We start from the raw sequence: 131,278 nt of genomic DNA, 5'->3' as shown, positions 1-131,278 counted from the left end.
GGGAATTCCTAATCGGGTCTTGTTCTGTGCACTGAGCAGTATCTGACGTACACAAGGATTAATTGTTTTTTCTTCGATCGGCATTCCTTTTGCACTCCTTCCATCAATGCCCGGGAGATTTGAGCAGATTGGACCTGTACCTACTGGCATTTGGAGCAATGATAGGACATCACAGCACAGAAACCAGCCCCTTCGGCCCTTCTAGTCTATGTCGAACTATTTTTCCGCCTGGTCCCACTGACCTGCACCAAGTCCATACCCCTCCCATCCATGTACCTGTCCAAATTCTTCTCAAAAGTTAAAATTGAGCCCACATTCACCACTTCAGCTGGCAGCTCGTTCCACACTCGCACTGCTCTCTGAGGAAAAAGTTCCCCTAAATTTTTCCCCTTTCACCTTAACTCCAGTCCTCTGGTTTGTATTTCACCTACCCTTGATGGGAAAAAAACATAGTTGCATCCACTCTGTGTATACCCCTCGTAATTTTGTAAACTTCTATCAAATCTCCCCTCATTCTTCTATGCTCCGGGGAATAACTGTTTAATCTTTCCTGGTAACTCAGTTCCTGAAATGCAGGCAACATCCTAGCAAATCTCCTCTACGCTCTTTCAATCTTATTGAAATCTTTCCTGACCAAAACTACTCCCAATACTCCAAATTTTGTACAACTTTACCATAAGATCCCACCAACCCCTCTACTCAATATTTTGATTCTTGAAGGCTTAACAATGTCAAGATTGAGAGGATGTTTCCCTTTGTGGGCTTTATTTCAGAATACAGGTTGGTACATTCAAAAACTAGAGGAACTTCCATTCTGGGGCCACGGTTTCTCCTGCCAGGGTGAAGACATCCAAGGGTGAGTGGGCAGATTGTGGACCATAGGGACCAGAATCTAGCAGGGCAGTGGATTTGAGGCCAAGATGGGATTGGGACGGCAGAGCAGGTTCAAGAGGCTGTGTGGTGGACTCTGAGTCGATTACCGGCAGAGGTGACTCCCAGCCAATCCACAGATACCACGGACAGGCCCAACAACCCATGGAAATGTTGCTCGGGACAATCTGCATGGAGTCAGATGTGGTGCTGGTATCAAGGGAACCGACCCATACCCAATGCTGACACCCCTCCCCAATGTCAGAGCAACAAAAGGGAGGGGACCAAAGGCCCCACCCCACACAGCTCCTCTGTGCAAAGTAGGCTGCTCCGTTCCCACTGAACTCGTAGGAAATAGAGTCTTCATTGTTGGATCAGAACTCAAGGTAGGCTCCTAATTCCCAGTTAGACCTCGTGAATGTCAAGACTTCGAGTGCAGAAGCAATGGCCTGCATTCATATAGCACCTTCAACAAAGGAAACCTTGCCAAGTCCAATGACGGAAGTGCTCTCCTTACAATCGTGAACCACACGGCCTTCGACTCTCCCCCGTTCATCCAGTTTGAGTCCGGAGTTGGAAGGTTAATTGGTCACATGGGTGAATTTGGGCAACACGGGCTTGTGGGCCAGAGGGACCTGTTATGGTGCTGTATCTCTACATTAAAAAACATATAGCAATGAAGTAATGGCAGCTTTCGATTTAGCTCTGAACTCCGTGATGCCATGAACCTAACATGTCTGCCCATGTCATGTGTCAGAAGCTCAGTTCACACATTCTCTTTCCCTTTCAACACACACGCGCACTCCAAACGTTAATGTACTCTCCCGAGACCATTACACCACGACTCGGACCACGATGCTGGAGAAACTCAGCAGGTCAGTGAACTTTGTGTAGCAAAGTTAAAGACGCATAACCAGCATCTCGGGGTTGAGCCCCTTCATCCAAATGTCGGCAGGCGCCCGAACAAAATGGTGGGGGGGGGGGGAGGGACAAAGGGACCAGACGGGGGTTCGAAACCCGCGCTGTCTGTAAGGAGTTTGTACATTCTTCCTGTGTCTGCTTGGGTTTTTTCCGGTTTCCTCCTGCCCTTCAAAAGCACACCGGGGTGTAGGTTAATAGGGTGTAAAATGGGCGCTGCGGACTTTGAATTGGCCTGTTCCAGTGGTGTATGTTTAAAATAATTTTTCGACGAACCTTTCTGTCCCTGCATTGGTTGCCTTTCTCCACCAGGGGGAGCATGTTTCAAGATTGCCAACCATTCCACAAATACTTCCCAATGTGAACTAATATTTACTCTGGACAACAAAGTTTTTGCTTCTTGAACGATTTGGAAGCACTTTATGGATTTTGGGCTGGTGATGACAAAATTAATCTTTAAAATTTTCCTGTCAAGTACTTTTATTTAAATATAACCTATTTTGTGATTTCCTGTCATATTCTTAGTCCATCCAAGACTTTATTGAAGTGCAGCAACATAGAGACCCCGATTTGAACACAGGAAAGTTCATCTCGGCAATGTATTTCTTACTCCCAGCGGAAGAATGGAATGATCTTCTGAATTAGATAGACGTGTCAGGGAACCTTCTGTCATTTAAGAGAAGGTTGGATTCCTAAGATCGTGTTATATGGTGAGCTCTCCACTGGCCACCGAGACAGAGGTGCACCAAAGAAGAGGTACAAGGACTGCCTAAAGAAATCTCTTGGTGCCTGCCATATTGACCACCGCCAGTGGGCTGATATCACCTCAAACCGTGCATCTTGGCGCCTCACAGTTCGGCAGGCAGCAACCTCCTTTGAAGAAGACCGCAGAGCCCACCTCACTGACAAAAGACAAAGGAGGAAAAACCCAACACCCAACCCCAACCCACCAATTTTCCCCTGCAACCGTGTCTGCCTGTCCCGCATCGGACTTGTCAGCCACAAATGAGCCTGCAGCTGACGTGGACATTTACCCCCTCCATAAATCTTCGTCCGCGAAGCCAAGCCAAAGAAGAAGAAGAAAGAAGGATGTGTACATGGAGGTGAGGGGGTTAGAGGGTTATTGGTGGAGAGCGGAAGGTTTGAGCTAGTGGAGTTGTGCTAGTGAACCGGTGCGGACTCGAAAGGCCGACATGGCCTGTATATGTGGTTACTTCAAGTGTACAAAACCACAAAGTGCGGCATGTCATTGAAAACTAATTTTCTGCTTCCCAAGGATACAATACCTATTTCAATCATTACCAATTCCCTTCACTGAGAAACTCTACAATGAGCTAAAGAGAATAATAAGGAAATTCTTATGGAAAGGGGGGAAACCGAGGATAGCACTAGATAAATTAACAGAATGGTACAAACAAGGTAGTTTGCAGCTACCAAACTTTAAAAATTATTATAGAGCCGCACAATTAAGATATCTATCAGATTTTTATCAAACAAGGGAAAAACCAGATTGGACCAGATTAGAGCTAGATAAAATAGGGGAGAAGCTACCTGGACAATCTGGGTAGATTTTGAAGGGTGGGAGGAAACTCATGTAGGTAACCACAGGCATATCAAAAATCAAGATACATCTTAGTAAAATTTTTGAGATACAGGACAACCAGTGCACCGGTGGCATCATGAAGAGAGCCTCTGCTTCCTCAGGCGTTTGCGGAGGAGCTAGTGGAGTTGTTCAAGTGAACCGGTACGGACTTGAAGGGCCGACATGGCCTGTTTCCGTGCTGTAAACGGTTATATGGTAACATATACTTTATAAGTGGGATGAAAAACTGGTGCAATATAGAAGTTCACCAGTACTGCACCATTTACTCAACATATGGTTCACGTAGAAAGGAAAAAAAAATTATCAACTACCAAAATTATTATTGACACAAAATCAACTAATCCCTTTCACAATAGATAATCTTTCCTTTAGAGAATGGGAGAGAAAAGGGATTAAAAGAATAGAAAATTGCTTTTTGGGAAATAATTTATTATCATTTGAACAAATGAAGGACAAATATGGTATAACTCATGGTTTGCATACCACCAACTGAAAACCTACTTGAAGGACAAATTGGGAAGCAGGCTGAGGTTACCAGAAGGAAGAAATTTTGAATATGTGATTACAGACACAATGATAATTAAAAGATTTATAACAAACATGTATATTAAACTACAAGAAAAGGAGAACGAGGAAACAAATGGTAAAACTAAACAAAAGTGGGAACAAGATCTAAACATAAAGATAAAGAATGAAATATGGAAAAAGCTATGCTCCGGAACTATGAGAAATACAATAAACACGAGGTTACGCATGATACAATATAATTGGTTACACAGGTTATATATCACACCCCAAAAGTTAAATAAATGGGACCCAACAGTATCAGACAGATGTTTTCACTGTAAGAAGGAAACGGGAACAACAGAACATGCAATTTGGGCATGTGAGAAAGTGAAAAAGTTTTGGGAAGATCTAAATCAGGTATTAAATAAAATCACATAAAGCAACCTACCAAAAAATCCAGAGATCTTTCTTCTAAGTAATATAAGAAGTAAAGAACTTGGACTCAAACTGGATGAAGCGCAAAAAAGATTTATCGTGATAGCCATAGCTGTAGCAAAAAATGTATAATGTCAACCTGGAAGTCGGAAGAGAGCCTGAGAATACAGCCATGGTACATGGAAATGAATAAATGTATTCCACTGGAAAAAATAACATATAATTTAAAAAATAAACACATTATTTGAACAAATTTAGGAACCGTACATGGAACACAACAGAGAGGGGCTCCCGCAGACCTCCACCGCCTAAAATGAGAGATTGAGAAGAAAACGAAATGAACTGACCCAGTGTGTAAAAGTAGAGGACACAAATTTCTTGTTTATTTTCATTGTGTGATGACATTGTTTAATGAGTTTATTTTATTGTATATGTTGAACGTTTAGTGGGTGGGGAGGGAGGTGAGAAGGAGGGAGGGGAGAAAATGACACTGTGTATATTCAAGAGGGAAATGTTTGTGTGTATTTTGGTTAATATGGTTCATAGTGTGAAAAATAAAAATTAAAAAAAAAAGAAAATTCATTTTCTGCATTCGCACTTGGACGTCTTCCCGGCAGATCCTGGGACGGTCAGTGGCGAACACGGTAAAAGGTTTCACCAAGACATTGCGACCACGGAAAAGCAGTATCAGGGCAACTGGAATCCATCAACGCCAGCTGACCATTGTTGGACGCTGACGCGAGAGGCATCAGTTGCCGAATGCAAATGAAAATCGGGCAAAACATTTTTGTGTCAGTTGAACGAACGCAATGTGTCAGGATCATTATGCGATTAAACGTGCTAAATTCAACAGTAGTTAATTTAATGTTTCTCCAACTTCCTACGTGATACAGCTGATCTGAAATGATCTTTGAGTTCATCTTGAAGTTGTCTATTATAATCCCAATTTTTTTTCAGGAAGCAAATCTTATGGAAAAAAATTGTCCAGTGAGTTAATATATCAGACTGACTTCTAAGCTGGGTAAAGAGTGGAGTGTTGTTCCTTCAACCTTGTACAAAGAAATTGGATTATTGGGAAGGAAGATTTGAGCTGAGCCCTGTAGTCGAACCAGTGCCTCGTGAAATAACCATCCACATTTATATCACCCATCTCACCACAGCAAAAGATCCCAAGGAATTTCACAGGAGCTCTATGGAACAACTTTTGAGTTGGGCAACAGGACACAAGGAGATGTCAGAGTGAGTGACTAACTCTCAGCCAGAGCAGGAGGGGTTTAAGGAGGGATGGGAGGCAGAGAGGTTTCAGGAAGGAGTGGCAAACCTCGGGGGGGAGGGGGGACCGCAGGAGGTGGTGGGTGCGTCTGCTGGGGGAGCAGTGGATCTGCAGTCTTGTTGGTTTGACCTGTAGCAAGTCAGGTGTTGGAAGGTGGCAAAAGATTTAGCGATTGCGAGCAGTTGGAGCCAGGAAATAATGCCGGTAGCCCATTCCCAGATCCAACGTTTTCTCTCGTATCTCAGAATGTGTGATTGAACTGGATGAGATTTCTCCAAATCATTCCCTTTTTTAAAAAAAAAAGAGTTTTGTCTGATTTATTTCACTATTTTTAAGTCATTTTTCTAAGTCGCTGTCTTCATGTATCTAATGCAGTTCTGTCTCCATGTGCTCTATTGGCATCACATCTCTGCGTCCGTGTCTGTCCCCATCTCTGTCCTCGAACCTTCATCACCCCACCCCAGTTGATTTTTTGCTCCACAGGCCCCATTTCCTGCCTTCTGGTGAATCAGGAGTGGAGCGGGGGCCCCCTAATGAGATGCGATGTTGGCGAGCTGGCCAGGCACACCATCCGATCCGTTAAATAGCAGTGTGCCCAGCTTAATGAACTTGATCTGCAGCAAGAGGCTGGAGATGATTTGACCTGGTGGGTGGGGAAGATCCAAATCGGACGCAGCCCCCACCTTCCAGTCACCGCTGTTCTTGCCCCCTTCCAACCGGAGTTATAGCAACCTGGTTGGTCGCCGCGTCGCTCAGCACGGACCGTCTCTGCTGACCAGCCACCCTCTGTGGTCTCTCCCCCTCTCCCACCTGTCATAAGATGAGGAATCACACATCATCTTGCTTGGTTTTTCCCTCTGCCAGGACAGACTCTTCACTGCGTTTCTGGGGTTTGTATGGATGATTGTAAGTTGGGGAGAGGCTGTATATCTATTTTGCCACACAAAGAACCTGCTGAGTTCACAAGACCACAAGACAAAGGAACACAAGCAGGCCATTAGGCCCATTGAGGCTGTTCTGTAAATCTACACTAAGCTACTCTACACTAGTTCCAATTTCCAGCCTTTCCCCATATCCCTTGATGCCCTCACTAATGAGATACTTGTCTATTTCTTATTTAAATATTCTCAGTGATCTGGCCTCCACTGCTGTATGCGGCAGCGAGTTCCACAGATCCACAACCCTCTGGCTAAAGAAGTTCTTCCTAATCTGTTTTATATGGATAACTAATTTTCAGACTATGATCCCTTGTCCTCGATTCACCCATCAAGGGAAACATCTTACCCGCATCCACCCTTTCAAAATACGAAATGCCTGTATAAGATCTCCTCTCATTCTCCTATACTCCAACGAATACAACCCGAGAGCTGCCAAACGCTCCTCATACATTAGCCCTTGCATTCCGGGAATCATCCTAGTAAATCTCTGCACCCTCTCCAACAACATCACATCCTTTCTAAGATAGGAGGCCCAAAACTGCACACAGTTACTCCAAATGGGGTCTCACCAGTGCCCCAAAGAGCCTCATCAACACTTCTTTACTCTTATACACTATTCCTCCAGCATTTTTGTGTAAACTCATTAAAAGAGTTCACAAACCCCCCCCCGGCACTAGTTTGAAAACCTGCACCTCCAGATTCGAGGACGGTTTCTTTCCCGCAGTTATCACACTCCTGATGAGCCTCTCATCAGTTTAAAAGCGACGCTGGCCTTACACCGTTTTATCTAAACTTGTTCTCTGTAACACTACTCTCTTGTTTTATTTTGTGCCACCAGTTGCACTCCAGGATAAGTTGACTTGCCTGGCTAGCACAAAATGTTTCACTCGGGGCTGCCCGCAATAGCTGATTCAACAACCAGTAATAGAGTGCCCTACCAAGCCGTTGGTGAGGAAGATCGCTCTTTGGGCTGCAGGTGTGTTTCCATCTGTTTCAATGTTATTTTTCTGCAGTTTATCAGCCAGTTACTGACTCCAGTGATTACTGCACGGCCCTGCCTCACTGACGCACATTCTCCCTCTCCGAACCCTTTTCTGAATGATCTCTCGCTCCCAGCATATATTTCTCACGTTGATTAAACAAAGATTCGAACCATTAAATAATTGTCGATTCTACCATCAGATGGGTCTTTGGTAATTAGCCCAGCTTCCTGTTGAGATACTGGACTCCTGACCGCTCCCATTCTCCATGTCTGCCTAACGGCAACTGCCTCATGTCCTGCCTGAGTGTACGGCAGTGAAATGCCAGCCTCCTGGCACCCAGTATTTCTGGAAATCTGAGCAGGTTCGTTGGACTGAGCTGGGGGTCTGGAGTGCTTGTGGTATGCGGGGATTGGGGGTCCTGGGGAGGGGTCAGGATTCGGAATCCAGTTTGTGGGAGGGGGTTGGGGACCAGGTCAGGGATTAGGTTATGGCTCAGGGTCCAGGCTGTGGTTTAGGGTCCATTCTGTGAGTCAGTGGCCAGGCTGTGGGTCAGGGTCCAGTTTGCGGTTCTGAAGTCAGGGCGAAGGGTGTGAGTTGGAGACCATTCTGTGGGTCAGGAGTCAGGGGTCAGCTGTGGGTTCAGGGACCAATCTGGTCTGGGGTAAGGGACCAGGCTGCAGACCATGGACCTAGTGTGGCTGGAGCCCAGTGAGGTGGGAGCAAAGGGAATGGGTGAGGCTGCCTGGCTCACTGTGAATGCGCCACTTTCACTGGGGACATCTGACATCAGGAGTAACATCCAATAGTCCAGAATATCTTAAATGCTCTGCACCACAGAAGGTTCTGGGTTGTCGGAGTCCTACCTATCACATTGAAGTGTCAAATGGTGGCAGTGGAATGTTGACAGCCAGGTCTCCCCAGCCTCTGTGGGGTCGAGGGATGCTCTCTGCCGGAACCTCCATGCGACATGGGAAGTCCTTCAATGGAGATGATTCAACTAAAGTCTGACGCTTCATCAAAAGGGCCAGGAGCCAGTGATCTCTGGGAACTGATCAAACTCGAGGACAGGCCTGAGAGTGTTCTCTTGGTACAACAAAAAATGAAGGGTGATAGTGGGGTCTGCATTTGGGACAATTCGAAGCGTTTGCAAATGTGGTACTTCGGATGCCTGGATAAAATCCTTCTGTGAAAATAGCTAGTGAAGGTGGGCAATGTGAAAGCTTTCAATCCCATGTTGTGATGGTGGAGAATTACAGGTAGTCCCTGACTTGCGACCTACATGACTTGTGTCCATCCGTGCACATGACCGAAAATTTTAAAACTTAGATAGGAAAAAATATAAAATTTACACGGTTTATGTTGTATTTGGCAAACTATAACAGAGATGCAGGATATGTAAGAGTCAAAATGTGCGTTCCGGGGGGTCCGTAGGCTGGGTGCGGCCATCTCAATACCTGTACGCTTGTAGAATCAAGATGGCTGTGCCCATCCTAAAGAGCCCGGGACCCCAGCTCACCAACTAACAAGGAATGTGGAAAGATTTGCCAAGGTTGGTTGAAAAATTCAACATCAAATCTATGATGAAAAAAAAATTTGATTAAAAGTTTGCTTTAAGACTTTGATGCTCCACGCGCGGGGGAAAAATTCTGACTTGCATCCATTTCAAGATATGACCAATCCTTCAGACCCAATTATGGTTGTAAGTTGGGGAGTACCTGTATATACATCTCCTCTGATATATTAAATCTGTGGCAGTTCTCGGTCCACCCCACTCCCCATGACTCGGGCTGCTGTGTCGCTGAAAGTCGAGGCTTGTAAAGGATCCAGGAAGAGATGAACCAAACGCAGAATATTCGCCCAGGTAACTTGGTGTCTGTTGGAATTCCTGAGGATTGCTGGGAGTGGGCCAGGCGTAGGGGAGTGGATGGGGCGTTTTGGCTTCGACTTGCCCATCAAGAGGTGGTGAAGTCACGACTGAAGCACATTGGGGTACAGCTGGAGTGACATTCTGTCACCGCACCAAGCCAAGCGGTAACCTGAGAGGTTGGAAGACAAATTGATGAAGGTGGGTTTGTCTTTCTAAAATGCGGAGGGGAGATTTAATGAGGATAAAATTTTTGAGGTGCCCAGACTGGGTGAAGAGGAAGAGCCCACTGGCCTGATTCAGGGACAGTTGGGGGTGGGGGGGGGGTGGTAGGAGGGGGAAAGGTTTTCACCCTGGGAATGGTGAGAGCTTGAAAACCCTCATGTTAAAAAGTCTACCTGTAAGAGTGGTGATCTACAAACCGGGCATCTGGATTAATCTGTTGTTAATAGGTGGGTTGGCACAGGTACAATGGGCCAAATGGCTGCCTTCTGTGCTGTAAATGAGTGTGAATTTCTGTGGTCACACACGCATGCACCCAACATGCATGCACACTCAACATGCACATGCACACCCAACACGCACCCCCAGCACGCACACACACACGCCCAACACACACTGGTGCCCATGCCCATGTGCAGACACACGCTAGATTTAAATCTTAAAAAAAATGACCAATTCCCACCAGAGATGATATTTTTAAAAATATTATAATTCATTTTCCAGGATGGGTGTTACAAGATCAGCTTGAGTTGTCAATCCTTTATCTGCTCTGAATGAAGGGACATGAGAGGGTCAAGCACAGTGGTGGGTCTGCACGTAGTCCATAAAGGATCACCTCCTCGATACCAGCCATTCCCAACCTTTATAGCCTTTGGCCCTAATAGGATCCTGGTCAAAGTTTATTGGCCCCCTTCCCTGTGAAGCCCTTGTTTAGTTGGTTTCTTCCGTTCTTCTCCCCTACCAACTACATCAAAAATATTTTATGATTCCAGTCTGTGGTCCCTCTTACATATTGTGTCCACACCCCCCCCCCTCCGGGAAAGGAGGGTGGGGAATTACGACCCTGTTGAGAATGGGTGCTCTAAAGGATATTTATGAACCAGATTGGTTTTTACAACCACAATCTCCGTTACTAGGATAGCTTTTCAATTAGATTTATTTAATTTCAAAGCCCCACTGCTCTAGTGGGATTTGAACTCTGGTATCCAATCCAGGGCTCTGGATAATTAATCACTGAACTATGATCACTGATTTCTCTCACCAGTGCCAGCTATGAATAAATGTTTTACTCAAAATATAAATACCAGGTTTTTCATAATCCTGTATGGTTCCAGAGGATTCAAACGTGGGTCCCACAGAGTTTGGAGAAGCTTTTGATCTGCGGGTGACTGAGACAGACCGCAGGGGAACAAGTGTCGGTGGCTGCAGATGGTCAGTCTTGATGGGGGGGGGGGTCCAGACCTGAATCGCCGGCTGACCACTTCTACCCATCCACCGCCTGGCCTACTGAGCCCCTCCACCCATTCCTCGACTGCTCAAGACCCCAGCGTCTGCAGATTTTGTGTTTCTGCACAGGCGTGAGGCAGGTTCGCGTGTGACAGTAGAACCATTTGGCCTGGATTCGAACTTTGGACAGAGCTGGGAGTTATCACCAATGCCCCCCAATCTGGAGAGCGGACATCTTGTCACTTCAATCAGGTTTTGTTGAGGAATTTTCTTCTAGGGTATGCAGACTTCTGCGCTAACTCCTCAATAAATGTTTTGGAAATGTACGTTAATGATTTGATCTCTAATATTTACACCAGGCTGCGAACCAAACTGGGTGGTGGGGGGTGGGAGGTGGGTGTACATCCAGTCTCTTGTTGTCATGAAGCAACGCTGGGGTGGCTGGAGGGCTTGCCCGCTCCTTCCATTGAGTCACACACATTCGAATTGGCCATCTTCCCTCGGGCAAGCGCCTTCTGTTTCCTCGACTTTGCCCGTCGATTTTTGAACCAGACCTACGTGGAAACAAGGAGCGTTAGGAGGAAGAGCTCAGCAATGGGAAGAAGCGAGGAGGTACGCTCTGGGACTGGAACTCCAGGATCTCTCGCTGGATAGAGGGAGTGCCGCAGTGTCCGAGTCACCAACCCTCAGGAGGGCCGACCTGCCCACCACCTTCTCCGTCACTTCAGTGTGTTCAAACACCCTTTTAGGCGATTAGGTCACTGTTGTAGTCCACCCACAGCCAGCAGGCTGCTGGGCAACTCGAGGCGAGGAACCCGCGCAGGCCGCTGGGAACTGGAGTCAGGGGACTCGCACCAACCTGCGAACCTGCAGGAGACTGGCGCGGAACTGGCTGAAGGGGAACCAGGCTGCGAGGGCTTCACGATTGTGTCGGAGGTTTGGACCTGGAACTTGGGTTTGGGCTGGACTCTTGAGGCTGAGGGAGGGCTGGAGGGGAATCCGTGGACACTCAGTGACTCGGTGGGTGGGGGGGAGGGTAGAATCTTTCTTTTGCTTCTCGTCTCTAAGGGGTGCCAGGCAATTTCTGCTGATGGTGAATCTTTGTCTGCCTTCCAGCAGACTAAAGGAAATCTCCACTCTTATTACATTCTCTGTTTTACAATAGAAGATTCTGGAATCATGAACACATGAACAGGGATCTCCCAAAGAGCAAAGCGATATCCTGAGACTTTGAGGTTTGAGCAGCAGTAGTTGAGAGATTGGCCAGGACAGTGGGCGCAGCTTCTCGGGTGAAGCCTCTGAGAGATGGGCCAGGACACTGGGCGCAGCTTCTCGGGTGAAGCCTCTGAGAGATGGGCCAGGACTCCGGGCGCAGCTTCTCGGGTGAAGACTCTGAGAGATGGGCCAGGACTCCGGCCGCAGCTTCTCGGGTGAAGCCTCTGAGAGATGGGCCAGGACACTGGGCGCAGCTTCTCGGGTGAAGCCTCTGAGAGATGGGCCAGGACAGTGGGCGCAGCTTCTCGGGTGAAGCCTCTGAGAGATGGGCCAGGACACCGGGCGCAGCTTCTCGGGTGAAGCCTCTGAGAGATGGACCAGGACAGTGGGCGCAGCTTCTCGGGTGAAGCCTCTGAGAGATGGGCCAGGACACCGGGCGCAGCTTCTCGGGTGAAGCCTCTGAGAGATTGGCCAGGACACTGGGCGCAGCTTCTCGGGTGAAGCCTCTGAGAGATGGGCCAGGACACTGGGCGCAGCTTCTTGAGTGAAGCCTCTGAGAGATGGGCCAGGACAGTGGGTGCAGCTTCTCGGGTGAAGCCTCTGGGAGATGGGCCAAGACACTGGGCGCAGCTTCTCGGGTGAAGCCTCTGAGAGATGGGCCAGGACACCGGGCGCAGCTTCTCGGGTGAAGTCTCTGAGAGATGGGCCAGGACAGTGGGCGAAGCTTCTCGGGTGAAGCCTCTGAGAGATGGGCCAGGACAGTGGGCGCAGCTTCTCGGGAGAAGCCTCTGAGAGATGGGCCAGGACAGTGGGCGCAGCTTCTCGGGTGAAGCCTCTGAGAGATGGGCTAGGACAGTGGGCGCAGCTTCTCGGGTGAAGCCTCTGAGAGATGGGCCAGGTCACTGGGCGCAGCTTCTCAGGTGAAGCCTCTGAGAAATGGACCAGGACAGTGGGCACAACTTCTCGGGTGAAGCCTCTGAGAGATGGGCCAGGACAGTGGGCGCAGCTTCTCGGGAGAAGCCTCTGAGAGATGGGCCAGGACAGTGGGCGCAGCTTCTCGGGTGAAGCCTCTGAGAGATGGGCCAGGACAGTGGGCACAGCTTCTCGGGTGAAGCCTCTGAGAGATGGGCCAGGTCACTGGGCGCAGCTTCTCAGGTGAAGCCTCTGAGAAATGGACCAGGACAGTGGGCACAACTTCTCGGGTGAAGCCTCTGAGAGATGAGCCAGGACAGTGGGCGCAGCTTCTCGGGTGAAGCCTCTGAGAGATGGGCTAGGACAGTGGGTGCAGCTTCTCGGGTGAAGCCTCTGAAAGATGGGCCAGGACAGTGGGCGCAGCTTCTCGGGTGAAGCCTCTGAGAGATGGGCTAGGACAGTGGGTGCAGCTTCTCGGGTGAAGCCTCTGAAAGATGGGCCAGGACAGTGGGCGCAGCTTCTCGGGTGAAGCCTCTGAGAGATGGGCCAGGTCACTGGGCGCAGCTTCTCAGGTGAAGCCTCTGAGAGATGGGCCAGGACAGTGGGCGCAGCTTCTCGGGTGAAGCTTCTGAGAAATGGACCAGGACAGTGGGCACAACTTCTCGGGTGAAGCCTCTGAGAGATGGGCTAGGACAGTGGGTGCAGCTTCTCGGGTGAAGCCTCTGAGAGATGGGCCAGGACAGTGGGCGCAGCTTCTCGGGTGAAGCCTCTGAGAGATGGGCCAGGTCACTGGGCGCAGCTTCTCAGGTGAAGCCTCTGAGAGATGGGCCAGGACAGTGGGCGCAGCTTCTCGGGTGAAGCCTCTGAGAAATGGGCTAGCACAGTGGGCGCAGCTTCTCGGGTGAAGCCTCTGAGAGATGGGCCAGGACAGTGGGTGCAGCTTCTCGGGTGAAGCCTCTGAGAGATTGGCCAGGACAGTGGGCGCAGCTTCTCGGGTGAAGCCTCTGAGAGATGGGCCAGGACACTGGGCGCAGCTTCTTGAGTGAAGCCTCTGAGAGATGGGCCAGGACACTAGGTGCAGCTTCTTGGGTGAAACCTCTGAGAGATGGGCCAGGACAGTGGGCGCAGCTTCTCGGGTGAAGCCTCTGAGAGATGGGCTAGGACAGTGGGCGCAGCTTCTCGGGTGAAGCCTCTGAGAGATTGGCTAGGACACCGGGCGCAGCTTCTCGGGTGAAGCCTCTGATCTTGCTATGTACGAGTGGAGTGCCACATTTCCCTCAACAGAAGCTACACTTGGGGGTCAACTGCTTTGGGGTGCACCGAAAGGGGATGTGACAGGTGCGAGGGTAATGCTTGTCTTTCATCTCCAGTGTCCCCCATAATGTTTCGGAGAAGGACTGTCCCAACAACTGGCACGTAATTGAAGGGCACATTCCAGATTTTATTCAAGGTGGGTGGGAATTACAGCTCGTTGTCCGCTCATTTCAGGGCCCCACCACGTTTGGGCTTGTTTGTGAGTTCTCAGGTATGGTTAATTCACTGAAGGGGAAGGTTGTCATTTCTATCTGTACAAATAACCTTGAATAAAATCTGGGATGTGCAATTTAATCATGTGAATTGTTTGATTGTAAAGTTAAAAGTGTGGAGCCCGGGGGTGGGGGGCAAATCAAGGGGAGGAAGAACATGATGGAGGGGACTGTCTCTTTGCAACGGACCCACCACCTGAGTGGAAATGCTTTGACTGGGAACCACGTACCTTGATGGTCTCCTCGGAGAGGAGGGTCTTCCTGGCCAACTCCTCTCTAGCGCTGCCGTCCGGGTACCTTGACACGCTGAAGAGGTCTTCCAGATCTTCCAGCTGCTGCTCGGTGAAGACTGTCCTGTGTCTCCGCCTCCTCTTCCGAGCCTGAGACAGGAGGTGAAGCCCCATCTGGCGCAGGGTGGCCACGTCCAGGGCTGCGGCTGGAGGAGGGGGTGAGAAACGGGTTCACGTTGGCCAGGGCAAATGATCCAGCGCACTGGGTTGGGCAGGAAGAGCAGCCCAGCAGAACTCCCCGGCGGGCGAGAGTCTGGGTCCCGGAGAGACCCAGCAGGTCCGCCAACGAATGGGGGGAAAGCAGGCTCGACGGGCCGAAGGGCCGCCTACTGCTCTTGCATCTCAGATTTATTGTGTGGGGCGGGACATTTGGTAATGAGTTCTTCCCGTGGGTTTCCTCCGGGGGTGGTGGTGGTGGGGGGGGGGGGGAGGTTCCTCCCACAGTTCAAAACGGACCAGGGATTGTAGGTTAATTGGGTGCAATGGGGCAGCACAGGCTCGTGGGCCGGAAGGGCCTGTCACCGAGCTGTAAATGTAAATGACCTCGCATACAGCCTTGAGATTCTTTGTCTCCGCGGGCGAGTAGAACGATCACTTACTTCGTAGTGAAAATATATACACGTTAGCAAATAAAGAAACTTAAGAGAGAGAAACATCAATAAAGTGATTGAGTTTATTGTCGAGGAGTCTGATTTGATGATGGACTGGGTGGGGTATGATGTTTTCAGCTCAGTCTAGAAGGGCTGAATGGCCTGTTTTCTGAGCTGTCGGGTTCCAACTGCAACCCCCCCCCCCCCCTCCCCTCCAGACCTCTCCCATCCAGCTTATGCTGATGGTGTGGGTCACGCAGCATTCCTGGCTCCCAATGCTTCAGGCCTGTGAGCAAAAACAGGCAGATGGTGGTGGGGGTGGGGAGGAAGGGACAGGGGAAGGAGCTAATTTCACAGAGCAGCTTTAAGGAAGAGGGACCAGAGATTCAGGGAGGGTTTTCCAGAAGTCGGAGTGGGAGATCAACCAGAGCACAGAGGGATTGGAGAACTTCTCTTTCGAGATACAGTGCAGGCCATTCTAGCCCACGAGCCTGTGCTGCCCAGATACACCAATTACTCTTTGGCACATGGGAGGAGACCTACGTGGATATGGGGAGAACGTACAAACTCCTTACAGACAGTGACAGAGTCGAGCCCACGTCGCTGGGACTGTAACACTAACCAGGTTGGGAACCGTGTCAGAATCATTCCCTTTCAGGCAAGAGGTTACATTCCGGCTTCCTAACAGGTTCTGTCAATCAGAAGGATCCCCATTCAAATCCACTCCCAGATGAGAAGCAGACCCAAGCTCCCGGTCCTTACCTGACGGCCCTGGGCAGCAGAGGGCCTGGGGCTTGGGGCTGCAAGCGGAGCAGCACAGTCTCTCCCCGTAGCCAAGGTGGAGGTCCTCGGTCAGCGATCCGGGAGCCGCAGAGAGCCCGGCGCCACCGAAGCCACAGGGGCTGGCCGCAAAACCATTTGCGGGGCGCAGCAGGAGAGGTTGACAGGGCCAGAGGAAACAGCTGCAAGCAGGTCTGTCTCCCCTGGATAGGATGGAGTCGATACTGAAATCAGACATGGGTGGGTGTGGTGGGGTGGGGATCTGAGGGGCAGGCAGCTGCAGACCCTCAGGAACTGACAGGAGAGTTTAGGAGAGGGGAAATGCTTTCTCTGGGTTTATATCCCTCAAACTATGACCCTGGTCAGTTATCTTGGAGATGTTCTGTGTATTCACAACTATCAGACACTTCAAGCTGTGAAGGCCATGGTTGGGGCCATCTACAGTGTGTGTATTTTAAGGGGTGGGCAACACCTCATCCAGAAGCAATTAGGGAATCTGATAATTCTCCTCCTTTGTGGACAAAGACCAGGTTCCATATCAACAGGCTGCTTTATCCCGAAGTTAGCAAGTGATCTATTATTCAGGGCAATGTATATTGCTTCACAGGTCAGACAGGATGTCAGAATAAACCACTGGGGTTTGAAAAGGAATTGCTCCTCTCATTTGTAATTGCAGCACCAGGTTTCATTGTCATGACCACATATCACCACATTCATTGCTGGAGACTGGACAAGGGCAGAAAATTGGCTGGAAATCACATTTCTCTCAATAAGCCAATTTTTAAAAAAGTAAATAACAGTGGCAGAGAAGAGGGGGGTCTTTTACTTTGGATTGAAGTCCTTCTCCTGTGGGTCTCTGTCACAGACCCTCACAGTCACTGGGGGGGGGGGGGTCTGAGGGAGGGGAGCAGCCTCTTCAGCCCATCCTATCGGTGCTGGACCCGATGCTCCAATTCAACAAAGGAGCCAGGTTCCTTTGTTGTCAGGCAAGAAAACATTTATCAGAAAGGTGACGTTCACGATCTGTTTCTCCACCGCGAGGGCAAACAGCCCGAGAAGGAGAAGCAAAAGAGACGCTCCGCGCATTTGCCTCCCGCAGCCACAGAGAAAATCTCCGCCTGCTCGAGATTCCCAGTCCCTGTGTCCATCTGGAAGCCTCTTAAGGACTCCTATTGTATCTCCTTTCTCACTACTCCTGGCAGCCCTTCCCCACCTCTCCCTCCCTCCCTCCCTCTCACACACTCACACACTCTCTCTCTCACACACACTCTCTAACTCTCTCTTACACACTTTCTCTCTCACTCTCCCTCTCACACACTCTCTCTCACTCTCTCTCACACACTCTCTCTCTCACACACTCTCACACACTTTCTCTCCCTCTCTCACACATTTTCTCTCACTCTCTCACACACTCATACACTCTCTCACTCTCTCTCTCTCACACACACACACTCTCTCTAACTCTCTCTTACACACTTTCTCTCTCTCACACTCTCTCACTCTCCCTCTCACACACTTTCTCTCACTCTCTCACACACTTTCTCTCTCTCACTCTCACACACTCTCTCTCTCACACACACACACTCTCTAACTCTCTCTTACACACTTTCTCTCTCTCACACTCTCTCACTCTCACACACACACTCTCTCACACTTTCTCCCTCTCTCTCACACATTTTCTCTCACTTTCTCACACACACTCTCTCTCACACACACACTTTCTCTCTCACACACTCTCACTCTCTATCACACACACTCACACACACTTTCTATCTCACTCTCTCTCACACACACTTTCACTCGCTCTCTCACTCTCTCTCTCTCTCACACACTTTCTCTCTATTTCTTTTTCACACATATACAGTGTGGGGATGTTCATGGCTAATGTGATTTATGGTGTGAAAAATAAAAAATTTAAAAAAAAAAGATGTTCCCCTAACTTTAAATATGTGACAATTTTATCCTGGATATAAAAAAATTCCTATTGTCCACCACCCACACACTTTCCCTTCACCACCCCCCCCCCCACCCCAACCCCCAGAGCAAATAACCCAGGTTTGTCCAGTTTCTCTGAAAAGCACATACCCTGTAATCCAGGCAGTATTCCGGTAAATCACATTCCTTCCCACGATGAGGTGACCAGAAATGTGCTCAATGCTCCAGGTGCAGCCGAACCAAAGGTTTATTTTGCTGCAATGTGACCCTCTTTGCTCTCGTTGAGTAGGAGAGACTCGGTATTGCTACTACATCTCCTGGTGTATGGTCCCCCACTAGTGGAAGCAAGAATGCCATACGTTGTCTTCACCTACTTGCGCTGCTGCTGTTAAGTAGCTGTGGCCCTTTGTTAGAATCCTAAAATTGAACAGCATAGAAACAGGCCATGGAGCTGCCCCCTTATCCATCTATTGGTAAATCTCTTTTTGTCGGGGTTTTGGTTACAGCTGCACGTCAGATATGATTATACGTGTTTTTCCCCATGGGGATGCAGTTGTGCATCTCGGTTGTCCACGTACTGACGAGAAGAGGGGAGTCAGACTTCCAGATCTTCATTGAATTTGGTTAATTTCCCCAGCAGATACAACGTTGGATCCAGCGGGAAGGTCACCTTCGTTATCCTGGTTAGTATGTCGCCCGAATTCTGCCAAAATGGGGCAACCTTTGTGCAGGACCAGGTTGCATGAACAAATGCTCCTGGCGCCACTCCACGCCTGAAAAATGTCTCTGGCCTTGTGAATCTTTTGCGGAGTGAGGTAGACCTGGTGCAGAAAGTTGTATTGAACCAATCTGTATCGGGAACTAATAACTGTCTCTACACCAGTCCAATCAGTATCTCTCGTCAATTGTGACGCCCAGGTCTGACTCCCATCTCTCTCTTGATCTGTGTAGCCCCTTGCTTGGGGCTCTCACCTTGGGAATACTGGGTACATTCTTGAAAAAAATTTGGGTGCGTTTCCCAGTCGAAGCATCCCTTCAACCTCGCTAGGTGTAGGTGGGGTCATTGTAGGGCCCCACCTGTTACTTAGAAATGATCTTAACCGGAGGAAACAGTGAAAGGTCCCATAAGACAAATCCTATTTACCCTTTAGTTGCTCAAAGGACATAAGCTGTCTCCCCTCGTAGCAATCCTCAATATGTCGGATCCCCTGCCGAGGCCAAATCTCCAGGATTTTATTACCTATGTTCCTGGGCATCAATTCCCTTTACCTTTTTACTAAATTAACAAGTAATCCGATAATGAGACATGGGTTGAGAAAATGGGCACAATTTAGGAAATATTCTGGAATCAATAGCTTTTCTCCAGGTAGTTCTATTATTAATTAATCTTTTTTTAAACCTTCTTTATCAGATGCACGTCTCAGACGGTGGTGTAGACTGGGAATTAAAAATAGTAAAGATCTTTTTATTCAAAATAATTTTGAAAAATTGAGGGTAAAATTTAAATTACCCAGTAGTTTTTTTTTCCAGATATCTGCAAGTCAGACATTTTATTCAGTCCAAACTCCCCCAAATATTCTTGATTTACTCTTTGACTTTCATTTTTTCCTCTTCGAGACTCAGTATCAATTGTGTAATTTGATGGATTGGAGAACAGTTTCGCTAGTTGATCTAGTTGAGATCAAGAGTAAAATGCCTTGGATTTGTCACTTCCAGATGAAGTCGGGGACATTGTTCACAATTTGATTAATGAATCTTCATTCTGTGCATGGCATTGTTGCAATTTAAAGTTGTACACAGAGTGCATATACCTAAAGTTAAACCATCTCGCTTCTATTCTGTTATTGCTTCATTTCGTGTTGAATGTAAAATTTTTGAGGCCTCATTGGAATTTTTTCTGGACTTGCCCTAGTTTAGAACATTTTTGGGAAAATTACTTTCAAACTTTATTGATCATTTTTAATGTCAAATTAGAACCTTGCCCCTTAATTTCCCCAAGAATAGGAAATATTGTTGACTTCATCTCTGAAGCGAATTTTAGCTTTTACCTCTTTGATAGCTGGATGGGCAACCCTGATGAAATGGAAAGACAGCGCTCCACTTATGCTCAATGGTTGCAGGAGGTCATGTCCTGCCTCAGTTTAGAGAAGAAAAATCAGACATAATGCAAAAGGTGTGAGGCCCTTTCATGGAATGTTACCATAATTTAACGAGTTAGGGTGTCTGGATGGTCCTAAACAGCGCTGCCTGGTTTCCCAATGTTGTCTTTCGTTCCCTATGTATTATTAGATATGCAAGTTTGCCTTCTTTAGAGGGAGGGATTTGATTATTAGAGTTTTTCCCCTCCTATTTTTCTTTGTTTTAGATATAATGGATTTGATCTGAATGGTGTCCACAATTTATATTATGTTTAGTCAAGGTTGTTATTTGAAATGTTCACATTTTTTGTCTTTTCTCGTACTCTGTCAAATATTATTAGATCTATATGTGCCTTTTTTTTAAATTAAACTTAATAAAGATATTTAAAAAGAAAAATTACATTTAAATAAATTTTTTTAAAAGAGCTCAGGCCCGGAACATTGGTAACATATCTTTACCTCCTATGGACGCTGCGCTGAGTTCCTCCAGCATTTGTGTGAAAAGTGTGGCCCTTGGGTCCCCTCTCACCCTAAATCTGTGCCCTCTAGTTTTCCCTGGCAAATGGGAAACTGGATGCTCTCCGAGGTGGATGATAAAGGATCTCACGACCGTCATTCTTCCTGGTGACCTCCAGCTCATGCTTTTCTCTCGATCAACATCAGGAGTGCAGCTGGGAGAGTTACTGCCTCAAAGCCTCTGGGTTTGATACAGGGCTTCAGGGTGAAAGGGGAAAGGTTTAGAAGGAACATCAGGGGGAGGGCGGTAGGAGTGTGGAACGAGCTTGCTGTCTGGCGTGGTAAATGGGGGCTCACTCTCAAGAATAAATTGGATAGATACATGGATGGGAGAGGTCTGGAGGGTGCAGGTCAGGGGGGCTAGCAGAATGATACTTTGGCACAGACAGGAAGGGCTGAGGTTTTCTGTGCTGGAGCGTTCTAAAGGTTCAATCCTGTTCAGTGGAGCTTGCATGTCGATCAGTGACTGCGTGGGTTTCCCCGGGTGTTCCTCTCACATCTCAAAGAAGTGCTGGTTAATTGGGCCACTTTAATTTCAAAGTCAGAATCTGAATTTAATGTCATGAACAAGTGTCACGAATGTTGGTGTTTTGGGGCAGTAGTATATTGTGTGTTACAGGGGCAAAAATGATATAAATTGCATGTCTGTAAATTTTGTGCAAAAAAAGAGAAAGCGAGGTAGTGTCTGTTGGCTTCTTCAGGTGTATTCTCCGCTAAGAATACACCTGCAGAAGCTGAAGCGGACTTGTGAATTGCACTTTAGCGCTGGCCACCTGAAAGGGACAGCTGCACGGGAGGCGCCTCAGAGCGCACTCTGCCTCCTGTCCCTTCGGGCTGTCAGGGTTGGGGCGGCCGGCCGTCAGAGCCGGGGCAGCCAACGCGGGACGTCCCCATACTGATCCCACTGCCCCGCTCTCTTTCCCCACAGCCCTATTATCAGTCCCCACAGTGTGGGGGGGGGGGGGGGCGTTTGTATCTGCGAGTTGCATCTGTGCTTTGTGCAATGAACTCTCATCCATGGCCTCTCTAGGAGGCTGGAGATGGGATGAGTTTGATTCAGTGGTTTTGGGCTTGATGTGAAACAAGGGCAGTCCTGCTGTATTTGGAGTTTGGAGAAAAGATTTCCAGTAATGAAACTCTGGTATTGGTTGGACTAAGGCAAGCATAATTATTATGGGGTGCCCCAATGCACAAGTACCTTGCCTTCTGTGTATATTTAATGATGACTTCCAACCAGTGTTAAAGATCTCTGTCTGGCACAAAATTCCAGGATGTGGATCTTGTGAAAGGTGTTCATTGGAGAGTCTGGCAAACTTGAGATGAGTAGTCAAGGCAAACAAAAGGTGTCAGGTGGTGCCATTAACATAGCCAGCCCTTGGAGGCCCTCTGCTCTGGAAGTTGCCCTCAGCTGGGGACAGATGGAGCAGGGACACAGGTGGGGGAAGGGGCTGGAGAAGACATCAGTTTGACATTGTGTAAACAGCAGTGTTGATCAGGCCTCCTTTTCCAAGATCCGTGGTTTGCAAATGCAATGGGACCGGGACAAATTAGTGAGCGAGTTGATAGCAGAACTTTCGTCGCCTCGGGGCGTCCCAGCGTGCTTCGCAAGGAATGAATAGTAGCCATGAAGCCCTCAACAGAGCTCCCACAAAAAAATCAGTGTCGTGATAATGAGCAGATTAGCATCTGCAACTACCTCCCTGCTGATCTCCCAAAAATTCCCAGTTAAAACCCAATTTCTCACCCACCCTTATTTCCAAATCCCTTCCTAACTCTCCAATCTGCATCTTGCGCGCTCTGCAGTTGGTGCTGGGAAATGCAGAAGTGTACCATTCACTCCTGCAGAGAGCTGCCACCACAGACCAGTTGCACCAAGTACATTTTAATGAGGCTGGGTTGGTGCCAAGGGGGCATTCCCCACCCCACCCCCCCAGCGAGGTGCGGTGCCCGCCCCATACGGTCGTGGCCGTCACTGGCTGTCAGACCGCCCACCCCACCCCCTCCCACGTCACTAACTTGATTCTCCACCTGCTCCCCGCTAGAACCCCCCTGCTGAACGACCCCCCCCCACACGCTAATGCCCCCCTCTAACTATCACTCATGTGCCAACGTGACATAAAAGGAGCCTTTGAGGTGAAGCATGAAAGCCAGCAGATGCTGGGATTGTAGTCAAAATACCAAAATGCTGGAGGAACTCGGCAGATCCCTCAGCATCGTAGGAGGTAAAGAGGTAGTGTGAAGAGGACGCCCAAAACTGTTGAGGTCCCCTTCCACCCCACACACAGCATCTTCCGGCGGCTCCCGTCGGGGAAGAGATGCGGGAGGATCAGAGCCAGCGCCAACAGGCTGAGGAACAGCTTCTTCCCACGGGCAGCGGGAACGCTGAATGACCAAAGGAACGGCTCACACTCACCCTCCGAGGCTCTCTTGAAACAATATTTATTTATTTATTTGTAGAGATAAAGTTCTTGCCCAGTATATGCATGGTTTGTTTGTGTGTTCAATCTGGTTGTGTGTCTGCGTGTTTTGCACCGAGGACCGGAGAACGCTGTTTCGTCAGGTTGTACTTGTCAGATGACAATAGACTTGACTTGAGGTATTTAACCATTTCAGCCCTGAGCCCACCTTCGAGGCATGAGACCCAAAATGTTGGTGATATATCTTTAAATCCTATGGGTGCTGCGAGACCAGCCGAGTTCCTCCAGCGTTTCTGTGTTTTGACACGACAGTCGTCGGCCTCATCAATGAACTAGCGACCTTATCGTGGACACTCAACGTCTCCTCACTTGTCAGGAAGGTGGAAGAGCGACTGCACTCCCTGAGAAGACTGAGGCGGCTCCCCCCATCACGTCAACCTTCTACAGGAGCTCTGTCAAGAGCGTCCTGGCCGGCTGCATCACCGTGGGGTACGGTTGCTTCTGAGGTCGACCCATAAACCATAAGAGTGGCAGAGAGGATCATTGGAATCTTCCTCCCCCCCCCCCCGCCGCCCCCCCCATCGACATGATCTACCGGGATCATTATCTGAAGAGGGCACACAAAGTCCCTTCCACCCTGCACACAGCATCTTTCAGCTGCTCCCGTCGGGGAAGAGATGCGGGAGGATCAGAGCCAGCGCCACCAGGCTAAGGAACAGCTTCTTCCCACGGGCAGCGAGAACGGTGAACGACCAAAGGAACCGCTCGCACCCACCACCTGAGACCTATTTATTTATTTATTAGTATATGCGAATGCTTGTCCTGCGTCTCTGTCTGTCTGTGCGTGATGTGTCTGTGTGCTTTGCACCGAGGACCGGAGAACGCTGTTCCATTGTACAATCAGATAACAATAGTGTGAACGTACAGATCTATCACCAATGTATATAGTGTATATAGTTACAGTATCTAGACTGTGCTTACAGCGATTAGCTGAGAGCTTAGCCACGCCTACTGTCTGGGTCTTAAAGGGTTGTGTCCCTAGCCAGGTCGGATCATTCCGGACTGGTCGGCCACCTGTGAAGAGCTCCTGTCTTTTCCTAATAAAAGCCTTGGTTTGGATCAACAAGTCTTTGGTTCTTTCCACGAGCTCTACAAATAGACTTGACTATTACTTGACAATAAGACACCTCTGCGGTGAAACCCGCAAGTCCGCAGAAAGGTTGGAGGAACTCAGAAGGTTTTTTAAAAAAAATCAACGTTTCAGGCCTGAGCCCTTCTTCAAGGGATGAGAAATGTCTCAAGCCTAAATCGTCGGTTATCTATCGAGACCTGCCGAGTTCCTCCTGTGTCTAAAGTCACCGCGTCTGCAGACTTCCGTGTTTCACGACCTGTCGAGCTCCTCCAACATTTCGGTGTTTCCTACTACGAGTCTTCGAACAGGGATTCTACAGCCAGCTGTGGCTGGTGGGTGCCTTAACAACCAAAGGTCTGATTTGAGCCAACAGCTCCTGACAATTTTGATTTTTTTTTGTCTCTCTTCTTTGCACTCATCCGATCCTTTGAATTGTGAAACGATTACAGGGAAAAGGCAGGTAAGTAGGGGCGAGTCCACGGCCAGATCAGCCACAATTTTATTGATGGAGGAGCAGACCCAATGGGCCAGAAGGCCGACTCCTGCTCCAATTTCACGGGCTCTCAGCATCAATTCCAGCATGAGGACGTGAACGCGGACAGCTGGGGGAAAATTTGGGTTACCAGCAAAAAAACAGAACAATCCAGTGGAGTCAATAGGATGGGTGTCACCCAGTGTGGTAACTCATGGAGTCACTCCCCCCCCACCCCCCCACCAGCGTTGAAACTGTCGGATATTGTGAAGGGGAGCTAGTCAAGGTGAAAAATGTGTATTTCAGGGCTCAGAATTGGCTTTAAAATCCCATCTGGTGGAAACTATTGAAGTCTGAGTGAGTGAGATTTACATATCATTTAAAAGCACAAATGCTAAGAACACACAGGCAACAGGAATGTGGTTAATAGCATGAATATTGGCAAATCCGCAGGAAACAAGCCCCCCCCCCCCCACCCCACCAACTCCCTGCAACCTGTGGACTGACAAGATTAACAAGGATTTAGCTCAGCATCTTCTGAATCTGCCCATGCAAATATTCAAGCATCTATTTCTTTGACTGAAGCCCACGTAATCTGTCATCCAGAATGCCCCTGAAGAGGATCATGTGGGCTCTAGACTAATCACCCAATATAATCCTGTCAAAAGTGTTCAGGGAATTCAATGAGTCACTGGGGTCACTAGGGGGGTGCGGACCACAATGGGTGACACCATCGGAGGGGGTGACCCCAAAATGACTGTCTATAAAATTTTTGTGCAGGGTTTCAGCAGAAGTTTATTTTTTTTTGGAATTGATGCAGAGAGCCCGTGAAATAGGAGCAGGAGTCGGCCTTCTGGCCCTTTGGGTCTGCTCCTCCATCAATAAAATTGTGGCTGATCTGGCCGTGGACTCGCCCCGACTTACCTGCCTTTTCCCTGCAATCCTTAATCCCCCAACTGTTTAAAAATCGATCTACCTATGTTTCAGATTCATTCCGCAAGGCAGCCTTCATTAGGCACTCTCAAGCAGGGAAAACAGTCGTCTGGAAAGGCGGGAGGTTCTTCCCCATTACGCCTAAAGACGTACCTCTCTGTATACACCACAACCAACTCAGAGGGGCCGATTCCAACCCTTCTCGGGGAAGAATAATTGGCGGAGCACTGGGCTCCGCCGCCTGTCCTGAATGTACAGCCGCAGCAAGCGGCAGGTGGGGGACGGGCCAATGACGCCGTCAGTCCGCAACCCCACTCACCCCTCTCCCCCACTCACCCCTCTCCCCCACTCACCCCTCTCCCCCACTCACCCCCACTCACCCCTCTCCCCCACTCACCCCTCTCCCCCACTCATCCCTCTCCCCACTCATCCCTCTCCCCCACTCACCCCACTCACCCCTCTCCCCCACTCACCCCCACTCACCCCACTCCCCCACTCACCCCTCTCTCCCACTCACCCCTCTCCCCCACTCACCCCTCTCCCCCACTCACCCCCACTCACCCCTCTCCCCCACTCACCCCTCTCCCCCACTCATCCCCACTCACCCCTCTCCCCCACTCACCCCTCTCCCCCACTCACCCCTCTCCCCCACACCCCTCTCCCCCACTCCCCCGCTCACCCCTCTCCCCCACTCACCCCACTCCCCCACACCCCTCCCCCCACTCCCCCACTCACCCCTCTCCCCCACTCACCCCTCTCCCCCACTCACTCCTCTCCCCCACTCACCACTCTCCCCTACTCACCCCTCTCCCCCACTCCCCCGCTCACCCCTCTCCCCCACTCACCCCACTCCCCCACACCCCTCCCCCCACTCCCCCACTCACCCCTCTCCCCCACTCACCCCTCTCCCCCACTCACCCCTCTCCCCCACTCACCCCTCTCCCCCACTCACCCCTCCCCACTCATCCCTCTCCCCCACTCACCCCATCAAGGCAGGGGCGGCGGGCGGGAGCCATCAGGGCTCCAGAGGATGTCAGGATTTTTATTCTGCACCGCCAGCTTCACTGAGTGTGGAGTTCGCTGCACCTTGACTGAACGGTCAACGGCCTTTGGTGCTCCCCAGGTCTGAGTCCGAGAGTCAACTGCAGTCTTACCGAACCAAGAATTCCAGGAGGAACTGAAGGTGTCCTATCACCTCTGGGCCCCTCTCTCTCTACTTTCTGTTGTCATGGTTTAATGAGTTCATCTATTTTGCATTTTGAATTATTGCATTGGTTAAACATTGCTGCCAGTTTTTTTATATCAAGTCTTGCTCAATGAGCCATCCGTTGAATTGCCTTTAAGGAGCCAGTGTGCCCTTGACAGCAACCTTTTGCTCAAGCTCGCTTAACTGGTTTGGAATTGTATGGAATTTGACTGCATGCAATCTGCCCATTTAATCAGTCCACCCAATCTTGTTTTTCTCGCTTTTGCTTACACCCATCTCTGCTATTTCCAATAAGCAAATTCCATATTCTCATGATTGTGTAGAGAAGAATTTTCTCCAGAATTTCTCGTTGTATATTCAAGTCTCAGTGTCAATTCTTGTTGGACAATCTTCAGTGAACAGCCACAGGTTGTCTTGGAATACTAAAAATGTTCTGTCTTATTTTTGGCCCAGGGTTCTGAACTGCCTCACGGCAAACATCTATTCCATCAAAATATTTCATTTTCACTTAAACCTTTAGCATAGTTCAACTACCTCTTGGCAATGTGAAAAATCACACAGTTAACCATTAAACCTATAAATGGGTATTTTTGCAATAATTTACAGGGATATGTTAAATACGTAATATCACCTCATTCCCTTTAGTCTTCATAAAGGATCTGGACCCGAAACATTGACGGACCATTTCTACCCAAGCTGACTGACCTGCTGAGTTGATCCAGGAATTCTTTGCTCAAGGTTCTGGTGTCTGTAATCCATTTTTTGTTTTTCTAGCAGTCTTCCCTCCTCCTGTCGGACACCATGGATTTAAGTCTTTCAGGAACAACTTTGCTTGTTATTATGCTCAGTATCCTGTTCATTGTGTGGTTCTTTAAAAGAGACCAGCCGCACAAGGGGAGGCTTCCCCCAGGTCCTCTTGCTTGGCCCATTGTCGGCAACTTGTTCCAAATGGACTTGCGCGCTCCACACAAAACCCTCATCAAGGTAAGAGCAACTCGTGCATTTTTAAAGTTGCCGAACAATTCAGAAAAGTCTTCATCAACCTGCGATATCAATCTTTCACACCAGCCTCCTTTGTGGAGCTCACACAAGAGGCCATTTCTGACAGGATGACCCAAGGTGCAATGGAACCAATGAAGTGCTTTTTAAAGAAAGGTTTTCTTTTTCTTAAGGAAGGATGTAAGAAGCTGTTCCAAGGTTTACTGGACTGGGAAGGGGAGGTTGTATTACATTGGACAGGCTTGACTTGTATCTGTTGGAAACTGGACGAGTGAGGAGCGATTCGACGGCAACATGAGATGCCAATAAGCCTTGACAAAGTGAATTCAGAGAGAAGGCTTTCCTCTTTGAGGGAAATCCAGAATTTGGTGCCACTTTTTAAAATAAGAAAGTTTTCTCTTAGAAGGTGATGAGGTTTTGTAACTCTCTTTCTTGAAGGGTGGCAGAAGGAGAGTGAACATATTTTTAGGCAGAAGTAGACAAGTGAATGGGTGAAATGTTACTTGAGTTAGGCAGGAATGTGGAGTTCAAGCTACATTTAGATCACACGATCTTATTGACAGCTGACACTGGCTCCAAATGAACTGTATGTTTTTAGGTATGTTCATATGTCTCTGTTATAATAAGGAAAGTAAGGCAGACAATTTGTAGACAAGAGCTTACACGCAGCAACTTAAAAATGACCAGATGATTTGTTTACAGCAGAGTTAAATGAGGAGTAACTATTTGGGCCCTTATTCCTGGAAAGAACGTCCCTACTCTTCTTCTCAAGCGACTGGGCACATTCACTTGAAAACAGACAGGCCTTCGGTTTCTATTTCTCCCTTGGTGCTACATTGGAGTTGTCAGCCCCCGGGGACCCAAACACCCTTACGAAATACAGCAAGTGATCTGATGAAGGTCCTGGACATAAAACACGAACACTTTCACTTTCTGCCAGACATGCTCAACTCCAATAGTTTCTGTTTTCTATTTAGTTCACATTCCCAGCACCGTACACTGACTTGATTTTCATTTACTTTGCGCCTACTTCGTTGTACTTGTGCTTAATATGTGTGGAACAGAAGAATCAATCCTCCGCGCAAGTATAGGGATGCAGAAGATGGCGAAGTAGATGTCCTCTCACTGGCGTGACTGAGCTTAGCTATTCTGCCCAAGGCTCTGGTTGGTCCTGAGATATTTCTGGGGCTGCCAGGCTTGGTTGCACAAATTATGGTGATTCACTGAGACCCCAGATAACAGTTTCTTCTAAACATTGTGAGCTGTGCTGTAACAATGACAGGGTGATCGCTTTTCACAGAATTTCTTTGACTGAATCTAAATATCTATACCAGCATTTCTCAACCTTTTTACCCTTGTGGAACCCTTGAAATAGTTTTCATGTCTCAGGGAACCCCTGCATAAAAATTATTAAATACCATTAATAATATTTATCTCTTTTATGTTTTTGTTAACTGGCCCGACTGGTTCATCATATCCTCCACAGTAAGATCTGACCACCTGAAGATGCTGGGGATCTGGTTTGGAGGGGCTGAGACATGCAACAAAAATTGGTCGTTGTGGACAGCAAAAGTACGAGATGCTCTCGGTACTGCTGCATGTGGCCCAGTGTGGAGGAAACGTGGCCCCCCTGCCTGTCAGGAGCATATATACTACAGGTGGTCACGTTTCCTCCCCGAATGAAACATATTCAGAAGTCACATCACCTGCCAATCAAGATTGGACACCTTGCCGTTGGCTAATTCAAATCACTCAGGGTCACTATTAGCTAGAACACAGATTAGCACTGTTTATAACACAAGTGCATAGCACATTCTTTCTCTCTGCCTCGTGGTCTAAACCCCAGACATCCCTACATGCCAGGTCGTTACTGTGGACATCACTGGAGGTGTCACAGGAAAGCTGAGCCGTTAGTACTGCAATAGGTCAGCACTCGCAGAGAGCCGCAACCCTGCTGGTCAAGGAACCGGGTGTGCATGTAAAAGTCCCTGTTTGTAATGCGTGAGTGGGTCGAGTATAGGTTTAACTGAAGTCAGAGGTGAATGTCTATATCGTTGCTTAAGTGGAATAGTGATCAAGTTCTGTTTCACCTTCTCCCATTTGTTTCCGGGTGTGTTAATAAAAGTTACGGGTGATTGTAACACTTTTGCCCAGACTCATCTCTCTGTGAACCCACCGAACCTGATACTCTTCTCATCAACGACACCCATAGTGTGACCCATCCTCCTGTAGATCACCAGAGCAGTGTTCCGGATCTTATGGGGATACAAGAAGAGTCCAAAGAGTTGCCAACTGGAGTAAGGTTGTACCCAAAGTGGCCCTGTAGACCACCTTCGTGCGTAGCTGCACCTGGCTGTGCATGGAACTAAAGTACGAGGGTACTGAGTGGTGCTATGTGCTTAATTTCTACCTGTCCCAGGTGTTGTGAAGGATCGGCCCTGGTCACCTTGCCGCGCAATGTCCCAGTCAACTGGACTCTGCCACTCCACCTATTGTTTTTTGGAATAGTTTTTCCAGATAAACAACTTTGATCACAAGGATATCAGGCAGTGGTCAGCATGGAACGTCCTTCAGTGAGACAATGACTTGATGGATCATGTGGGGTGGTTGCCTGAGCAGACCATCCAGATCATCTGGCAGAATCCCTCATTGCCAGTGGTCACTAGCAAGCACCAGGAGGTGAGAGCGAGTGCTTCTTCTTTGGTACATGCCAGCATCCTCGCTCTCGATGCCCAGCTAAGGACTCCGTCTGCTCCAGCTGCGGTAAGAGGGGACACTGGGCGAGGGTCTGCCACGTGAAGGGTGTGGTGGTATGTCATACATGATGCCATTACACCACTAGGTCACCAGGTGGCTCAACTGGTGACCTTGTATATAAGCCCGGGAGGATCCCTTCCCCCCTCATTCTGGCCTAGGCTTGTACAGAGGCAAAACCAAGGCCTCAAAGCCTAGCTGTATACCAGTCTATTAAAACTACCCTGGACTCTGCCTCGTGTGGTTTGATGCTAGTACCCTACAATTTAATAGACTGCTATACATCTCCAGAATGGATGCTCCACTAGACCTCGACTCAGCTGAGATTCGACTCAGGGAGCCAGGAATGCAAACGTGCCCTGCACACGTGCAGCCGAAAGCAGACCAACCAGAAAGCTGTGAGATTGGGATCGAGAGCGAGGGGGGGAGCCCACCCCACAGTTGTGGTGGATTTCGGAGGGGGTCAGAAACACCCCAGGACAGGTAATGAGTGGCAGAGTACCTTACCTGTTCACGAACTCACTGGGACCAGGATCAGCTGGGGCAGCACGCAGGAAAAGTCATGCCAGACACGGGTGAAGGGCATACGGCAAGTTGCCTTGCTGACCACGGTTTACCGGCAGGATCAGAGGGGGACGGGCTGTTACCCCAGAGCCACCACCAATCGTCTCCGATTTCCCTGGAGGGGGCCCACGTCTCCGCAGGGGTGAGCAACCACATGCGAGAGGGATCAGGCCCAGCAAGCGCCTACCCCCCAGCTATCGAACCACAAGCTGAGGCTCAGCCAGGTACTGTGGCCAAAGAAGCTTGAGCTGGATCCAAGAACCCCTGGTGCGAGCACGCATTTCGGCTGGTGGTATAGGTTTTTTTAAACTACGCGGGGGTAGAGGGAGCATCAGTGGAGGAAATCCTGATGCTACTGCTGGCTCAGCTGGGAGATCATTTGTACTCGTTAATTCAGGACGCCAAGTCATACCGGGGAGCAATGGACACTCTGCAAAGACATTATAATAGGGGGCACAGTGAGCTGCACTCCAGGCACAGACTCATGACCAGGTCGCAGCAAGCAGGGGAATCTGTTAGAGACTTTATACTCGTGCTAAAGGATTTGGCGAGGATTTTAAGATGGTATCTGTCCAAGAGTACGCAGATGACCTGGTGAGGGACAGAATCGTAGCTAGGGTCAGGTCAACGCAGATAAGACAGAGGCTGTTGGAAAAGGGGACAATGAGGCTAGATGAGGCTGAAACCATTGTGGAGGCTCTGGAGGACTTTAGGAGGGAGCTAGAGAAGTACACTGAGCCGGGCTCGTGGGCCACTTACAGGGAGAAGTGCATGGGTGAACAAGGGCAACATTCCACAGCAAATGCCTCATTAGACCATTCCAAGTGGGTTTTTTGTGGGCAGCTAAAGCACAGCAGAACCCACTGTCCAGCAAAGGAGAAGGACTGCTCAAGGTGTCGAAAGAAGGGGCATTATGCAAAAGTATGCAGAAGCCTCAAGGGTCCTGCCAAAGCCCTCTCTCAAGCAAATGAAAGGTGGGAAAGATCTTTTCCTTTCCCCACAGGCAAGACGAAGCAGAGTGCCATGTGCTGTCGACCATCTTGGGACGCCGGGCAGAGGACACAGCGTCCAGTTGACAGCTTTGGTACCGAGTACTATGATTGAGGTTGGGATGAAAGCTCCTACCAGAATAGAGGAAGCGCCAGGCTGGCCTCATTACGTCTGAATCAGGCAAATCCGCATGACCTATTGGATGCGACCATTAGTATTAAGGTTAACGGGGCTACTGTAAATTGTTCAGTGGATAGTGGGAGTACAGAGAGCTTTATAGACCAAGGGTTGGTAGAACACCTCGTGTTAAAAGCGTATCCCAATGACCATCAGATCCTAATGGCATCTAACGACCATGTGACTAAGGGGAACCACTTCCGCAGGGTCACTCTGGAGATCCAGGATACGGCATATGAGGAGTTTAAATTGCTGGTGCTCCCACGCCTCTGTGCTCCAGTGCTGCTGGGGTTGGATTCTCAGTGCCAACTGAAAAGCATCACAATGGTTCACGATGGGCCGCTTCCCGCATTAATCCTTAGAAGGAAGCGTTACTGCAACCTCATGGCCCTGAACATAGAGCCCCCACTTTTCATGCACCTCACGCCTGACTGCACCCCGGTGGCCACCAAGAACAGGAGGTACAGCCCAAAAGACAGAGAGTTTATCGGTGCAGAAGTCCATAGACTCCTGCAGGAGAATATTATAGAAAAGAGTTCCAGCCCCCGGAGAGCACAAGTAGTGGTAGTGAAGTCCGGGGAGGAGAGACGGGTGGTCTAGACTATAGTCAGACCATCAACAAATTCACGCAGCTGGATGCATACCCGCTTCCGCTTATCGCGGACATGGTAAACAGCATTGCCCAGTACAAAATGTTCTCCACTATCGACCTCAAGGCAGCGTACCACCAGTTGCCTATTAGAAAGAGTGATAGATATACACAGCATTCGAAGTGAAAGGCAGGTTGTACCAGTTCCTCCGCTTCCCCTTTGGTATCACCAATGGAGTATCCCTGTTCCAGCGGGAGATGGACCGCATAGTGGACGAGTACCACTTAAAGGTGGTGTTCCCACCCGGACAATGTTACGATCTGTGGCCACTCACAAGCTGACCATGATGCTAACTTTCAACGTTTCTTTCAGGCAGCAAAGGGCCGCAATCTAACGTACAATAAGGATAAATGTGTCTTTAGCACCAGGAGGTTAGTGGTCCTGGGCTATGTGGTGCAGAACGGGGAAATCAGCCCGGGCCCGGCCCGCATGCGCCTGCTGCTAGACCTCCCCATCCCTCATTCTCAAAAGACATTAGAGGTGTCTGGGGCTGTTTGGATACTATACGCCGTGGGTCCCCAATTATGCCGACAGGGCCCAGCCACTCATAAAGGCCTCAACCTTTCCCCTCAGCCCTGCTGCTATCAAAGCCTTCAAAGAGATCAGGGATCTGATAGCGAAGGCAACTCTGCGATCCATTGACAAGACGGTCCCTTTTCAGGTAGAGACTGATGCCTCAGACGTGGTGTTGCCGGCCACCCTGAATCAAGAGGGGCGGCCGATGGCCTTTTTCTCGCGGACCCTCCAGGGGTCTGAGGTAAGACACTCGACAGTGGAGAAGGAGGCCCAGTGCGGCATTGGAGACATTTTCTGGCCTGTAAACGCTTCACCCTTGTCACAGACCAACGATCCATGGCATTCAAATTCGATAACCAGAACAGGAGGAAGATAAAGAATGATAAAATCTTATGCTGGAGGATAGAATTGTCGATGTACAGCTACGAAATCTGATACCGTCCAGGGAGGCTCAATGCTCAATGCTCAATGCTCAATGAGCATTGTCCAGGGCACTTGTGCAGCCCTTAATCGCATATCCCAGCTGCAGAGCTTGCACAATGAGCTGGGCCACCCGGGAGTCATGAGGCTCTTCCAGTTTGTCAGGGCCCAAAACCTCCCATTCTCAGTGGAGGAGGTACGGACGGTAAGCAGGGTTTGCCCCATCTGTGCGGAGTGTAAACCACAGTTCCACCGGCCAGACAGTGTCCCCTTAATAAAAGCTACCAGGCCTTTCGAGCGGCTTAGCTTTGACTTCAAAGGCCCACTCCTGTCCTATGACAGGAACATTTATTTCCTAAACGCTATCAACGAGCACTCAAGGTTCCCCTTTGCTATCCCATGTCCTGTTGTCACCGCAGCCACACTAATAAAGTGCCTGCAATCTATATTCAGTTTGTGTGGGTACCCTAGCTATATACACACGGATGTGGGTGCTGCCTTCATGAGCACCAAGGTCCAACAGTACATCAGGGATAGAGGCATTGCGACCAGTCGCACTACGAGTTACAACCCTAGGGGGAACGGGCAGGTAGAAAGGGAGACTGCCACCACCTGGAAGACGATTCTGCTAACTCTCAAAGCAAAGGACTTACCAGTAGCAAGGTGGCAAGACGTGTTACCGGAGGCTCTTCACTCCATACGCTCTTTATTGTGTACCGTCACTAACGTGCCATCACATGACCGTATCTCTTCTTTCCCGAGGAAAGCCACGACAGGCACTGTGCTGCCCAGATGGCTGATGTTGCCGGGACCTGCGCTCCTCTGCAAGCATTGCAGACACCACGGGATGGACCCGCTGGTGGAGCCCATGGAAGTGAGGCACACGAACCCTCACTACACCTACGTCGTGTTCGAGGATGGACGGAAAGACTCGGTGCCCACTAGGGACCTCTCACCGGCAGGAGATATGGGTGGCGCAGAAGAACTACAGACAGCTACAGATCGGCAGGACGGGACAGCAGACAATGCAGGAGCACCACAGGCTCCGGAGGATCAGCAGCAAGGAACCACGGTCGACGCGGGAGGATCGCGGACCTCCATGGAGCAGCATGAAGAGCGGCAGACGAACACACCTCCATGGGCAGAAAGCCCTGCACCCACACACCATACCTTTGCCCAGGGCCAAGGCCCCTAGGCCCTGGCACTCCCCACCTCCCCCACCCTGGCTCCCCGAAGGTCCAGAAGGAAGAGGAAACTGCATCAAATACTGTACTTATGAATGGGTGCAAAGAGACAGAGGGGGTGAGGAGGGGGGTCAGTCACAATTTTTTAAGGGGTGGTGAATGTGGTGGTATGTCATGCACGATGTCATTACACCACTAGGTCACCAGATGGCTCACCTGGTGACCTTGTATATAAGCCCGGGGGATCCCTTCCCCCTCATTCTGGCCTAGGCTTGTACAGAGCCAAAACCAAGGCCTCAAAGCCTAGCTGTATACCAGTCTATTAAAACTAGTGTTTCACCTGCACTCTTCCTACAAAGGAAACCCTTGGGAAATCCACAGCCTGCCTAGCTCCCGGCTCCGACTCCAGCCCCAAGCCATCTCCCTCAGCCCCGAACTCGCCAGAGCCTACCTGTTGCGCTCCTCGCCGGAGGGTGGCAGTTGGAAAAGGCTCGGCGGCCATATTGCTGCAATTAGAATTTGATGCCATTGTTGTCAGAGGAGGAGGAAAGGCAGCCATCTTGCCGCACCACGAGGTCGATGCCATCTTGCTGGCCAGCTCATCAGGAAGGAGGGGAAGACTTAAGCAAGGAGGACTACGGAGTCTCCGGGGTCCTAGTATGGATGGTTCTGGACCAAGACAGACCACATCAACTCTGTGGTGACCGTCAAGGTAAACGGGACACTCACCTAGACGTTTATTTGACATTGGCTCTATAGAAAGTTTCATAGACTCTCAGACTGTTCAGGAATACAAACTTAAACTGCATCCTTCCAATTACTGTATATTTTTAGTGTCTCATTCACACTCAACTCGTATTCAAGAAAATTGTACTGTACATTTGTCTTTTGAAGGGGGGGAATTTTGTAAACTTCGGTTGTATGTGCTTAATGATTTATGCGCTCCAGTACTATTGGGTCTTCTTGCGCCACCTTAAAAGTGTGACCTTGAAGTATTCTGGTCCCCTCCTTCCCTCCCATAACGGTTTGAAATGGAGGGCCATTAAAATCTGAGCCCACATGCAGCCTCTCCACACTTAATATCAACCCCCCCACCTCTCTTCCCAAATCTGTCTCTGGATTGCAAGCCGATTGCTACGAAGAGCAGGTGGTACAGTGCTGCAGATCTGGAATTCGTAAATCAGAGACTCCACGCCTGCTCAAGGAGAAAATCAATGAACCTCGCATTAGCCCGTGGAGAGCGCAAGTGGTGGTAGTAAAAGGGGAAAATAAGTCCAGGCTAGTAATTGACTATAGTAAACAATTAATCGTTTCACACTCCTGGACGCATACTCCCTTCCTCGAATTTCGGACGGTGAATGATATTGCGCAGTATCGGGTCCAATCAAGCCATTGACAAAGGTTTTCTATCACCAGCCGCCAATTCATTCCGAGGACCATCCCTATACTGCATTTGAGGCAAACGGCCATCTCTATCAATTCTGGAGAGTCCCTTTCGGTATTACCAATGGGGTTTCTAACTTCCAGAGGCAGATGGACAGAATGGTGGATGAGTACAGGTCGAAGGCTACCTTCCCTTATCTCAATAACATAATCTGTGGCCATACCTTGAAGGATCATAATGCCAACCTTCAGAGCTTTCTCCACGCAGCGAAAGCCCTGAACCTTACTTACAACTCCAGCCAGTGTGTATTCAGGACTAAACGACTGGCTATCCTTGGCTCGTGGTGGAGAATGGTATTATTGGCCCCTGTTAGACCTCCCTATTCCACAGACCATAAAAGCTTTGAGGAGATACTTGGGGTTTTTCTCATATTACACCCAGTGGGTCCCTCAATATGCTGATAATGTTCACCCCCCTCTTAAAATCTACTACTTTTCCCCTCTTGGCTGAAGCTTATGTCGGAAGCCACACTGCTAAAGCCACCATGCACGCGGTGGACAAGAGTGTACCTTTCCAAGTGGAAAGTGATGCATTAGACGTGGCTTTGGCCACTACCCTTAACCAGGTGGGCAAGCCGGATGCATTTTTCTCCCGGACCCTGCAAGGCCACAAACTCCGGAATCCCTCTGTGGAGAAAGAGGCTCGAGCCATTGTGGAGGCCATCAGACACTGGAGGCACTATCTGGCTGGTAGGAAACTTACTCTCCTCACTGACCAGCACTTGGTTGCTTTTATGTTCAATAATGTCAAGAGGGGTAAAATTAAAAATGACAAAATTGCTAGGTGGAGAATCGAACTCTCCACCTACAGTTATGACATTGCCCATTGGCCAGGTGCCCTTATAATGAGCCTCCAGAGGAAGCTGTACCACTGCACACACCAGCCAACTGTGGTCTCTGCATAATGAGCTCTGCCCGCATGGCTCATTTAGTCAAGGCGCGCAATCTGCCCTACTTGATGGAAGATATCAGGGAAATGACCAGGTCCTGCCAGGTCTGCGTGGAGTGCAAGCTGTACTTCTGCTGCCCACTAAGGTGCACCCTTTTAAAGTCATCCCAGCCCTTTGAATGGCTCAGTGTCGATTTTAAGGGACCTCTCCCCTCCACAAACGGGAATACATTTTAAAATCTCCATCATTGATGAGTTAGTTCCACTTCCTGTTCACTATCCCATGTCCAGACGTCTCCACCTCATCGGTAATCAAGGCCCGAGATTCTATTTTCACCCTGTCTGGATATCCCGGCTATATCCATAGCGACTGGGGCCCATCCTTTATGAATGAGGAGCTACATCAGTACCTGCTGACAAGGGGCATTGCATCCAGCGGGACTACTAGCTACACCTCCCGGGGGAACGGGCAAATTGAAAAAGAAAACGCCACGGTCTGGAAAGCAGCCAAATTGGCCCTCAAGTCAGGCCTCCCAGACTCACACTGGCAGGATGCCCTGTCCATTGTGCTCCACTCCATTCGGTCGCTACTCTGTACAGTGACCAATGTGACTCCTCATGAGCTTTTATTCAATTCTGAAAGAAGATTGAAATCAGGAACTACACTCCCAACCTGGCTCACCTCAGCAGGTCCGGCCCTTCTAAGAAAGCACGAGAGAAGAAGCAAAACTGATGCCCTGGTGGAGAGGGTGAGACTACTGCATGCTAACTCCATGTACATCTACATGGAGTACCCGGATGGCAGGGAAGACACCATCTCTATCAGGAACTTGGCACCTGCCGGAACTGAGAGTCCATTGACTCAGGTGACTCACAAGTTCCAGAACTCTTTCTCACCACCTCCAATCAGGGCCTCAGGAGGTTCGGTTCAGGAGGAAGAATCGTTCCCCTCCGTCACTGAACCGGAGACTCTACCACCCACTCTACCTCCCCTACGAGGGGACCAGGAGACCCAAGGAGCCTAAGACTCACCAGTGCTGAGGCACTCCTCCAGGATTTCCAGACCCCCTGATTGTTTAAATCTGTAAATAATTGTATATATTTTGACTTTTTTCTTGCTGAATCTGTGTTCTCCGTCTTTATCCACAGACCTTAATTCTGCAGGAAGTGGTGAATGCAGTGAACTGAGATTTGCTGGTGATGGGTTGTGTTGATGGCTGGCTCCTCCCCCAGGCTCCACCCCCATCCACCCATATATAACCCAGGTTTCCTGTCTTAACCCTGAAGCCTACTGAAGACCATTCCCTTTGTTATAAGCTAATAAAAGCACGTTCAGTTGTGAGAGCTTTTATTCACGCCACAGCCCTCTCCAGAGCTTCCACATCCTTCTTATAATTAGGGGACCAGAATTGAACACAAATACTTAGTCTCACCAGAGATTTGTAGAGTTACAGCATGACCTCTTGACTCTTGAACTCAAACACCCCATTAATGAAGCCCAACATCCCATATCTATCCCATCAACCTGCATGGCGACCTTGCGGGATGTGTGGATTGGACCCCAAGATCCCTCTGTGCATTCACGCTCTTAAGTAACTGTCTTGGGTAAACTTATACCTCTCATTTTGTTCATTTTAGATTGGTCACAGTGTTTGAGCTACCGAAAGAAAATAGACACACACACCGAGAGCAGTTCAGTTTATACAAATGTTTATTACTAATTCAAAAGCTGATTTCACACTACAATATGCAAGCCCTTCCCAACTCTACTTATCAACGCTTGGACTGGTCCCAACTGCCGAAGCGAGGCAACGACTGCACACTTGTAGTAGGTTGTCAGGGCGCTGGTAGCAGCTTCTCCACCTCCCCCGACCGGGACGTTGCTCGGACTCTGGCTGTTCTTCCTTCTTGACAAGGGGTGTTCCCACCCCTCGGAGAGTCTAAACTTCAGCAGCAGGACCACAGGCTTATATACCCCAAAAACAATTAATCATGCGCCTACTCCTTCTAATATTTGTCAGCCAAAATCAAAACTGAACATTACATTCTACAATTTAGAAGATTAATTATTCTGGAACCAGGATGTTATAATTTCCTGGTTTATCTCGTAGATACAAAGACTTATTAAAACTTCTCGAGCAAGACAGGTTGTGACCAATTCGTCAATTTCAGAGTGTTGCATTTGACAACTGCTTTCCCTGGGCCTCACAGTGGAATTCCATTTCAAAGTGTATCTTCAGATAAGTCCCCATGGCTGAGTTTAATTACATCTGCTAGTTCTGAAAGTAAGGTGACCTGCGTGTGGACCCAGTGTCGTCAGTTCCACATAAGCAAAAAGCATCTGGGTACATGGTTTTAATCCTCCATTACATCCCACCCCTTGGTCACAATCTGTCATTTGCGAGGCCTAACCAGTATTTGAGTACAGAGGGAGCGAAAAAAGAGAAATCAAAACAACAATTACAAAGATAAGCAATGACGCGAGCAACCAACGGAGGATAGTGTGGCCCACCCCCCCAAATGTAGCAGTTAGCCATGAGAAAGGATTCCAACCAAGGCTCAAATTATCCTTGTTGGCCACAATACCCAGGTACTGGAGCTCACGAACAGATTTTGAAACATGCTGAACAATAACATATTTATATAAGCTGCACTTGAGGCTGGTGACCGAGGACTTCCTTGGTGTAATGCATCGGACCGTGTTTCCCACGGGTAACTCCCTTGGAACGTCCTCGACATTACAAATCCAATTGCTGGCATCAAAGCAGCTGTTAAGCCAGATCACCAGGAGTGTAAAATGGAGAACCTGGAACAAAGAAGCCTGACACATGTCACTCATGATACCATAAGCGTTCAGTGTTTAAACAGACTAAATCATCCTGTCCCTCAATAGCTACCCACCGAGTGTTACCCTGGGCAGGTGTCATTATTTCCCCTTTTACAGGAGGGCCACTACCTGGTGGTGCCACCCATACCTTTTGTCCAACATTCTCTAGTTCGGGGATGGGGGGCAATGACTGTTTTTCCTCTGGAATAGGCTGTAGTTCAGAAGCGTGAAGAAGTCGGTGGAAAGGTGTACCTCCTTTTAAAGGGCGATGATTCAAATTGTCGACTGCCTGCTGCAGCACATGGCACCATCCCTTCTGGGTCCCCAGTGATGTTTCCAAACGAATTTGTTCCTTCAGTAAGCCGTTCATTTGTTCAACTAACCCGGCAGCCTGCGGGTAATAAGGAATATGGTGGATCCATAAAATACCGTTGTCATTTGCCCAATCACAGATTGCTTTCCTGGAGAAGTGCGAGCCATTATCAGAGTGAATCTCCTCTGGAACATCATAACGATAAATCAAATGGTTTAGTCCTTGGATAGTGCTAGCTTGGTCAGCCGTCTTGGTGGGAAAAGTAAAAACCAGGCCCGAAAAGGTGTCAACCATTACTAGGATATAATATTTACCCATACAGTCTAGCATGGGGCCTATGTAATCAATTTGCCAGACCGCAGCTGAGTGAGCACCCCATTTTATTCGGCCATGTGGACCAGGTGGAATGGTATGGAACTTCACAAGCTGACATTCTGGGCATGTACGTACGACCATGCGGACATCATCCTGATGGACGGATAAAGCATGTGTACGGGACCACATAGCTGATCCCTTCTCCCCCAAATGACCACTCTGTTCATGTGCCCATCGAGCCAGGGGGACGGTATCAGCACAGCTGATAGTGGCAAGCTGATCTGCTACTGCATTATGTTGAGCCATGTTAGTCGCCATATTGGTATGGGCATCAACGTGATAAACGGTTATCTCACGATGGTGGGAAGCATCCCACAACAGCTGCCACAACTCTTTGCCCCATACTGGGCGGTCATGTATCATCCAGTTGTTCTTTTGCAAATCAGGCATCCATACCACAAGTCCATTAGCCAAAGCCCAGGAATCAGTAAACAGGCGAAGAGGGTGATCATGGGGATCTAGTGGTAAAGTGACTGCCTTCAACTCAGCATACTGACTGGAGCCACCATCCCCCTCCTCCGATAAGTGAGTTCCTGACCTGGGATGGTAAGCCACTTGTTCGTGTACGTGGCCCACCCCTTCAGGCCCTCTGGTCGCATGACTCTGAATATACCACTTCCATTTAACAATAGAAGACTGCTGAGCCCGCCCGATCTTTAGATTAGCATCATTAGCCAGGACCCAATTCATTATAGGAAGTGCAGGTCGCAATTGAACATCTGCATCACCTGTCATTCTTTCAGTCTCTAGCAGGGCCCAGTAACAGGCTAGTAACTGTTGTTCAAAAACAGAATAACGAGTGGCAGCCTCGGGCATGGTACGTGACCAGAATCCCAGTGGGACTCGGCGACCCTCTTGTTTCTGCCAGAGGCTCCAGGAGGCCACATCATCAATATAATGGTGAATTGAGAGGGAAGGCGATACTGGAAGGTGGATGAAGGTATACTGGCGCCCCTTCCAGGTAAAGGCGAACTGATCCTGTGAATCCTCAGCTATAAGAATACTGAAGAAGGCGTTAGAGAGATCAATGACAGCATACCATGTTCCTGAGTTCCCAGTAGCAATGTTTTCAATAAGGGTGACAATGTCCGGAACTGCTGAAGCAAGTGGTGGGGCATGTTTGTTCAAAAAACGATAATCAACTGTCATTCTCCAGGAGCCATCTGGCTTCTGGACCGGCCAAACAGGGCTATTAAAGGGCGACGTTGCGGGCCTCACTACCCCTTCTTCTTGCAGAGCATCGATGGTGGCAGTAATCTCTTCCTGCCCCCCAGGGAGACGATATTGTGGAATGCACACTGGTTTCATGGGGGCTGGCACCATCACAGGATCCCACTTAACCTGACCCACTACTAGTTTTTTTGTAATAGTTCGAATTCCAAATTCAAATCCCCCTTGGCTAGTATTAAGGGCCATACCGGCCAACATATTAATACCCAGGATACACTCGTCAGTAGCAGCCACCAGGGCATGTAACCAGACAGGGGAAGGGCTATCACCCACCATGGCACAGACTTTTATTTCCTTTGCCAGGGTGACCGCTCCTCCCAACCCCTCTATTTGAAAGGCCGGTCTAGTCCAGAGGTCGGGATTACCAGGAATCACCGAGTGCTCTGCACCGGTGTCGACCAAAGCCAAGTATTGGCGATCATTACCCCCACCCCAGTGGATTGTTAACGGTATGTAGGGCCGCGGATCCCCGTGTGTGCGCCGTGTCTCGATGGAGTAGACACGGGAATCCTGCCCACACCTTGAGGCTTCAGAAGGGTTCGGGGGCTTCCAGGACCACATGCTATTGTTATCTTTAAGAGCCTGTTTAACCCATTGTTTTACCTCATCATGAGTAACTGGAGCAGGAGAAGCCAGCTCGATAGAAGCAGCAGTGGGAGCAGAAAGCACAGCTGGGCCAGGAGGACTCAGCAGCTGGGGATGATGTTCCCCTGCTTTTTGCCTAAATCGATCTCCAATGGCAGCCAGCTCTTTTACAGAGAAATCACGGATCATTGACTCCTTCTGACCCCTGTTCCCACTTTGACTCACAGGGTCCTCCACCCAGTCTAGGGGAGGAGGTGGAGGCCATCCAACAGAGGGAGTAGGCCATAGAGCATAAGCAGGGGTTTGGGTATTTTCCCCTGGGTCCACATGGGAAACCGGGGTATCTATCCCTTCCATCTCTACCCTTACATCATCCCCCCTTCTGTCTGTTTGGGAAATCTGCTGCCTTATAGGGCGGGCGTGAACAGCAGATGGAGAGGGTAGTATGTTAGACACATGCTGAGGAGTATCTGCATTATTACCATTGTCATTCCAGATATTCCCATCCCAATCCTCAATTACATCAGGATCGTTACCATTCCTTATCATGGCATGAATACGATATGGATCGGGTTCTACTCCATGCCTTTCCTTATCTGCACAGAGCTGCTGCCGGAGTTTAATATTACGGCAAATCATTTGGACATGCTTATCTTCCCATTCTTTGGCTCTGTCCTGACTGGTGCGAACAATCTCGCTCATCATGGAACAGCATTGTCGCAGGACTTCTAGCTCCTCCTCTAATTGCTTTCTTTTGCACTGAGATTCTACTTCTCTTTGAATTAATTCTGCTTCACGCTGAACGGAGTGGTGTAATGCTGTGGCCAGCAACCAAAAACCATTCGTCAGCATTCCCTTTTTATCAGGAAATTTACTTTCTCGAAGGAGAGTGGCAACCCGCTCTCCCAGAGGTGCACTTGATGAGTCTAACTTCTCATCCCAACTAATGGGTGGTCCCAACAAAGACAGGGTATTGGCCAACATGCCAAACCCATCGTCTTTGGAAGTCCATCCAGGAATCAAGAACTGCTCAGGGCTCACCTCTTTCTTTCGGCGAAACATCTTGAGACCAACCCTGCTCGCTGCGCCAATTGTCTTGGGTAAACTTATACCTCTCATTTTGTTCATTTTAGATTGGTCACAGTGTTTGAGCTACCGAAAGAAAATAGACACACACACCGAGAGCAGTTCAGTTTATACAAATGTTTATTACTAATTCAAAAGCTGATTTCACACTACAATATGCAAGCCCTTCCCAACTATACTTATCAACGCTTGGACTGGTCCCAACTGCCGAAGCGAGGCAACGACTGCACACTTGTAGTAGGTTGTCAGGGCGCCGGTAGCAGCTTCTCCACCTCCCCCGACTGGGACGTTGCTCGGACTCTGGCTGTTCTTCCTTCTTGACAAGGGGCGTTCCCACCCCTCGGAGAGTCTAAACTTCAGCAGCAGGACCACAGGCTTATATACCCCAAAAACAATTAATCATGCGCCTACTCCTTCTAATATTTGTCAGTCAAAATCAAAACTGAACATTACATTCTACAATTTAGAAGATTAATTATTATGGAACCAGGATGTTATAATTTCCTGGTTTATCTCGTAGATACAAAGACTTATTAAAACTTCTCGAGCAAGACAGGTTGTGACCAATTCGTCAATTTCAGAGTGTTGCATTTGACAACTGCTTTCCCTGGGCCTCACAGTGGAATTCCATTTCAAAGTGTATCTTCAGATAAGTCCCCATGGCTGAGTTTAATTACATCTGCTAGTTCTGAAAGTAAGGTGACCTGCGTGTGGACCCAGTGTCGTCAGTTCCACATAAGCAAAAAGCATCTGGGTACATGGTTTTAATCCTCCATTACAGTAACCAACTATTAACCCTGTACTCAGCCTTCTGGTTTGACCTTCCAAAATGCATCACCTCGCACTTATCCGGATTGAACTCCATCTGCCACTTTTCAGCCCAACTCTGCATCCTGTCTACATCCTTTTGAAATCTATTATGTATCACCTTATACAGGTATCCTCTGGTGTTTGCTGCTGTCACCCCGGGAGAATGGTGCTGGCTGTCCACCCAATAATGCCTCTCATAATCTTGTTGACCTTTATTAAGTCAATTCCAACTTCACTGACTAACAACGTGACTGGCATCATACAGGATGAGGTAGCTTAATTAACGAGATCCACCCATTGTATTGCTGCAGCTGAATGAGCAGTACGGCCCTGTATACACCTTCTGGTTCAGTGGCTACCCTGCAGTGGTGGTGTGTGGCGCTGAGGCTGTGAAAGAGGCTTTGATTGACCATGGGAATGAATTCAGCGGTCGTTACCTCTTCCCAGTCTTCAAGAGCATGTCAAATGGCTACGGTGAGATAACACTTGAATTCAATTTATTGTTGGTGTTTTAACCTGAATGAAATCTGAACTTTTAAAAGAATATATTTAATTATTTGTATCATGAATAAGTCGTTAATCAAATATTCATATCCAGTGATACAAAAAATACTTGTGTATTTTTTTCTCCCCAAACCCCCTCCCCACGCATCAGTAAGAAAGGGAAAAGGAAACACCTACCATTTAACATACAATAATACTAGCATATATAATTGTTAATTATTATTAAAATTTCTGATTAAGAGGAGTGGATAAGATAGAAGAGGTGGACGGAAAATTATCCATAAAATCCATCTATGGTTTCCAAATGCTATAAAAATTTTCAACTCGATTCCTTAAACTATACGTAATTTTTTCGAAAGGTACACAATTTGGCATCTCATTATTACCCTCTACTTAATATCATTTCTCTGTCATTTTCCCATAATATCTGTTGCCCAAATCTGTTTTTTAACAAAAGCCTTTAACACTACCTTAAAACAAAAGTGGAATATTTTTTTCCTTAGCACATTTTTAACAGTATTGAATTCTTTTCTTTATTTTTCAACAAATCTAAACTTATATCAGGGTAAAAGAAAATCTTATTATCATTATAAATCAATGTTGATTAACTCTCCTTCGCTTGCTTCACAGCCAGTTCCAAGATCTTTGAAATCTGAACTTTGATTTAATTTGTGTATTTGCAGGATGTTAACATTGCCAATTAGGCTGACACTTATTGGTTATTTCTAATTGCTTCTAAAGAAATTGGTGGTCAAGGCAGCAGGCTGTGGACTGAAGATACTCCCATCGGTCTATTGGATGGATGGGTGGGTGGGGGAGGGGGGGTTGGTGGGGTGTGAGGGAATGGTGAGGGTCCAGAGATGATGAAGTTCCACTACCAAATCCAGATATGATCTGGAGGGAAGTCTGTAGTTGCACTATGCCTAGAGCCCAAGGGATTTCCAAGAATATCACAAGATAAAGGAACAGAAGCATGCCACTAGGCCCATTGAGACCTTTCCGTGACTCTACACTATGCTCACACCTAGTTCCAGTTTCCAGCCCTTTCCCCATATCCCCTGATACCCTTACTAATGAGATACTTATCCATTTCCTGTTTAAATACTCCCAGTGATCTTGGCCTTGGGAGGTTTTTGAAGTTGTCTTGGTACAATGCAGCAATCGTGTTTGTAAATGGTTCATTCTGTGACCACCTTCTGACCAGACCCAATGATTGAGGGTGGGCATTTGATGGCAGCTTTGTGGATGAGAATCGTAAAATCCGCCGTATAGGAGTCTTTAGACTGTTAGACATTTTAACATACATACAGCACAGTAACAGGCCATTTTAGCCCACGAGCCCATGTCGTCCAAATACACCCAGTTAACCTACATTTCGAATGGTGGGAGGAAACCCACGCAGACACGGGGAGAATGCACAAACTCTTTACAGATAGTGTTGGATTTGAACTCCAATCTCAATTCTGCCACTTAGCACCATTGTGCTAACTGCTATGCAAACCACACCAACCTGACCGTTGAGCTAATGACAACTGATCTATCTCATCCAATCCCATTTCCCAATATCCTTTCTCATCCACAATTTTAAAATGCACTTTTCTTTCATCTGTTTTATAATCCCGATCAAAGATTCCTTACTTCTCTCTTTTAAAGTGAATTAGGAATGTCATTTAACCTTGAGAAGCTAAGATGCTGGAGCCACTGACATAAAAAGGCACTGGGTCATGTTGTGGAGGGAGAAGAGGAGATCGCATTTCAGGTTGATGACCTTTTGCTGGAGTTCCCAGGACCAGAGAACTTCCATTTGCTGTACCTTTTCTGCTCTTTGGAGGTCCAGTCAGGAAATATTTGGGCTGTGGTTGGGGAACCAGGAAATCCAGCTGATTTAACTGTGGGATTCAGAGACTAACTACAGCATTTCAGGTAAAGGAATGAGCATTGGGGTGGAACTCGAAGTGTCTCAGCAGTTCTAATACAGAGGAAGAAATAGGGGTTGAGTACATTTCATACTTGGACATTTGACAAATCCACTCCAAAGAATTTAAACTGGATTGTGGTCTCCCTTGCAGGAATTGGCTTCAGCAATGGGGAGAGATGGAGACAGCTTCGCAGGTTCACTCTCAGCACCATGAGGAATTTTGGAATGGGTAAAAACAGCGAGGAGCAGATTTTGGAGGAATCCCAGCACCTGATTGCGTATTTCAGAAATAAAAAAGGTTCGTGACTTAGAGGAGCAGCTACATGATTAAAAGTAGCTTCTTGCCTTTTTTTCTGAACTGGTGGTGGTGAATGATATGGATAGGTGGGAAAAGGATTGGAATTATACTTTATCTATTTGAAAATTGATCTGAGAAATAGAAGGTCAAATAAACTTGTGCCTTCATTTTTGTGACATTAAACCCGATTGGGGCCTATTCATTTAGTCCCAGCTAGTCATAGAGGTACAATGTACTGCACAGCACAGGAACTGGCCCTTCTGCCCACATCTGTGTGGACCATGATGCCCAAATCAAACTACATTTTTGCTGCTTGTACGCGATACTATTTCCAGCATATTCACGTGCCTATCTAGAAGCTTCTCAGGTGCCAATATTGTGCCTGCTTTAATACATGCTCTTGGCGGCCTGTCCCAGGCACCCATTTCTCTGCCCCACACTTCAGAAGTTCCTAATTAACTCTTTGTGATCATGGGGTGCACACAGGTGGTTAAAGGCGCTGGATAAATGCAAGTCGCCTACTTCTTATGAAGTTCAAGTTCTAATCTGAAGAGGGAAAAGGAGAGATGGAAGCAGAGAGCATGTTTAGGAGAAGAGTTTGATTCCTTTTAAATATTTGTCTCAGGGATTGGGTATCGCTGGTAAGCCCTGCATTTATGGTCCCAATGGAAGTAGAGTGAATATTTAAGAGAAGGGCTTAACCTTGCAGCCATTTATGGTCACCACACTTCACCCTCCAGCCGCCCCTCCCCTGACCTCCCTCTATCTGCCCATCAACCTCCCTCCTCACCTAGATCCATGTGCCAACTCCTGCCTCGCCCCTCCTCCTTTCCTATGTTCCTGTTCTGATGCAGGGTCTATGCCTGAAACATTGACCGTCCCTTTGCCTCCCCAGATAGGGCCTGACCTGCTGAGTTCCTCCAGAAGATAGTTTTTAACCAGCCTCTCTAATTGTATCAGGTCGCCCATTCCGCGCAGATTTTCCACTGAGGTGCATATCAGCAAATATCATCTGTTCCATCATCTTCGGAGAACGATTCAATTATGACAATAAGAACTTTCACAAGCTAATACAGATGGTTACAGAAATTTTCCTGACTTTAAGCAGCCCCTGGACGCAGGTATGTCTTTTTATTTTAGGGACAAGGGTGTTACTGAAGCCCATCGAATCTGTTTTAAACCAATTACCATTTAATCATAACCCTCCCCTCCACAAATGACTAATATCAAAGTAACATGTCAACCTGACTATTCAACTGATCAAGGTAAGATATTTCTTGATTTTACCCTGACATAAAATATTTTTAATAATTCAAGCTGCTTTGAATCTTACTGACATCATATATCCAGAAGCAGGATCATGTTAATTGAAAATAATGTTTGTTTTGTAGTTATACAATAACTTTCCAAGGATTATGAATTTGCTGCCTGGATCTAACCAAAAGTTCTTCCAAAGTGTTGCAAATTTGAAAAGTTTTTTGAACAAAACTATTCAAAGTCACAAAGAAAGTCTTCAGAAAGATTTCTTCAGGGATTATATTGACAGCTTCCTTCTGAAGATGGATGAGGTAATGTCACCAGGTTTCCTCCACTATTCATATGCTTTCAACTTCAAGCTTACAGAGTTAGTCATTTTGCTGAACTGCATAGCCTTTTAGTTGCAGTTGAACAGCATAAAAACAGGCCCTTAAACCAGCCGTTCGATCCACTAGCTCTATACCAACCATTATGATTATCTAAACCAACGGAGGCTGTAGGGCCCCAGTGGGGTCCACAGCACATTTAAGGGGGGGGGGGGTGGGGGGTGGGTGGGCACAGACAGAAATTATAAAATATTTTTTTTTAATGTTGTCGGTAGGAGAGAAGTAAACTTGGCCGCTTCTCGGGGTAGGGAGCCATAAACTTTGAGCAAAGTCCTAATGGAGCCAAAGCTAATGAAAAGGGTAGAGATTGACTGATCTAAACTATACAGGCATGAGGGCTGGCAAAGACACAGCAGGTCAAAGAACATTAATTCCATATCCCTTCAGAGAACATAGCACATGACAGCACAGTACAGGCCCATCATCCCGTGATGTGTATATATTCCTACCCCAAAAATAAACTGGACCCTCCCTACCGCATAACTCTCCATTTTTCTTTCATACATGTGTTTGTCTAAGAGTCTTTTAAATTCCCTTATTTTTTCCAGCTTCCACCACCACCCCTGGCAAAGCATTCCAGGCTCCCACAACTCTGTGTATAAACGTACCCCCGGTGCATCCCCTAAACTTTCCTCCCTTCACTTTGTGCAGATGTCCTCTGGTGTTTGCTACTCCCGCCCTGGGAAAAAAGTGCTGGTTGTCTCTCTTATCTCTGCCTCTCATAATCTTGTGGACTTCTATTAAGTCACCTCTCCTCCTCCTTCACTCTAAAGGGAAAAACCCCAGCTCTGCTAAACCTTGCCTCATAAGACACATTTTCTAAAACAGGCCACATCCTGGTAAATCTCTGCACCGTCTCCTTGGCTTCCACACCTTTCCCGTAATGAGGTGACCAGAACTCAACACAATATTCTAAGTGGGGTCTCACCAGAAATTTATCATTACCTCACGACTCCTGAACTCAATCTGCTATTGATGAAAGATACCATTCCTCAGGCCTTCTTTACTCTCCGATCAATCTGCATGGTGAACTTGAGAGGTCTATGGATTTGGATCCCCAAGGTCTGTTCTTCCACTCTTAAGTATCCTACCATTAACCTTCACATTGGACGTACCAAAATGCCTCACCTCACACTTATCCGGATTGAACTCCATCTGCCACTTTTCAGCCCAACTCTGCATCCTGTCTATATCCTGTTGTAACTGACAATAGCCTTCATGCCCTGTTCATTTCAATCAATTTTGCTCAGAGATTTGGGTGACATTTTTTTTTAGTTGGAGGGAAATAGCTGGAAATCCACAACAGGTCAGGCACCTTCTGTGGAAAAAGAAATAATGTTGATTCAGATCAAAACTTCTGTGCTGGCTGAACATCTGAACATTTACATTATGCTCTTTGGGAAGTTGCACTGAGAACACCTAGTTATGTTCTTGGACAAGGTGGCAGAATTACAAAGACACAAAAAGTTTATGACAAGTCTACAACTGAACGGAGACGGTTTTAAATGTGGCTCTTATTGCTTTGATCCAGGACAAAAGCGGGATTAACTCAGAGTTTATTCTAGAAAACTTGCTTCTGTCGACATTCAATTTACTTTTAGCTGGAATTGAAACAGTCAGTACAACGCAGCTCTGGTTTCTCCAGATCCTGGCAAAGTATCCAGAAATTCAAGGCAAGATTCATTACTTTTAGATAATGAATGATGTATGTTGATCCCTGAACATTCAGTGTCTCTGAAGGGACTCTTTTGGTTCTCTTAAGGTAATGCTCAGGGGGTCTCTTTGTTTGCCTTATGGCAGGCAGAAGTTGAAATATATCATATGAATTATATTTTTAATGTATTATTAAATGACAATGAAAGGAACCTCTGAACACACCATAAATAGATGTTGTTGCTGGAGAATGCAACCATATAATATATAACTACCATAGAATGGAAACAGGCCATATTAAATGTTGCTCCTCCAATTTATGGATGTCCTTGGGTTAGCGGGGTATGAGGCCATGGACAGACATGTTGGCGTGGGAGTGAGGTGCAGAATTTCAAGGGTGAGCACTGGGTGATCCCTGACATGGGTGCGGACAGAGCGAAGGTGCTCAGCGAAGCGACATCCCAGTCTGCGATCAATCTCTCCGAATTAGAGATTGCCATGCAGGTGGCAGCATTGAAAGTGCAGCGCTGGCCACCTGAAAGGACAGCTGCGCCAGGAAGCGCATCTGAGCGCATTCCGACTCCGGTCCTTTGGGCTGTCAAGTCAGGATGGCTGGCTGTCAGCTGGGACAGCCAGTGTGGGCTATCAGCGTGGGGACGTCCCCATACTGATCCCGCTGTCCCGCTCTCTCCCCACTCACGTGGCTGGAGCAGCCATCAGGGGGAGGGGGCTGGAGCACTGGCAGGGTAGGAGGAGGCTGGAGCGGCCAGTGGGGGAGAAGGAGGCTTTCGAATCGGGTACCTGCATTGTTTTACCCAGCCCCCTTCTCCCCCGCCAGCCACTCCAGCCCCCTTTTCCTCACTCCTGAAATCAGTCCCCACAGTGTGGGAACAGCCCGCGCCGGCCTTCCAACAGTGTGGGGACAGCCTACATCGGCCGCTCCACAATGTGGTGGCTGATTTCATGAGTGTGGAGAGAGCGGGGCAGCGGGATCGGTGTGGGGAGAGCCCCACGCTGACAGCCGGCGCCAGCTGCCCGACAGTGTGGGAACTGGGAGAGGAGCTTTTGGGCGGCTGCCTTCAGATGGCTCGCCTTCCAGACGCCTACTGCACATTCACGTGGCCTTCCCACAGCCGCATTTTGCCAAAATATGTGGCTTTACAAGCGGGGCAATTGGCCACCTGAAAGTGCCTTCCAGAGATCAAGAAAGGGCCGAGAGTTGCCGGAGATGGACTAAGTAATGGTGGAAGAAATATTACGCTGCTAATTTTGTTTCCTAGAGAAAATTCTATGTGAGATTGATATGGTGATTGGATCTAATCGGAGACCTGCAATTGAGGATCGAGCAAAAATGCCGTACACTGATGCTTTTATACACGAGGTTCAGCGATATATCGACATTGTTCCCATGAATATTCCACACATGACAACAAGTGATGTGGAATTCAGAGGATATTTGATACCCAAGGTCAGAATTTTATAATGATCATTGTATTTGTACCCTTTCTCATGACATCAATTCAGAAAATAAACGTCTGACGCCATTTGAAAGAAAAGTGCCACCCTTTCTGTTCCCCAAAAACACACACAGGTCGACGTCTAACTCCTCCTCTAATTTTGATGTTTGGTGATACAGGAGGCATCAGGTGAAAATCCTGGTCCTAAGTGAATAATATCACTGGAATCTTTAGTAGAGTGTCAGAGGAGCAAAGACATTTGATTAGTTCAGCGTTAGCCAGCACATTTGGGATGACAGTCTAGACAGGGGCCCAAACAACTCTAGAACAGCATTTGAATCAACAGGTGACAGGAGCCCAAAAATGCAAGTCGCCTCAAAAAAATCTTTCCAGAAGTGATTAATGAACCACACAATTGGACTGTTTCCAAATATAATAGCTCCCTGAATTTCAGATGGCATGGTCAAGGTCATTTTTAATAGCTCCGTTCTAATTCCTGACCAGTTGTTTGAAGACTTTCGTTGAGTATCTTGTATGAACAGGCATTTGCCAGGCGTGGAACATATTAGTTATGTGGTGATATGACTGTATGCACTGGCTGGCCCGCCCTCCAGGGACTCCCTGCCTTAGCTCCTCCCTTGATCCTGCCCATGTGACCCCAGGCCATAAAGGTCATCTCCTCTCCTTCCTGCTCATTTTCCTAGCGTGGACCCGGGCCAGCAGTCTTGCTCAATAAAGCCTATCGTTCCCCTCAGCCTTCTGTCTGCGTCATTATTGGGGCGACCAATAGTGCCCAACAATTTATTGAGCAAGATTTTGGAACTCTCCAGTTATGGAGAAATTGCTGCGCCCCGAACGGCTGAAAGTAGACCCCCAAGTCCCGGGTGCATTGGTACTCTTCGAGCAGTGGGTGAACTGTTTCAATAATTTTCTCGACGCCGCTGTGGAGGTGGTCAACTCGGACAAGAAGAAGCTCAAGCTCCTTCAGGCACGAGTCGGCCAGGAACCCTACCTGACCATCTAAGGTAGCACAACCTACACCGAGGCGATAGCTGAGCTGCAGGCGCTATATAAGCTGAAAGTGATTGTGGTTTACTCCCATTACCTGCTAGCATCCCGGAGACAACAGCCTGGTGAGTCCACTGAAGAGCTTGTCTGGTCCCTGGTCACACTGGGGAAAAAACTGTTTGGGGGATCTCACGGGCCTGGGCACGATATCGCTGACCCAGTACGTGGAAGAGCTGATCAGAGACACCTGAGTGTCGGGGTTGAGGTTGGACTACATCTGTCAAAGACTCCTCGAGGAGGACCAGCTCCCTCTCAAAAAGGCCATTGACTTGATCAGAACTCTGGATTTGGCCCAGCGCCATGCGGTGTCGATTGCAGGCAGAAGCAGGCCAATTGTGTATGTTCCACCATGAGCGCCATCAGCCTGGGTCTCAGCATCGGGCATCAGCGACTTGACCGCGGCTGCAATCACGCCGACCGCATCATCGAGATGCAATTTCTGCAGGCAGGCCAAGCACACGAGGCGCCTTTGCCCCGCGAAAGGAGCAACGTGCTCGGGCTGTGGAAAGAAGGGCCACTATCAAAAGGTCTACAGGTCCCAATCGCAGCCAGCGAGCAGTGTGGCATGTGTCCCTGAAGAGCTTCCGACACTGACCACGTGCGTGGTGAGGGGAGCGCTATCTTACTGGCCACCGCTCCCAACCTCTGCATCTCAGCCTACCGCTCCAGTGACGTCACTTCTGACCACCACGATTCCACTTCCGGCTTCTTCATCTGATGCTGCGTGGTCAACACAGAGGTCGCCATCTTGGGCAGGCCTCCCCACCTATGATGAAGGAACACCACTCCTCGCTTTAGTGAGACTGAATCAAGCCAGTCCTCACCCGATCTCGAACTCATTGATGCAGATCAAGGTGAATGGGCATAAAATGAACTGTCTTTTCGATAGCGGCAGTACGGAAAGCTTCATACACCCCGTTGTGATCCAGAGACTATCCCTCCTGGTCCGAATCAACAGATGAGCATCCAGGCGTATTGTGTAGTGTTGCTGACGGTGGGGGGGGGGGGGGGGGGGGAAATGATACAATGACTTTGTATTATTAATCATGCCCTGCCTTTGCCTGCCGATCCTCCTAGGCCTTGACTTTCAGACTCAGTTTAGGAGTGTGACGATGGTGTTTGGAGGCCCCCAACCACCGTTGACAGTCCACAGCCCACAGCATTCGGACATCCATCACCGACTGGTTAACCAGCCCCCGGTACCATCCTGTGGCCCCAGCACCCAATCCCAGGCACCGTTCAGCAGTATTGGCACTCAGTCCCCGGCTCCGGCCAGTGGTCCCTGCACTTGGACCCCGGCACCAATCTGTGGTCTCACCACTTTAAGGGTGCTCCCTCCGTCACTGTTTGTGAACCTCACCCCGGATTGCAAACTCATCACCACCAAGAGTCGGCGCTATAGTTCCGAGGATATGCAATTCATCCAGGCTGAGGTTCAGCAACTCCTGGCAGAGGGGATCACAGCCCCTAGCACCAGTCCCTGGAGAGCACAGGTCCTCGTGGTCAGAGGGGCGGGCAAGCCCTGAATGGTAATTGAGTATAGTCAAACCATCAACCGCTTCACCCAGCTGGATGCGTATCCGCTCCCCTGTGTAGGCAACTTGGTCAATAAGGTCGCCAAATACAGAAATTTTTCAATTATTGACCTCAAGCCGGCTTACCACCAACTCCCCCTCCGTCCGAGCGATCGAATCTATACTGGATTCGAAGCCGACAGGAAATTCTTCCATTTCCTGCAGGTACCCTTCGGCATTACTAACAGTGTTTCTGCTTTGGACGGTGGAGGAACACAGGCTGACGGCAACATTCCCCTACCTCGACAATATCACCATCTGTGGCCATGATCAACAGGATCACGACGCAAACCTTGCCAAGTTCTTGCGTACGGCCAAGTTACTTAACTTGACATACAACAAGGAAAAGCGTGTTCAACCTGGAGTGCCTGGCCCTTATTGGATGCGTCGTGGCATATGGTGTCATCGCTCCTAACCCTGACCGCATGCGACCACTTCTGGAACTCCATGTGTCGAACACCTTTTTTTTTAAAAATTTTTTATTTTTCACACCATAAATCACATTAGCCATGATATACACTTTTTCTTTTTCACACATATACAGTGACTTTTTCTCCCCCCCCCCTCCCTCCTCCCAAGCCACCTCCCCACCCCCCCCTCTCATCCATTTTAGGTATACAATCTAGGTTGCATTAAGCCAGTCAGACAATGTTGTCATTCAACAAAAATACACCAGAAATTCTACTGAGTCCATTCTTTTCTTTCCTTCTCCTTCCATCAACTTAGGTAATGTTTGTCCCCGGTAGGTTTTTGCTATTGTATTTAATGTAAGGCTCCCATACTTGTTCGAATATTTCAATATTATTTCTTAAACTATATGTTATTTTTTCTAATGGAATACATTTATTCATTTCTATATACCATAGTTATATTTTCAAATTATCTTCCAATTTCCAGTTGACATAATACATTTTTTTGCTACGGCTAGAGCTATCTTGACAAATCTTTTTTGTGCATCCTCCAAATCAATTCCAAATTCTTTGTTTGTTATGTTACTTAGGAGAAAGATCTCTGGATTCTTTGGTATATTGTTTTCTGTTATTTTATTTAATATCTGACTGAGATCATCCCAAAATTTTTCTACTCTCTCACATGTCTAGATTGCATGAATTGTTGTTCCCATTTCTTTTTTACATCGAAAACATCTATCAGATACTGTTGGGTCCCATTTATTTAACTTTTGCGGTGTAATGTATAGTCTGTGTATCCAGTTATATTGTATCATACGTAGCCTCGTATTTATTGTATTTCTCATCGTTCCAGAACATAATTTCTCCCATGTTTCCTTTTTTATCTTTATATTTAAATCTTGTTCCCATTTTTGTTTAGTTTTACCATTTGTTTCCTCATTCTCCTTTTCTTGCAGTTTAATATACATATTCTGTCTCGAACACCTTGAAGACACTGAAAAAGTGCCTAGGGCTGTTCTCATATTTCATGCAGTGGGTGCCCAACTATGCCGATAAGGCCCATCCCCTATTTCGGTCAACCACTTTTCCATGATCGGCGGAGGCCCAAGCAGCTTTCAATCAGATTCGAGGAGACATCGCTAAGGCCACGATGCATGCCGTGGATGAGTCCGTCCCCTTCCAGGTGGAAAGCGATGCCTCCGACTTTGCACTGGCCGCCACATTAAACCAGGCAGGCAGGCTGGTAGCAATTTTTTTCCTCATCCTTCACGGTCCAGAACTCCGGAACTCCTCCGTCGAGAAGCAGGCACAAGTGATCATTAAGGCAGTGCACCACTGGCGACACTACCTAGCTGGAAAAAGATTTACCCTGTTGACTGATCAGAGGGCAGTGGCCTTCATGTTCAGTGCCAAACAACGGGGTTAAATCAAAAATGACAAGATTCTGAGGTGGAGGATTGAGTTATCCACCTACAACTATGACATCTTGTACCGGCCGGGTAACCTCAACGATTCCCCCGGACGCCCTAACCCGAGGGACGTGCGCAAGCGCGCATCTCAACTGTCTCCAGATCCTGCACGATAGTCTGTGCCACCCCGGAGTTACAAGGTTGTATTACTTTATCAGGTCAAGGAACCTTCCATACTCTGTTGAGGATGTCAGGTCCACGACCAGACGATGCCAAATCTGTGCTGAGTGTAAGCCCCAGTTCTATCAGCCAGAAAAGGCACACCTCATCAAGGCCACTCACCCTTTCGAATGACTCAATGTCGATTTCAAGGGCCCCCTCCTGACCACAAATAGGAACGCCTACTTCCTGACGGTGGTGGACGAATTTTCCAGGTTCCCCTTTGCAATTCCCTGCCCAGATATGACCTCAGCCACGGTCATCAAGGCCCTGAGCAGTATCTTCACGGTGTTTGGGTACCGACTATATTCATAGTGATTGGGGGACCTCGTTCATGAGTGAGGAGCTGCGTCAGTACTTCCTGACCAGAGGCATAGCCACTAGCAGGACCACCAGCTATAACCCCAGGGGCAAAGGCCAGCTGGAAAGGAAGAACAGCACCATCTGGAAGGCGGTGCTCCTGGCCCTTAGGTCAAAAAATTTGCCTGAAGCTCTCCACGCTATCTGGTCATTACTCTGCACTGCTACTAACACCACCCCGCATGAATGCCTCTTTGCTTTCCCTTGGAGGTCGGCAAATGGTTCTTCCATCCCTCCCTGGCTGACATACCCTGGGCCGATTCTCCTTCGGAGGCACGTCAGAGGCCATAAGATGGATCCACTTATTGAAGCGGTACCCCTCATACATGCCAACCCCCAGTACGCATTTGTGAGGTACCCGGGCGGCCACAAGGACACTGTGCCCATACGAGACCTAGCAAGGGCCAGAGACCCTGAGACTGCCTTGCTGGCTGCTGATCATGCCACGAACCCAATGGTGCCACATCCAAGCATGGCCCTGGAGTCCGAGCTGCCTGCCCTGCAGCTGGACGTCCAGGCTCCTACCTCTCCTGCAGCTGTGGAGGACCCCCCAGTACTCCAGAAGTCCACCGCCAGCACCCCAACCCCAACAGTTCCTGCAGCGGACGCTCCCCTGTCGGCCCCCTCTCCGGAGGAGCTCCGAACGGACACGCTGGTTCCCCGGTAGTCCGGCAGACAGAGGAGGCTGCCTGTGCAGCTCAACCTCTAGCGGGTCGGGGTGTCCGCTTCTTCCGCCAATTTGTTTGATAATTGTTAAAAGTTACTGTATTGCTGTTGTTGTCGCCTCTGGGTTTTGTTGTTACCAGTGAGTTCTTTTTTTAAAAAGGAGGGTTAAATGTGGTGATATGACTGTATGCACTGGCTGGCCTGCTCTCTGGGTGTCTCGCTGCCTTAGTTCCTGCCCACGTGACCCCAGGCCATAAAGGTCGAGTCCACTCTCCTTCTCTCTCATTTCCTAGCCTGGACCCAGGCCAGCAGTCTCTAGCTCAATAAAGCCTATCGTTCCCCTCAGTCTTCTGTCTGCGTCATTATTGGGGCTACCGATAGCGTCCAACAAGTTATTGCACAGTGAGAGGCATTGCAATGAAGGGCACTTCATCCCTTGAGCAACCTCCTCAGCTCGCTCCTTGGATTTTCCTGAGAGCTGATCTGGAAGGGCAAGCATGGCTGATCATTTCTTTTTTTCATTCGCCAATGGTGTCAAGTTCAGGTTTCAATCCAGATCAGTGAACTAGGCAGAAAGCAGATCTTTGTGGATCAGCAATAAAGATGTTAAATTGAACTTTGTTCTTGTGTCACTAATATAAGTTTTGCTCATTACTATGTTTAAAATTTGCTCCTGTATTTAGGGTACATTTGTGATTCCCTTGCTTACCTCCGTCCTGAAAGATGCCAACCACTGGGAGACACCGGAATCGTTTAATCCAAACCATTTCCTCGATGAAAATGGATGTTTCAAAAAAAGTACTAATTTCATGGCATTTTCAGCAGGTACAACCTTTTATTGCCTTTTCTTCTCAACCTGGTCACCCAGCACATGGTTGATTGCAGAATAAATGGTGGGAACAGGCTGTTAGCATGTTGGTCTAGTATGTAGATGCTGGTGTTGAAATTTGTGTTTGAATCATACTATGAAAATAAAATAAATGACATTCAATTAATTAAAATGTGGAATTTTAAAAGAGCTAGTCCAACAATTCTAATCATGATGTAACAAGTTGCTGTATCCATGAACGTCATTTGGTACAGCAGTCTCATGTGGCCATTATGATCCTGCAACTTTGAAACAGCAAACAAGCTACTCTGTTCAAGGGCAATCAGAAAGTATCTTTAAAAAGGCCTTTTATTTACAGTGATTGGCACATAGTGTTTGAGTGCAGGAGTAAGGGGAGAGTGCGTCTTTTGGAACCCTTTAGAGTGTTAGCGATGCTCAGTCAGGGCTCATTCAAAACAGAGATCACAAATTTTTTTGGATAAAATCCTGAAGAATAGTTCAGCCAGGATCTGGATAAGTGGCACAGCAGGCGCAAAGAGCCGGCTGGCTAACTCCCGCCGATGCTTATTGCCTCTTGTACCCTCTGAATAAAATCCCAAATCTTAACTCCCTACTTCAAAACAGCAACTGCATCAAACCAACGTGAAATTTGGCAGTTTAACCCAGTCCACATTCACGTTAAAATCAGGGACGGAAGACGGTTTAAGGTAAAAAAAAAAGTCAGGTGCTCAAATTTGTCCAAGTTTATCCTGAATTGCTCGTTTACGTAATGAAAAGAAATATCAAATAATAGACCGCAGGTTCGAACTAATGAAATCCAAAAGCACAACTTTGCCCTCAACTCCTCTTGGAGAGTCCATTATTCAAGCCAATATTGTTTGTAAAGGTTTTGAGTACAAAACCCACCTATAGTCGGAACAGGGGAGGGCAAAGGTCTCCAGCAATCCAGAGTATTTTCAATTAATCAGTAGTTGAATGGTGTAGATGGCGTTGACAGAATTTTATTCAAGATCACCTTGGTGCTTTTCCAGGTAAGAGAACGTGTGTGGGAGAAGCATTGTCTCGCATGCAATTCTTTCTTATTTTGACCAGCCTGCTGCAGAACTTTGTCTTCACGTCTGTTATCGATCGCGAGGATATTGATATCTCACCAGTTACAAGTAGTTTTCTGGTTGCACCCCGCGTGTACGAAATTTGTGCTGTTGCTCGGAAAAGTGACTTGGAGCATCTCATGAATGTTAGCAATTGATGTTATAAAAGTTATCGTATCCCACATCTAAACTCCACACCTTTGTCATCTTATTCTGTCAGTGATTGAGTATGATTTTCCAATGTGCAGTGTGTGGGTTTTTCATGCTGGTTTGTTATCGTTGGGTACCTCTGAGGGAAGGATTCCTAGGAGATGGGAAATTGTAAGGGAGGTCATGGCGAAAGGCCCAGTTGCCCTTCTCTGAGCACCTCGCTACTTGGAGGAAGGAGAGGCCTTAGTGCCAGAGCAACGTCTCCCCAAATGACAGCAAGAGCGCAGACATGTTTACAGACATGCAATAGTGTTCACCCACCCCCCCCCCCCCTCCACTTCCCCATTCCACCTCAACATTCATGGAGCGAAGTAACTTTCAAGAAGTAAACACTTTCAATACTTTGAGCTGGGTCACTACATCGATACAATGGGACCAGCTCCTCCACCAGTTGGTGCAGCTTGAATCAGCGGCAAAACAGGTTGGCATTTACTCCAGTAGACCCCATGCAGGCACCAGAGCATCATCTTTAGACCAGTGACATTTACCATGGCATAACTTGCATTAGTGGTATTTTGCTGTAGTGTTAATAGGCGAGCTCTCCACTGGCCACCGCGACAGAGGTGCACCAAAGAAAAGGTACAAGGACTGCCTAAAGAAATCTCTTGGTGCCTGCCCCATTGACCACCGCCAGTGGGCTGATCTCGCCTCAAACCGTGCATCTTGGCGCCTCACAGTTTGGCGGGCAGCAACCTCCTTTGAAGAAGACCGCAGAGCCCACCTCACTGACAAAAGGCAAAGGAGGAAAAACCCAACCCCAACCAACCAATTTTCCCCTGCAACCGTGTCTGCCTGTCCCGCATCGGACTTGTCAGCCACAAACGAGCCTGCAGCTGACGTGGACTTTTACCCCCTCCATAAATCTTCGTCCGCGAAGCCAAGCCAAAGAAATAGGGAACTACGTGCTGCGGGAAATGTCTGTTAATTTGGTTTTCTTAAGGATAAAGTATTATGGCTACTTCCTGACTCCTTCAGTAATAGAATGCTGCCATTGGCAGCCCTATTGAGCCCCCCACCCCGCACAACACTGCCCGTGTATCTTCAGCAGTTAAAAGTTAGAGAGAAAGATCCATGAAGCTGTTTGCACATCTTTTCATCTCTCAAACTTCCTCAGCTAGCTCGTTTCCAGCTTCCCACTGGGAAAAAGGTTGTCACTCACATCCCCTTCAAATCTTTCCCTTCCCACTTTAAATCCAAGCCCTCTTGTTTGGACTCCCCTATCCTGGGGTTAACACTGACTATCCACCTTTACCTCGGCCACTCATGATTTTATAAACCTCTGCAAGGTCACCCCTCCAGCCACCTAAGGAAAACAGTCCTAGCCAATCCAGTCTCTCCTCTAACTCAAATTCTAACAGTCTAGTGCTTTGATGGACGATGAGCATACGAAATGAATTAGGTAACGCTACAAATTGAAACATAAATTACTGTTCGTTTTGGAATTGTACATTGGTGAAGGTTTTCATAATACGTTAGCATAAGAATTGTTAATTAAAGAGCTACAAAAATAAGACTATCTGACATCTTCGGTCTATTCAATGTCTCGACTGGTTTTGTTGGTGTGTTTTGGAACTCTGATCCTTAGCATAAGAATTGTTAATTAAAGAGCTACAAAAATAAGACTATCTGACATCTTCGGTCTATTCAATGTCTCGACTGGTTTTGTTGGTGTGTTTTGGAACTCTGATCCTTAGCATAAGAATTGTTAATTAAAGAGCTACAAAAATAAGACTATCTGACATCTTCGGTCTATTCAATGTCTCGACTGGTTTTGTTGGTGTGTTTTGGAACTCTGATCCTTAGCATAAGAATTGTTAATTAAAGAGCTACAAAAATAAGACTATCTGACATCTTCAGTCTATTCAATGTCTCGACTGGTTTTGTTGGTGTGTTTTGGAATTCTGATCCTTCTATCATGGAAAAAAAAAGAACAATTATATTTACCACCACATCAATAGAATTCTGGGACCTGCAAGAGTGCAAGACGAAATGAAGTAAATTCAATGGACTCAACAAAATACAAATTAACTATTTTCCATATCTAGTGCTATTTATGAAATGAAATGAAGCTTGGATTATATACAGCTGCCAAGTTGCATTGCTCACAAAATGAATAGATGCCACCAAAATTGAGTCCACTGGTCGACTTCATTGCCAATTTTATATTTAAAGTTTTATCAATGTTCCATCATGGCAAACTTGGCCAGTTATATAGGAAGTTCACCCATTCATGCCTCTGAACATCCAAATTCATTCTTGACATTGTGTTAAATCCACATGGGATGAAACATTAAAAATATTTCAATGGTCCAAACATGGCATGGCAATAACATTCAAGCAAAATACTCACCTCTCCTTTTTCATTCTCTCTTTTAACGGAGTGGTAGAAATCTAATAAAGTTTGAGAGCCAAGGCTTATAGTGGTCACAGTTGGAAAGTAAAGAGGTCCATCTTCATGAGGGTAGAAGGAGAAAAAATGATGATGTCATGAACAATTCAATAATACAAGTAAGATTATTATTTATATCTCCCACAATATCAGTTTAGACATTATATACTGTATATATCAGAATCAGAATTGATTGTCAGTGGTTAGCAGCATCATCTTAGTGCAAACATTCATTAAACCATCTTACCACATTACTATAAGTAAAAAAATTAAAGTAGTCGTGCACAAAAAGGCAGTGTCTTTGATTAATCAGGAATCTGACGGCAGCAGGGAAGAAGCTGTCCTTGTGCAATTGAGTGCTCGTCTTGAGGCTCCTGTACCTTTTTCCAGATCTAGCCGAGTGATAAAAGAGGTTAGAGGGTGCTTTCTTAAGGGACCGCCTCATGTAGATCTCCTCGATGGAGCGAAGTCTGGTGGCGCAGGCCAAGTTAACAACCCGCTGGAGTTTATTCTTGTCCTGCCTTCATAGCAGACAGTGATGCAACCAGTCACAAGTTTACGAGAGTCTTCGGTGTCATACCTAATCTCCTCAGGCACCTCACAAAGTATAGCCGCTGACGAGCCTTCTTTTTGAAGGCTCCACGACAGATCCTCGGAGAGGTTTTCACTCAGGAATTTGAAGTTCTTGACCCTCTCCATTACTGAGCCCTCGATGACGGCTGGGTCGTGTTCCAGCCATTCGCCGACACATCTAATCGAATAACGTCAGATCGCCATAAGGGCGATCTCTTGCTTCCTTGTTATCTCTAACTCTACCAGTGGATGGTTGAAGCGTTTTAAACAGCATTATTCGTTGCAAAGTGTTAAGGTGAGTGGAGAGTCTGTAAGTGCTGGTGTGAAGGCAGCTGAAGCTTTTGTAGAAGAATTAGATAAACTAGTTGTAGAGGATAATGATCAACTTACATCCAAATCGATTTGCGTCCCCACTTCCAGAACATAAATCAGATGCAATTCGAATCATATGTGTATATGTGAAAGTGATAAAAGAACAATGCTAGGGTTTCCATAAGTGCTCCTTATATTCCTAAACTCTTTGAACTGAGCTATACAAACGAATAGCTTAGCAATAATTAAAATTGTAAAGGTTATTAACAATGAATGCATCCGTTGACTTTGCTAAGTTCTATCAGTACCATGAGTCCTTCCTTTTTTTTAAAATTTTTTATTTTTCACACCATAAATCACGTTAGCCATGATATACACTTTTTCTTTTTCACACATATACAGTGTCTTTTTCTACCCCCCCCCTCCCTCCTCCCAAGCCACCCCCCCACCCCCCCTCTCATCCATTTTAGGTATACAATCTAGGTTGCATTAAGCCAGTCAGACAATGTTGTCATTCAACAAAAATACACCAGAAATTCTACTGAGTCCATTCTTTTCTTTTCTTCTCCTTCCATCAACTTAGGTAATGTTTGTTCCCGGTAGGTTTTCGCTATTGTATTTAATGTAAGGCTCCCATACTTGTTCGAACTTCCTTTACTCATTGACCAAAACATGATTGGCAACTTTCCCTGAGAAAAGTCTGATGGATGAGATTTTCAGTGTATTTGTCTTCTTGGCAGCCTGCCACTTGGGCGAGGTAACCCACCTGCAGGAGATAAGGAAATGCATCCAAACCACAAGAGTTCCAACTTCTATTTAGTTATTTTCTTCCTTCAAATTGGCATTCTGGGATCTGCTGCACCAACTGAGGGTCCAAACAAATAGAGAGAAATTTGGAAAGACATGAACAATGCATCCCAATTTATTCTTTTAAGAGATTTGGACGTCACTGGCACATTTATCTTCGACCTCTCGTTGTGCTGAACCGAGAAGGTAGTGAAGGATCAACCACATCGATGGGTTTGCAGTCCTATATACACTGGGTGAGAATTTTGTTCCCTGAAGGAGACAAGTTGACAATGGATTTTCTATTATGTGTTTTACTTAGACTAGCCCTTGTTTTCATTGCTCTACATGCATCAACTTACTTAAATTTAAATTATCAGCTGCCTAGGTGGAATTTAAACTCAGGTCTCCAGATCTATGCTCCAGAATCCGGCCTGCTAATCCGGTCATTCAGCTACCGACAGAAAGGGCAAAATGTTGTTGTGTGTATAATCGTTCAAAGCGCACAAGTTTAAAAAAATCATTCGAGGTTACGGGCCCGGAATGAACCACACGCCCTGCAGAAACCCTCAAGCCTCGAAGGAGAAAAATCTCATTTTGTTTTAATTCACATACAAGCGCTCGATGAGAGCACGTGTTTCTTGGACGACTGTATTTCAGAAATGTTAATGTATAGACCATAATACGGTGCCATATTACTCAGTGATAAAGTTAATACATTCATCAAATGATGGATGGTACAGTTCTGTTACTTATGGAGATCCTTCTATATAAATTTAAGGTGGCTTTTTCCACATCAGAATAGTGACCACACTTGGGGTCTTGAGAAAGGCAATTCTAAATGCAAGTCTTTCCCTCTGGCTGTTAACTTGAATATCGGATAATTCATCCCACTTAATCATAGTATCATCTCCCTCAATAATCCAACCATGTCCTCAATCAATCAGGGAAAGTTTATACTTCCATCATTTAGGTCTTCCCTCAGCCCAGTTCTGTAGCCTTCTTCTTGACATTTGAGTTTGAGTCAGTCAGTCAAGTTTATTGTAATCAAATTGTATAAGTACAACCCGATGAAACAGAGTTCTCCGGTCCTCGATGCAAAACATGCAGACACATAACCAGATATAACACACCTACAGACAAACAATACACGTGCCGGACAAGTGTTCTATCTATACAAACAAAGAAATAAATAAATACTGTTTTCTCCGATGGTCAGTGTGAGCCATTCTGTTTAGTATTCTCACTGCCCATGGGAAGAAGTTGTTCCTCAGCCTTTGCTTCAATTACCTCTTGGCAATTTGAAAATCGGATGTTTAAACATTAAACCAGTCATTGAGTATTTTTCCAATGATTTACAGGGGTATATTTATTAATGTACCATCACTCCCTTCCCTTTAGTTCTGATAAAGGATCCAGATCTGAAACATTGATGGACCATTTCTACCCATGCTGTCTGATCCACTGAGTTGATCCAGGAATTCTTTGCTCAAGATTCTGGCATCTGCACCATTTTTGTTTTTCTAGCAGTCTTCCCTCCTCTGTCGGACACCACAGATTTAAGTCTTTCAGGAACAACTTTGCTTGCTATTATGCTCAGTATCCTGTTCATTGTGTGGTTCTTTAAAAGAGACCAGCCGCACAAGGGGAGGCTTCCCCAAGGTCCCCCTGCTTGGCCCATTGTCGGCAACTTGTTCCAAATGGACATCCACACTCCGCACAAATCCCTCATCAAGGTAAGAGCAACTTGTGCATTTTTAAAGTTGCCAAACAATTCAGAAAAGTCTTCATCAATCTGGGATAGAAATCTTTCACACCAGCCTCCTGTGTGGATTCAAGTAATTTCCCCCAGTCTTCTGCTGGTTGCTCCCTCATTATCCGAAGTGTATATTTACCCCTTGCATATCGTGTGTGTATGTGCGTTGAGGTTTGCCTAGCATATTGACCTTGTTGTCCCATTTGCATCCTCGAAATAAACGTGTGCTTTGTACGTCAACTTTGGTCTAATTCTTAATTGGTGGGACTCACATAAACCCTGATGACATTGACCAAGAATCTTTTAAATTTCCCAATCCAATTATACCAGCCTCCACCATCCACTACTCTGTGTAAAAAAAAGTGCCCTTGACATCTTCCCTAAACTTTTCTCCCATCATCTTATAGACATGCCCATTGGTGCCGGCCTATCAATGCCTCTCATAATCTTGTAGACCTCCATAAAGTCAACTTCCAGCTTCATTAACTAATGGCGTGACTGGCATCACACAGGATGAGGAAGCTTATTTAACGAGGTCCACCCATTGTATTGCTGCAGTTGAGTACGGTCCCATATACATCTTCTGGTTCAGTGGCTACCCTGTAGTGGTGGTGTGTGGTGTTGACGCTGTGAAAGAGGCTCTGACTGACCACGGGCAAGACTTGAGTGGCAGTTATAACTTCCCGGTCTTCCAAAGGATGTCAAATGGCTATGGTGAGAGAACACTTAAATTCAGTTTATTATTGCTCCTTTTACTCTAAATGAAATACAAACTTTGATTTAATTTATGTGTTTTCAGGTTGTTGACCCTGCCTGATATATCGGGCATTTATTAACTCTTTCTCATTGCTCTTGAGAGGTTGGTGGTCTACGTAGCAGTCCGTGGCTCTGTTGGAGGGATGGTTGGGGGTCGAGGGGAGCAGTGCAGGGGTTGGTCCCACAAAGTAATACCAATTCCATTTCCAAGTCAAGATGTGATTTTTGACGAAAGTCTCCAGTTCCAATATGCCTGGTTTCCCTGCCTTTCCAAGTAGTGGGGCTTGGGTGTTTGCGAAGTAGTCTTGGTAAGATGCTGCAATTGTGTTTGTAAATGGTACACCTGGCCACAACAGTCTAGGCAAATGGTTCATGATGGGCATTTGATGGTGGTTTTGTGGATGAGCATCACAGCAGAAGGACTGTGGAGCCTATGACAACCAATCTCATTTCCCCAAATCCTTTTTCATCCACAATTTTGAAATACACATTCTTTTAAGACCATAAAACATTGGAACAGGCGTAGACTATTCAGCCCATCGAGTCTGCCCACCATTAAATCACGAGTTGATCCACTTTCCCACTCGGTCCCACTGCCCGGCCTTCTCCCCATAATTTATGATGCCCTGGCTCATCAAGATACTTATCAATCTCTGTCCAATGACCTGACCTTTACCCTCTGACTGAAGAAATGTCTCAGCATCTCTTTTTATTTAAAAAACTTTATTTATTCTTTCAAAATACAGATAATAAGTAACATATATAACAATAAACAAAGCATGAACGATATATTTTATATATATAAAAGAAAAAAAAAGAAAGAAAAAAAGGAACCCCCCTTTCAGCTAACTCTCTTAAGGAGAGCCATAAAAAGAAAAAAAAATTAAAGAAAAATTAAGCATACATATTAAGATCTAATCAATGTAAATCAAAATGTAAATATTCTGAATATAACAACCACATTAATAAAAAAACTATAGTTATCACGCAAAACGTAATTTTTCCATTATTAAACAATATCTCATCTCATTATGCCATCCATTAATATCAATCATATTTGTATCTTTCCACATACTAGCAATAGAGTTTTTTTGCTACAGATAATGCTAAATATACAAAAGCAAGTTGAAATTTATCTAATCCCAGACCTTTCAAAGGTTGCAAACTACCCAATAAAACTACTGTCAGATCTAAAGGTATTTTAATCTAAATGGATGCCCTTCAATCCTGAAGTTGTGCCCTTTTGTCCTAGGGTCTCCCACAGTGATAAACAACCTTTCTACATCTACTCTGTCCATTCCTATCAACATAATTCAATGAATTTCTCCATCATTCTCCTAAATTCCAGAGTACAGGCTAAAGGCCGTCAAATTTTCCTCATATCATAACCTTTTGATTCCCAAAACCATTCCTGTGAACCTCCTCTGAACCCTCTCCAACATCAACATGTCTCTTCTAAAACGAGGAACCTAAAACTGCTCTCAATACTCCAAGTGAGGTAAGACCAGGGCAGTACAATTGATGTAGCAATTAGGGAAACGCCTTTACAGCGCCAGTGCTCGGGACTGGACTGGGCTTCAAATCTGGCACCGTCTGTAAGGAGTTATACATTCCCATTGTGTCTGTGTGGGTTTCTTCCAGGGGCTCCAATTACACTGGGGGTGTAGGTTAATGTGGTGTAAATTAGGCTGCACAGGTTCATGGGCTGAAATGGCCTGCTATCATGCTGAATGTCTATTAACAAAATTATAAAGCCTCAGCATCATATCCCTGCTCTTATATTCTATTCCTCTTCAAATAAATACCAGCATTGCATTTGCCTTTTCCCCATTGAGTCAGCAAGATTACCTACAGGGTACCCTGCATGATGAGTCCAAGGTCCCTTCGCATCTGGGAATTTTCAATTTTCTTCCCATTTTAAAATAGTCTGTCCATTTATTTCTTCTACCAAAGTACATGACCGTGCACATTCTAACATTGTGTTTCATTTGCCTCTTCTCTGCCCATGCTCAGCCTGTCTTTCTGCAGCCTCCGTTTCCTCCACACTACCTGCTCCATCACCTATCTTCATAGTGAACGTGAGCACAAGGCCATTCATTCCATACTCCAAATCGTTAATATACAACATAAAAAGACTCTACTCACACTAGTGTGTTTCCTGGTATATTATGGACTCTGATCTCATTAAGTAGCCTTCTGTTTTAATCCATTTATAATACGGAATCAAAGATCCAGTGTTTCTCTCTTTAAAAGTGAATAACCAGGTTATTCAATCTTGAATATACTGACATGAAAAGGTAGAGAGAGAAACAGAGTTCTAATTTCAGGTTGATGACCATTTGCAGGAGTTACCAGGAATGTTACAATGCTTTTTCTGCTCTTTGGACATCCAATCAGGAAGACCTTGGATTGTGGTTGGGACCAGGAAATCCAGTTGATTTAACTGTGGGATTTGGAAACTAACTACAGCAGTGACTTTCAGGTAGAAGACTGAGCATTGGTGTGGAATTCCAAACATTTTGGCAGTACTAAAGGAGAGAAAATAGTAAATTGATAAAGGTGGAGCATGCTTTGCCCTTGGACATTTGACATTCATTCCAAATAATTTAAACTGGATTGTGGTCTCCCTTGAAGGAGTTGGCTTCAGCAATGGGGAGAGATGGAGACAGCTTCGGAAATTCTCTCTCTAATTACCTTGAAGAATTTTGGAATGGGAAAGAAGAGCATTGAAGAGGATTCAGGAGGAAGCCCAGTAGCTGGTTACACATTTCAGGAATAAAAACGGTTTGTGACATTAGAGGTCTAGTTAATGATTAAAAGTAGTTTCTTGCCTTTTTCCTAAACCGGTGAGCAATCATTTTGATTGTCGGGGAAAAAATGGTTGGAATTTTGGTTTTTGTATTTGATATTTTTAAATAGTGGAGAATTGATCTGAGAAATAGAAGCTCAAATAAAGTCATGCCTCCATTTTTATGACATTGAACTTAATTTTGGGCCTATCAATTTAGTCCCAGCATGCAAAATATTGGGATGGTTTGGATCATGGCTTCAAATTCATGATGTCAACTGGTCTGTGACTGTCATTGGAATTTGTTTTGCATAGTGCAGCCCAGGAACTGGCCCACAGTCCATGATGGCCAAATCAAACTACATTTCCACTGCTTGCACTTAATACTATTTCCCGCATATTCACGTGCCTATCTAGAAACTTCTCAGATGCTAATATTGTATCTGGTTTCACCACTGCTTCTGGTGGCCTGTCCCAATCATCCATCTCTCTACCCCACACTTCAGAAGTTCTTAATTAGCTTTTTGTGATCATGGGGTGTAAAAGATGCTCTAGAAATACAGGTCTTTTGAATGTTACATCCTCTTATGAAGTCTAAGTGCTATACAGGAGAAAGAAAAGGAGAGATGGAAATAGAAAGCATGTTTAGGAGAAGGGCTTGATTTCTTTTCAATAGTTGTCTCAGAATCTGGTTGTCGCTGGTAAAAATTTAGACATACAGCACTGTAACAGGCTATTTTGGCCCATGAATCTTTTCTGCCCAATTTACACCCCATTAATCTAAACCCCAGTTGGAAGGAAACCCAAGGGGAGAATGTACAAACTCCTTACTAACAGCATGGGATTCAAACCCAGGTCCAGTCCCGATCATTGGTGCTGTAAAGACATTGTGCTAACTGCTACGCAAACCGTGGTGGCAATCTTGATTCCCAGTTGCAGGCCTGTCTGTCCTCGACCTCTTCCTCCACCAAAGTTGGGCCAAACATGAACAAATGAAGCAGCAGTCAATAGACATTAGACAATAGACAGTAGGTGCTGGAGTAGGCCAATTGAGCCAGCACTGCCATTTTTCAGATCATGGCTGATCGTTCTCCGTCAGTAACCATTCCCTGCCTTATCCCCATAACCCTGAATTCCTCTGCCCACATGGGTAGTCCACAAGCAACTAACCTCTCCCACTCCCATCGTACACACACTCCTGGTCTCATTATCTAGTTTCTTTTCCCTCCCACACCCGACTTCATCTATCACTCTTACACTCAAGCAACCCTATCCTGTCCTTCTGCTCCCATTTGCCCACCAGACCTCCACTCATCATCATCTCCCCCCAACCAGGCCAGTCCACCTGACCTCGCTGTATCTGCCCATCAACCCCTCCCATCCTGGATCCACCACTCGCCCACTCCTACCTCACCCCTCCTCCCCCTTACCTCTTTATGTTGGCCAGTTCTGATACAGGGTCCAGGCCTGAAATATTGACCATCCACGCTGGAACCCGCCGAGTTCCTCCAGCAGATCATTTCTTGTTGTTTTTATTTCAAACCGGCCTCTTTTCTTGGATCAGGCTGTCCATTCCGCGCAGATTTTCTACTGAGATGCATGGCATCAACTATCATCTGCTCCATCAACATTGGGTAGCAATTCAATTACGACGATAAGAACTTCCTCAGGCTAATGCAAATGGTTGCAGACTCTATGACCACCTGGTCACAGGTTCAACTTTTTATTTTGGGGACATACTAAAGCCCACTGAATTTGTTTTAAATCTATTACTGTTTAGTCACAACCCTCCCCCTCTCCCATTTCCTTTGAATGTACCAGTACAACCCGACAAAACAGCATTCTCCAGTCCATGGTGCAGAACAGTGCAAAACAGTACATATATTAAAATAAATATTCTTAATAAATAAATAGTAGAATCACAGCAGTCACTCAGTGCCAATGGGAAGAAGAAGCGGTTCCTCAGCTATGTGGTTCTGCATCTGATACTTTATCTGTTTCTCGACAGGAGTAGCTGGAAGATATTGCTTGCAGGGTGGCATCCCTGATTTTATGACCGCCCTTTAAACAACAATCCACATTTTTGGGGTGGGGTGGGGGGGGATAGGGTGACCCAAAGGTGATTCTCATTTGCTGCTTTTATGTTCCTTGGTTTGACTTCCGATCCTTTGCAACTGTACCATGCTGTAATGCAGCCAGCCAGGACACTCTCGATCGAGCTCCTGTAGAAAATTGACAGAGTGGTGGCTGACTGCCTCAGCTTTCTAAGGAAGTGCCGACACTGTTACACCTTATTGACAAATGAGGAGATGTCTTGTAACCTGGATACGTCAATTCTCAAGTGGACTCCGAAGAACTTGATGCATTTTGTCTCCTATCTTGAAGGCAGCATCCCGAGCTCTGAGAAGTGCACGGACCTCTACATCCAGCCATCATTTCTGTTTAGGCCTTTTCGTGTAGCATTTGATTTCCGTAACATCTCGACACACTTACTAATGCCCCCAGTCAATAGCTCATGCCCTTGGCCATGTTTACGTAGCTGTTGATGTGGTCATCTTCCTGTAACTGTTCGACTGTGGACAATGCAATCTGTAGCCACCCCCCCCCCCCCCCCACCCAACAGCCACGTCCTAATCTCCCTATTGGTTCATTTTTACAGCTGTCTACATGCCGTTGTTAGGATGGATACCTGGTCTGAGGAGAGGGCGAGAGGCAGCCTTGTACGCACAAGAGACATAGAATGTTCCCTCCTCGGGTGGAAAAGTTTACATGCTGTTGAAACTGTGGTAGAACAGTTTTCCAGGTTGGCATCCTTGAGGTTGCCAGCTACAATCATGCAACTGTCAGGGCGAAACATCTGGGATTCGCAACCTCATTTGGCAAAGGCATAACGTAAACTGCAGCAATCAGTGTGGCCGAGAATACCCATGGCAGGTAGAAAGGATTGCATTTCACTATCTGCTGAGCAGGTCTTTACAACAGAAGCATTTGTACACTAGTTTACACTGATGTAAATGCACAGACACCCCTTCTCAGGCCTTGCCAGAAAGCAGCAACATCTCTGTCTGCCCTGAAGGAGATAAGGCCATCTAGTTGGATTGCTGAATATGGAATGTAGCCTACGATTCTGAAATCACCAGAGCACAGCAGCCTTGCAGTTCTATCTGGTCCAGATGCAGCCTCAGGTAATTGATTTTGTTCGGACGCCTGCCAACATTTTGCTCATACCTTGATGAAGGGCTCAAGCCCGAAACAGTGGTTATTTATCTTTATCTTTGCTATACCAAGTACACTGTTGGACCTGCTGAGTTTCTCCAGCGTTGTGTTTTTATTTTAATCTGTTTTATTCTCTAGCGATCTCACATTTCCGAGTAAGATCATCAGGAGTGTAGGTCTGAAAGGGTCTAACCCAGAATCTAGCCCGTTTGCCGCACTTCTGTCTTCTCACACAGCGGTTCCGATGGCCTCCCCTGTGTCTCTAGTGATCCATTCTGCGGATGAATGTAGCCTGGCTTGCTTCCTTCAGCAAATTAAAACTGCTCAATAACTTACTAGTCCGATCCTCCAATTTGAAAGTTCAGGTCACATTTCTCATTTTCTCTAATTTTAATCAATCATAGACAATACACGTAGGGTTGGGGATTTTGCCGTTGTAGAGCCGAAGTCATTGCTCCAAACTCTTGTGTGGCCATTTTTTTTTAAAAGTATCTTGTTAACTTTAGTATTCAACTGACCGAGGAAAGATACTTCTTGATTTCCTGCATAAAATCAATACCAAGTAGTAACCATTTCCCATAAATCATGACCCATTTTTTTGGAAAACTTTATGTATAGATTTTAAAATACATACAAAAAAAACTTTACTAAAAACTAATACCCCTACTAACCCCCCCCCTCCCCACTACATCCCTCCCCAAACCACCCCTATACAAGAGCCAAAAGCATATATTGGGTAATTATTGGTTGCTGTGGAGTGTGCCAACCCTTTACATCTTAACATTTTTTTTTACAATATATCCAAAGCCTTACATTTCAAATTATGGAGTCCACATTTTAACAAAGAAAGAATAATTATTCTGTAAATTATATGTTACCTTCTCTAAGTAAATACACGATTTCAGTTCATTATGCCATCTTTGTATATTCAATTCAATGTCATTCTTCCATGTAATAGGAATACATTTCCTAGCTACAGCTAACGTCAAATGAATGAATGCAATTTGAAATTTACCCAATCTTAAACCAGTTATTAATGTTCAGCGCTTGACGTCCTGTTTTGCGGAAACTGCCAAAATGTTTGGCCTGGAAGTCAGCCTGAAGAAAACTGAGGTCCTCCATCAGCCAGCTCCCCACCATGACTACCAGCCCCCCCCACATCTCCATCGGGCACACAAAACTCAAAACGGTCAACCAGTTTACCTATCTCGGCTGCACCATTTCATCAGATGCAAGGATCGACAACGAGATAGACAACAGACTCGCCAAGGCAAATAGCGCCTTTGGAAGACTACACAAAAGAGTCTGGAAAAACAACTAACTGAAAAACCTCACAAAGATAAGCGTATACAGAGCCGTTGTCATACCCACACTCCTGTTCGGCTCCGAATCCTGGGTCCTCTACCAGCATCATCTACGGCTCCTAGAACGCTTCCACCAGCGTTGTCTCCGCTCCATCCTCAACATTCATTGGAGCGCTTTCATCCCTAACGTCGAAGTACTCGAGATGGCAGAGGTCGACAGCATCGAGTCCACGCTGCTGAAGATCCAGCTGCGCTGGGTGGGTCACGTCTCCAGAATGGAGGACCATCGCCTTCCCAAGATCGTGTTATATGGCGAGCTCTCCACTGGCCACCGTGACAGAGGTGCACCAAAGAAAAGGTACAAGGACTGCCTAAAGAAATCTCTTGGTGCCTGCCCCATTGACCACCGCCAGTGGGCTGATATCGCCTCAAACCGTGCATCTTGGCGCCTTACAGTTCGGCGGGCAGCAACCTCCTTTGAAGAAGACTGCAGAGCCCACCTCACTGACAAAAGGCAAAGGAGGAAAAACCCAACACCCAACCCCAACCCACCAATTTTCCCCTGCAACCGCTGCAACCGTGTCTGCCTGTCCCGCATCGGACTTGTCAGCCACAAACGAGCCTGCAGCTGACGTGGACATTTACCCCCTCCATAAATCTTCGTCCGCGAAGCCAAGCCAAAGATAACCCATTAAGTAATGGATTAAGTGTTAATTCAATCTTGAACAAATCTTCCAAAAACTTCATAATTTTTTCCTCAAAGGGTTTAAGTTTTTCACAAATCCATACTGAGTATAAAAAAGTTCCACAACAAAAACACGTCTGAAGAACTGAAACCATATCTTTTTAACTTCTCAGGAGTTAAATACAGCTGATGCAAAAAGTTATAATTGACTAAACTATATCTCTCATTAATTAATTTTGTTACACTATAAATTATGACCCTTTTACATTTTGTACCATCTTACTGATATCAGATATCCAGAAGTGCGACCATGTGAGTTAAAAATAATGTTTGTTTTGTAGTTATATAATAACTTTCCAAGGATTATGAATTTGCTGTCTGTATTTAACCAAAAGTTCTTCCAAAATGTCGAAAATCTGAAAAGTTTTCTGATCAAAACTATTCAAAGTCACAAAGAAAGTCTTCAGAAAAATTTCTCCAGGGATTACATTGACAGTTTCCTTCTGAAGTTGGATGAGGTAATGACACCAGGTTTCCCCTAATACTTGTATGCTTTCAAATATATGCTTAATGTTAGTCATTTTGCTGAACTGGTGAATTGGACAGACATTTAGTCGCAGTTGTACAGCATAGAAACAGGCCCCTTGCGCATGTCTCTGCCAAACCTCATGCTTATCTAAACCTCCCTTCGACCCATGGCATCTACGCCGACCATCATGGCTATCTAATATAGGCATGAGATGGGCATAGATACTATGGGTCAAATTCCTTCTCCCTGCATGCCTGTTCATTCAATCTATTTTTTTTAAATGAAATTTAAAAAAAAAACTGCAGTTGGGAGAAAATGTAGAAAATTCACAAGTCAAGCACCCTTTGCGGAGTGTATCAGGTTGGCCGAGGCAACCTTGAGAAAGGACTTCATAGAATGCATACGTGATGGCTTTCTTGAAGAGCACGTTGCTGAACCTACAAGGGAGCATGCTATCTTGGATCTGGTCCTGTGCAATGAGACAGGTAAATTAGCGATCTTGTAGCTAGGGATCCTCTTGGAAAGAGTGATCGCGGTAAGATTCTCGTAAAACAATAGCTCGGTCTAAAACCAGTATGTTATGTCTAAGCAAAAGTAAGCTACAAGGGGATGAGGGAGGAGTTGGCCAGGGTAGACTGGGAATGCAGAGCTGTATGGAGAGACAGTTGAGGAACAGTGGAAGACTTACAAAGAGATTTTTCACGGTGCTCAACTAAAATATATTCCAGTTAAAAGTGAGGAAAATAAGGGTCGAGACAACCAGCCATGGATAACTAAGGAAATAAAGGAAGGTGCCAAACTAAAAGCTTGTGTGTACTAAGTTACTAAGAGCAGTGGAAAACGAGATGGGGGAAACTTTAAAAAGCAAAGTTGCCCCTTAATTGTTTTATTTGTTTTTTTTTGCCAAAAGAGGATATATCGTTGACTTCATCTCAAAAGCCAATTTCAGCCTTGACCTCGGATAGCGAGGTGGGCAATTTTGATGAAATGGAAAGACAACACTCCATCTAACTCATATTCAGTGGTTATATCTTTCTTAAATTTAGAAAAAAAATCAGCTATGTTAAAAATGTAAAGACTCATTTTCATGAGACGTGGGGCCCTGGATTCATGGATCACTGTCACAACTTGAAGAATGAAGGTGTGTGGATGCCCCTGCATTGTTTCGTTCCTGGATGTTGTTGAGCGATTCATATGTTCACCTTGTTTAGAGAGAGGGGTTTGATTACAAAGGGGGCGGGGTGGTTTCTGTTTTTTCCCCCCCTTTAGAGACTTATTAGATTAATGTGAGTTTAATTGAGAATTGCAAACATTGATCATATAACAGAAAATAATATCTGAGAAGTATAAATTCCCTTTCTTTTTTTATAAGGGAATTTTATTTATAATTTACCTTACCTTAAAAGAAAGTAGATTTTTTGTCTCAGATTTTTATTACTTTCCCCCTTACTGGGGGAGAGGGGAATTATCCTTTTTCTTTTCTTCTTTTCAATATTATTTTTGATATATTATAAAAAAATGTGTCGATCCCATCCTAGATTTCATGTTTTGGATAAGATTAAGTTAAGAAACGAATTATGGCTACGTTTTCGATTTACAATTTATTTATGTTATGTATATACAATTTATGCCATTTACTAGATTATTATGTGTATAGGTTTTTTATTAATAAAATATTTTAGAAAGAAAAGCAACGAAGAGCCTTGAAGCAAGAAATAAGGAAAGGAAGACGATGAGAAAAGATTAGCACAACATTTAAAAACACACAGTAAAAGTTTTTCTAATTATATAAATACAAAAGGGGGGTTCAAGTGAAGGTGAGAAGGAGGTAGTGAGGAAATGGCTGAGGCTTTGAATAACTATTTTGTGCTTCACAGTGGAGGACACATCGAACATCCCAAAGACAGGGAAGTGATGGGAGATGAGGGCCTGGATGGAATAGCCATCACTAAAGCGGTAGAATTCAGAAAACCCGAGGGTCTGAAGATAAATATGCCCTCAGGTCCTGGTGGAACGCATCCCAGGGTACTGAAAGAAATGGCAGAAGTTATAGATAAGGCTTTGGCGATACACTAATTTACCAAAATTCGCTGGACTCTGGACTGGTCTCTGTGGATTGGAAGACAGTAAATGTCACATCACTGTTCAAAAAAAGATGTAGGCAAAAGGCAGGGAACAATAGGCCAGTTAGTTTAACATCTATAGTTGGGAAAATGCTCTCAATAAAGAAGAAATAGTGTGGCATCCAGAGTGAAATGCCAAAGGCAGGTCCTGTTGGATAAATCTACTGGAATTCTTTGAAGATATAATGAGCGTGGTAGATAGAGGGAAGCAGATGGACATTGTTTACCTGGATTTCCAGAAGACTTTTGATAAGGTGCTGCATAAAAGACATCCATAAGGTAAGGATGCATAGAGTGTGGGGGTGGGGGTGATATATTAGCACGGATAGAGGATTGGTTAGCCAATAGAAAGCAGAGTGCAGGGGTGTTTTTTCTAGTTGGCAATCGGTGGTGAGGGGTGTGCCACAGGGTCGGTGCTGGGCCCACAATTGTTCACATGTACATAAATAATTAAGAAGAGTATAATGTATCTAAGTTTGTTGATGACACTGAATTGAGTGGAAAAGCAAATTATGCAGAGGTTACAGAAAGTCTGCAGAGAGATGTAGTTAGTTTAAGTGAGTGGGCAAAGGTCTGGCAGATGGGAGTACAATGTTGATAAATGTGATGTTATCCACCTTGGAAGGAAAAGTACAAGATCAGAATGCTATTTAAATGCCAAGAGATTGGAGCGTGCTGCAGTGCATAAGGAATTGGAAGGGCTTGTGCATGAATCCAAAAGGTAGGTTTGCAAGTGCTGCAGGCTGTCAAGAAGGCAAATGGAATATTGGCATTCAATGCTAGAGGGATTGAATTTAAGAGCATGGACCTTAGGTTGCAACTGTACAAGGTACTGGTGAGACCACATCTTGAGTACTATATGCAGTTCTCACAAGATTACAAGACAAAGGAGCAGAAGCAGGCCATTCGGCCCATCGAGTCCACCACTCCACCCTGAGCTAAACCATTCTCCCATCTAGTTCCAGTTTTCAGCCTTTTTCCCCATATCCCTGGATAGTCTGACTAATTAGATACCTATAAATCTCCTCTTTAACCTCCCCCCCCACTGATCGGGCCTCCACAGTTGTATGTGGCAATGAATTCCACAAATCCACGATTTCTCTGGCTGAAGAAATTTTTCCTCATCTCAGTTTTAAATGGGTACCTTCTAATTCTAAGACTGTGCCCTCTTGTCCTGGATTCACTCACCAAGGGAAGCAAATTATTCTCAACTACACTGTCCAATCCTTTCAACATTCGCAATGTTTCCATGATATCCCCTCTCATTCTGAATACGGTCCAAGAGCCAATAAATGCTCCTCATATGCTAGCCTTTGCATTCCAGGAATCATCCTTGTAAATCTTCTCTGAATTCTCTCCAATATCAGTACATCCTTTCTAAGGGGCCCAAAAATTGCACACAGTACTCCAAATGAGGTCTCACTAGTGCCCCCAACACCTCCTTACTCTTATACAGTATTCCTCTTGAAATGAATGCCAACATAGCATTTGCTTTCCTTACTGCCGATCCAACCTGCAGGTTACGCTTTAGGGTATCCTGCATGAGGACCCCCAAGTCCCTTTGCACCTGAATTTTCTCTCCTTCTAAATAATGATCTATCTGTTTATTTCTTGTTCCAAAATGGACAACTGTACATTTCCTAATATAGTATCTCATCTGCCATTTTTTTGCCCACTGCCCTAAACTGTCCAAGTCTCTCTGTAAGCTTTCAGTTTCTTCAACGATTCCTGTTCCTCCACCTATCTTGGTGTCATCTGCAAACTTGGCCACAAAACTATTTAATCCACAATCTAAATTGATATACACTGTAAAAAGAAGAGGCCCAAACACTGACCCCTGCAGGACACCACGGAGTAACCGGCAACCAACCAGAACAGAATCCCTTTATTCCCATCCTATAAACCAATGCTCCACCCAATTTAATATCTTTCCTGTGATTCCATCGGCTCAGCTTCTTATGCGGCAAATCCAAATACACAACATCCACAGCCTCTCGCTTGTCCATCCTACATGAGATTATCTCAAAAAATTCCAATAGGTTGGTCAGGCAGGATCTTCCCTTCATGAAACGATACTGACTTGGACCTATCTTGCCATGCACTTCGAGGTATTTCATAACCTCATTCTTGAGGATCGACTCCAATAAATTTCCAACTATTGATGTCAGACCAATAGGTCTGTAATTTTCTTTATTCTGCCTCCCCACTTCTGAAACAGCGGAACTACACTTGCGACCTTCCAATCCTCCAGAGTCTATTGATTCCTGGAAAATCAATTCCAATGCCTCCACGATCTCTAAAGCCACTTCCTTCAAAACCCATGCGTATACCACATCCGGTCTGGGAGACTTATCTATCTTTAGTCCATTAACCTTCTCAAGCACTTTCTCCCTAGTAATCTTGACTGTACTTAATTCTATTCCCTGAGACCTCGGACAATCAGGTCTTCCACAGTGAACACTGATGCAAAATACCCATTTAGTTCCTCTGCTATTTCTTTGTTACCCATCATTTTCAATCAGTCCTACATCTACCCATGTCTTTCTTTTCCCTATATTTTGTTTAAAAACTTAGTATCCTTTTGTATGTTATTTACCAACTTCCTTTCATTATTCCTTTTCTTTCCTAATGACTTTCTTAGTTTCTTTCTGTGTTTTTAAAAGATTCCCACTAATTTTTGCTCCCTTTTGCTTTTATTTTAGCCTTAACCTCTCTTGTTGGCTACATTTGTGCCATGTTTCCTTTCATAATTTTCCTTTTTCTTGGAATATATCTATCCAGCACTTTCCTTATTACTTGTAGAAATTTATTCCAATTCTGCTCTTCCATCCCTCCATCTAACTTACTTTTCCAATCAACTCATATCACTATAATTCCCTCTGTTTCCCTGAAATATTGACACACCTGATGTCAGCTTCTCCTTCTCAAATCTGAACCTGAACTCAAATCATGTTTATGATAACTACTTCCTAAGGGTTCCTTTACCTTCAGTTCTCTAATCTCCTCAAGTTCATTACCCAGCACCCAATCCAAAACAGCCAATCCCCTGGTGGGCTTATCAACAAGCTGCTCCAAAAAGCCATTCTGCAAACTCTCTCTTCTGAGAACCAGTACCTTCCTGATTTTCACAGTCCACTTTCATGTTGAAATCCCCCCCATAATTATTTTGACATTTTCCTTCTGACACGCCTTTTCTATCTCCAGCTACAATGTAGTTCATGTCCTGGCTGCTGTTTGGGTGCCAGTATATAAGTGCTTTAGAGTTCTTTTACCCTTGGCATGTCTTTTTTTTAAAATTTTTTATTTTTCACACCATAAATCACATTAACCATGGTACACACTTTTTCCTTTTCACACATATACAGTGCCATTTTCTCCCCCCCTCCCTCCTCCCATCCCACCCTCCCTACCTCCCCCCTCCCGTCCATTTAAGGTATACAATCTAGGATACATTAAACCAGTCAGACAATGTTGTCATTCAATAAAAATACACCAGAAATTCTACTGAGTCCATTCTTTTCATTTCCTTTTCCTTCCGTTAACTTAGGTAGTGATTGTCCCCGGTAGGTTTTCGCTATTGTATTTAATGTAAGGCTCCCATATTTGTTCGAATATTTCAATATTATTTCTTAAACTATATATTATTTTTTCTAATGGAATACATTTATTCATTTCTATATACCATTGTTGTATTTTCAAATTATCTTCCAATTTCCAGGTTGACATAATACATTTTTTTGCTACGGCTAGAGCTATCTTAACAAATCTTTTTTGTGCATCCTCCAAATCAATTCCAAATTCTTTATTTTTTATATTACTTAGGAGGAAGATCTCTGGATTCTTTGGTATATTGTTTTCTGTTATTTTATTTAATATCTGATTTAGATCTTCCCAAAATTTTTTTACTTTCTCACATGTCCAGATTGCATGAATTGTTGTTCCCATTTCTTTTTTACATCGAAAACATCTATCAGATACTGTTGGGTCCCATTTATTTAACTTTTGAGGTGTAATGTATAGCCTGTGTATCCAGTTATATTGTATCATACGTAACCTCATATTTATTGTATTTCTCATCGTTCTGGAGCATAACTTCTCCCATGTTTCCTTTTTTATCTTTATATTTAAATCTTGTTCCCATTTTTGTTTAGTTTTACCATTTGTTTCCTCATTCTCCTTTTCTTGCAGTTTAATATACATATTTGTTATAAATCTTTTGATTAACATTGTATCTGTAATCACATATTCAAGGTTACTTCCCTCTGGCAAACTCAAACTGCTTCCTAATTTATCCTTCAAGTAGGATCTCAATTGGTAATATGCCAGCGCTGTATCTCCAGTTATATTGTACTTATCTTTCATTTGTTCAAAGGATAAGAATCTATTTCCTGAAAAACAATTTTCTATTCTTTTAATCCCTTTTTTTTCCCATTCTCTAAAGGAAAGGTTATCTATTGTAAAAGGGAGTAACTTGTTTTGTGTCAATATTACTTTTGGTAATTGATAATTTGTTTTATTTCTTTCTACATGAATCTTCTTCCAAATATTGAGGAGATGATGTAATACTGGAGAACTTCTATGTTGTACCAATTTTTCATCCCATTTATATAATATGTGTTCAGGTATCTTTTCCCCTATTTTATCTAATTCTAATCTCGTCCAATCTGGCTTTTCCCTTGTTTGATAAAAATCTGATAGGTATCTTAATTGTGCGGCTCTATAATAATTTTTAAAGTTTGGCAGTTGTAAGCCTCCTTGTTTATACCATTCTGTTAATTTATCTAGTGCTATCCTCGGTTTCCCCCCTCTCCATAAAAATTTCCTTATTATTTTCTTTAACTCCTTGAAGAATTTCTCTGTCAGTTGTATTGGCAATGCCTGAAATAAGTATAATATCCTTGGAAAAATGTTCATTTTAATACAGTTTATCCTTCCTATTAGTGTTAGTGGTAAATCTTTCCAATGCTCTAAATCGTCCTGTAATTTTTTCATTAGTGGATAATAATTGAGTTTATATAGTTGGCCGAGATTTTTGTTTATTTGTACACCTAGGTATCTTATTGCTTGCATTTGCCATCTAAATGGTGATTCCTTCTTAAATTTTGAGAAATCCGCATTATTCATCGGCATTGCTTCACTTTTATTTACGTTTATCTTGTAACCCGACACTTCTCCATATTCCTTCAATTTCTTATATAATTCTTTTATTGATAGTTCTGGTTCTGTTAAGTACACCATAACATCATCCACAAATAAACTGATTTTATATTCCTTGTCTTTTATTTTTATTCCTTTTATATTATTATCTGTTCTTATCAATTCTGCTAGTGGTTCTATAGCTAACGCAAACAATAAAGGTGATAGTGGGCATCCCTGTCGTGTTGACCTGCTTAAGTTAAATTGTTTTGATACATGTCCATTTACTGTCACTTTCGCTAATGGTCCCTTATATAATGCTTTAATCCAATTAATATACTTCTCCGGTAAACTGAATTTTTGCAATACTTTGAACAAATAATTCCATTCTACTCTGTCAAAGGCCTTCTCTGCGTCTAAAGCAACTGCTACTGTAGGTGCTTTATTCCCTTGTACTGCATGAATTAAGTTAATAAATTTACAAATATTGTCTGTTGTGCGTCTTTTTTTGATAAATCCAGTTTGGTCTAGATTTACCATTTTCGGTACATACTCTGCTAATCTGTTTGCTAATAATTTAGCTATTATCTTATAATCTGTGTTAAGTAAAGATATTGGTCTATATGATGCTGGTGTGAGTGGATCTTTCCCTTAGAATTACTGTAATTATTGCTGTTTTACATGAATCTGGTAAGCTTTGCGTTTTATCAATCTGGTTGATTACTTCCAGGAGGGGCGGAATTAATAAGTCTTTAAATGTTTTATAGAATTCTATTGGGAATCCATCCTCTCCTGGTGTCTTATTATTTGGTAATTTTTAAATTATCTCTTGTATTTCTACTATTCCAAATGGCTCTGTTAATTTATTTTGTTCCTCTATTTGTAGTTTTGGTAGTTCAATTTTAGTTAGAAATTCATCTATTTTCCCTTCTTTCCCTTCGTTTGCAGTTCGATATAATTGTTCATAGAATTCTCTAAAGTTTTCCTTAATTTCTTTTGGATTATATGTAATTTGTTTGTCTTTTTTCCTTGATGCCAATACCATTTTCTTAGCTTGTTCTGTCTTAAGCTGCCATGCTAGGATTTTGTGCGTTTTTTCTCCTAGTTCATAATATTTCTGTTTTGTCTTCATTATGTTCTTCTCCACCTTATATGTTTGTAGTGTTTCATATTTTATTTTTTTATCCGCCAATTCTCTTCTTTCCCTTGGCATTTCTTAACTCAACCCATAAGGATTCTCCCTCATGTGATCTTACGTCCCTTCTTTCTAGTGATTTAATATCATTGCTCACCATCAGGGCCATGCCACCCCCTCTACCTACCTGCCTATCCTTTCTATACACTGTGTATCCTTGGACATTCAGCTCCCCATCACATCCATCATTAAACCATATCTCGTTGATGACCACAATGATCATCTCTGGTCTTCTTACTTGGAGGAGGTGGTGCAGAGGAGGTTTTCCAGTGATGAAGGGGTTAGTCTATAGTCGTCTGGAACTGTACTCACTGGAATTTAGAAGAATGAAAGGGCATCTGATAGAAACATATCAAATGCATAGATAAGTTGTTTTCATTTGGAGGGAAATCCAGAACTCGGGGACATTGCCTCAAGATTCAGGTTAACTCGGAGTTCATTCCAGAAAACTTGCTTATTGGATTTATTTTTAGCTGGAACTGAAACAATCAGTTTAACACTGCTCTGGGCTCTCCAGATCCTAGCAAAGTATCCAAAAATTCAAGGCAAATGTAATTACTCTTAGTAATTGAAGGGTTTATGCTGATCACACCATAAATGGATGTTGTTGTTGGAGAATGCAACGTGATCCTTTGTCAGATACTTCCCTGAGCTCACATGTTCAGAATGCAGTGAGTTGCTGAGTGAAGTTTCACTATTTCTGACATCCAAAAACGAGTCAAACAAATAAAGGGCTTTGTGATGGTTTTGGACAAGGTACATGCTCTGTCCGTTCTGAAATCTCATTATTGAGTAAACCTCCCAACAAACAGTTCATTTTTTTGCTGCCGAACCTTCATTCTGCAATTAGATCAGAAGGGAGGGTGTTCACTGATGGTTGCACAATGTCCAAATCCATTTGCAATTCCTCAGAAAATGAAGCAGTCCCTGCCTGCCAGAACACAGACAACGTTTGGATAAGCAGAGAGCAACATTCGCAAAGTGCAAAAGGGCAATGACACGTCCAAGTTGACATTGGCCAAGCCCCATTTCATTAACAAACATGAGATCGGCTGGACCCGGTTTGTTAAACTTGTCCTTGCAAGAACAGGGGAAAGGTTGGATATCCTTGCTGAGAGTGGAACACCTACTGGATTCCCAAAACATTTCCATCGTCAATGAGACATTATGGAAGGATAATGGAAAACTTTTGTACATTTCTAACACTAAAGAACCATAATACTTTGAAGGACAAACTGCCTTCTTGATTGCCACCTGAAAGTTTCTGCTGTTTTCTTACCCTAAACAACAGTCTCTTCGCCATAGGTGAGCTTAGTACCTTCTGCTTCATTTACTCAGCTGCTTTGACATCTCCACAGCTTCTGACAAAGGCAGCAAATGCATGTGAATTCTACCAAAGAACACATCTTTTAAAATATCAGTCCCCCTGTTTTACATCTGTAGTCTCAGTCATGCAGCCTCCTCCTTTATCACCTGTCGTGTGACCTTTGTCACCACGACTATGTTCACAGCTCCTCTGAATTGTTCTTGATTTCTCCTAACTTGCAACCACCCCATCTGTCAATTGGTCTCATCCCAATATGAACAACCCTTTCATTCGCCACCTTGCAAGGAAGGGGACTTCCTGCTGCAAATAAAATCATCAACTTCTAGACTACCTCACTCTCCAACAGTGTCGAATACGAACCCTGGTGACTGGGACAGACCATTGTTTAAATTTGAAGCCAGATGATGTAATATTGACCAACATGTGATGAGTTGGACAACGATTGTGAACTAATTACGTTAAAATAAATGTTACATAACTAATGTTGATTCCCACAGAGGAAGTTCAATGTGAGATCGATGAGGCGACTGGATCTAATTGGAGCCCTGTGAATGAGGATCGAGCAAAAATGCTGTACACTGATGCTTTTATACACTAGGTTCAGTGACAGAGGAATTAGGGGATATGGGGAGAAGGCAGGTAGGCGGAGTTAGGTCATAAATTAGATCAGCCATGATCGTATTGAATGGCGGAGCAGGCTCGATGGGCCATTTTTGGCCTTCTCCTGTTCCTACTTCCTATGTTCCTACATATTGACATTATTCCCATTAATATCCCACACATGGCAACGAGTGACGTGGAATTCAGAGGATATTTGACACCAGAGGTCAGAATCAAAGATTTTATAATGATCATTATACTGTAGTTGTATTGTTTCTTGTGACACCAATCCAGAAAATAAATATCCAATGTCATTTGAGAGAAAAGTGGTAGCCATTGTATTGTGCAAAAAACACACCAAACTCCTCGGATTTTGATGTTTGGGGATAATGGAGAATACTCTCCAAGGTTTCAGGTGAAGCCTCTGCTTCCTAGTGAATAATATCATTGGATCTTTCGTAGAGTCAGAAGAGCAGACATTTGATTAGACAGGGCTCAAACAACTCTAGAGCAGAGTTTGAATCAACACCTGTTCTAGAGTCCTACAGAGTCACCTCTTTCTAAATCTTCAGTCAGAAGAAGTGAAAGAATATGGGAGAGCTATGGAACTTCATAGTACAGATATTCCCCGTCTTGCGACTTACGTCCATCTACACATACGACCGAAAATTTTAAAAATTATAAAATTTACATGGATGACGTTGTACTTGACAAACCATAACAGGGATATAGGGCATGCAAGAGCCAAAATGTACGTAATTACCTTGTCAGTCGGTGTCCCAGGGTCTGTAGGTTGGGCGAGGCTATCACGATTCCTGTGTGCACGCGCAACACTTGGGTTGGCGCATGCACGGTGGGTTCGCGGATTGGAGTCCGGTGGGAGCATGCGCAGTGAGAATGCATACTGGACTTCGGGGTGGGCACAAATTCAATGTTGTTAGTGATTAGCAAACATCACAATCATACGGTTTTCAAATAGCTTCTTGAATTTCAGATGACATGGTCAAGGTCATTTCTTTTTTAATTCGTTCCATTCTAATTTCTCAACAGTTGTTTGAAGACGCTGACTTTTGTTGAGTATCTTGTTTGAATGACCATTTGCCATGTTAATGGACCACACTAGTTATTCCACAGTGAAAGGCATCGCAATGAAGGGCGCCTCATCCCTTGTGCAACCTTTCCAGCTTGCTCTTTACATTTTCCAGATGCTGATCTGGAATGGCAGCCATGGTTGACAGTTTCTTTCTTTCATTAGGAGACCAATGGTATGAAGTTCAATTCAACAACACCATGATTGATCCAACAAGATCTGCTTTCAGTCCAGAGCTGTAATTCACAGCTGATCTTGTTGGATCAGCAATGTAGATGTTAAATTGAATTTTGTTCTTATATGTCACTAATATAACTTTTGGTCATTACTATGTTTAAATTTGCTCCTTTATCGAGGCTACATTGTGCTTCCTTTACTTTCCTCCGTCCTGAAAGAGACCAGCCAGTGGGAGACACCAGAATCGTTTAATCCAAATAATTTCCTTGTTGAAAATGGATCCTTCAAAAAAAAGTGTGAGTTTCATGGTGTTTTCAGTAGGTACATACTTATGACTTTTAATGCCTTTTCTCCCTACCCGCTCACCCAGCCCATGTCTGATTGTAGATTAAATCCAAATGACAGGAGCAGGATGTTAGCATGTTAGTTATATTATTTGACTAGTAACTGGAGGTTTTGGCTATTCATGTAGAATAGGAAAAAAAGCCATCTCCAAGGCTTCACTGTATCTTTAAGAAGTTGAATACTATAGATGGTGCTTGCATATTTTTCATTCCAGAACATCTTGGTGCTTTTGCAGGTCCGAGAATATGTCTGGGAACATCCTTGGCTCGAATGGAAAGTTTCCCTTTTTTTTGACCACTCTTCTGCAAAACTTTGTCTTCAAATCAGTTGTCGACTGCAAGGATATTGATATCTCACCGCTTCAAAGTGGTATTCTGGTTATACCCCATGTATACGAAATTTATGCTATTTCTTGCTAAGTTACTTGGGACATCTCATGAATGTTAGCAATTCCTGTCATTAAAAATTAGAAAATCATTATTATATCCCACATCTAAACTCGCACCTTTGAATCTTTTTTATTCCGGCTTGTCATCGTTGGCTACCTCGGAGGGAAAGATAAGAAAATAAGGTAGGTCATGGGGGAAACAAAAAAAATTGTGCTCAGGTGCCTTTCTGTGAGCACCTCATGACTTGGAGAAAGGAGAGGCTTAATGTCAGGGCAAGAATGCCAGCAAGACGACTTTGATGGTTATAGATTTCTGCACGAGGAGCAGTGCTCGCCCCAAGACTGCATCAACAATCATAAAGTGGAAGTAATACACAGCTTTAATTTTCTCAGAGTAAACACCTCGAATAACTTGACCTGGTTCATCTGCACAGCTGGTTGGTGCTTACTCCAGTATACCCCTGGGCAGATGCAGGCACCAGAGTATTATCTTTAGACCAATGACATTTACAGCTGGATTCTGCAGCTTGCATAACTTGCTGTACTGATATGAATCATTGGAAAATGAAATGACGCTTGTTGTGCAGAATCCACCCCTCCAGCTAGCACTGGCAGCAGGAAAATGTCTGTTAATTTGATTTCCTCAAGGATAAAGCATTATGGGTGCTTCCTGATGCCTTTAGTAATAAAATGCTGCCACATTGAACAAGCCCCCAACTCCCCAACACTTGCCTGTGTGTCCTCAGCAGCCAAAATCTAGAGAAAGATCCATGAAGCCGTTCAAATATCTTTTTAATGTTGCAACATCTCTCTCACTTCCTTAACTAGCTTGTTTCATATAGCGACCAGCTTCTGATTGGAAAAAAAAGTGATTCACACGTCCCCTTTAAAGGTTTCCCTTCACACTTTAATCCCAAGCCCTCTCATTTAAACTCCCCTACCCAGGGATAAGCATTGACTAGCCACCTTAACTAGACCACTCATAATTTTATAATCCTCTACAACACACATGTCAAACTCTGGCCCGCGGGCCAAATTTGGCCCGCGATATAATTATATTTGGCCCGCAAGATCATATTAAATATATATTAGAGTTGGCCCGATGGCTGCCGCGCCAGTATAGCGCATGCACACTGAAGGTGAAAATGAAGACGCTGGAGGTGTGGAGGGATCTCAGAGTCCCGAATCCCGGGGATCGGAGTGCCGCACTCAGCCCGCCCGGCTCCCGGACACACAGACGGGGCTGGAGTTGGGGACCACCCTTCTGGGTCTGCGCTTCAGCGGCGACGCCGGACCGAACAACATCTCGTTGGCGATGCCTTCCCTCTCGCTCCGTGCGTGGCGGACCCTGCCTCCCGCTCCTTTTGTTGGAGACGAGCTCGGTGCCGTGAGATCGCAGTTTAATCCCTCTCCAACCATGGGAGGGGGTGGGAGCAACGTGCTCTTCTCAGCCAATTCCTCCACCGCCCCGGATGCTGGCGTTTCAACGGGGGGTTCGGGTGCCTTCGTCAGGCGACCGACCTGTTGGTCCAACACAAGGGGAGAGCGTACAAACTCCACACAGACAGCACCTGAACTCGGGTGAACGTGGAGCTGCGACCCCACATTCCACATCAGGACTGTGTGTAAGATTGGGAGCAGTGAGACGGAAGCTTATTTTGTTCCTGTGATTTAAGCCTTTCTTGGGGTGGGAGGGGGTCCTTCTCTGACCACTTCCCTAACAATTAACCTAATCAGATGTGGAGTTACCACAATACAACAGTTCTCAACCTTTTTCTTTCCACTCGCGTCCCTGTGCCATCGGTGCTCTGTGATTAGTAAGGGATTGCTTAAGGTGGTCTGTGGGTGGGAAGAAAAAGTTTGAAGACCACTGCTTTAATCATCCCTCATTGACTCGTCATGTGCACGGTTTCAGATCTCCAAAGGAAATGGGCCAATGACAATGACAATGAAAGAGTTTATCCAAAACTATTATTAAACATTTATTTTAATAAGAAAAAGTTTAACATTACATATGTTGAAAGAAGAGAAAATATGCAGATGTTGTTGAAAATTTTCAATAAATATTTAGTTCGGCCCTCGACTTAGTCCAAGTTTTTAATTTTGGCCCTCCGTGAATTTGAGTTTGACACCCCTGCTCTACAAGGTCACCCCTCCAACCACCTTCACTCTAAGGAAAACTCTCCCAGCATTTCCATTGTTACGAGCCCAGAGGACCCCAAAACCCAGCAGCAATAGATATTCACCAAGACAAATGGTTACTTAAACAAATGTTGCTTTTAATTATCTTTAAACATGAAAACAGAATCACACTTTAACTTAACTAACTTAACCCCCTTCTAATTCTAAGCGCACCTGTATGTAATATGTGTGTGTGTGTGTGTGTATGTGTGTGTGTGTGTGTGTGTGTAAGTTCAGAAAAGTTCTTGATGGTTCACAGTCCAATCTCACTTCTCATTCCTGCAAGTTCACTGGTTGCAGGCAATTCTTATACTGTGCACAGAATTTAACATTATAAAGTTCACCAGGCTTTGGTGCTTGAGAGGTAAATGGTTACAGCTCAGGAAGTTTCTTGTCGGTTTTCAAAGAGAGATTTGTTGTTTCAGGACATCCATAAATGATGTACTTCCATCAGCCACTCCAGTGACTTGCTGACGAAACTTGCCCCTTCAGGGTTCTCCAGATGATAACCTCTTTCTTTCAGGTCACCACAGAGTTCCATTCTGTTTCTCTTATTCCAAGTGAAACATTAGACAGCCAGTTCTCTCCTCTTGCATGAACCACAAGGGCTTTGATCAGGCCGTCTTCCAAACGGGCTTGCCAGCTTGTCCTATTCCAGTCCTAGCTACTTCTGCTGGCTGTAACACTGTACAGGTGATCTGTGTGTGTGTGTGTGTGTGTGTGTGTGTGTGTGTGTGTGTGTGTGTGTGTGTGTGTGCGCGTGTGCGTGTATTCCTCTCTGTACCTCTCTCAGAGAGAAAGCTTGTTTTTTTTTCTCTCTCTCTGCTTGCAAAACCACATGACCCTCTTATAATAGCAAGCTCTCTTCCAGACAGCAGCAGCTCCAGCATGCTCTTTCATCTGTTGCCTTTGGTAAACAACAATCTATTAGTGAAGTCTCTTGAGCACTCTTCAAAGCTCTTGAAATAGCTGTGTAGCCGATATGTCTAGCATGGGCAGAGCTCCAGTATTTCAAATAAGATCTGTTTTAAAGTGTTTGTATGTTACCTACTCTAACAAACCTTTCCCAATTTATCTCCCAAAAACATATCTATATACTCTGTCTCACCAGGCTATCAAATAGAGTCTATTGCTTTGATGTACGATGAACATATGAAATGTATCAGCATAATGCTACAAATTGAAGCATAAATTAGTTTGTTTTGGAATTGTACATTAGTGAACTTTGTCATAGTGTGTTAATATAAGAATTGTTAATTAAAGAGAAACAAAAGACTATCTGATATCTTCACTGTTTCTAGGTCTTATTTTGTTTAGAAGGTGACAATGTGCACTTTCTTGCAAACTTATCTCATAAATTGAAAGATGTGAGCACTTTCCATCAGAATTCTATGTTGATCCTTGATATCCGAACAACTTTCTGATGAACAAGCACTTTTACCTTTCCTTGAAATATGCTTTCTGTCCTTGACGTTCATTTGCACGTCCTTTTTGGCAACTCAAACTCCCTTGAAGACCGTTGATATATATGTGCACCTGCAGTAAATGGTCAAACACAACATCACTATAATTCTAGGACTGCAAGAATGCAAGATAAAATTAAGTAAATCCAATGGGTTCAACAATATACAAACTAAATATACTTAATAACTAGAATTGCGTATGAAATGAAGCTTGGATTATTTAAAGTGGCTGATTGAGTTATTCCATATTTTCTTTGCCTGGTATATTGTAGGTAGTGGTAGCCGACTTTCCATATTTCCCACAGCTCCTCAGTACTATTTGGGTAATTGATGTTTAAAAAAAAATCTGCACCCAAATCATTCAGATTTATTGTCAGAGTACACACATGACATCACAGGCAACTCCGAGATTAATTTTCTGGTTGGTGAGGCAGTATTATTAGTTGTGCAAAAAAAACTGTACACAACATATACATGCATACAAATAAATAAATGTAAACAAACTGACTGTGCAAGAGAGGTTAAAAAAAATCACTGAAGTGCAAATGAGTCCCTGATTGAGTTTGTCATTGAGGAGTCTGCTGGTGTAGGGGGATCAACTGTTCCTGAACCTGAAGGCGCAAGTCTTGTAGCACCGACACCTCTTTTATGATGGTTGCAGCAAGAACAGAGCGAGTGCTGAGTGATGTGGATCCTTGATGATCGCTGAGGCTCTCTGGCAGCAGCGATCTCTGTAGATGGTCTCGATGGTGGGGAGGGTTTTGGCTGTGATGTCCTGGGCTGTGTCAACTACTTTTTGCAGGCTTTTTACGCTAAGGGGGTTTTGGTGTCCCCATACTTGCCAGTCAGCATACTTTCCACCACACGTCTGTAGAGATTTGCCAGGGTTTCCATTCATTCAACCATCAAACGATATATCCAATCCATTTGTGTAATTATTAAAATATCACCACATTGTGATAAGCAATGCTCTTTGCTCACTGTTTATTGAAGTTGCAGTTGGAATGTTCTTCATTAAACATTTTTCACTCAAAACAATGGTCATCCTTTCCTATTTTATCAGATGATAGGAGGAGAAGGGAGGGATGGGACAGCAGTGATCAGGGGGAGGAGGGATGGGTGGGTGGGTAGCAGGGGAAGCACATCTGTCCATAGCCAGCCAGATTGCAGGAACACATTACTTTCCATCTGGGCCATCTCCAGCCAGATGCCATTAACATCAACTTCTCTGCTTTCTGTGACCAGCTCACCTTTTCTTTCCCCTCCCCTTTCCAGTTCTCCCCTCTCTTCACCCTCCACCCACCCAGCCATTCCTCCTCCCCCTGATCGCTGCTGACCTCCTTTGGAGCAGTACAGATGCCAACCAGGCCCCAAGGGAGTTCGTTGGCCCAATTCAGTCCATCAGGGCTGTCTTCAGGTGCCTGTGGAACCTCTCCACCAGCCCGTTGGCCTGCGGGTGGTATGCTGTGGTATGGTGGAGTTGGGTCCCAGGGCATTTGCTAAAGCGGTCCACAGGCTGGAAGTGAATTGGGCTCCCCTGTTAGATGTTAAGTGTGCGGGGACCCCAAAACATGCCACCCAAGTGTTCAGTAATGCCCGTGCATTCGGCTCCACAGAGATTTCAGGTAAGCAGCACTGCCACTTGCCATCTGGTCAGCCAGTCGACCATTGTCAACAGATAACATGCCTCTTTGGATATAGGTAGGGGCCCAACAATGTCTAAATGCACGTGGCTGAACAAATAACATGCTGGTTCAAAGAGCTGTGGGTCTGGATCTTGGATGCCTGGCACTGAGTAAGTGAAGGGGCTAGGATACCAGTCTTTCCTTCAGCTGTTTCAGTACAACCATGAGGGTTTCTGGATCCTTGGCAGAGGCCAAGAACTCCCCCAGGATTACCAGTGCGCTGTAAACTATTTCTGCTGCAAAGGCATTAAAGTCATCCTTTGGCATGATGCCCATCCCCAGAAGGACCCAAGGCAGTTCATCTGCCCAGTTGGGCTCCTTCAGCCGGGCCACCAGGGCCGCTTTTAAATGTCTGTGCAACTGCCCCACCAATACGTTGGCCTGCAGGTAATATGGTGGAGTTGGGTTCCCAACAGTTTGGCCTGTGCCGCCCAAAGTCCCCAGGTAAACTGCGCTCCGCTGTCGGAGGTGAGATGTTCCAGGACTCTGAATCTGAACGTGCAGGTGTTGATTAGTGCCATGGCACAGGTCTCCGAGGTCATGTCAGCCATCAGGACTGCCTCCAGCCGCCACATGGAGTGGTCAACTGTAGTGATGAGTTATCTCACCTCACGGGAAACTGGTAGCAGCCCCACGATGTCAATGTGGATGTAGCTGAACCTACACTGCACTGGCTCAAAAGTCTGGGGAGGTGCTTTAGTGTGAGTTTCCACCCTAGAAGCCTGGCAGAGCGTGCAAGTCTTGGCCTGCTGACTGACCTGTTTATGGAGCCCGTGCCAGACAAACCTGTTGGCAACCATCCTTACTGTAGTTCCGATGGTCAGATGCACCAGGTTTGCACCGCATCAAAGTTTATGTCTCCATGCTGCTGGCATAATGTGGAGGAGTTTTCCGGTGGAGATATCGCAGAGGAGTGTCTGGTTGCTGGGGACGATGTCGACATCCTCCTGCTGCAAGCCAGAAAGCACAGTCCTGTTCGCAGGATCTCAGGGTTGTTGTATTGTGCCCTTGCTAGGGCTGAATAATGTATGCCCTGGGATAGGGCATGGACAGATTTGATGGTGAGACAAGAGAGTACATCAGCCACACATTGTTTTTGCCAGTGATGTATTGGATGTCCGTGGTAAATTCGGACACATAGGAAAGGGATCTCTGCTGGCTGGCCAACCACGGGTCAGACACTTTGTGGAAGGTGAAAGTTAGTGTTTTGTGGTCTGTGAAGGCCTTGAATTGTCTGCCTTCCAGGAAGTATCGGAAGTGCCTGACTGCCAGGTACAGCATCAATAGCTCCCAGTCAAAGGCACTGTCCAGAGGTGCCTGCTCAAGTCGTCCAGGGGCTTCCATCAACCGCTGTGCTAGAGGCGTCCACCGTGAAGGCGGTCAGTGCCTGAACCAGAAGGGTGGCATTAGCCAGAGCGTCCTTAGCCTTCTGGAACATCTCTGGGGCCTCCTCATCCCAGGCAACGTCTTTATTTTTCCCTGTCATCAGTGCAAAAAGAGAGTGCATGATCTGAATTGCTGCCAGTATGAATCGATGGTAGAAGTTAATCATACTGGCAAACTCCTGCAGCTCCTTCATGGTGCTAAGTTCTGTGAATGGCCAAACGGCATCCGCCTTCTCGGGAAGTGGTTTTGCCCCATACCCGTCACTACAATACCCCAGGAAGTCAATTGTGTCCCGCACAACCTGACATTTAGTGGGGTTGATGGTCATCCCAAACTCATGCAGACAGGTGAATAGTTGTCCGAGGTGGGTGGGCCATGTGCTCTGAATGGTTGCAGCAATAAGGATATCATCCGAGTAGATGATTGTGAATGTGAGGTCCCAGCCCACCACGTCGATCAGCCGCTGAAAAGTCTGAGCAGCATTCTTAAGCCCGAAGAGCATCCACGTGAATTCAAACAGGCCGAAGGGGTTGGTTTGTGGGTATGTCCTTGGGTTGCCTTGGGGATTTGATAATAACCTCTGATTAAATTTAAAACACTCGTGCCCATTGTAAGCTGGCGGTAAAGTCCTGGATATGGGGCACGGGGTATCTGTCCACTGTGGTGACCTCATTGAGGCCTCCACCCTCCTGCTGCCTTCGGGACCAGGGTGAGGCCCAGGGGATGGCCAACCGCCGCACTATCCCCAACTCCTCCATTTTGTTAAATTCCTCTTTGGTGAGGCCAAGTTTTTTGGGAGGGGTGGGAAGATGGCACGCCCTGGCATGGAGCCCTCAGTGAGGATGTGGTGCCTTACCCCATGCTTCGGTTCAGTGGAGCATAAATGTGGCGCCATGATTGCAGAGAACTCCGCCAAGATGTGTGCACAGGCATTATCAGATAAAGCCAAGGTGGGGGGACCAGTAGTTTGGCTTCCCCCCCAGGGGCATCGTCTGAAAAGTTCTGGCGTGCTCCAAACACCGCCCTTTTAAGTCTACCAGCAGGCAGTAGGGACGCAGGAAATTGGCTCCCAGGAGCGGATGCGCAACTGTCGTGACAATAGAAGTCCACTTAAATCGGTGGCCAGCAAATTGCAGGGGCACAGTGCAGGTTCTCCAAGTTCGCATAGAGGTGCTGTTTGCTGCTCTTGGTGCCGGGTCTGGCTTGGTGTTCCAGATATCGTAGACCATGGGGGGGGGGAGGGATACTTATTTCAACACTATTATCCACGATGAACCGCCTTCCCGACAGAGAGTTCCACATGTGGATGAGGCTGTCTCGTTGGCCAACTGCCACAGCCATTAACAACGGATGGCCATGGCATTTCCCAGAAACATGCAAGGTGAGTGGCCCCCGCACCCCATTGTTGATGACAATAGCAATATGGCTGGGTAGGGGGGAATCCACTTAGTCCGTCTACTGTGGTCTTGTTGCCGGCTGGAGATGGGGCTTGGCAATCTGTTCCACCAAGGCGCATTTTATTTCTTCGCTCTTCAGAGCACATCAGCCCAGGCTGCGACTTGCCTCAGGTTGCTGAAGTCCGCGTCTGCAAGCATGAGTCGGATATCCTTGGGCAGCTACTCCAGGAAAATCTGCGTAAAGAGCAGGCAAGGCCTGTGATCCTTGGCAAGTGTGAGCATCTCAGTCATGAGGGTGGATGTGGCCCTATCCCCCAAACCATCCAAGTGCAGCAAACAGGCGGCGCACTCACACAGTGATAGTCCAAAAATGTGGGTTAATACCTCTTTTGAGGGCTCCATATTTGCCTTGCTCCAGAGGCTACCATAGGAAATCGATGATCCTTGCTGTCGCGTCCTGGTTGAGCGAGCTCACTATGTCGTAGTAGCAGCAGGTGTCATCGTCAGCGATCTGTCAAAGGTGGAACTGGGCCTCGGCCTGTTTGAACCACACGTGTGGCTGCGACACCCAGAACATTGGCAGCTTTAGCGAGGCCGTGTGGAGAGCTGCTTGGTCCATCATCTTTGGGTCCCACTGCTGGTTGGGCCTGGTGGGGTCACCAATGTAGCGTGCGCGCTACATAAAGTGTGGAGTAAGAACGACACACACACAGTCAAGTCGATGTTGAAGATTGATTTATTACACTGCCAGATCTGTTTATATTCACAACAGGAGTGACGTCATCACAGTGCCATTCTCCGACTGGACGGCGTTCCCGCCATTGCCTGTTGTTTCCCGCCCTGCAGGAGGTCACGTGGGACGACAGCTGTTGGTCCCTGCAGGACCCTCACAATCACACGTTCGCCAGCCAATTTGTGAGCTAAGTCGCAACTCAGTTCACAGGCACTACACTTTCCTACTTTGTCACTCAGAGATAGCATCAAGTGTTTCCTTGTTAGTAATGACAGAAGATTCTCTTGCTTGAGCTGAAAATCTACAAATGCTTAAAAGAGGCATAAATTGTGTTGGAAGACAGTGTTCAGAAGAAACAAGTAAAATGGTGATGCATATTTACTCATTGACAGAATAAATTTATTTATTGTAATGTATGACCAGTGACACACCAACAGTTTTTTTAGACTATGGATATCAGAGAAGAAATTTATTTCAATAATTTATAATCACAGTGGATGTAAATCAGGGGAGGGTTTCGTCCATAGTAACATTAAAGAGAGGATATTTAAACTAGTTCACTGATATTTAATCAGGAGATTGGATGGCTCTATAAAACACCGTGCTGTCCAACTACAGAATAACCACTAATAATGTCACACTCATGAGAAAAGTTTGGGGAGCAAGGATGGGAATGCAGACAAATAAATCATGGAGAATCTCAGACCTTAACTTTGAAGATAAAACTCATTTCTTCTTCCCCAGCAGTATGGTAGTTTTTAAAACTTTTGGCACATAACGAACAGTCAGAGATACTCTTTTAGTTCTTGTTAAAATAGCCCCAAGTTTTGAGTTACACGAGTTCAGGTTTGCGACTTTCTCTGTGATTATATCCTCTGACACAGGCCTGATTCCATGCAGATACGTCAAGTACATGTCATCTTTCAGGACGAGGAGGCTACGTGGTTCAAGGAGCAGGGACAAGAAGTAGCGATTCTCCTCAGTTTGAGGAAAACACACCTGGAAAAGGTGGGGCAAATGTTATTTAATGTCTAATTCAATGCAAACATATTTATCTCCAAATTCTACATAAGAAATAGAAGATGAGCTTTCCATTTCCTGTGCCTGCTAAATTATTCAATACAATCACAGCTGATCTTTTACTTCAACAAGATTGTTCGGATTAAGATACCTATCAGATTTTTATCAAACAAGGGAAAAGCCAGATTGGACTAGATTAGAACTAGATAAAATAGGGGAAAAGATACCTGAACACATATATAAATGGGATGAAAAATTGGTACAATGTAGGAGTTCTCCAGTATTACATCATCTGCTCAATATTTGGAAGAAGATTTATGTAGAAAGGAATAAAACAAATTACCAATTATCAAAACTAATAATGATGCAAAATCAGTTACTCCCTTTTATAATAGATAACCTTTCCTTTAGAGAATGGGAGAAAAAAGGGATCAAAAGAATAGAAAATTGTTTTTCAGGAAATAGATTATTATCCTTTGAACAAATGAAGGATAAATATAATATAACTCAAGATACAGTGCTGGCATATTACCAATTGAGATCCTACTTGAAGGACAAATTAGGAAGTAGTCTGAGGTTACCAGAGGGAAGTAATTTTGAATATGTGATTGCAGATACAATGACAATCAAAAGATTTATAACAAATATGTATATTAAACTGCAAGAAAAGGAGAATGAGGAAACAAATGGTAAAACTAAACAAAAATGGGAACAAGATTTAAATATAAAGATAAAGAAGGAAACATGGGAGAAGTTATGCTCTGGAACGATGAGAAATACAATAAATATGAGGTTACGTATGATACAATATAACTGGATACACAGGCTATACATTACACCTCAAAAGTTAAATAAATGGGACCCAACAGTATCTGATAGATGTTTTCGATGTAAAAAAGAAATGGGAACAACAATTCATGCAATCTGGACATGTGAGAAAGTAGAAAAATTTTGAGAAGATCTAAACCAGATATTAAATAAAATTACAGAAAACAATATATCAAAAAACCCAGAGATCTTCCTCCTAAGTAACATAAAAATAAAGAATTTGGACTTGATTTGGATGGTGCACAAAAAAGATTTGTTAAGATAGCTCTAGCCGTAGCAAAAAAATATATTATGTCAACCTGGAAATCGGAAGATAATTTGAAAATACAACAATGGTATGTAGAAATGAATAAATGTATTCCATTAGAAAAAATAACATATAATTTAAGAAATAATATTGAAATATTTGAACAAATATGGGAGCCATACATGAAACACAATAGAAAAAACCTACCGGGGACATCTACCACCTAAATTAACGAAAGGAGAAGGAAATGAAAAGAATTGATTCAGTGGAATTTCTTGTTTATTTTTATTGAATGACAACATTGTTTGACTGGTTTAATGTGTCTTAGATTTTGTACTTTAAATGAATGGGGGGGGGAGGTAGGGAGGGTGGGATGGGAGGAGGGGGGGGGGAGAAAATGACACTGTATATATTTGAAAAGGAAAATGTATGTATCTTGGTCAGTGTGGTTTATGGTGTGAAAAATAAAAAATTTAAAAAAAAAACAAGATTGTTCGGAACTAACTACATAGTCAATTTAACATTCAAAAACCTACAGATCTGTCTTGAAACATTTAACAATCAATCCTCTCCCACCTTCTTAATAGAGAATTCCGAAGACTCACGACCTATTGGGTGATGAAATTTCTTTTCTTTGTCCTGAAGAAGCTGATCCTTATTTTGAGGCTGTGACCCATCCAGGGGGAAACATCATCCTTATATTTACCGTCAAGTCCTTGGTCTTCTCCCCCAGCACACAGATTTCACCACTTGCTTTTCTGAGGCAAGATCCTTCCTCAAATCCACAATCCAATCTTTTCTTTCAGGGATACACTTCTGGCTCATCTGCTATCTACAACAGTCCTACACTTCATCAATGTGTATTGTCAGGAGCAGGGAGGATCCAGAAGGAAACTCCTGGACTTTGTTAAGTCACCAATTTTTCCTTTCATTAAATCATGTAAAGCACAAGCTATTAAATTTCTAGCAGAGGGTTTTTTTTTAAAAGCTACCACCGGTTGTTGAAGCAAATAAAAAGAACAAGAACAGTAATGAAATGGCGCCAAAATTGCAATATTTGTTTGCTTCTTTATTGTTAATTTCATAATTAAATAAATGTGCATAACTCAAAGTTCAAGGAGTTAAATGGTTCTCCCATTCGTCTCTCTGAGAAATTGCCTATTTAATCAGGCCAACACACAGACTCTCTGTAACGTGCACCCAAATGTGAATGTACTTTACCCATGCAGTTTTCAGGTACAACTCACTCTTGCCAGCTTCAAATGCTGCCTGTTGAAACAACAAACAAGGTGCTGCCTGATGCAGACACCTGAGAAATCAATCTTTTTAAAGCCAAGATGTTTCCCCTGATGTAAATACCATCATCAATAAATGTATCAGCAGAACCCTTTCTCTCTCACCGGCCGCAGCGGAACCCTTTCTCTCTCACCGGCCGCAGCGGAACCCTTTCTCTCTCACCGGCCGCAGCGGAACCCTTTCTCTCTCACCGGCCGCAGCGGAACCCTTTCTCTCTCACCGGCCGCAGCGGAACCCTTTCTCTCTCACCGGCCGCAGCGGAACCCTTTCTCTCTCACCGGCCGCAGCGGAACCCTTTCTCTCTCACCGGCCGCAGCGGAACCCTTTCTCTCTCACCGGCCGCAGCGGAACCCTTTCTCTCTCACCGGCCGCAGCGGAACCCTTTCTCTCTCACCGGCCGCAGCAGCTGCCAAATTGTGTTGATCAGAAAATTAATAGATGGCACCAAAATTACCCAAAATGAGTCCACTGGTTGGCTTCATTACCAATTTCAGATTTAAATAAAGGTTTATAATTGTGCGCTCACAGGCAAACTTGGACAATTATCGGAATTGGGTGATTCACCCATTCATGCCTCTGAACATCCAAACTCACTCTTGTGGCAAATCCGCATAAGATGAAACATTAAAAATATTTCAATGGTCCAAACATGATATGGCAGTAACATTCAAACAAAATACTCACCTCTCCTTTTTCATTCTCTCTTTTAATGGGGTGGTAGAAATCTAATAAAGTTTGAGAGCCAAGGCTTATAGTGGTCACAGTTGGAAAGTAAAGAGGTCCATCTTCATGAGGCTAGAAGGACAAAAAACAGATATCATAAACAATTCAATAATACAAGTAAGATTATCATGGGGGAGTCACGTGATGGGAGTAGTGGCTGGTCGAGTGGAACCAGCCCTCTCCAGAGAAAAGAAAAAAAAAGAGCTCATTAAACATAAAATACAGGAAGAGAAAGATAAAGTTACAGAGAAGAGACAGAAGATGGCACCCAAAAGAGAAAAAGTGAAAATAACAGTGAAAAGGGAGGAAGGAAAATCACTGGAGAAGAAAGAAGAAGGCCTTTACCTGCACGTCGGAGCAGAGAGCCACCGTGGAGAGGAGCGACCGATCTCTGGTGTTGGGGAGTCCCCAGAGGAGCAGTGTCCTCCCGACTGGCGGACTTTAAAAATGGCTCTCAGAGCCAAGAAGAGGTGCGCAACTGCGCAAGTAAAAGGTTAACGCCGGCAGGAGGGGGACTCAGCTGAGAAGCGGCCAGCTGAGAGACGCCCAGTATAGGGGCGTTCGGCTGGGGAGGTAAGCAAGAAAGAAGAAGAGTGGTGAGAAAGAGAATAAGGGCTGGAAGAGGGTGAGCGGCAACAGGGCAACCGGCAGGGGGACGACCTGCAGCAGGAGGCCCAGCAGTGGGTCAGCCTGCAGCAGGGGGTCGGCCTGCAGCGGGTCGACCTGCAGCGGGAGGCCCAACAACAGGTCGACCTGCAGTAGGAGGCCCAACAACAGGATACAGAAGCAGCTCACCAGAGAAGGATGAAGATACAAAGATACAGAGCAGAGAAGATGACACAGACATAGATACAGACACAGAAGAGGAGGAAGAAGACCAAGAATTTCAAAAGAAAGAAGAAGGTAAAATAGAAGGACAAAGTTTAGATAAAGCCTTTTTCGAAGAACAAATGAGGCCATTAAAAGAATGGCTATCATTTAGAATTTAGTTCAATCAAAAGAAAAATGAAAAGAGCTGAAGACAGAATGCAAAGTTTAGAGTTGGTCATGACTGAAATAGGGAAAAGAGGAGAAAATGTGGAGGAACGAGAAGTTGCTGCAGAAATGGAGATAAATGATTCAAGAGGGAAGTTGGAAGAGAGCGAAAAAAAATAGAGACACAAAATTTATTGTCACAAAAAATTGACGTATTGCAAAACTACAGTAGGCGAAACAACATAAAAATAGTGGGCCTGAAAGAAGGCAAAGAAGGGTCAGATATGAAGGAATTTATAAAAGGATGAATCCCGAAGGTGCTGGGAACGATAGATTCACATGAAGAAATAGAAATCGAAAGGGCGCATAGAGCGTTAGTACCGAAACCGCCGCCACATCAAAAACTGAGATCCATATTGGTAAAATTTCTAAGATATACGACAAGAGAAAACATACTGGAGCAGGCAAGAAAGAAGGTTAGAGAAGACAATAAGCCGTTGGAATACAAGGGACAAAAAATAGTTTTCTACCCAGACATAAGCTTCGAACTTTTAAAGAAGAGGAAGGAATTCAACACGGCAAAAACAATCTTATGGAAGAAAGGGTATAACTTTATATTAAGACATCCAGTAGTACTCAAAGTATTTATTCCTGGGGAATGGAATAGACTGTTCTCGGACCCAAAGAAAGCCCAAGAATTTGCTGAACATTTGCAGGACAGGAGAAAAGAGGAGGAGGAGGAGTGACAAGAAGGATGACTGGCAAGAAAATATACAAAAATATGTAAAAATATAAAGTAAAGATAATGTACATATAAAGATTTAAAGATGGATAAGAGAAGAGGAAGGAGGGAAAAAAAAGAGCTTTGTTATAAGTATAGGAAAATAGTGTTCTCTGAGGGGGGTTGGGGGTGGGAGAATAATGGTCACTGCAAAATCGGTTGACACTTGCGAGTAAATTTTCAAACTGAATGGAAAGGGGAGTTGTGGTTGCCATCAAGAGACAAGGGGCAATCCAAGGAGGGGAGGTTAAAGGATTATTGCTTATGGGGATTGTTGGGGTATTTCATGTCTTAAGTGCGTTGTCATATATTGAGATTAAAAAGGAAAACTTAAAAAACAGTAATGGAAAAAAGGGGATGGAGGTGGTGAAGAGGCGGAAAAGAAGTGAAAATAAAGATAAAAGATTGCCACGATGGACTATATGACTATAAACATTAACGGAATATATAACCAAGTTTAAGTGTATCCCGTTGGGAAAAAAAAATCACCTATAATTTAAAAGACAAAGTTACAATGTTTGAAAAAACCTGGGAACCATACATGGAACGTAACAGAAAGAGCAGGCCTCGGACCACCACCACCTAAAATGATAAGAAGATAAACACGACCAGATTTAATGTGAATAAGTAGATGATACGTCTTTTTTGTCTGCATTCCTTTTGTATAAAGATATAGTTTTATTGTATTTTATACATTCAATATTTACTGTTTTTGGAGGGTGGGAAGGGGGAAGGGGGGAAAAAAGAGAAAATGTCACTGTGAATATTTAATGAGATGCATCTATAAATATTTTGGTTGATATAGTTCATAGTGCGATAAGTAAAGAATTACCAAAAAAATAATAAGATTATCATAAACATCTCCCACAATAACAGTTTAGATGTAATTCAATATGTTATTATATACAAAACATATGCAAGTGGTAAAGAACAGGGGCTAGATTTCCATACTCCTTATACTCTTAACGGAGTGCCATAAATAAATAGTTTCGCAATAATTAAAATTGAAAAGCTTATTGGTTTGGTTGACTTTTCTAAGTATTATCTCAATACCATGATTCCTTCACCAGGATTGTACTCATTGACCAAAACATGATTGGCAGCTCTCCCTGAGAAAAGTCCAATGGATGAGATTTTCTTAGTGCACTTGTCCAGCCAATCAGGGAGCTTCTCAGCAAGCATGCCACTTGGGTGAGGTAAACCACCTGCAGGAGGTAGGAAACATTAATTAAGACCATAATTGTGCTAACTTCAAATTATATTTAGCTATTTTCCACCCTGGAAAGGCATCCTAACTCAAAATGTATTTTGTTGATGAGATTTGGACGTCACTGGCACATTTATCGTCCACCTCTAGTGGTTCTGTACTGAGAAGTTAGTTAAGGATCAACCGCATTGATAGGTTTGATTTGAAGTCCTATATAAATTGGGTGACAATTTCCTTCCCTGGAGACGTGGACCATGGGACTTCACAAAAATACAGCAGTTTTGTGCTTCACATTACTGAGACTACCCCTTGTTTTCATTGTTTTCCATTTATTAATTCACTTAAATTTCCAGCTTCCCCGGTAGAATTTAAACTCAGGTCTACAAGTCAAAGGAACAGGATCCTGCCTGCTAATCCAGTAATTCAAAGCTGCTATACCTCTACAATTGGCCTGCTAGAAAGGGGCAGAATTATTGCTGTGGAAATAAATTCCTGTCGCCATCCAAAGTTCACAAATAAAATCATTAAAGTTACTAAAACCTAGATACTTGAGAGCAGCCATTCTCAATCGGGGCCGTATGGCTCCCCCTCCCCCACCATGTGTGTGGTGGTGGGAGGTGGGGGGTCGCAGTACATTTAAAGGATGCGACGGACATTTTTGTGTGGTTGGTAGGAGAGAATTACGGAAGAAAGCGATTAAATTTTACTATTTCGCAGGGAAGGGGGCCCATAAACTTTGTTCAAGTCCCAAGGGGGCCAAGGCCAAAAAAAAAGGTTGAGAATAATTGTTCTTTTAAGAGATTTGGACGTCACTGGCACATTTATCTTCGACCTCTCGTTGTGCTGAACCGAGAAGGTAGTGAAGGATCAACCACATCGATGGGTTTGCAGTCCTATATATACACTGGGTGAGAATTTTGTTCCCTGAAGGAGACAAGTTGACAATGGATTTTCTGTTATGTGTTTTACTTAGACTAGCCCTTGTTTTCATTGCTCTGCATGCATCAACTTACTTAAATTTAAATTATCAGCTGCCTAGGTGGAATTTAAACTCAGGTCTCCAGATCTATGCTCCAGAATCCGGCCTGCTAATCCGGTCATTCAGCCTCCGACAGAAAGAGCAAAATGTTGTTGTGTGTATAATCGTTCAAAGCGCACAAGTTTAAAAAAAATCATTCGAGGTTACGGGCCCGGAATGAACCGCACGCCCTGCAGAAACCCTCAAGCCTCGAAGGAGAAAAATCTCATTTTGTTTTAATTCACATACAAGCGCTCGATGAGAGCACGTGTTTCTTGCATGACTGGATTTTGGAAATGTTAATGTATAGACCATAATACGGTGCCATATTACTCAGTGATCACGTCAATACATTCATCAAACGATGGATGGGTATTGCTCTGTCTAGATCCTTCTATACGAATTTAATGCAGCTTTTTCCATATTATAATGTGATCACACTTGGCTCGGGACATTTAGAGGTCATGAAATGAGCAATTATAAATGCAATTCTTTCCTTTTGGCTATTAGCTTAAATATCGGATAATTCATCCCACTTAATCATAGTATCATCTCCCTCAATAATCCAACCACGTCCTCAATCAATCAGGGGAAGTTCATATTCCCATCACTCAGGGCTTCCCTCACCCCAGTTCTGTAGCCTTCTTCCTGACAATTGAGTCCATTTGGGTTTGGGTGAATTATAAACCTGAAAGAGAAACAATCCGTGAAACACAATAAGAAGACGCATCTGTGAAGATGTAAAAATAATTTGAGGCCATTAATGTTCCAAATTCAAGAAAGTTTTGATAATGAATTATTGTATGTTTGTTTATGGAGAACTGACTTGAGACTCCTTGCCATTTTCTGTTTTGTCAACATGCAAGGAGATAAACTTCTCTTTCAAGGAAGCAAATGTAAGGCCATCTGAGGAGTACCCTTCTCCAAGATCAACAACCCGAGTCTCAACATGGACAAGATTATGATGATTGTGGACTTCAGGAGGACGAAGGACTACACCCCACTACATATCAATGGCTCTGTTATAGAGAGAGTGGGATTCACAAAGTTCTTTGGGATCCATTTAAAGGGAGACTTAAGGAGGTGGAGGAGGGCAACCATCCTAACAACTTTCTACAGATGCACAATATAAAATGTCCTGGCTGGCTTCATCACAGTGTGGTACTGGAACTGCAAAGCATCAGATCGGAGGTCAGTTCCAGGGGGTGATTAAAACTGCTGAGAAGATCACAGGGGTTTCCCTTCCCTCTATCGAGGAAAGCTACAGGGAGCAGTGCTTCAAGAAGGCATGAAGAGTCATCAACGACCCTTACCATCCTGCCCACACTATCTTTGAGACACTACATAACACATAGAACATTACAGAACAGTACAGGCCCTTCGGCGCATGACATTGATTTTTTTTTAATTTAGACATACAGCACAGTAACAAGCCCTTTCTGCCCATGAGCCCATGCAGCTCAATTACACTCAATTGATTTACACCACCAGTACGTTTTAAAGGGTACTGGTCTGGAGGACCATCTGGAGGAAGCCCACACAGACTTGGGGAGAATGTACAAATTCCTTGCAGACAGCACCGGATTTGAATCCGAGATACTGGCGCTGTAACAGCGTTTGAACTAACCTCTGCTAACTATCCTGACCTATAGATATCTAACCAAAAAAAACTAAACCCTATCTCATAATCCTCTATTTAAAAAAAAATCACCCATGTGCCTGTCTAAAAGTCTCTTAAATGGCCCTATTATTCCAATCTCCATCACCGCCCTGGCAATGAATTTCAGGCACCCACAACTCTCTGTGTAAAAAAAAAGACCCCAAAGTCTCCCCTAAACTTTCCTCCCTTCACTTTGTACAGATGTCTTCTGGTATTTGCTACCCCTGCCCTGGGAACAAGGTGCTGGCTGTCTACCTTATCTATGCCTCTCATAATCTTGTAGACCTCAGTTAAGTTGCCTCTCATCCTTCTTTGGTCCAAGGAGAAAAATCCTAGCTCTGTTCACCTTGCTTCATAAGACACATTCTCCAATCCAGGCAACATCCTGCTAAATTTTCTCTGCACCCTCTCCACAGCCTCTTGCTTGTTTTGTCGACTACAGCTCCTTTTTCTGAACATCTTTTCCCTCTCTCAGTGGGATAAACCTATCAGAACTCCATGCAAGTGGTCGCTAAACATCCTCCAGATTACTTCAGTGCTTACTCCCGAGAGCATCTGTACCAAATTTACTCTCCCTAGTTCCTCCCTCATCCCATCATACAACTCTCCCCCATTTTGTACCCTTGTTCTACCTTCAAGGAAGAGGCATAAAAACTAGGACTGCCAGGCTGGGAGACAGCTTCTTCCCGCAAGCAGCGATACTGTTGAACATTTCTAGAAACCTGCAAATTATTTTAAAATATATTTAATTTGGATCTATATTTACTATTTTTACTTCAGTAGAACTATGGGCCAAAGATGTGCTGTTTTTGTCAGGTTGTATGTGTATATGTATAATAAGATGCCAATAAACTTGAGGATCAGCTGGCTTTGCTGGTATTCACTGATATTATGCCTGAAGAACAGTCCCTCTTTGAAGAGCTAGAGGGCAGTGTTGGTTATTCATTTATCCAAACCTGGACAATAGTGAGTGCTTCCAGCAACCAAATAAAAAACAAAACTACCTAGCGGTAATTTAAATGCAAAACTTCCTGCATATTCTATCAATGGACTTTATTTACTGTGGACTCAAAGTGCAGCAACATACCTGCTGCAGAAGATAATTTTCTTCTGACACGGTGATAAAGTTGGGGATGTAATATACAGTTGCTGGAACCTAAAAGGAACAGAAAGCAATTACTTCAATAGCAAATGCATTATCTCATAACCAAGCAGCAGAGAGAGGATATCTCTTTAAATATATTGACTTGCATAGGCCTTTCAGCACACAGAGATGTTAGTGAGGGACATTCCAGGCTACAGGGGTACGAGTTGAGGGGCACACTAAGGCTTGGCGCAACCAATGCGAGGGCACTGTGGGGAGGAGGACCACAGTCCTTCCATCACCAGGCACTGAGACCAAGGGAAAGCCCCTCAAACAAAAGACTGCAGTTACAAAAAATGCAACAATTTTCAGTGATGGAAATGCTTGGATATGCCACTAAGAGTGCGAAGTGACTTCGGTTTTCTTTTAGTATGTAATTTATTGTGAATAAAGACTATTTTTGGAAGAAAAAAATACAAAAAAACTAACATAACCAATGAACAAATGATGAAGGTAAGGAAACTGACTAGCAGAGAATATGGAAAATTATGACAAACTTGCACCGGGGATCAGTACTGTATTTAAATACTACTTATATAAATTAGTCGAGATTAATAATTTGATCACAAGATGTGCTGTTTTATATTTGCTCATAAGGTGTGACGATACTGCATATTTACATTGTGGCTCATATTTACTGGTAATATTAGCGGGAAGCTAAGTCCTTAAATTCTGTTCATATAATAATGAAGTGTTACGGAGTCCAGAGGACCCCAAAAAACAGCAATAGATATGCACCACAACACAGGAATACTTAAACAAAAGTTGTTTTTAATTAAAATTGAACAACAGAATTGAACTTTAACATACTTAACCTACCTAACTATTTAATCCCCCCCCCCCCCCCAACACTAAGTGCAGGTGTGTGTAATGTATATTTAAGATTAGAAAAGTTCTTTGGATCACAGTCCAACCTCACTGGTTGCAGGCAATTCTTGTACTGTGCACAGAAGTTAGCATTAAAAAAGTTCACCAGGCTTTGGTGCTTAACAGGCAAATGATTACTACTCAGGAGGGTTCTTGCAGGGTTTCAGAGAGAGATTCCTTTTCCAGGACATCCGCACCTGATTCCTTCTCGATCAGTCTTGCTGACAAAACTTACCCCGTTCAGGGTTCTCCAGATGATCCTCTTTCTTTCAGGTCACCTTTCACACCACCAGCCTTCACCTTTGACCAGGCAGCCTCCCAAAGTTTGCCAGCTTTGACCTTCTGGAACTGATTTCTGTGACTCCTCTCTCTGTTTCACACCCTCCCTCTCTGAGAGCAAAACTCTTCCCTACTGCCTGTCTGCTCTCATCACATGCTCTCCCAGGCAAGCTGCTGTCCATACTTTGTTGCCTCCTGCAAAAAAAAAACATTCTGCAAAAGTCCTGGAAATATTCTGTGTTTTAAAATGTGTGTGTGCAAGCTGCTCTAACAATTCCTCCCAAACCACCTCTAAATACTCTGTCACAGAAGCCTCTCTATGTTACTGCTTTTGTGGCACCATTTTTCCTTTAAAGTACCTCTTTGGGTTAGATGAGCAGTTGGAAATTGTGGGAACTTGGTGCAAAGAGAGAAATGGCATTTTGGCCAGCACAGTGGGGCAACTAGTAAAATTGCTTCCACAAGGTGCCAGAGCCCCTAGATCAATAGTGACTAAGGGAGTTTGCACATTCTCACTGTGACTGCATGGGTTTCCTCCCACACCCAAGTTATGAGTGGGTTAATAAGTTAATTGGCCACAGTAAATCACCCCCAATGTGTACATGAGTGGTAGGTAAAATCTGGGGGAACTTGATGAGAATAAAAAATGTCTTTCGAACATAAGAAATGGGAGCAGTAGTAGGCTATCCAGCCCACTGAGCCTGCTCCGCCACGCAATGAAATCAGAATCAGAATTTATTGTCTTGAAGTTCAATGTTTTGAGGGAGTATCATAGAGCAAATATTCATATTATAAACATCTCATGACATTACTATAAAAAATAAATAGTGCACAAAAAGTAAGTCTTTGGTTCATTGATCATTCAGGAATCTGATGGCGGAGGGGAAGAAGGTGTCCTTGTGCCGCTGTGAGTTCGCCTTTAGACTCCTGTACCTTTTCCCCGATGGTAGCAGAGTGAAGAGGGCAAGGCCTGGGTGGTGGGGGTCATTGAGGATAGAGGCTGCTTTTTTAAGATCCGCCTCATGTAGACATCCTCGATGGAGTGAAGTCAGGGGGGCTGTGATGTCGCAGGCCAAGTTAACAACCCTCTGGAGATTATTCCTGTCCTGAAAGATGGCGCCTCCTTACCAGGCAGTGATGCAACCAGTCAGAATGCTCTCCACAGTACACCTGTAGAAGTTTTGGTGACGTACCGAACCTCCTCAGACACCTTACAAAGTATAGCCGCTGGTGAGCCTTCTTTGTGATTGCATCAACATGGAAGCTCCAGGACAGATCCTCGGAGATGTTGACACCCAGGAATTTGAAGTTCTTGACCGTCTCCACTACTGAGCCCTCGATGAGGGTTGGGTCATGTTCCCCTGACTTCTTCCTGAAGTCCACAATCATCTCCTTGATTTTGCTGATGTTGAGCGTGAGGTTGTTATTGTTACACCATTCAATGAGCTGATCTATCTCCCTCCTGTACACTTCCTCATTGCCGTTTGTGTAGATAACATTGGAATAGTGCCTGGCCATATAGTCATGGGTATATAATGAGTAGAGCAGTGGGCTAAGCACACATCCTTGGAGTGAACCTGTGTTGATAATCAATGAGGAGACATTATTTCCAATTTGTACTGACTGTGGTCTTCCAACGAGGAAGTCAAGGATCCAATTGCAGAGTAGGGTAGAGAGGCCTAGTGTTTGTAGTTTCTTGACCAGCACTGAAGGAATAATGGTATTGAAGGCTGAGTTGTAGTCGATGAAGAGCAGTCACATGTATGAATTGTTGTTTTCAAAGTGATCCAGAGCTAAATGGAGAGCCAGCGATATTGCTGACCTCCAACTACCTGCCTTTTTCTCATATATCTTAATTCCTTTTCCACGTAAAAATCTATCCAATCTTTTCTCAAATATATTTATCTCCACTGCTTTAATGGGCTGGGAATTCCACAGATTCACCACCTTCTAGGAAAAGCAGTTCCTTCTCATCATCCTAAATCTACTACCCTGAATCTTGAGGCATGACACCAGAAACCCTGGCAAATTTCTACAGATGTGTGTTGGAAAGTGTGCCGACCGGCTGCATCACAGTCTAGTACGGGGACATCAATACCCCGGAGCGCAAAGCCCTTCAAAAGGGAGTGGACACAGCCCAGGACATCACAGGCAAAACTCTCCTCACTATCAAGAACATCTACAGGGAATGCTGGCGTCAGAGAGCAACCAGGGACTTGTTTAAGGACGTGCATTTTATTGATTTTTTTATTCTCTCTGCATTGGACAGTTTACATTTGATATCTGTTTACCGTTCTTTTACTTCTTTACATTTATACGCTATATTCAGTTTTTTTTTTGCACTACCAATAAGTGGTAATTCTGCCTCGCCCGCAGAAAAAAAGAATCTCAGGGTTTTATGTAATATCATGTATGTGCTCTTCACAATAAATCTGAAATCAGAAATCTGAGGCTATGTCCCCGAGTTCTGGTCTCCCTCACCGATGTAGACAACTTACCTATCTTATCTATGCCTTTCATAGTTTTATGTTTCTATAAGATCCCCTCTCATTCTTCTAAATTCCAGTGAGTACAGTCCCAGATGACTCACTCCTAATAGACTAACCCCTTCATCCCTGGAAGCAACCTGGTGAACCTCCTCTGCACCGTCTCCAAAACCAGTACATCCTTCCTCAAGTAAGACGAGAACTGCACACAGCCTCACCAGTCTCTTGTAGAGTTTCAGCATAACCTCTCGGCTCTTAAACTCAATCCCTCTGGCAATGAAGGCCAACATTTCATTTGCCGTCTTGATAGCCCGCTGCACCTGCAAACCAACCTTTTGTCATTCATGCAAGACAGAGTGCTGCAATTACTTGCAATTCACTGTCAGATTGGTAAAAATGGATGGTTAATAGTTGGCCCTAACAGAGGCCTTGTGTCCTACATCCATGCTTTATTTTTCAATGATTCTTTGTAGAGAACCACCATTCTCTTTCCATAGGATTCTTTCAATCATGAAATGGAAAAGCTTACTCTTCCAGCATTCCCGTATTATGCAGGATACAGAAAAAAACAGTGCGCCTGAGCCCTTTCATTCCACCAGCAGACAAAAAATGAGATTTGAGACCGAGCACAAATTTAACATTTCTATTGAGACCAGGTGAGCAACCCTCACCTTCCCACCCCCCCCCCCCACCCCCCCGCCTCTCCCCAACAGACTAACTAACCTGATCCACACGGTAGGGCTCTAGCTCACAAGATGAACAGCTTTGAGCATCCATGGAAAGCTCAACCTAATGCATATAACAGACGTTCTTCTAAACGTTGACCCTTGTCAATCGCTGAAATGTACCTGCAAGTTAAAGATGGGGAACAATTAAACTTATTTTAACCATTCCTTAATTATTTCTCCAAAATAACTAACTGATGGAGAATCTCTGGCACAACTCAAAATATCTTTCACAGATGCTGCCTAACCTGACGAGAGATTTGAGAACATAAGACATTAGAACAGGAGTCGGTCATTCGGCCCGTCGAGCCTGCTCCGCCATTCAATAAGATCATGGCTGATGTGATCATTCCCCAGAAGCCTTCATTCCCTTTTTTTTAAATGTAAAAAAATTATCTAATTGAGCCTTAAATATGCTTCCCTGGGCAGAGAATTCCACAGATTCACTTGTCTCTGGGAAAAACAATTTTTCCTCATCTCCGTCTTAAATCTACTCCCCTGAATCTTGAGGCTGCGTCCCCTAGTTCTGGTCTCTATTACCAGTGAAAACAATTTTCCTGCCTCTATCTTATCTATACCTTTCATAATTTTATATGTTTCTGTAAGATCTCCTCTCACTCTTCTGAATTTGAGTGAGTCTCATCCCAGACGATTTAGTCTCTCCTCATAGGTCAACCCCCTCATCTCTGGGATCAACCTGGTGAACCTCCTCTGGACTGCCTCCAAGGCCAGTCTATCCATCCTCGAGTATGGAGACCAGAACTGCACGCAGGGCTCCAGGGGCGGCCTCACCAGGACCTTGTAGAGCTGCAGCGTGACCTCCCTGCTCTTGAATCCAATTCCTCTAGCGATGAAGGCCAACATTCTATTTGCCTTCCTAATAACCTGTTATACCTGCAACCCAATTTTTTGCGATTCATGCACAAGCCCTCCCAAATCTCTCTGCACGACAGCAGGCTGCAGTTTTTCACCACTTAAATAATAATCTGCCTTTCTATTTTTCCTACCAAAGTGGACACCTCGCATTTACCAACGTTGGACTCCATCTGCCAGACCTTTGCCCACTCACCTAACTACATCCTTCTGCGGCCTCTCCACATCCTCTGTACAATTTGCTTTTCCACTCAATTTAGTATCTTCCACAAACTTGTCTACACTACGCTCTGTCCCCTCTTCCAAATCATCAATGGAAGTGGTGAACAGCATCTAGATTTCTTTTATTTTCAGTTTGTAATTCCTATTACTGCTTTTCACCATTTAGTTTCCGAGCAACTCTAGCATCAAGTGATTTAACAATGGACCCTTTATTTCTCCTGTTTCAGATCTCTTGGTTTTAAGATAGTTATGATGTAGACATGTAAAAGCAAAGATTTTATTACCACAGAGATTTGAGGAAACACATTATTTCACATTTTGTGAAGTAACATCCACTGCTTCATTAGTGACTGAACCAAAAACATCCCAACTAAAACCACAAAGATAATTTGCCTGCTTTATTTCTCATTTGAACTGTGTTTGTCACAGCCCAAACAAGCACAGTCTCCCCACACAAATCAAGTCAAGTATATTGTCATATAATTGCACAAGTATGGCCCAATGAAACAGCGCTCTCTGGTCCTCAGTACAAAATGCACAGACATAACGCACACACAGATAATACGTATGTAGGACAAGCATTTCCTATACAATAAATAAATATTGTTTCGTGAATATGAGAGTCTCGGAGGGTCAGTGCGAGCCGTTCCTTTGGTCGTTCAGTGTCCTCGCTGCCCGCGGGAAGAAGCTGATCCTCAGCCTGGTAGTGCTGGCTCTGATCCTCCTGAATCTCTTCCCCCGACGGGAGCAGGTGAAAGATGCTGTGTGCAGGGTGGAAGGGGTCCTCAACAATCCCAGTAGATCATATTAAAGGGGGGGGGGGTGGCAGTGGAAATAACTCCATTGATCCTCTCTGCCACTCACAGTCTTGTGGATTGACCTCTAAACCATTTCTTTGCAGCACCCATAATCTCACTGTGATGCAGCCGGCCAGGATGCTCTCGAGAGCTCCTGTAGAAGGTTGTCATACTGGTAGCCAGTAGCCTTGGCTACTTCATTCTTCTCAGTAAGTGCAGTCGCTATTGCGCCTTCCTGACAAATGAGGAGAGGTTGATAGGTCACAAGTTAACTCCAAGGAACTTGGTGCTCTCCACTCTCTCTACTACAGAATTGTTGATGCGTAGTGGAAGATAGATATTCCTGGTCCTCCGGAAGTCCATGATCGTCTCCTTCATCTTGTCCATGTTGAGATTCAAGTTGTTAGTCTTGCAATTTTTCACCTCTAATCTGTTGCAGGACTCATCACTGATGCTGAGGAGGCCTACTACTGTTGTGTAATCTGCAATCTGCAAACTTGATGACGCTGTTCAAGCTGGACCTGGCTATGTAGTTGTGGGTCAGTAGCGTGGACAGGGGCAGACTGAGCACACAGTCCTGAAATGCACCAGTGCTCAAACTGTTACAGAGAGGGGTGTTGGTCCCAGCAAGGACAGTTTCGCCACCAGCCTCTGGGGAATGATCGTATTAAATGCGAGCTCATACAAGGTGGGTCAAGACAGAATGAAGGGACAAGGCTAAAGCATCGTCTGTGCAAGTTTCTTCTATAGGTGAATTGAAATAGGTCCAATGTCTCTGGGAGGTGTGCTTTGATGCGCGCCATCACCAGGCGCTTGAAGCATTTCATAATGGTGGTCAGTGCCACAGGTCAGTAGTTATTGAGGCCTGATACTATCACCCTCTTGGGTACCAGGGTGATAGTAACTGTCTTGAACCCTGTGGGAACAATGGACGGCTACAATAAGGTGTTGAAGATGTCCGTGAAGTCCTCTGTCAATTGGTCTGCACAGCCTTCAGTACCCGACCAAGTATTTGTCTGGTTCCACTGCTCTGTGTGGGTTCACCTTCGATAGGGTTCTCCTCTCCACAGATGCGGCTATGCAGGGGGCCTGTCCATCAGGGCTTCATGGAGCTTTCTTCGGCATCATCTGAATCCCAACAAGAGCACAGGCCGTCCTGATTGGAGGACCTGCACGCACAAAGGAGAAAGGTGAGGTGTGATCGGAGGGTAAAGGTAGAGTGGAAAGCAGTGATTGGTGGGTCCATTGGGAGCAGACCCTGCAGTCGCAGCATTGTTAAATAAAACCACCATCAGGTCCATTTACAGGACGCTTAAAGCCTGTGCTGAGCTGATGGCAGTCAGATTAGGCATTTGGACCCCGTGGGAGCGCTGTGTATCTGTTCCCCTCAGATCTGCACCAACAGTAGCACCACTATCTGAGGCGTGGTTCCTCCGATTTGCAGGTGGTCTCAGTCTGCCAGTGCATGAGACCATGGACAGACATATCAGCAAGGGAATGGAATGGGGAATTGAAATGGGTAGACATTAAGAGATCAATGATATCACGGCAGACAGAGCCGAGGTGCTCAATGAAGTGATCTCCCAGTCTGAGCTCACCCTCTCTGACGTAAAAGAGTCCACAGTGGAAGCCATAGTTCAAGCAGCGTGGATCTCCCAGTGGCCACCCATTTAAATTCCCTGTCCCATTCCCTTGTTGACATGTCTGCCCATGGTCTCATGCACTGCCATCCTGAGACTACCCGCAAATTGGAGGAATCTCATCTTCTGTCTGATCACCCGCTGACTGGATGTCATTGACACGGACTTCTCCGGTTCCGTTAAACCTCACCTCCCGCACCACCCACCCCACCCCCGTCACCATTCCCACAGCTTTGCCTCTCTCCCTTTCAGTCTCCTTTCACACAGACATAATCAATTCTCACCTCTCCCCTTATCATATCCAATTAACAACTTTTGTTGGTCTGGACTCCTGCCCACTGTCTCTCTTCTGAGATTTCTTGTTTATTTGTGCTTATTCTTTGAAGAAGGGCTCAGGTCAGAAACGTTGGCAATAAATCTTTATCTTCTATGGACACTGTGATACCAGCTGAGTTCCTCCAGCATTTTGGTGTGGCATTTTTACAATAGGTTTTCAGATTTGTCAGAGGACATAACATGACATCATACAAACCTGCAAGCCAGACAGAATTATCACTTATTGAAGGTGCAAAAAAAACTGTAAACATACACGTGTAAACAAATGTAAATTCAGAGAGGAAGAAAATAAATAAAATGCAAAAGTAAGAGACCTTAAATGAGTAAAAACACAATTCTGGAGAAACTCAGTGTCCTTTATAGCAAAGATTTTTTAAAAATACATTACTCTCTTTTCAGGCTTGAAAAAACATCAGTTATTTATTGGTTATGTATTTTTTATCTTTGCTATATAAAGGGCACTGTTTGACCTGCCGAGTTTCTCCATCTTTGTGTTTTTACTTCAACCACGTTGTCTGCAGACTTTCATGTTTTCATTCTTAAATGAGTCCCTGATTGAGTTTGTCGTCGAGGAGTCGGATGGTGCAGGGGGAGCAGCTGTTCCTGAACCTGGAGGTGCGAGTCTTGTGGCCCCTGGACCTTCAGCAGCAGCGAGAACCGAGCACATTCTGGGTGGCGCGGATCTTGCCGCTCTCCGACTGCAGCGTTCCCTGTGGTTGGTCCTGACGGTGGGGAGGGTTTTACCCGCCATGTCCTGGGCTGGGTCCACTACCTTTTGCAGGGCTTTACGCTCAGGGGTATGGGTGACCCCAGACCAGACCACGATGCAGTAGAAATTTGCCGGGGTGTCCCGTGATCTTAAAATTGCTCACCCTCTCCGCCTCTGGTCCCTCAATGTATTTCTCTTTGCTGAAGTCAACAATCAGCTCCTTGGCGTTGGTGACACTGAATGCAAGGTTGTTTCTGAGCCACCACCTTTGGCAGGGCTTTGGCATCCCCACTCCAGACCTTGATACCCACTTCCCACCTCCACGGGAGCAGCCAATGAGTTTGCAGCGGGCGAAGACGCCCAGTCCTGATTGGAGGAGAGTGAGGGAGAGAAACGAACTGTCGACGAGACGGCCACGCCGATTGGATCTCACCCTTTGGATCCCACCAATGAGGTCGCAGCGGGTGAAGGCGGCCAGCCCTGGTTGGAGGAGAGTGAAGGGGAGAAACGAAGTGTCGATGAGATGGCGACGCCAATTGGATCTCACCCTTTGGATCCCACCAATGAGATCGCAGCGGGCAAAGGCGGCCAGCCCTGATTGGAGGAGAGTGAGGGGGAGAAACAAAGTGTCGACGAGACAGCGACGCTGATTGGATCTCACCCTTTGGATCCCACCAATGAGATCACAGCGGGCGAAGGCGGCCAGCCCTGATTGGAGGAGAGTGAGGGGGAGAAACGAAGTGTCGACGAGACAGAGACGCTGATTGGATCTCACCCTTTGGATCCCACCAATGAGATCACAGCGGGCGAAGGTGGCCAGCCCTGATTGGAGGTGAGTGAGGGGGAGAAACGAAGTGTCGACGAGACGGCCACGCCGATTGGATCTCACCCTTTGGATCCCACCAATGAGATCGCAGCGGGCGAAGGCGGCCAGCCCTGATTGGAGGAGAGTGAGGGAGAGAAACGAAGTGTCGACGAGACGGCCACGCCGATTGGATCTCACCCTTTGGATCCCACCAATGAGATCGCAGCGGGCGAAGGCGGCCAGCCCTGATTGGAGGAGAGTGAGGGGGAGAAACGAAGTGTCGACGAGATGGCCACGCCGATTGGATCTCACCCTTTGGATCCCACCAATGAGATTGCAGCGGGCGAAGGCGGCCAGCCCTGATTGGAGAAGAGTGAGGGAGAGAAACGAAGTGTCGACGAGACGGCCACGCCGATTGGATCTCACCCTTTGGATCCCACCAATGAGAACGCAGCGGGCAAAGGCGGCCAGCCCTGATTGGAGGAGAGTGAGGGGGAGAAACGAAGTGTCGACGAGACAGCGGCGCTGATTGGATCTCACCCTTTGGATCCCACCAATGAGATCACAGCGGGCGAAGGCGGCCAGCCCTGATTGGAGGAGAGTGAGGGGGAGAAACGAAGTGTCGACGAGACAGTGACGCTGATTGGATCTCACCCTTTGGATCCCACCAATGAGATCGCAGCGGGCGAAGGCGGCCAGCCCTGATTGGAGGAGAGTGAGGGGGAGAAACGAAGTGTCGACGAGACGGCCACGCCGATTGGATCTCACCCTTTGGATCCCACCAATGAGGTCGCAGCGGGCGAAGGCGGCCAGCCCTGGTTGGAGGAGAGTGAGGGGGAGAAACGAAGTGTCGACGAGACGGCGACGCCGATTGGATCTCACCCTTTGGATCCCACCAATGAGATCGCAGCGGGCGAAGGCGGCCAGCCCTGATTGGAGGAGAGTGAGGGGGAGAAACGAAGTGTCGACGAGACGGCCACGCCGATTGGATCTCACCCTTTGGATCCCACCAATGAGATCGCAGCGGGCGAAGGCGGCCAGCCCTGATTGGAGGAGAGTGAGGGGGAGAAACGAAGTGTCGCCGAGACGGCCACGCCGATTGGATCTCACCCTTTGGATCCCACCAATGAGATCGCAGCGGGCAAAGGCGGCCAGCCCTGATTGGAGGAGAGTGAGGGGGAGAAACGAAGTGTCGACGAGACGGCGACGCCGATTGGATCTCACCCTTTGGATCCCACCAATGAGATCGCAGCGGGCGAAGGCGGCCAGCCCTGATTGGAGGAGAGTGTGTGGGAAACGAAGTGACGATGCGACGGCGACGCTGATTGGATCCCACCGACTGGCGGCTCGAGCGAATGGGCTCCAACGGCCACCAATTCATGCGCCCATCTGAAATCATTTCGAAGCTTTGACCGCCACAAATCGTGCAAAGATAAGTTAACACGTAAAGCTACCTCTCTGAAATCCTCACACGTGCAGCTGCCGCCCGGCAGGGGCGCCCGACCGCCCTTTCGATGATCAGATGAGCGGTCCAATCCGCGCGCCGAAGCGGGACTCGCTTGCTGTTTGGTAGCCAATGGGATGGGATAGGAGGGGCCGCCCCAAAGCCAACGAGGTGACGAGGGCAAGAGTTCCGTGCCGCTCTCCCAAGCCGCGGTCGCCCCCTTGTGTCGGGGATGAAGAACCCACCTCCCTGGCCCCGGACGGAGCGGGCGCGTCCGCGACGTCACCTGGAAGCGTCAGGCCGTCGAGATCGGCGCTAACGGTAGCGATTCTAACCCTCCAGGGCGTAGATTTACCATGGCCTCAATCCGAGGAGGGCGAAAAGGCACCACAGGCCTCCACTTCCCTCTCTAACTCTCTGTCTGTCCCCATCTCCCTCAATCTGTCCATCCCTCTCTCTCTCCCTCAATCTGTCCATCTCTCTCTCCCTCAATCTGTCCATCTCTCTCTCCCTCAATCTGTCCATCCCTCTCTCTCTCTCCCTCAATCTGTCCATCTCTCTCTCCCTCAATCTGTCCATCCCTCTCTCTCTCTCCCTCAATCAGTCCATCCCTCTCTCTCCCTCAATCTGTCCATCTCTCTCTCTCTCCCTCAATCTGTCCATCTCTCTCTCTCCCTCAATCTGTCCATCTCTCTCTCTCCCTCAATCTGTCCATCTCTCTCTCTCCCTCAATCTGTCCATCTCTCTCTCCCTCAATCTGTCCATCCCTCTCTCTCTCCCTCAATCTGTCCATCTCTCTCTCCCTCAATCTGTCCATCCCTCTCTCTCTCTCTCCCTCAATCTGTCCATCCCTCTCTCTCCCTCAATCTGTCCATCTCTCTCTCTCCCTCAATCTGTCCATCTCTCTCTCCCTCAATCTGTCCATCCCTCTCTCTCTCCCTCAATCTGTCCATCTCTCTCCCTCAATCTGTCCATCTCTCTCTCCCTCAATCTGTCCATCTCTCTCTCCCTCAATCTGTCCATCTCTCTCTCCCTCAATCTGTCCATCCCTCTCCCTCTCTCCCTCAATCTGTCCATCTCTCTCTCTCTCCTCAATCTGTCCATCTCTCCCTCTCCCTCAATCTATCCATCTCTCTCTCTCCCTCAATCTGTCCATCTCTCCCTCTCCCTCAATCTGTCCATCCCCATCTCTCTCCCTCAATCTGTCCATCTCTCTCTCTCAATCTGTCCATCTCTCTCTCCCTCAATCTGTCCATCTCTCTCCCTCAATCTGTCCATCTCTCTCTCTCCCTCAATCTGTCCATCTCCCTCTCTCCCTCAATCTGTCCATCTCCCTCTCTCTCCCTCAATCTGTCCATCTCCCTCTCTCTCCCTCAATCTGTCCATCTCTCTCTCTCTCCCTCAATCTGTCCATCTCTCTCTCCCTCAATCTGTCCATCTCTCTCTCTCCCTCAATCTGTCCATCTCTCTCCCTCTCCCTCAATCTGTCCATCCCTCTATCTCCCTCAATCTGTCCATCTCTCTCTCTCCCTCAATCTGTCCATCTCTCTCTCTCCCTCAATCTGTCCATCTCTCTCTCTCCCTCAATCTGCCAATCTCTCTCTCTCCCTCAATCTGTCCATCTCTCTCTCCCTCAATCTGTCCATCTCTCTCCCTCAATCTGTCCATCTCCCTCTCTCCCTCAATCTGTCTCTAACTCTCCCTCAATCTGTCCATCTCTCTCTCTCTCCCTCAATCTGTCCATCTCTCTCTCCCTCAATCTGTCCATCTCTCTCCCACAATCTGTCCATCTCCCTCTCTCCCTCAATCTGTCTCTAACTCTCCCTCAATCTGTCCATCTCTCTCTCTCCCTCAATCTGTCCATCTCTCCCTCAATCTGTCCATCTCCATCTCTCTCCCTCAATCTGTCCATCTCTCTCCCTCAATCTGTCCATCTCTCTCTCTCAATCTGTCCATCTCTCTCTCCCTCAATCTGTCCATCTCTCTCCCTCAATCTGTCCATCTCTCTCTCTCCCTTAATCTGTCCATCTCTCTCTCTCCCTCAATCTGTCCATCTCCCTCTCTCTCCCTCAATCTGTCCATCTCTCTCTCTCCCTCAATCTGTCCATCTCTCTCTCCCTCAATCTGTCCATCTCTCTCCCTCAATCTGTCCATCTCTCTCCCTCAATCTGTCCATCCCTCTCTCTCCCTCAATCTGTCCATCTCTCTCTCTCCCTCAATCTGTCCATCTCCTTCTCTCCCTCAATCTGTCCATCTCTCTCTCTCAATCTGTCCATCTCCCTCTCTCTCCCTCAATCTGTCCATCTCTGTCTCCCTCAATCTGTCCATCTCTCTCTCCCTCAATCTGTCTCTAACTCTCCCTCAATCTGTCCATCTCTCTCTCTCCCTCAATCTGTCCATCTCTCTCCCTCAATCTGCCAATCTCTCTCTCTCCCTCAATCTGTCCATCTCTCTCCCTCAATCTGTCCATCTCCCTCTCTCCCTCAATCTGTCTCTAACTCTCCCTCAATCTGTCCATCTACCTCTCTCTCCCTCAATCTGTCCATCTCTGTCTCCCTCAATCTGTCCATCTCTCTCTCATTCAATCTGTCTCTAACTCTCCCTCAATCTGTCCATCTCTCTCTCTCCCTCAATCTGTCCATCTCTCTCTCTCCCTCAATCTGTCCATCTCTCTCCCTCAATCTGCCAATCTCTCTCTCTCCCTCAATCTGTCCATCTCTCTCCCTCAATCTGTCCATCTCCCTCTCTCCCTCAATCTGTCTCTAACTTTCCCTCAATCTGTCCATCTCTCTCTCTCTCCCTCAATCTGTCCATCTCTCTCTCCCTCAATCTGTCCATCTCTCTCCCTCAATCTGCCAATCTCTCTCTCTCCCTCAATCTGTCCATCTCTCTCCCTCAATCTGTCCATCTCCCTCTCTCCCTCAATCTGTCTAACTCTCCCTCAATCTGTCCATCTCTCTCTCTCCCTCAATCTGTCCATCTCTCGGATGGACTCCCAATAAAATTCTATAAAACATTTAAAGACTTATTAATTCCTCCTCTCCTGGAAGTAATGGACCAGATTGATAAAACACAAAACTTGCCATATTCATGCAAAACAGCAATAATTACAGTAATACCAAATACGGGGAAAGATCCACTAGCACCAGCATCATGTAGACCAATATCTCTACTTAACACAGATTATAAGATAATAGCGAAACTATTAGCAAACAGATTGGCCGACTATGTACCAAAAATAGTAAATCTAGACCAAACTGGATTTTTTAAAAGAAGACGAACAACGGACAATATCTGTAAATTTATTAATTTAATTCATGCAGTAGAAGGAAATAAAACTCCAACAGTAGCGGTTGCTTTAGACGCAGAGAAGGCCTTTGACAGAGTAGAATGGAATTATTCAAAGTACTACAAAAATTCAGCCTACCAGAGAAATACATTAATTGGATTAATGCATTATATATAAGGGGCCATTGGCGAAAGTGACAGTAAATGGATATATATCAAAACAATTTAACTTAAGCAGATCAACAAGGCAGGGATGTCCACTATCTCCCTCACTGTTCGCATTAGCTATAGAACAACTAGCATAACTGATAAGAATAGAAAATAAAATAAGATGGATAAAAATAAAAGAGCAATATAAAATCAGTCTATTTGCAGATGACGTTATAATATACTTAATAGAACCAGAAATATCAATAAAAGAATTACATAGGAAATTGAAGGAATATGGAGAAGTTTCGGGGTACGAGATCAACGCAAATAAAAGTGAAGCAATGCCAATGAATAATGCGGATTTCACAAAGTTTAAGAAAGAATCACCATTTAGATGGCAAACCAAGCAATGCGATACCTAGGTATACAACTAAATAAAAATCTCAGCCATCTATATAAACTAAATTATCATCCATTAATGAAAAAAGACGACTTAGAGCATTGGAAAGACTTACCACTAACACTGATAGGAAGGATAAACTGTATTAAAATGAACATTTTCCAAGGATACAATACCTATTTCAGTCATTACCAATTCACCTAACAGAGAAATTCTTCAAGGAGCTAAAGAAAATAATAAGGACATTCTTATGGAAAGGGGGGAAACCGAGGATTGCACTAGATAAATTAACAGAATGGTACAAACAAGGAGGCTTACAACTACCAAACTTTAAGAATTATAGAGCCGCACAATTAAGATACCTATCAGATTTTTATCAAACAAGGGAAAAACCAGATTGGACCAGATTAGAACTAGATAAAACAGGGGAGAAGATACCTGAACATATACTATATAAATGGGATGAAAAATTGGTGCAACGTAGGAATTCACTGGTATTGCATCATCTGCTCAACATTTGGAAGAAGATTCACGTAGAAAGGAATAAAACAAATTACCAACTACCAAAACTAATATTGACGCAAAATCAACTAATCCCTTTCACAATAGATAACCTTTCCTTCAGAGAATGGGAGGGAAAAGGGATCAAAAGAATAGAATTATTTTTTTCGGGAAATAAATTATTATCCTTTGACCAAATGAAGGATAAATATAATATAACTCACGATACAATGTTTGCATACCAGCAACTGAAAACCTACTTGAAGGACAAATTGGGAAACAGTCTGAGGTTACCAGAAGGAAGCAATTTTGAATATGTGATTACAGACACAATGATAATTTAAAAAATTATAACAAACATGTACATCAAACTGCAAGAAAAGGAGAACGAGGAAACAAACGGTAAACCTAAACAAAAATGGGAACAAGATCTAAAGATAAAGAATGAAACATGGGAAAAGCTATGCTCCGGAACTATGAGAAATACAATAAACACGAGGTTACGCATGATACAATATAACTGGATACACAGGCTATACATCACACCTCAAAAGTTAAATAAATGGGACCCAACAGTATCAGACAAATGTTTTTGCTGTAAAAAGGAAATGGGAACAACAGTACATGCAATTTGGGCATGTGAGAAAGTGAAAAAGTTTTGGGAAGATCTAAACCAGATATTAAATAAAATCACAAAAAGCAATATACCAAAAAACCCAGAGATCTTCCTCCTAAGTAATATAAGAAACAAAGAATTTGGACTCGATTTGGATGGAGCACAAAAAAGATTTGTTAGGATAGCCCTAGCTGTAGCAAAAAATGTATTACATCAACCTGGAAATCAGAAGATAACTTGAGAATACAACAATGGTATATAGAAATGAATAAATGTATTCCATTAGAAAAAATAACCTATAATTTAAGAAATAACATCACAATATTCGAACAAATATGGGAGCAAGACATGAAACACAATAGATAAATCATACCGTGGACTTCCACCACCTAAAATGACAGAAGGAGAAGATAACGAAAAGAACTGACTCAGTAAAATTTCTTGTTTATTTTTATTAAGTGACAACATTGTTTAACGGGTTTAATGTATCTTATAGATTGAACTTCAAATAAATAGGAAAGGGGGTGACGGAGGGAGGAAAAAGGCGAAAATGACACAGTATATATTCAAGAGAAAAAATTTCTGTATGTATCTTGGTCAATATGGTTTATAGTGTGAAAAATAAAAAATTTAAAAAAACAAAAAAAATCTGTCCATCTCTCTCTCTCCCTCAATCAGTCCATCTCTCTCTCCCTCAATCTGTCCATCTCTCTCTCTCTCCCTCAATCTGTCCATCTCTCTCTCCCTCAATCTGTCTCTAACTCTCCCTCAATTTGTCCATCTCTCTCTCCCTCAATCTGTCTCTAACTCTCCCTCAATCTGTCCATCTCTCTCTCTCCCTCAATCTGTCCATCTCTCTCTCCCTCAATCTGTCTATCTCTCTCTCTCTCCCTCAATCTGTCCATCTCTCTCTCTCCCTCAATCTGTCCATCTCCCTCTCCCTCAATCTGTCTCTAATTCTCCCTCAATCTGTCCCTCTCTCACTCAATCTGTCTCTAACTCTCCCTCAATTTGTCCATCTCTCTCCCTCAATCTGTCCATCTCTCTCTCCCTCAATCTGTCTCTAACTCTCCCTCAATTTGTCCATCTCAGTCGGTTTATATCTCTCTCAATCTGTCCATCTCTGTCTCTCAATCTGTCTCTAACTCTCTCTGTCTCTATCTCAATCTGTTTATATCTCTCTGACCATCTCTATCTCAATCTATTTATATCTCTCTCAATCTGCCCATCTCTCATTCTGTATCTCAATCTGTTTATATCTCTGTCTGTCTCTCAATCTGTGTCTAACTCTGTCTCAGTCTGTTTATCTCTCTCTCAATCTGTCTCTAACAATCTATACCTGTCTCTATCTCTCTATCAATTCATCTCTCAATCTGTCCATCTCTTTCTCTCAATATGTCTGACTCTCTCTCAATCTATCTCTCTTCTGGATTAAACTGGTTCCATTACCAAGTCACCTTTATTTATCCTTCATACCGTGCCTGCACAGTAAAAGACGAGATAGCGTTTCTCCAGGACTACGGAGCATATTTACATAAATATGTTAGAAATAAGTTAAAAACACAGTAAAATATTAAGATATATACAGTAAAAGTCCAAGCCCAAAACATCGGTTATGTATCTCTGCCTTTGCTACATAAAGGACATTGACCTGCTGAGCTTCCTCAGTATTTTGTGTTTTTACAGTAAAAGTCCATGGTCCACTATCCACTATCTTGGAATTCAGGAGCCTGAAGCTTGTGGGGGGGGGGGGGGGGGGGAGGGGGAAACTGTTGCCCAATCTGGACGTAAGGGCCAGAGTGCTACGGTTCCTCCTATCAGATGGCAGAAGGGAAAACATGGGGAATGTGTGGAGTCCTTCATAATGTTTATTGCCTTTCACCTGCATTGAGTGTTGTAGATGTCCTTCTTGGTAGAAAGAGAGCCTCCCCCCCCCCCCCCCCCATGATCTTTTCCGCTCACTTCACTATCTACAGAGCCTTGCAGTCCGAGGAGGTACAGCTTCCAAACAAGGCAGTAACGCAGTTGTACAGGATGCTTTCATACATCCTCTGTCGAATGGAGGGTGAGAGACGAACTTTCCTCAGCCTTTGAGCAAGTAGAAGCACTGCTGGGCTTTCTTGGATATAGAGTTGGTGTTAAAGGACCAGGTGAGATTCTCCGTCAAGTGCACTCTGAGGAATTTGATACTCTGGACGACTTCAACAGTGAGCCATCAATGGTTAGCAGAACGTGGTCCCCCCGGGCCCTCCTGAAGCCGGCAACCATCTCTTGTTTTTTAACCTTCAGATACAGGTTGTTGCCTCTGCATTAGCAACTCTATGTTGACTCATCATTTTACTGATCAAGCCCACCACGGTCGTGTCGTCAACGAACTCGATGATGGGGTTTGAGCTGCGTTTAGCTGCACAGTCATGGGTCAGCAGTGATCAACAGTGGACTAAGAACGCAGCCTTGAGGAGGGGGGGGCCATGCTTACTGTGATGGTCTTGGAGGTGCTGTTACCGATGTGGACTGCCTGAGGTCTCCCCAACAGGAAGTCGAGAATCCAAATGCAGTTTAATCCAATGAAACCTTGCAACACTGGAGTATCTCAATGCCTGCAGGCTTTCCTGTTTACCTGCTAGCACACAGTGCTGTACATCCACCACTCTTGAAACATTGATCCATTTGTTTGTGTGTGAAACTCTGACTGTGTTCTAGTTATGTTATTTGCAGCTTTGGCTAGTTTGATTATTTGAATATTGAAAGTAAAATTCATGGAATAATATGAAAGCTGATTTCAGTTAATAATGATTATCTCTCCCTGTTTGTCCAGTTTTGCCATATTTTTCAACAGCAAACAATTTAAAGTAAACCATCTAATAACATAGTCATGAAACTAAATTCATCTGGATTAAAAAAAAATCTTGAGGGGAAAATACACAGATACTGATTATATATTAAATTTATTTTAACACCTATTTGGATTCTGTGACAGAATATAGTTATGTTTTTTGGGAGATAAATTGGGGCAGTGTTTGTTAGAGTAGGTCACATACAAACACTTTAATACAGAGCTTATTTAAAATACTGGAGCTCTGCTCATGCTAGACATGTTGGGGCCTCAGAGCCTTTGCAAAAGCTTTGGAGAGTGCCCAATAGACTTCACTAATGGATTGTTGTTTACAAAAAGGCAACAGATAAAAGAGCTCGTTGGAGCCGCATTCTGTCTGGAGTGGAACTTGCTGTTCTAGGAGGGACAGGTGGCTTTGCAAGCAGAGAGAGTCAAACAGGCTCTCCCAAAAACATACAATACCTTTTTCCTCTCTCTTGATGCTCCTTCTTTCTTCCTTCCTTTAGTTTCTACATGCTCTACTTCTCTGTTTTTCATCTTCCCATTTTCTCTTAGAACATAAGAAATAGGACCCGTCGAGCCTGCTCTGCCATTCAATAAGATCAGGCTGATCTGATGATTGGCTCATCTCCACCTACCTGCCTTTTGGCCAAATCCATTAATTCCCATACTTTGTAAAAATCTGTTCAGATTCAGATTTGTTGATTACATAAATGACATCACACACAACCCTGGGATTCTTATTCCTGTGGATCAGGCAGTATTACCACTTATCGGTCGTGGAAAAATAAACTGACTGAATGTACACATTCCAGATTTTATTCAAGGTTATTTGTATACATTTTGGTTTAACCATATATAATTTACCACATGTTTTACACATAGTCCCCTCATTTTAGGGTACCATAATATATGAGACAAGCAATGCTATATGTATTCTTCTTCTTTGGCTTGGCTTCGCGGACGAAGATTTATGGAGGGGGTAAAAGTCCACGTCAGCTGCAGGCTCGTTTGTGGCTGACAAGTCCGATGCGGGACAGGCAGACACGGTTGCAGCGGCTGCAAGGGAAAATTGGTGGGTTGGGGTTGGGTGTTGGGTTTTTCCTCCTTTGCCTTTTGTCAGTGAGGTGGGCTCTGCGGTCTTCTTCAAAGGAGGCTGCTGCCCGCCAAACTGTGAGGCGCCAAGATGCACGGTTTGAGGCGAGATCAGCCCACTGGCGGTGGTCAATGGGGCAGGCACCAAGAGATTTCTTTAGGCAGTCCTTGTACCTTTTCTTTGGTGCACCTCTGTCACGGTGGCCAGTGGAGAGCTCGCCATATAACACGATCTTGGGAAGGCGATGGTCCTCCATTCTGGAGACGTGACCCACCCAGCGCAGCTGGATCTTCAGCAGCGTGGACTCGATGCCGTCGGCCTCTGCCATCTCGAGTACTTCGACGTTAGGGATGAAAGCGCTCCAATGGATGTTAAAGCAGTCACATTAAGTACTTTGTTGCATGTGCCTTGCACGTAATGACTGCTTGAAGTCTGTGACTCATAGACGTCAGCCGCTGCTGAGCACCTTCTCTGGTGTTGCTCTGCCAGATCTCCACTGCAGCCATCGTCAGCTCCTGCATGTTTCGAGAGCTTGTTCCCTTAAATTTTCTCTTCTGTACGTGGAAGGCCTGCTCAATTAGATTTGGATTGGGTGACTGACTTGGCCATTGGAGTATTTTCCAGTTTTTAGCTTTGAAAGACTCCTCCGTTGCTTCTGCAGCGTGTTTGGGATAATTCTGTAGGATGAAACACCGTCTAGTGACTTTGGAGGCACTTGCTTGAGCTTGATGTTTCTATGCACCTCAGAATTCATTTTGCTACCTACCATCAGCAGTTAAATCGTAGTGTCCTTTACTTCCACAGCTGGAACCGATTATGCTTCTAGCAGGGCAGTTCTTCTGCGGGTGCTTTGTCTGGCCACAGTAATAGCATTTCAAGTGCTTGGCGATAACAGCTGCAGTATGGGACCCCGCGACCCAAGATGGTAGCGCCCGAACTCCCCACGTGGTGGCCACGCTGCCAGTGGAGTAAACCTCCGCGTTCTGTTGGGCCGTCTCTAGTGCCTTTGTGAGATTGGCCACATCCTGCAGGGTCTGATCGCCCTTCTCAAGGATCCTTTGATATGATCAGACCTGAGGCCGGCCACACCGATGTCCACAATCAGATCCTCAAGCTCTCCCCAGCTCCTGCAGGGTCGAATGTATTTGTCAACAGACTCAGCAGGTGCTGCCCAGGTGGTATCTGCCAGAAATCACGTTCTTCGGGGCCAGATACTGCTTCTGCAGGAGCCCTATAGTGGCTGAGTAAGTCTCTAGTCTCTAATCATCTAGAAGACATGATGGCCAACCTCTGCAAACAATAGGTCTCTCTTATCGACCACTTCACGAATTTTGTGTCGCCTCATAAAGGCGTTTAGGCAGTGCAGCCACTGATGGAATTTTAGGGAGGTCTCTGGATCCTTGGGATCAGTGTCCAGCTTCTCCACTCGAATAGCCTTGACAATGGCACGTAGGTATAGTGATTAAATTGTAGCGCTATCAATTACACCCGACAGACCAGAGTCAAGGTTAATAGGCTTTAATCACTATAAATTTACAGTAATATCTCACATGGTGTTGGCCCGATTCCAAGACAGTACAAGGGAAGGGTTTGGTCGATACTATCTGTGGTGCAGAAAACACACAAAAATCGAGAAGACTGTACTACAGGCTTTAATCAGCTTAAAGTTGAGCACCAGGCCTCTGTAGCCTCTGGTTCCACGTGCCTGACTGATTTAGGAAGGGGCCAGCTTGAGTGTTTATATGGGCCGGTCATTGATAGCCAGCCTCCCAGGTTGCCTACCTGAAGGTACAGTGGTTGCCTCCTGCAGTAGGTTTGTGGGAGTGCGGCTATAGTAGCAGTTGTATCGCCACACCATCTTTATTAGGAATCCTGGAGGGGGAGGAGTTACATTATCAGGGGCGGGGCAACCAGTACAATGACCGCAGTACAGTTTTCCACCACACTTCTGCTGCGGACAGTTGTCATTGATGTATCCGCACCTACCTCCTGAAGAGAGTTGAACAGCCGTTTGGGGATTTTTTTTAAATTAAGATGAGAATTCTTCTGTCATCAGCAGGGTGGAGGTCTTCCTTGGCCTACCAGTCCCTTTGTGATTACTGTGCTAACGAGTACACTCTTTCTTCTTAACAATGTTCCAAACAGTTGATTTTGATAATCCTAAGGTTTGGGCGATGTTTTTTAGTGTTTTATTCTTGTTTTCCAGCCTCATATTGGCTTCTTCTTTGCCTTTCATTGGACACAACCTTGGTCTTCAGGTTGAAAAATGGCAACTACTGACTCCAAAGGTGATCAAAAGCTTAGAAGCAAGCCGGCCTCTCTTGTACCTGCACCAATGAAGCAATTAAACATACCTGAACACTCACAAACACCTGTGAAGCCAAATATCCCAAACATTATGGTGCCTTAAAATGGGAGAACTGTGTCTAAAAAGCACTGTAATTTTTTTTCATGGTCAAACCAAAATGTACACAAATAACCTTAAATAAAATCGGGAATGTGCATTTTAATCACGATTACAAATTTAAAACAGTGGAGCCCTGGGGGCAAATAAAGGAAAAAGGTGACTTTGTCCCAAACATTATGGAAGCCTCTCTCTATCTCTGCAGGCTCTCCTGTATCCTCTGCACAATTTGCTTTTCCACTCTGTTTAGTGTCACCAGCAAACTTAAGACACACGACACTCAGTCTCTTCCTCCAGAAAACACCCCTGATCCCAATTCTCTGCTTTCTTTTGGTTAACCACTCCTCTATCCATGCTAATACTATGTATGCGTCTTTTATGTCTTCTTTCTTTGGCTTGGCTTCGCGGACGAAGATTTATGGAGGGGGTAAAAAGTCCACGTCAGCTGCAGGCTCGTTTGTGGCTGACAAGTCCGATGCGGGACAGGCAGACACGATTGCAGCGGTAGCACCTTATCAAACACCTTCTGAGAATCCATGCAAACAATGTCCTTCTGTTCCCTCAATCCACAGCGCTCATTATATCCTCAAAGAAACTCCAGTCAGGTTGTGAAACAGCACCTGCCTTTGCTGCATCTCTTCAATCATTCTTTTTGATTTAGCTGTTCTCTTTCAGCTCCTCTCCTGTGTCCAAAGAAAATTGGCCCCTTTAGGTCGCGGTTGCACCCTGTGGGGGATGCGGACCTGACCGGGTGACACCATCAGAGGGACTGACACCAAAATGTCTGTCTGTAACATTTTAGTGCAGTGTTTCAGCAGAAATTTATTATTTTTAATAATACCCCTGTATTTAGTTATAATCATGTCGGTTCTACTGATCCTCAAAACATTAATCATTTGAAGGTTATTCTCCTTTGATTCGGAACTCTGAACATAAGAAATAGGATCAGGAGTCGGCCATCCAGCCCATTGAGCCTGCTCCAACATTCAATGAGATCGTGGCTGATCTGATCGTGGCTCATCTCCAACTTACATGTATCAATATACCTACAAGACTAAAACTTTATGCTAATTTACCTTCCAATGCTCTCCGGTCAGAGCCCGCACCCTGTTCAGCACCACCACCCTGAACATACAAGGAACACACACCTGTTTCTTCTACACTCGGTTCAGTCATACACTCGGTTCAGTCATACACTCGGTCCATGGTGGTGGGGGTTGGGTGTGACGCCATGAGTTACCACACCGGGTGCCACCAACCCTAGTGACGCCGTTGCAGTTAATGCGCAGCTTGTAATTAGGAAGGAGAAGGGATTGCTAATCAAACTCCAACATGGTCATTTGAGATCCCGGGGAAGAACATTATCAGAGATCTGATGAAGTAAGATATGTACCGTGTTTTCATGTTCATTGTTTAACAATGAATGCAAGTTTAATAAGTAATCTTCTGGAAATTTGTGGAGGTGTTACTGATGGGAGTTGAATGTCAACAAAGCACATCAGGAATGTATGGATGGAGCTTTATTCTTAAACATCGTCTCTGATCCTGCTCTTTGTAATTT

At 45.3% G+C, this 131,278-nt stretch overlaps 3 protein-coding genes across 7 annotated transcripts; 1 reads left to right on the top strand and 2 right to left on the bottom strand.

Moving 5' to 3' along the window:
- Positions 1 to 10,082: 10,082 nt before the first annotated feature.
- Positions 10,083 to 27,013, bottom strand: LOC138749044 (homeobox protein goosecoid-like). Its single transcript, XM_069910077.1, has 3 exons — positions 26,680 to 27,013; positions 14,724 to 14,929; positions 10,083 to 11,394 (listed from the first exon to the last, which is right to left on the bottom strand). The coding sequence occupies exons 2-3, from the start codon at positions 14,895 to 14,897 to the stop codon at positions 11,260 to 11,262; spliced, it is 309 nt and encodes a 102-aa protein (XP_069766178.1). The 5' UTR covers positions 14,898 to 14,929; positions 26,680 to 27,013; the 3' UTR covers positions 10,083 to 11,259.
- Positions 27,014 to 27,562: 549 nt separating this feature from the next.
- On the top strand, positions 27,563 to 61,862 carry LOC138748555 (cytochrome P450 2C18-like). Its single transcript, XM_069908959.1, has 9 exons — positions 27,563 to 27,887; positions 45,027 to 45,189; positions 47,289 to 47,435; positions 48,396 to 48,556; positions 48,827 to 49,003; positions 50,610 to 50,751; positions 52,012 to 52,199; positions 58,578 to 58,719; positions 59,755 to 61,862. The coding sequence occupies exons 1-9, from the start codon at positions 27,705 to 27,707 to the stop codon at positions 59,970 to 59,972; spliced, it is 1,521 nt and encodes a 506-aa protein (XP_069765060.1). The 5' UTR covers positions 27,563 to 27,704; the 3' UTR covers positions 59,973 to 61,862.
- On the bottom strand, positions 58,711 to 118,654 carry alkbh6 (alkB homolog 6). Of its 5 annotated transcripts, XM_069908964.1 has the most exons (9): positions 118,437 to 118,524; positions 111,599 to 111,723; positions 107,187 to 107,255; positions 105,067 to 105,127; positions 103,268 to 103,419; positions 100,420 to 100,530; positions 91,122 to 91,216; positions 62,375 to 62,475; positions 58,711 to 58,857 (listed from the first exon to the last, which is right to left on the bottom strand). In XM_069908964.1, the coding sequence occupies exons 2-8, from the start codon at positions 111,650 to 111,652 to the stop codon at positions 62,397 to 62,399; spliced, it is 621 nt and encodes a 206-aa protein (XP_069765065.1). In that variant the 5' UTR covers positions 111,653 to 111,723; positions 118,437 to 118,524; the 3' UTR covers positions 58,711 to 58,857; positions 62,375 to 62,396. The 5 variants fall into 5 exon arrangements, with proteins under 5 accessions (XP_069765065.1, XP_069765064.1, XP_069765062.1 ...); XM_069908963.1 differs by lacking the exons at positions 58,711 to 58,857; positions 62,375 to 62,475 and adding an exon at positions 97,051 to 97,343 and having other exon boundaries at positions 91,135 to 91,216; XM_069908961.1 differs by lacking the exons at positions 58,711 to 58,857; positions 62,375 to 62,475; positions 91,122 to 91,216 and adding exons at positions 96,344 to 97,343; positions 115,417 to 115,664 and having other exon boundaries at positions 118,437 to 118,523.
- Between the last annotated feature and the right edge of the window lie 12,624 nt (positions 118,655 to 131,278).

This window comes from Narcine bancroftii, chromosome 13 (assembly GCF_036971445.1).
Source record: "Narcine bancroftii isolate sNarBan1 chromosome 13, sNarBan1.hap1, whole genome shotgun sequence".
Classification (NCBI taxonomy): domain Eukaryota; kingdom Metazoa; phylum Chordata; class Chondrichthyes; order Torpediniformes; family Narcinidae; genus Narcine; species Narcine bancroftii.
Note: the sequence above shows the minus strand (reverse complement) of the source record. Positions and strands in the feature narration are given on the sequence as shown.

Coding starts and splice junctions, on each gene's coding strand:
- LOC138748555 (XM_069908959.1), top strand. CDS start 27,705: ATGGATTTAAGTCTTTCAGGAACAACTTTGCTTGTTATTATGCTCAGT. Junction 27,888..45,026: donor CACACAAAACCCTCATCAAG/GTAAGAGCAACT, acceptor GTATTGCTGCAG/CTGAATGAGCAGTACGGCCC. Junction 49,004..50,609: donor TCCTTCTGAAGATGGATGAG/GTAATGTCACCA, acceptor GCTTTGATCCAG/GACAAAAGCGGGATTAACTC.
- LOC138749044 (XM_069910077.1), bottom strand. CDS start 14,897: ATGGGGCTTCACCTCCTGTCTCAGGCTCGGAAGAGGAGGCGGAGACAC. Junction 11,395..14,723: donor TCTCCGAGGAGACCATCAAG/GTACGTGGTTCC, acceptor GTTTCCACGTAG/GTCTGGTTCAAAAATCGACG.
- alkbh6 (XM_069908963.1), bottom strand. CDS start 111,652: ATGGATGCTCAAAGCTGTTCATCTTGTGAGCTAGAGCCCTACCGTGTG. Junction 107,256..111,598: donor AGCCCTACCGTGTGGATCAG/GTTAGTTAGTCT, acceptor TGTTCCTTTTAG/GTTCCAGCAACTGTATATTA. Junction 97,344..100,419: donor GAGAGAATGAAAAAGGAGAG/GTGAGTATTTTG, acceptor CACCTTTTCCAG/GTGTGTTTTCCTCAAACTGA.